The sequence below is a fragment of the Chlorocebus sabaeus genome, chromosome 15 (genome assembly GCF_047675955.1).
Source record: "Chlorocebus sabaeus isolate Y175 chromosome 15, mChlSab1.0.hap1, whole genome shotgun sequence".
In the NCBI taxonomy this organism is placed as follows: domain Eukaryota; kingdom Metazoa; phylum Chordata; class Mammalia; order Primates; family Cercopithecidae; genus Chlorocebus; species Chlorocebus sabaeus.
The window spans coordinates 90591203-90734340 of record NC_132918.1 but is presented as its reverse complement, the minus strand read 5'-3'; the positions used below and the strand labels follow the sequence as shown (position 1 = coordinate 90734340).

Here is a 143138-nt window from a genome sequence, read left to right as displayed (position 1 = left end):
TCCACATAATGTATTTTTTTTAAGTCAACATTCGTCATTGTATTTTGCCTTGATGCTAGTTTCCAAAGATGTCTGCAACAGCAACTCCCATCCAGTGTTATCTTCTAACTATGTGACTCTGACATTTCTCCCCTCAAAATGTGGGATCTACACTCCCACCTCCTAAGGTGGGCAGGCTTGTGACTATGGCAGAAGGAATGCTATGCAACTCTCAAGGCTGGATCATGAGAAGTGATGCAGCTTCTATCTGGCTCTTTCTGGGGGTGCTTGTTCTTAGAACCCAGCAGCAATGCTATGGGGAAGACCCATTAGGTCAGGTGAGAAACTACATGAAGAAGTCCAATGTAGGTGTTCTGGATGACGGCCCGAGCGAGGTCCCAGCAAACAGTCACAACCAGGGTGAGACATATGAGCAGAAGGTGGCCCCTAGATGATTCCAGCCCCCAGCCACACCTAGACTTCATATCTTTCCAACGGAGGTTCCAGATATTGTGGAGAAAAGACAAACCATCTCTGCTTTGGCCTGTCTGAATTCTTGATCCACAGAAACCATGGAAGATAATAAAATGAGTTTTTAAGTCACTGAGTTTTTTTTAGATGATTTGTAATGCAGCAATGGAGAACTCATGCAATAATTAAAACCCATTAACTAAGAAATAATAATTAAGACTCATTAAGAATACATAATCTATACCCTTCTTCTGATTGATCGCTTCTTAATTTACTCCCATTCCAAAACTCTATCCCTATAGTTCAGTTCCAACCCACCAGAGGAAAGGGCAGCCATGACTGCATTGGTCCCAGTCATTGGACAGAGACAGGACAAATTAGAATCACTTACTCTTGGCTATAGAAGCAATTAGATTATCCTTGCTTAGTATACTGTGTGAACTTTTAAAAGAGCAAAATTAAAAACATCTCTCACATACTTCTCTAGCTGATTAACATAACACAATTCCAGCAGACCCACTACTGGAAAACGTGTTCCTTCGTTTTCCAACTTCTTGAGTCAGAGAGCATTTAGTTGCAATGAACAGAACTCATTCAAGCTAACATAAGCAAAAAAGAACATTGATTAGAAATAGAGGATCTGGTGGAGCCCCAAGACAGGAAATGAGGCCAGGCTTCATAGGAATGAATGCCAGAAACTGCAAAGCTGACAAGAGCCAGACTGGTTTGTCTCTCCAAATCTCTTTCTCTCTAGAGCTATATTGTCTTTTATTTCTGGCTCTCTAAGGCCCATGCCTTCTTAGTCTCTCTGTCTCTCTTTCTCTCTCCCCAGAGAACAGTTTAGCATGTGGTACGTGGTTAAGGGCAGTCTCCAAGCCAGGGTGCCAGATGCCAACCCCACGACTTAGTTATTGGTGACTCTGGGCAAGTTCCTTAAGCTTCTATTCTTCAGTTTCCTCTTTTGTAAAGTGGGAATAAAGATAACAATGGTACTTTTACCTCATAAGATTGTTGCGAGATTGAATCAATATATGTAAAGTTCTTTGAACAGTGCCTGGCACATTGCAAGCATTTGCTTTCATTATTATCTTTCTTTGCTTACTTCACCATGTCTGAACGTGGGTGCCTTGATACTAGCTTTTTATCTGTCTCAGTCTCAGTCTGTTTGTGCAGCTGTGACAAAATATCTTAGACTGGGTAATGTGTAAATAATAGAAATTTGTTTCTCACAGTTCTGGACGCTGGGAAGTTCAAGATCAAGATGTCAGCAGATTTAGTGTCAGGCGAGGGCTCACTCTCTGCTTCCAAGATGAAGCCTTGTCGCGTGGTGGAAGGCAGCAAAAGCCAGGAACTGTGTTCTTTCGTGGCAGAAGAGATGGAGGGGCAAAAAGGGATTAGGGTGCTCTCTTCAACCTCTTTGATAAGAGCATTAATCCCATTCATGAGCGTAGAATACTCATGACTTAATCACTTCCCAAAAGACCCCACCTCTTAATACGATCATGTTGGGTATTAGATCTCAACAGCTGAGTTTTGGAGGTACACATGCATCCAAACCACAGCAATAACCAACCCATAGTTCAAGTGCTTATTAGAAATCTAAGTTTCCAGCCTTGCGCGGTGGCTCACGCCTGTAATCCCAGCACTTTGGGAAGCCAAGGCTGGTGGATCACAAGGTCAGGAGTTCAAGACCAGCCTGGCCAACATGGTGAAACCCTGTTTTTACTCAAAATACAAAAATTAGCCGGGTGTGGTAGTGCACGCCTGTAATCCCAGCTACTCAGGAGGCTGAGGCAGGAGAATGGCTTGAACCTGGGAGACGGAGGTTGCGGTAAGCCGAGCCAAGATCGTGCCACTGCACTCCAGCCTGGACAACAGAGCGAGACTCCGTCTCAAAAAAAAAAAAAAAAATCTAAATTTCCAAGACCCAATTTTACATTCCTAGGTCAGAATGTGTCTGACTGGACCAGCTGGAGTTACATGCCTACTCATGATTAATCAGCTGTTGCAGACGGTGAGGAAGTGAGGGCTGAGGGGACTCAGCAGTGAGACAGGGAGTTCATTCTCTGAGAAGGGGCTGTGGGCTGGGCTGGGAAGAGGGCTCGCCCGCCCCTACTCCCACCTCTATCTTCACATAGGGCAGCTCTGCTACGTGGAACCTCAGCTTTAGCTCCCTGCTAAGCAGAAACTCTTCCTATACTGACTGACCCAAACGGCATGAAGAAAGCGTCTTCCTTTAGCCAACGAGCCCTCCTCTCTCCACATAACTGTCTCCATATGACTAGTCTCCTGTCTCCACATAACTAGTCTCTTCTCTCCACATGACTAGTCTCCTCTCTCCACATAACTAGTCTCCTCTCTCCACATAACTAGTCTCCTCTCTCCACATAACTGTCTCCATATGACTAGTCTCCTGTCTCCACATAACTAGTCTCTTCTCTCCACATAACTAGTCTCCTCTCTCCACATAACTAGTCTCCTCTCTCCACATAACTAGTCTCCTCTCTCCACATAACTGTCTCCATATGACTAGTCTCCTGTCTCCACATAACTAGTCTCCTCTCTCCACATAACTAGTCTCCTCTCTCCACATAACTAGTCTCCTCTCTCCACATAACTGTCTCCACATAACTAGTCTCCTCTCTCCACATAACTAGTCTCCTCTCTCCACATGACTCTCTCCACATAACTAGTCTCCTCTCTCCACATGACTAGTCTCCTCTCTCCACATAACTAATCTCTCTCCACATGACTAGTCTCCTCTCTCCACATAACTAGTCTCCTCTCTCCACATAACTAGTCTCTCTCCACATGACTAGTCTCCTCTCTCCACATAACTAGTCTCCTCTCTCGGCAGAGTCTCCTCTCTCCGCTTGGCACTGAGGGCCCTAGTCCTCCGAGAAGCCAAAACACAAGTATCTCTTTATATTAGAAGATGACTTTTACAAATCCTCCCTTAGATCTTCCCCTCGGAAGTCAGCAAATTGCCACTCTCACAGGAAAGACAAAAGGAAGAATCACTTCAGATCCCTCCCATTTGGTATATTGTACTTTTATTATTATTATTATTTGATGGAGTCTCACTCTGTTGTGCAGGCTGGAGAGCAGTGGCACGATCTCAGCTCACTGCAACCTCCGCCTCCCAGGTTCAAGCAGTTCTCCTGCCTCAGCCTCCCGAGTAGCTGGGATCACAGGTGCACGCCTCCATGCCTGGCTAGGTATTGTGCACTTCAGCTACTGATTTTACACATGGTGGCTGTTAACTTGTTGAGTCTCCCACGGGTAAAAGGAACTTGGAGAAACAATGCTTAAAGTCATTGATCTCACTATACAGAAAAAGCAAATTAAGCAGAATGTTGAACAGAATGTGAATTGGCTAATCAAAAGGATAATGAGGTTTAAGGGAATACGGCTCCTTTCATTTCTATATATTTTCCAATCTCTATTCAATGTGGTCATTTGGGGTAAAATGCTCTGAAACAGCATATTTCAAACCCTGTTCTTCAGAAATGCTTGAATGTCACGGACAAATCGATACCTCTTTAAATCACAGAGCAGAGTTAATGAGTGGTCCTCCCTGGGGGAGGAGATGGCTGCATCTGGCTGCTCGATGGTACCAAGCCAGCCTCCAAACTGGCATGAGCTGACCTTTTCCTTGGGCTTGTTATTCTCTTATTGGTGATTCTTTCTGTAAAGTCTCAGAAACCTTAGTTTATAATTGCCAATATGCTTGCTGTTTCAGGGTGTCACCATTAGACTGAGCATCTGAGTAAGGCTATTAAGCATTGTGTATTCCTGAGAGGATCCTTTCAGAGAACACAAGAGGTTGTTTTAGGGGTAAATGACCCGTGGCTGAGTATCAGCTCTATTAAATGACAGACAAGAAAGGAGGTATAATGTTCCCATCAAGTACAACGAGAAGATTGCTCCCAACTTACCGTCCTTGTTTCCTGCATCCAGCGTCCTCCTTTCCTTTCCTCTGATCCCTCCTTTAAGGAACTGATTGCTTCCCCCACTTTTCTTCGTGGAAATTGCTGTCTATGCAAGGTGATCAGACTTCTTTGCAGTTTGAGGCAAAGAAGCCACCTCTTTTATCCATTCACTTCTCCTAGAAGTAGACTGGACTATCTTAATCCAATCTGATAGAAGCTTAAGAGAAAACAAGTGTGGCCTACTCTTAAATTATTGCTAAATACTTTACAAACTGTAAATGTCAGGAAAAAAAATACACACAGATGCTCTAAGGCATGTGGAGACAATTAATACAATTTACTTCAATAATAAGTATAGAGTTACTTATGCTCAATTCAGAAGCCCACAAGAAGTATTATATTTTTTGCTGAACTTCGCTGACCAACTCCTCCAAAGGGGCCGCTCAACTTCTCTCTAGCCCATCTCTCTATTTTAATTTTTTTGCGTAGCACTTACCACTCTGATATTTTTACAGTTCATGTTTATATTTGTTTTTTTACTTATTTACTGTTTATGTTTTCTACTAGAATGTAGTCCTTTTCTGTCTCTCTCTCACCACGTATTCTCAATGCCTAGAACAGAGTATATAGTAGGCACTCAATAAATACTTGTTGCATTAATGCACCGCCGGTGCTGGGCCTCCACGCAGTGCTGGGCCTCGTAGCTTCACCACCAGCTCCTACAGAGAGTCTTTTCTATCTTCCTTACCCTCTTAGCGTGGAGCCCTGTTGGCTCTCCACAATCCGTGTCTGGGGCTGTTTTAGCTATAGCTGCATCTTAAGCTGTAGCTGTTGCCGCTGCTGTCAATGATGAAGGCAGCTGGCTGGGAAAAGGGGAGGTAACCTCTGGGAGACGTTCCATTTTCAAAAGCCATTTTTGTCTCTTCGGCAAACCCTGAAAGAGTCAAGTTTTGCTGCAGACTTGTTGTCTCATTAAAAACCAGTCGGGCATGTAGGGGGCGAGTCCACGCGTCAGTCCCACGTGCACTGAACTCCGGGGAGCGGCCAGGAGCCAGGCCTGGTGTGTGGTGAGCAATCAGAGCTACGATTCTAGCAGCGGAACATACAAAACCAAACCAGATCACCTCAAAACCTCCGTATTCCTGACATCCAGTCTTGAAACCCTGGTCATTCTAGTCATCTGTGACTTCTTCAATCCCCTTTCAATTTGCATCTCATTCAAAGCACACCAAGTCCCCTTGCGTCAGCTGTTGCCCTGCACTGTGCAAGCACGTACGGTTCCTCCTGCGGCTCCGTTCCCGGTTCACTTTTATCACAGTTGGTAGAATGTCAGTTTCTTGGAGGCTGAGACCGTGTCTTATCATTTGTTTTCCCCTTCCCCAGTACAGTGACTTTCAGATAGTAGAAATTAAAAATATTTTTCTCTGCCTAACTTTTTGTCTTCCTAAACAACAATGCTCATCTGGAGAAAGACTAGGGATAATGCATAAATTAAAATGTAATGGAGCTACTTGGGAGATAGTAAAGCAGTGCAATTGTGTCTGTCTTTCCTGTTTGTTCAGCATCTCCCGTAACAAAAGACTGGGGGCCCCACCTCATGATTTCTTCCATAGTTTACAGAAGATCCCTGTTTTTCTTGTGGTGGCCAGGCCATGAGGGTCACTGTCCTATGGAAGATGGAAGACATAACACAAAACAAAGAGGTGGGAGCCTCCCCTTCTTGCTCCACTGGGCACTGGGAGAAGGAAAAGAGATAGAAATAGGGGAAGGAAACAGACCTGAGATTTTTGGCCCCCCAGCCCCATCGCCAAGCTTGAAATCCAAGACTGTGGATTAGGATTAGGGGTTGTTAGATAGCCTTGGGGGAAAGCCAAAAGCAAAGACTTTTTTTTTTTTTTTTTTAACATGCTTTCCATTCCATGGTGGCATTTGTGAGATCAGCTCGCAGGGCCCTACCACTCAGAGGGGGTAGCCATATTAAGAGTGAAAAGCGGTCACATAGGGTGGTGAGGCCGGGAGAGGCCTGTGTCAATGCTCCCGCAAGGCTCATGCACTGGAAGAGCCCTAGGTTCCTGCACAGCCCTTGGGAAATAGAGATGATTGAGGCAAAAGTCACTGGGCCTCACACGGAGGATCCACGATGAGGAATAGGGTGGTGTTAGGGTAGAGGGGTATGTAGCTGAGACTCAGAAGGTGTGAGTCAGCAAGGGGGTGCGCTAGGCGCTGACTGTACCACAGGTCCACTGTGGAAATCATAAACCAATCAAATACCTGGCCAGCAGCAGGAACCCACAAAGATCCAGAGGCCGGCACAGGACAAGCAAGAACTCCCAGGCTACTCCCCATCCACCCTGCCGCCATCTTGGGGCAGAACAGGCGGATGGGAGAGAAATCAGCACTCATGAGCATTTGCCCAGTGAGCCTCTCAAAGCTGAAGTCAAATGAGTTACTGTTGATTGTCAAGTGCCCGTCACCTTTACTTGCACTGTACAACAGGGAGAGGATGCGTGAGGAAGATTAGGCCAGTCACAGAACAACCCCCACATACTCTTTTCACCTCTGAGCAGTTGTACATACATTTGCCACTGCATTACATATATTTATCAAATATTTGATCTTTCTTTAAGACTTCCTTAAAATATGGTCTAGTGTTATGACTACTAGTGACACCAAATAATTGGGGTGTCTTCAGAAAACTCTTAAAAATTGATATCTAGGCTGGGTGCAGTGGCTCATACCTGTAATTCCAGCACTTTGGGAGGCCGAGGTGGGCAGATCACTTGAGGTCAGGAGTTCAAGACCAGCCTGGCCAACATAGTGAAACTCCGTCTCTACTAAAAATACAAAAAGTAGCCAGGCATGGTGGCCAGCTGTAATCCCAGCTACTTGGGAGGCTGAGGCAAGAGAATCGCTTGAACCTGGGAGGTGAAGGTTGCAGCGAGCCGAGATTACACCACTGTACTCTAGCCTGGGCGACAGAACGAGACTCTGTCTCAAAAAACAAACAAACACACAAACCGAAAAGATATCTAGCAAATGGATGTGGTTCCAAGATAACACCAAGTTTGAAAGAGTACTTCAGCTTATAACATCATAAGAAGAGAGGACATGTTGCTGCTTGACAGGCAAAGCCACGGTGGGGGTCCCCATGTGTAATGCACTAAGTCCCCGCAAGGCTGTCTTCCACCCTCTTACTCTCCCCTGTGAATTGCAGCAAGATGAGTTCTAGAAAGAAAAGGAGGGCAAGGTGGCCTGGAAAGACAGGGAGCTCAGACAGAAGGGCAAGCTGATAAATACACCTATTCATCACTGCACAATCCTTGGTCCTTCTCATCCTATTGATTTTCATGCTTTGCCGTGTATGCTGCTGTGTGTGAAGGAATGCATGTACTTGTGAACAACCTTGCAATGGAGTGATCACAGCTTCAGCAAAAGGTTTCAGGCAAAACCTCTCCTAACCCTAACTCGGCCTCTAGTCCCATTTTTCCACCACTGTGTGTGTTAGAAGGGGATGGGCCCTGTCTCCAGATCTTCAGTCATCATTATCTGGAAGGCCAGGTCTTTGCGCATACCCATCTCGGAATCCTTGAGCTATTTCCCCTTATGTTTGATGAGTAAGTGAATGCATGAAAGGATGCATGCCAGCCTGGGCAACATGAGGAAACTCCATCTCTACCAAAAACACACAAAAAATAGCCTGGCGCGGTGGCACACTCCTGTGGTTGCAGCTACTTAGGGGACTGAGGTGGGAGGATAGCTTGAGCCCGGGAGGCAGAGGTTGCAGTGAGCTGAGATCACACCATTGTGCTGCAGCCTAGGGGACAAAGTGAGACCCTGTCTGAAAGAAAGGAAGAAAGGAAGAAGGAAGGACAGAAAAGAAAGAAAAAGAAAAAAGAAAGGATGGATGAGTGAGTCTAGGCAGCCGTGGTAGCCCATAGTTCTTAGAAGAAAAGAAATTCCTGTGGGCTTGATTTGATGGGGGAAAGGGTAAGAGGCATAGCAATCTGCCACAGAAGAGATTTGTTGGTTCCTGTCTTCTTCTAGCCTAAGAAACAGATCTGAGAGTCTCTAGGGTAGCCTGTGATCCTGTATGACCGTGAGAGCTCCAGGGTAGCCCAGAATTACTCCTGATCAAGAGAAGCCCCCAAGAATTTGAGGTGGTTTCAGGGCAAATTAAGTTACTTCAAAGCACTCGGCTTCCACTTACCTGATAAAAACCTCAGAGGACTGTGTGACTGAGAGGAGGGTCAGGAGAGGAGGGGAGACCCTGCAGACCCAGAACAGTCGATTCCATGAAGGAGGCTGCCAGGGTATGAACGTTTCTTGGGAGAAAGGTGTCGGAGAATGAACAGGGGAGAGAGGTGAGAGGTGGAGAGGGCTGGGAGCTAGAGAAGCAGGAGGGGCTGGTGGCAGGTTGGCATCAAAAAGGGGCATAGCTAAAGTGGGGAGGGAGAAGGCAGATGGCAAAGGAATACCAAAGCCTTTGCAAAAACACAGACGTGAAGAACCAAAAGATGGCCGGGTGCAGTGGCTCATGCTTGTAATCCCAGAACTGTGGGAGGCCAAGGTGGAAGGATCACTTGAGCCCAGGAGTATAAGACCAGCCTGGGCAACATAGTGAGATCCTCATCTCTACCAAAAACATTAAAAAATTAGCCAGCTGTGGTGGCACATGCTTGTAGAAGCTGCTACTTGGGAGTCTGAGGTGGGAGAATTGCTTGACCAGGGAGGTCAAGGCTGCAATGAGCTATAATTGCCCCACTGCACTCTAGCCTGGGTGACATAGAAAAATCTTGTCTCAAAACAAAATCAAAAACAAAAACAAAAACAAACTCAGAAGGCCTTAAATCTCCAACACTACTCCCTACCTCACTCCACTTGTCTTTTAACAAGAAAATGGAGGCTTTGAGAGTTTCAACCAGCAGTTCAGCATCACACAAGCCATGGAGATAGGTCGGGGTCCAGGCCAGGACCATTGGCTCCTGGTGTAGAGCTCCTTGAGTCTTGTGCAGCACCTCTGGGTCCCCCAAAAAGAGACGGTTTGACTGAGAAAGTTGAGGAAGTGCCCCGAGTGAAGAAGATGGACCAGGAGGATGAAGATGTCAGGAAACCTTGCCCACTAGGAATAGATGTCATTCAGTGAATAGCGTTCAGTCCTATTAAAGCTCCTGTTTGTGAGGAGCTGGCAAACCATGAAGTTCTTCTTGACTAGAAGACAATTACTGATGAAAAAAATTAATAGAGGCCTATGCCTATGCTTTTCCCCATGTGTGAGCTCAGAGCAGCCATGAAAATCAAGAGTAGCTCTTCTGAAGCACCAGCAGAACTCCCTGAGCCTTCCCCTCACTCCCCACTGACAAAAAGAGACCCTGGTCTCAACAGGATTCCAAGGGCAGGGTGAATGTGTGGTTAACAAAGGATAGATTCCTTATGGATTTAGACTGTACTGAGTGGAAAAACGTGTTTGCCTTTGGAACATGTGCTTTCTTTAATCAGTCAAACGAAGAAAGCAACCTGAGCCTGATCTGAAAACTCACAGAAGAGGCTCCTATTGTCTGAGACCACAGGTGTAGAAGCCCCTTCCCTGGGGCCCCAGGAGACAAGGTGGAACAAACATGAACGCTCATTTCTATGCCTCCTGGGTGTTACTGGAGCCTTCATGACTCAAGACAAATCTGAGAGAGCTCTTTATGAGTTTTCAGACTCAAAAGTTAGAGACTGCACTTACCAACCTGAAAGCAGGTGAGTCCGGTTAGGAGGGAGTGGAAGTGCTTTTAGGGGGTGCCCATTACCGTGTTGTTACTCGTGGCGGGGAAATCGAAAGTCACCCAGAGTGCGTCTGGGGAGAGTGAAGGGGGAAAGCCAGCTAGAACAACACACGGCAACATGGATGGCTCATAAAGGCAGAGTGCTGGGTGGAAGGAGGGAGGGAAAGAATGCACTGTGTGAGACAACACCATTTAGGTACAACAAATACACACGAAAATACCACCATATGGTTTGCGAGAAGTATACAAAAGATACACACTAAATCCGTGATTGCCTATGGGGGGAAGGAGAATGGACGGGGTGTGTGGAGGAATAAACACATAAATGATGAACACAAAAGCAGGCCCTGCACAGACCAAAGAGGACAGCATGCCTTTGTACTTGAGGTCCAAACGTGTAGGAGTGGAGGGGGAATCCAAATAGGCCCTCCTTATAAAGATCTAAGTCTGTCCTTGTGAGATTCAGGAAAATTCTAAGTAGACGCGTGCTCTGGATTCTGTTGCTACTCTCTGAAATCACCCTCAACCTTCAGGAAAGAAATCTGCATGTTCCTGGTGTGTGAGTTTGTGGAGCCTGAAGAGTCAGTGGGTCTGGAGGAGAGGGCTCACGTCTACCCAGTGGCCGCTTAGATGTCATCCTATCTGGAGGCCTTTGGCTCAGAATTCCAGGTGTTGTGGGGGGTACGGGAAGGTGGCCTACACTGAGATAGCCACAGTAGAAAGAAGTGCTACTATCTACAAGAGAGGACGCCTGGCCAAGACACGGATGGAACCTTCTGATCTCTCAGAAACAATTGTTATCTTCAAGAAGCAGGCAGTGGCCCCCGGCAAGCTCTTGGGGTGTATATTATCAATGTGCAGGTAGGTCAACTGAGGCTTGGAAAGGTTAGGCAGTTTGCCCAACGTCACACAACTACCTAAGTGGCTGGGGCAGGATGTAAACTAGGTGTGAATGGCTCTAAAACTTGAGCTTGCCGGCACAGTGGCTCACGCCTGTAATCCCAGCTCTCAGGGAGGCAGAGGCGGGAGGATAGCTTGAGCCCAGGAGTTCGATACCTGCCTGGGTAATATAGTGAGACCCCGTTCTCCACAAAAAGGAAGGAAAAAAAAAAAAAGACAAAACTTGAGCTCTCGTTTGTTTGTTGTTTTTGCTTTTGTTTTTTTGAGACAGAGTCTCGCCCTGTCGCCCAGGCTGGAGTGCAGTGGCACAATCTTGGCTCACTGCAACATTTGCCCCCAGGTTCAAGCGATTCTCCTGCCTCAGGCTCCTGAGTAGCTGGGACTACAGGCACATGCCACCACACCCTGCTGATTTTTTTTGCATTTAGTAGAGATGGGGTTTCACCATGTTGGTCAGGCTGGTCTCAAACTCCTGACCTCAGGTGATCCATCCGCCTCGGTCTCCCAAAGTGCTGGATTACAGTCATGAGCCACTGCGCCCAGCCAAACCTGAGCTCTTAACTGCCATTTTTTAATGAGTCCAGAATGTCTTGGTGGCATATGCGCACGTGCACACTGTCACACGCACACTTACAGGGGTATGCTGCAAAACGTACATGTTGTGAAATGAATTCATACTCTTGGAACTTCCATCCTGCTCTTGAGGCACTGTGGAAAAGGAATTCTCACGGGCAGACAAGGGCAGCTGGGATGGCCTCAGAGTTTGCAAAACCAACTAAAAGTGACAAGAAGGAGACAGATGGGGGGAGAAGCAGGGTAGAGAAAAAGGGAGGAGTTTCTCAGTGTGTGATGTGGCTTCAGAAATAGCAACTGAAGACAAACTTGGAGAAAAGCTTTGAAGCAGGCATGTCCTTGAGTACAATTCCATCTAAGGCTAGAGGAGACGGAAAAAATGAAGGTCATCTGAAGAGTTCGGATGAACTCACTCTTACCTCTCATGCACTTCTCATGGTAAATGATGATGGTAGATGAGGTGGTAAGATTTCAGAGTCTGAAGGGACACCCAGAGGTTGTCTTAGCCGATGCCTTGGAGGGCAGTGGAGAGGACAGTGACTTGTTCTAGGCCACACAAAGACAAGAATGGAGGCCTCTGGCTCCTAGGCCAGTGCTGGCCGATCTGTGTCACATTGCTGTCCTCCTAAGTCAACTTGGATGGACAACACCCGCTGCCCACCCCGCAGGCCCTGTTCCTTCTTCTGCTCCTTCCTTCCAGCATTTTCATTCTTTCCAGGAGACGTTCTTTCTTCTGCTCCTTCTCCTTCCAGCATTTTTATTCTTTCCAGGAGATGTTTCTTCTCAGGAGTAGGATAAGAGGCCAAATGCTGCCTCTCGGGACTAGAGGGCAAGTGCTCAGGGGAGAAATTCTGGACAGATGGGCAATTTGGCCATGGTTGAACTCTCACGGCTTGCCCTCTTTTCCAGCCTCTTCCTTTTGTGTCTCTGTCCAACTTCTAAGCCCTCCCGTTCTTTCATTTTTAACCCGAGGCGGGGAGCTGTGGCCCTAATTTTGAAAATTCGGTTGAGTGTCTTCTTCAGGGAGAGACCTGGACCCTGATGCTACCACAGCGGGGCCTCCCTCAGCAAGAGAATCGGAATCTGTCTCAACAGATTTTCTTTCTTCCCTCTGAAGCAAGAGCCACTCCCAGAACACAGAAGACACAGAGACTCCTGTCTCCTTGGGGGATTTAACTACTGACATTAGCTGGTATTCTCTTCAGTAGCAGCATCTCTGCCTCACTGCTTCTGAAGAAGAGGGACGTGGAATTTAAATTCTTATCCAGGCTGGGTAGGAGACATTCCCCCACAGGCACACAGACAGGGTACGATAAGTGGCCACCTACACAGTTTCGGAGGCTCTGAGCCCCCGAACACAGCCACCATTCATTAGCAGATCCCTGAAGTCCACCACCCAAGTTTTATTTCTTTAGCTTTGCAGGTTATTGGACCATTAAAATTCAAATATTCCTGGAAGGGATGATAGTGATGACCAGTCACTGGCAACTTGGTATAATGTATTTTCAGATCACACTCCAGAAGCATTTTTCAGAGGGGCGGGGGCTGGGGGGAGAAAATCATCAGATGACTGACAAGGGAAGGACGCGGAGCAACAGCAAGGTCCATAGATTAGAGGGGAGAGCCCAGGAAGAGGCTGCGGGCTCGGAGGGTGAGCTCGGCCGGCCTTGCCAGCTGGCCTAGAGCAGGGGTCTCAGTGTGGCTCCCGGATCAGCAGCACCAGCCTGGCCTGGGATCCTATTAGACACGCAGATTCTGGAGCCCGCTCCAGATCTACCGAATCGGAAACCGGGTGGGGCCCCGCAGTCTCTCGATTTTAACAAGCCCTGCAGTGACTGATGCATAGTCAACTGTAAGAACCACTGGCGTAGAGCCTGTGACATGTACAAGATGCCACCAACCTCCCAGCTCCCCACCCCACCCCATCTCACCACTCATCAAGCTCCCTTCTCTGACCTGCCTTAGGATGGCTCCTTGGCTTTGCTCGAGGGAGGCGTGAGAAACCACCATGGGTGTGGTTAGGAGAGTGGCAAAGTAAAGATCTTTGGCCTTGAAAGTTCTATAGCGTAGGAGGTGGGCCGGTGACAGAGAATGTGGCTGCCTTTGGCTATAAGGGCAAAGGGTTTGGGGCGGAGCTGGGGGAATAGCTGATGAGGTGAAATTGCAACTGAAAACAAGTGGTCATCTGAAGGAAGCCCTCCAGAGCAGCCCCTTGGGCCTCCCAGACACTCAGGCAGGGATTGTACTACGTGAGCAGGTAGAAAAACAGAGACAGAAGCCTGCTGAAGAAGGCTGAAGGACTGACTGGGGCCCTAGAGGGTGTGGGTTCTGAGCTGGGAAGCACCACGGGGTGGGTGAGCTCACCGCCTCCTTCCATCAGCATTTCCTCCCTCTGGGTGCTCAAGATGCATTTCTTAAGCCAATTCATTTCCTGGTTAATCCACACCCCCATCCCCAACTCCCACCCCCCATGCTTGGCCCACGTAAACCTTGTGACAGAGGCAAGAAGGAGATCCAGGGACTCTGATGGTGAAGCCTGAATGAGTCCTTTGCAAGCTGGACATTTCCTTACCTTGCTCTATTTTTCTTTACAGCACTTATCAGCATCGGAAATACCTATGTTTTTTCTGCTGCCTTCCACCAGAATGTGAGCTCCATGAGGGCGCTGTGTTAGTTCATTCTCATACTGCTGTAAAAGAAATACCTGAGGCTGGGTAATTTATAAAGAAGAGAGTTTGGCCGGACACGGCGGCTCACGCCTGTAATCCCAGCACTTTGGGAGGCTGAGGTGGGTGGATCACTTGAGGTCAGGAGTTCGAGACCAGCCTGACCAACATGGAGAAACCCCGTCTCTACTAAAAATACAAAAATTAGCCTGGCATGGTGGCGCACGCCTGTAGTCCCAGCTACTTAGGAGGCTGAGGGCGGAGAATCGCTTGAACCCGGGAGGCGGAGGTTGCAGTGAGCCAGGATCACGCTACTGCACTCCAGCCTGGGTGACAGAGCAAAGCTCCATCACCAAAAGAAAAGAAAAGAAAAAAGAGGAAGAGAAGAGAAGACAAAAGAAAAGAAAAGAGGTTGAACTGGCTGATGGTCCTGTAGACTGTACCGGGAGCAGGGTGCTGGCATCAGCGTCGGTGAAGGCCTCAGGAAGCTTCCACTCGCAGTGGAAGGTGAATGTGGAGCCGGGTGTCACACGGTGAGAGTCGAAGCAAGAGAGAGGGGGCAGGTACCACATGTTTTTAAACAGCCAGATCTCGTGAGAACACATTCACTGCCCTAGGACAGCACCCAGCCATTCACGAGGGTCCACCCACGAGACCCAAACACCTCCCACCAGGCCCCACTCCTTCACTGGGATTACATTTCAACATGAGATTTGGAGGGGACAATCATCCAAACTATATCAGGCATTATCAACTACTCTATCTGTATTATTTACCAACCGGCCCCCAAGGGCCTAGGACAGTGCTGGCACATAGTAAGCACTCAATAAGTATAAATTTTTAAAAACGAATGAATCTTAAAGTCATTCCAACCTTAAACTTTGCTCCTTGTCTATCAACATTTGTGTTAACATAAAAATGACTTTTCTCCAAATGGTAGAGTAAAGATCTATGTCTCACGTCTTCCACAAAGCTGGGGTTTCAAATGCCTGCATACATCACAGCTCCAGGCTCCACCACAGAGCAAAGCTTCCCTAGGATCAGGCAGCAAGGATGAAAGAGGATGGGGCTGTGAGGGTCAGGGCCCCTTTGTGGAGGGAGAATCGGTTTACAGAGGCTCATGTCTCGGTTCTACCAGCTTGGTGTTTCTGGGAGGTGGAAGAACAGGAAAGTTATAATCAAGTGTTAAGACGATGTCAACAAACTTGTCTACCCAGGGCCTGGTCCAGTAAGGTTATCAAAATCTCTATTTCAATCTGAACTCCAGTGAAATTTTTTTTTTTTTTTTTTTTTTTTTTTTTGAGACGGAGTCTTGCTCTGTAGCCCGGGCTGGAGTGCAGTGGCCGGATCTCAGCTCACTGCAAGCTCCGCCTCCCGGGTTTACGCCATTCTCCTGCCTCAGCCTCCTGAGTAGCTGGGACTACAGGCGCCCGCCACCTCGCCCGGCTAGTTTTTTGTATTTTTAGTAGAGACGGGGTTTCACCGTGTTAGCCAGGATGGTCTCGATCTCCTGACCTCGTGATCCGCCCGTCTCGGCCTCCCAAAGTGCTGGGATTACAGGCTTGAGCCACCGCGCCCGGCCACTCCAGTGAAATTTTGATGAACAAGATATTCAGGGAACATTCTTTGCAAGACAAGGCTCTCCTTGACCTCAGGAACAGAGCCTTAGTCCCTTTGTTCTCCTAGTACTGGGTACAGGATGTACCCAGAAGGCCCTAAATGAATGCCTGATGAATGAAAAATATTTATTTCAAATGATTTTTTTCTGATTTGAAATTATATTTCAGACCTTGTCACTAAAAGTCATTCTAAGATGTATTCAGTAACATTTTTACATTAGCAAGTAAGGAGTACTGACTTCCTTGCATCTTTCCATGAGCACACAAAGTCGTGCAAATGGCCATTTGCAAGTACCCTGAGTCTCCCTAACCATGTGTCGCTGTGGGAGGCTGTGGGTAGGATGCAAAAGGGGTATGAGATTGAATTTATTTTAATCCCCAGAAATCATGGACCATTAAAAGTATCTCTTGATACCTTTTTCCACAGCCTAATTTGACACATGGAGAACCCAAGGCTCAGAGAAGGGAAGGGCTTCCGCAGGGCATTCAGAATGTGAAAGGCGTCATCAGAACTAGAACCCTGGTCTCTTGACTCCCAAGTTCAACACTTTGTCCATTTTGCAGATTCATCTCTATCTCCTCAGAGTAAAAAGCAGAGAGAAATTCAGATTAATTCATGTTTAAATTCTATACTAAGATAAAGAGATATCAATTTGTCTATAAGGATATGTTTATTGAGATTCTACTTTATGTGGTACTTAGTACTATCTTTGCTAGTACAGGATAATAAGATTCAGCATACACAAAGTAGTTCCTATCCATTGCATAATGCTATCAATAATAACAGTAAGTTTCCATTTTTTAGTCCCTGCTTATTTAAGCATTATACACTTTATAGGTATTACCACAAGTAATTCTCACGACAGCCTGATAAAATATATTTCTGTATTAAGCCTCTTTGGGTTGCTCACGACAGAAACTCAACTCAAACAAGCTTAAGAAAAAAAGGAATTACGGGTGCACATAAATGAAAATATCAGGAGTTGTCTAACTTCCGACTAGGCTGGTTCCATGTATTAAGGCAATGTCAGAAATCTCTCTGTCTCCCTTCATTTCCACTGTGTTAGCTTCACTCTCCAGCATGTTCTCTCCGTGTATTGGGAAAGATGACCCCCAGTAGCTCTGGCTTTCTTGAGCTTTACATCTCATGATTTTTTTTTTTTTTTTTTTTTTTTTTTGACAGAGTCTCGCTCTGTCACCCAGGCTACAGTGCAGTGGGGCAATCTCGACTCACTGCAACCTCTGCCTCCCAGGTTCAAGCAAGTCTCCTGCCTCAGCCTCTCGAGTAATTGGGATTATGGGTGCCCACCAACATGCCTGGCTAATTTTTGTATTTTTAGTAGAGACAGTGTTTCTCCATGTTGGTCAGGCTGGTCTCGAACTCCTGACCTCAGGTGATTCGCCTGCCTCAGCCTCCCAAAGTGCTGGGATTACAGGTGTGAGCCACCGTGCCCGGCCTTTTTTTTTTGAGATGGAGTCTTGCTCTGCCTGGGCTGGAGTGGAGTGGCTCGATCTCCCCTCCCTGCAACCTCCACCTCCCGGGTTCAAGAGATTCCCCTGCCTCAGCCTCCCCAGTAGCTAGGACTACAGGAGCACAGCACCACACCCGGCTAATTTTTTGTGTTTGTTGTTGTTTTTGAGACAGAGTTTCACTCTTGTTGCCCAGGCTGGAGTGCAATGGTGTGATCTTGGCTCACTGCAACCTACACCTCCTGGGTTCAAGCGATTCTCCTGCCTCAGCCTCCTGAGTAGTTGGGATTACAGGCATGTGCCACCACGCCCAGCTAATTTTGTATTTTTAGTAGAGATGGGGCTTCTCCGTGTTGGTCAGGATGGTCTAGATCTCCTGACCTCATGATCCGCCTGCCTTGGCCTCCCAAAGTGCTGGGATTACAGGTATAAGCCACCGCGCCCCAGGCTACATCTTATGATTTTAGAAGGAGAGAGCCCTATTTTGACCCAGCAGCCACATTTCCCCTCCTCAAGAATCTTGATTGGGCATCTTCGGGTCATGTGAGCGTGTCTTCATCAATCACTGTGTCTAGGAGAATGGGATATTTTGATCAGCCACTCTATAGGGTGGGTGGAGAGTTTCTTTTATCAGTGGAATGAAAGAGGGGCAATTCATAATCCCATTCTACATAGCATGAAATTGAAATTCAGAGAAATCAAGGACTGTACCATAATTCCTAAAGGCCAGAGGGCCTGTGAAGGGCAAAGCTGGGACATAAACTATGTGTCTGCAAAGCCTATTTTTAAGTTTTTCCTGTTGTTATTGTCATTGAGCAGGGGAGGGACTAACATATACCTTAAAATTCGCTATTTGAAAGTGGATAATGCAGTGAAAGTCCTGTTTGGTCACCAGGCCAAGTATTTCCAACCTCGGTGTGATCAGTGTTCACATGGGAAGTATGTGGTAAGCAATGTGTTGCTATTAATAGCTGAATTACCAAAGTTATTAGAATGATTTACTTCAAAAAAATGGAAATCAGAATTAACAAAAGATTACCCTGTTAATAATGCCATCCCCATTTCCAGGCTGGGCACAGTGGCTCATGCCTGTCATCCCAGCACTTTGGGAGGCTGAGGCGGGTGGATCACCTGAGGTCAGGAGTTCGAGATCAGCCTGGCCAACATGGCGAAACCCTGTCTCTACTAAAAATACAAAAATTAGCCACGCATGTCGGTGGGTGACTATAATCCCAGCTACTCGGGAGGCTGAGGCAGGGGAATCGCTTGAACCTGGGAGGCGGAGGTTGTAGTGAGCCGAGATCGTGCCATTGCACTCCAGCCTGGGTGACAGAGCGAGACTCCGTCTCAAAATAATAATAATAATCATGATAAAATAATGCCATCCCCATTTCCTAGAACTCTGGTGTCCAGCACAGCTCCTGCCTAAAAGCGCTGGCACCCATTTCGAGTGGTTCCAAGGAGAAAATGGTGGAACACGCGACACAGCCTGCCATAAAGCTGTCCCCATCACAAGACAGAACGGGTAAGCACCCCAAGAAAGACACAGAGTGTTCCAGGTAAACTATTTGGAAATGGCAAATCAGTTCAGCAACATCTCAGATTATAAGAAAAAATTAAACCAATGCACCATTTCTAGATTCCAGAGATGAAGACTAGAAGGAAATGCAACAGAAATAACTCATTCCCTGAAGAATCCAAACCGTTAAGTATTTTGCTAATGTAAAAGGATATGAAAAATGTATTCAGAGAAAATTACAAACCTCTAATAGAAAAAGAAAAACGGGCCGGGCGCAGTGGCTCAAGCCTGTAATCCCAGCACTTTGGGAGGCCGAGACGGGCGGATCACGAGGTCAGGAGATCGAGACCATCCTGGCTAACACAGTGAAACCCCGTCTCTACTAAAAAAATACAAAAAAAATAGCCGGGCGAGGTGGCGGCGCCTGTAGTCCCAGCTGCTCGGGAGGCTGAGGCAGGAGAATGGCAGGAACCCGGGAGGCGGAGCTTGCAGTGAGCCGAGATTGCGCCACTGCACTCCACCCTGGGTGACAGAGCGAGACTCCGTCTCAAAAAAAAAAAAAAAAAAAAAAAAGAAAAGAAAAAGAAAAACGAATAAATGGAGCTTCTGCCTGGGAAGATTCTGCATGGTAAATGGCACATTCGGTCTGCAGTTCAAAAGCTCAGCAACTTGACCATGCAATCTGCTATAGAAGGAGGGAGGTGATAATCGTGCTTTCCCCTGAGCTGATCACGGCACACTCCAAGAAAGACCCAGACAAACTCTAACAATGTGGGACCAGGGGTGGAGTCGGGGGAGCAGGCTGGCAACAGACCTGTACAAGGAACTGAGCAGGTTGAATCTGGGCGTTAGAGAACTGGAGGTATTTTTTGCAGGTAAGAGAAGATTTCGGGGCAGGGTTGAAGGGCTGTGGTATGAAGTATTAGATTTGCCCTGTGGAGCAACAGTGAGTAAAAATGACAGGAAAAGAGATTTCTGTCTCAAACAAAGTAGCAACTTTTTGGAAGTCAGAAGTGTCTTGATCTAAATTAAAAGACGCTATGAGGTAGGGCGCAGTGGCTCAAGCCTGTAATCCCAGCACTTTGGGAGGCCGAGACGGGCGGATCATGAGGTCAGGAGATCGAGACCATCCTGGCTAACACGGTGAAACCCCGTCTCTACCAAAAATACAAAAAAAACTAGCCGGGCGAGGTGGTGGCGCCTGTAGTCCCAGCTACTCGGGAGGCTGAGGCAGGAGAATGGCGTGAACCCAGGAGGTGGAGCTTGCAGTGAACTGAGATCCGGCCACTGCCCTCCAGCCTGGGCGACAGAGCGAGACTCCATCTCAAAAAATAAAAATAAAAATAAATAAATAAATAAAAGATGCTATGAAGCAGGCAGAGTAGGTAATATTATCACCCCCAACAAAAAGATGGGGGAAAGGTCCAGCAGGCAGAAATGACTTGTGTGTCATCACCCAGCAGGGGCATACGAGGCTGTGGACACCCCCATGCTGTGTCCAGCACCCCAGGCTGTTTCTGGAGCCAGCACTGAGTTTCCACAGATGTGGCAAAACAGGTGTGAACAGCCGGCAGTGGCCCTTCTCGTCTCCCAGCAAGGAGGTCACAAGAAAACTACCAAAGTCAAAGGATGACAAGCAACTCTGAATATTCTAGGGAAAGAAGGATCAGGCAAGGAACAGTGATTTCCTACAGGAAACTAATGACTTCTGACTGGAAGCTCCGCCAGGAAATTCTGACAGGAGACCAAGGCTTTCTGACAGGAGAGCAGTGGTTTATGACAGGAAAACGGGGATGTCTGACAGAAACTGTTGGCCTCCAATGGGATATGCGTGGAGTTCTGACAAGAAAACAAGGATTTCTGAAAGAAACTGATTTTTCTCAGGGCAGTGATTTCTAAAAGGAAAGTAGTGATTTCTCAGCCTTGCTCACACCTGTAATCCCAGCACTTCGGGAGGCCGAGGTGGGCAGATCACCTGAGGTCAGGAGTTCGAGACCATCCTGGCCAATATGGTGAAACCCCGTCTCTACTAAAAATACAAAAATTAGCCGGGGAGGTGGCGGGCGCCTGTAGTCCCAGCTACTCGGGAGGCTGAGGTAGGAGAATGGCGTGAACCCGGGAGGCGGAGCTTGCAGTGAGCCGAGATCATGCCACTGCACTCCAGCCTGGGCGACAGAGCGAGACTCCATCTAAAAAAAAAAAAAAGAAAGAAAGAAAGTAGTGATTTCTGACACAACAATGATTTCTGACAAGAAAACAGGTTGCTGATAGGAGAGCGTGAATTTCTGACAGAACGTTAGTGTCCATTAGGAAGCAGAGGGGTTACTCCTGACAGGCCGTCTTCGACAGGAATGAGGGTTTCTGTGAGGCAGGACTAAAAACAGCAGCACGGAACAAACTGAAAAACAATGGGGGAGGAACCAGACCCCTTCAGGAAATAGCTTCTTGGGTGTGGAGGGAGGTCCTTAGGAATAAAAAGCTGGTTGGGGGAGGCTAAAACTGGGGAAGACCTGGGGTCCAGGTCTCCTTTGGCAGAGCTGAATGGGCTGGAGGGAGAGTATCTAGAAGATTTACAAAATAGGTGTGAGCATAGGTGACTAGGAAATACATTCTCATCAAGAGGCTTGCAGGAAGGAGGAGGGAGGGGAGGAGAGGGAAATCTAGTCCTTCAATTCCCGAGACCCAGAGATAACAAAGCCTTGGTTTTTACTCAGCAAGTTCAAAGGAAAGCTTTTGCCCTCTGAATTTATTGCCAATTCTTAGCAAAGGGGACAGGATAATAGAGAGGTGATGTCATGAGGCCGTAGTTCTGAAGTTATCCGGGAACCAGATCGGAGCATGCTTGCAGAGAAAGTGGCATTGTGGCAGAGAGGAAAACGAACTAAGGGAAGTGGAAGTATCAGGAAGGAGCCTCGGACAGAAATGGTTGGCTGGCGACATCCCGATCAGGAGGAGAAGTGATTTTCCTGTGTCCCTGAGTCCTTGCTCACCACCCACGCTCCCGAGAGCTCTCAGGCCAGGCTGGGTCCCTGGCAGGATTCCTTCCCTGTGGATGGTGAGGTTTGCCGTGAGCAATCGCCCAGCACAGGACATGTCTCAGACGGAAGGAACACGTTTGCTCTCAGACTGAGCTCTCATTGACCCCAGCTCCCAGGCACCACGTCCACCACGTGACTGGATTCCTGCGGCCACCGAGAGCTGGGAGAATTTTAATTGTGCAGATCCCCAGAACAGCTGCAGCAGCCCGAGCCAGACTCCTACTTCCGACCGGATGCGCAGCTCGGCAGGCTCGGCAGGCCAGCGGCCACACAGCCGGTGGCACGGGTCTCCTGCGGGGAGCCCCACCCCACTGGCCAGCCCCATCCTCTGCTCTCTTTGGGGGTTCCGACCACTATCTCCCTCCACACCCAGGAAGGGGAGCCTGGTCTTGTCTTTCCAGCTGCCCCGACCTGTCCCCCTTCTTGGGCTTCTTTTCCATCTGAACTGGATTCAGAGGACACAGAGTTCCCCAGCTTTCCCCGATTTTGATGCCCTGTCTGGTCCTCAAGCTGTTTTTGTTTTGTTTTGTTTTGTTTCAGATGGAGTTTCAGTCTTGTTGTCCAGGCTGGAGTGCAATGGTGCGATCTCGGCTCACTGCAACCTTAACCTCCCGGGTTCAAGCGATTCTCCTGCCTCAGCCTCCCGAGTAGCTGGGATTGCAGGTGTGCACCACTACACCTGGCTAATTTTGTCATTTTTGTTTTTTAGTAGAGACGGGGTTTCTCCATATTGGTCAGGCTGGTCTCGAACTCTCAACCTCAGGTGAGCCACCCGCCTCGGCCTCCCAAAGTGCTGGGATTACAGGCGTGAGCCACCGCGCCCGGCCCCTCAAGCTGCTTCATTGCTGCCAGTGCCAACTGGGAAAAAGACACGGTGGTAAAAAGAATTAGGGATGAGAAGCAGATTTGAGAATTCTTTTCAAATTCAAGATCAGTAGTTTGTCTGAGGAGATGCTGGTCCCGTCTCACTGTGAGAATCCCTATAATAGACCTTCCCAGGCAAAGCCCTGTCCCAGGTTCCTGTCTGAGAGGTAGGTAAAGCCTCTTGGGTCCTCACTACCTTCCTGGGTCACTGCTCATCCACAACTCCCCAGGGAGAACAGTGATGGGAACTAGCTGACCGCTCGGAGCCTCCACGCCGGTCCCTTTCTGTGAAGACTCATAAGGCCTTACTCGTTGCGTAACATCTCAAAGCCGTAGTTACCTCATCTGTAAAATGGGGATAAAAAGCCCACTTCACATAGTTGTTGGGATGATTAAAGGAAATGATATAGGCAGGGCGCGGTGACTCACATCTGTAATCCCAGCACTTTGGGAGCCAAGGAGGGTAAATCACCTGAGGTCGGGAGTTTGAGACTAGTCTGACCAGCATAGAGAAACCCTGTCTCTACTAAAAATACAAAATTAACCGGGCATGGTCATGGTGCATGCCCATAATCCCAGCTACTTGGGGAGCTGAGGCAGGAGAATTGCTTGAACCCAGGAGGCAAAGGTTGCAGTGAGCCAAGATCATGCCATTGCACTCCAGCCTGGGCGACAAGAGCAAAACTCCATCTCAAAAAAAAAAAAAAAAAAAAAGAAGGAGATAATACATAAAGTACCTGGCACCCAGCAGGTGTGATAAATTGGTCCCCTTATTTCCGCTCACAGGGGAAAGCAGAACCCTTGAGAGCAAGGCTGTGGCGGGTGAGGCTGTTCAGTGTGTGCCTCTCTGTTCAGCAGCTGGGTGGGGGCTGAAATGCCACATGGCCTCCACTCGCCCTGTCAAGTGCCCAGGGTGGGGCATTCTGCACAAAGGCTGTGTCTCTCCTGCACACGGGCACCCTAAGGCAGAGCAGCACTGGCTGCCCGGTGACTGCGCCAGCACCCAGCCCGCTCTGCCGGGGAAAGAAAGCATGGCACATTGAAGGCAAGTATTTGTAGTTTGCTCCTTCCTCACAGTTAGACCAGGTTCCCTCCTCTCCTGCCTGTCCTCAGAGGCCTTGGTGAGGTGGAGAACAGCTGCGGTTGTGATGGGTTCCCCTTTTCTCACTGGGGGCTCCCTTGAAGGGGGTTGGCCTGCCTGCATTTGGGCTCTGGTAACCACTCTTCTTCCCAGCAGTTTCCCATTGGGGCAATTTGTGGAGTCCTAAACTCAGAACCTCTGCCTTTACATCCAGGGCTCCCCAAGAGGCTCTCTTTAGTATTATGGACAAAAGAGCAAAGCAGGGCCTTTTTTCCCCAGTAAGAAAAGACTAATGGAGCTCAAGGCCCAGCTGTCCTGGGAGTGGTGTGCCTCAGCCGTGGCCCTCTGGGAAGGGGCTTCTGTGCAGGGCTGCCCTGAGGGTTACCCTCTTCAGTCTTCATTTCTATCTCACATAGTCATTTCTATCTCGCATAGTCATTTCTATCTCACATAGTCATTTCTATCTCACATAGTCATTTCTATCTCACATAGTCATTTCTATGTCACATAGTAGGCAGGACAACAGACAGGGTTACAGCAAGGGCTGATCTGTGTATTTCCCTTGCACGCTGCTCTCTCGCTGGCACCGAAGGACACCCTGGTCCAGACTGGTCAGAAACACTCGCAGAACCACACAGCCAGGGCTAGACACAAAGACTGGGCAGTGTGCTTGCAAAACCAGATTTTCCTCTCCCAAAGACTAGAAAAAACTAGGCTTGCAGAAGCAGGAAGAGGCAGTTGGGCCCGGATGGGAGGAAGACACCTGGGTTTACTGGGTGTGGCGCCTTCCACCAACAGTGCTGGCCACATGTGAACAGCACCTGGTAGCCTTGGAGGCTGTGAGTAGGGATGGGGTCAGGAGGGGTACGGTCAGGAGGGGTGAGGGCAAGAGGGATGCAGTTAGTAGGGATGTGGTCAGGAGGGGTGAGGTCAGGAGGGATGTGGTCAGGAGGGGTGTGGTCAGGACGGTGTGGTCAGGAGGGGTGTGGTCAGGATGGGTAAGTTCAGGAAGGGTGTGGTCAGGAGGGGTGAGGTCAGGACGGTGTGGTCAGGAGGGATTCGGTCAGTAGAGATGAGGTCAAGAGGGATGTGGTCAGGAGGTGATGCCGTCAGGAGGGATTGAGTTAGTTGAGATGTGGTCAGGAGGGGTGCAGTCAGGAGGGATGTGGTCAGGAGGGGTGAGGTCAGGAGGGGTGAGGTCAGGAGGGATGTGGTCAGGAGGGGTGAGGTCAGGAGGGGTGAGGTCAGGAGGGATGCGGTCAGGAGGGGTGCAGTCAGGAGGGATGTGGTCAGGAGGGATGTGGTCAGGAGGGGTGAGGTCAGGAGGGGTGAGGTCAGGAGGGATGTGGTCAGGAGGGGTGTGGTCAGGAGGGGTGTGGTCAGGAGGGGTGAGGTCAGGAGGGGTGAGGTCAGGAGGGATGTGGTCAGGAGGGGTGTGGTCAGGAGGGGTGTGGTCAGGAGGGGTGAGGTCAGGAGGGATGTGGTCAGGAGGGGTGAGGTCAGGAGGGGTGAGGTCAGGAGGGGTGTGGTCAGGAGGGGTGTGGTCAGGAGGGGTGAGGTCAGGAGGGGTGTGGTCAGGAGGGGTGAGGTCAGGAGGGATGCAGTGAGGATGGGTGTGGTGAGGAGAGGTGCGGTCTGGAGGGATGTGGTCAGTAGGGGTGCGGTTAGTAGAGATGCGGTCAGGAGTGGATGTGGTTAGCACAGATGTGGTGAGGAGGGATGCGGTTAGTAGGGATGCGGTCAGGAGGGATGCAGCTAGGAGGGTTGCCGTCAGGAGTGGTGCTGTCAGGAGGGGATGTGGTTAGGAGGGGTGAGGTCAGGAGGGGTGCGATCAGGAGGAATGTGGTTAGTAGGGATGCAGTGGGGAGGGATGCGGTTAGTAGGGAGGTGGTCAGGAGTGGATGCAGTTAGTAGAGTTGTGATCAGGAGGGGAGCAGTCAGGAGGGATGCCGTTAGTAGGGATGTGGTCAGAAGGGATGCGGTCTGGAGGGGTGCGGTCATGAAGGATATGGTCAGGAGGGATGAGGGCCAGAGGGATGCAGTTCATAGGGATGTGATCAGGAGGGATGTGGTCAGGAGGGGTGTGGTCAGGAGGGGTGAGGTTAGGAGGGGTGAGGTTAGGAGGGGTGAGGTCAGGAGGGATGTGGTCAGGAGGGGTGTGGTCAGGAGGGGTGTGGTCAGGAGGGGTGAGGTCAGGAGGGGTGTGGTCAGGAGGGGTGAGGTCAGGAGGGGTGAGGTCAGGAGGGATGTGGTCAGGAGGGGTGAGGTCAGGAGGGGTGAGGTCAGGAGGGGTGTGGTCAGGAGGGGTGAGGTCAGGAGGGGTGAGGTCAGGAGGGATGTGGTCAGGAGGGATGTGGTCAGGAGGGGTGAGGTCAGGAGGGGTGTGGTCAGGAGGGGTGAGGTCAGGAGGGGTGAGGTCAGGAGGGATGTGGTCAGGAGGGATGTGGTCAGGAGGGGTGAGGTCAGGAGGGGTGTGGTCAGGAGGGGTGAGGTCAGGAGGGGTGAGGTCAGGAGGGATGTGGTCAGGAGGGGTGAGGTCAGGAGGGGTGTGGTCAGGAGGGGTGAGGTCAGGAGGGGTGAGGTCAGGAGGGGTGTGGTCAGGAGGGGTGAGGTTAGGAGGGATGCGGTCAGGAGGGGTGAGGTCAGGAGGGATGTGGTCAGGAGGGGTGTGGTCAGGAGGGGTGAGGTTAGGAGGGATGCGGTCAGGAGGGGTGAGGTCAGGAGGGATGCGGTCAGGAGGGGTGAGGTTAGGAGGGATGCGGTCAGGAGGGGTGAGGTTAGGAGGGATGCGGTCAGGAGGGGTGAGGTTAGGAGGGATGCGGTCAGGAGGGGTGAGGTCAGGAGGGGTGTGGTCAGGAGGGGTGTGGTCAGGAGGGGTGAGGTTAGGAGGGATGCGGTCAGGAGGGGTGAGGTCAGGAGGGATGTGGTCAGGAGGGGTGAGGTCAGGAGGGGTGAGGTCAGGAGGGATGTGGTCAGGAGGGGTGCGGTCAGGAGGGGTGTGGTTAGGAGGGGTGGGGTTAGGAGGGATGCGGTCAGGAGGGGTGTGGTCAGGAGGGGTGGGGTTAGGAGGGATGTGGTCAGGAGGGGTGTGGTCAGGAGGGGTGTGGTCAGGAGAGGTCAGGAGGGGTGAGGTCAGGAGGGGTGAGGTCAGGAGGGGTGAGGTCAGGAGGGAAAGCCTCACCCGGATCCGAACCAGGTGTACACGTGTCTATATAATTGGAGCCGTGATGGACACGACACTCCTGAGAGGCCTGAGTGTGGGGGGAGTGCTGTCCTCAGACCAAGGGGTTTCCAATGGCGGAATCCTTTATAAAACACTAGAACTGTGGGAGCTCAAAAAGCAGATCTCATGAAGGTAGAAAAGAGAATCATGGTTACCAGAGGCAGGGAAGGGTAGAGGGAGGGGGAGAATGAAGGGGACAAAAAGAATATAAATGTATTATCACTGAATGGTACCCTTAAAAATAGTAAACTTGGTAAATTTTAGATGTCTGTTTTACCTCAAAAGGAAAATGCTGGAACAATTTCAGACAAAAAAAAACCCCTGCGTTCATGAGCACAAAGTAATTTAGTTTCTCAGGTGACTGAAATTTTTTTGTACTATTTTTAGGAAGAAAAGGTTAATAAGAAATCAAAAACAAATCAAGGATTTATTTTTTAAAACAACAAAATACCAGCAGCTTCCAGGGACTCCCCTGGAATCCACACATAGCCAGTGCAGTCCAACACCATTACACGCTTGCGACAGAACAATTGATGTTCAGAAGGATGGCCCTCGAATCACCAGGTCATCAAAGGAAGTTTCTATTCACTCAGTTGCCAGAATCCCTATTTCCTTTGTATTATAGTGAAGTGAAGCCTGGTCGTATTTCTAAATTAACTACAAGCTCCTTGAAATGGATTTTTCAAGAATTCTAGCATCTTTCGGACACAGGTGACATTGTATATAAATTTAATGTATTGAGCATCCAGAAATGGTTTGGTCTTTGAGAAGAACCTCATGTGGCCGCAACCTGTAGATATTTGATGGGGATGGGTCATGATAGCAATTCTCAGCTGGGGCGGGGGCGTTCCCCTTCGCCCCAGGAACATGTGGCAATGTATGGAGACCTTTTCGGTTGACGTAATTGGGTTGGGGAGTGGGATGCTACTGGCATCTAGTCAATAGTGGCCAAGGGATTCTGCTCAGTATCCTATAATGCACAAAACAGCCCTTCACAGCAAAATTATCTGAACCAAAATGTCTAGAGTGCTAAGGTTGAGAAACCATGGTTCATGGTACAAAGCTGTACCCCAGTGGGGACCAGTAGGGTGATCACTCCGAGGCTACTCAGAGGCCTCAGGGCCACGCTCGGAGACCTACCCTGTCATCCACCACTTGGGCATATTTTTTTAATCTCAAAAAAACGTGCACTTCACCTTACTCATCTTCTTAGGATGGTTCTAGGATCTAAAGCCAAGACATCCATCTGCAATAAAATACAACTTTCAGATGTCTGGCTACTCTATGCTGGCAACAGGGATGCTCAGCGGAGCCGGGAGTGGAGCGTAAGGAGTTAGTTACATGAGTCACATGCCGTCTAATGAACCCAGGTCTGCCAGGACTTGGGCTCCACTGGGAGGGCACTCTTCTAAGTCTCCGCGGGTGACCAAGCTTCTTGTGACCCACCTTCTTGCTCTGGATGTGTTCATGTCCACCTGACTTCCACGTGCAGCCAGAGTCCACCTAAAATGGTTGCATTCCTTGGCTCTTATCCATTTATTATATTTATAGTTTATAGTTTAATACAGGAATTCCCTGATCTGAGAGCAGAGGGCGTGATTTTGAGAAGCCACCTAATCCATGAGTGTCTAGAGCATCTGTGAGTAAACATAGTTCGCTCTAATCTAGCACCACTGTTTGTCAAAAGTATACATATGATATGGTAATTAGTAAAGTAAATCAATGTAAAGAGTGGTCATAATTCTTAATAGTTTGTTGTCAATATGTATTTCTTGGTCACAAATACTAAAAGTATAAATATGATCATGTGGAAATGGGTCTGGAAAATATTTTGAGGCTAAAAGCAGGATTTAGGCCAGGTGCAGTGGCTTACACCTGTAATCCCAGCACTTTGGGAGGTCAAGGTGTGAGTCTCACTTGAGCTCAAGAGATCAAGACCAGCCTGGGCAACATGGTAAAACCCCATCTCTACAAAAAATACAAAAATTATCCAGGCGTGGTGGCAGCCGCTTGTAATCCCAGCTACCTGGGAGATGAGGTGAAAGGATGGCTTGAACCCAGTAGACAGACTTTGCAGTGAGCTAAGATCGCACCACTGCACTCCAGTCTGGGCAACAGAGTGAGACCCTGTCTAAAAAAAAAAAAAAAAAAAGAAGAAGAAAAAAGGAAAAAAAGGAGGATTTACACTGGAAAAAGTTTGGAACCACTGGTTTGACTCTCAGAAGGTTAACATTCATATTTCCTAGTTCTTCAGCAGGGAAGGCCAGCACCCCAGGGTTGCCACCCCCAGCCCCCTTGGCATGTGCTTGCTTGATCCACCCCTAGGGACAATCTTAACTCCTTGTATTTGCGTGCGTTACCATTTCCGAAACATTGAGGAAGGCAGAACAGAGGCTACCACTTCCATTTATGGATGAGGACGGGTCGTGGGCAGCTGGTTTGTCTCAGGATCTCTGGCCAGCATAGCTGGAGTCAGGGCCCCAACCTCTGACGTGGGGCTCAGAGCTCTTTCCACTCCCCCTGAATTAGTAATGGAGCCCTTGGGGGGTCTCGGAGCCACCAAATACCAAACTCTACTCTAGTAACTAGTGATGAAGAGAGCCGGGAAGTATTTAAGAGCTTTCAGGAACTCGTCATTTTACGCACTTCTGAATCCTAGTTAGTTCATGAGAATTTCACGAGGGTAAAGAAAACAGAAAGCAATGACAAGCCCCGTTTGGTGGCCATGGAAACCTGTGTTTACCTTTGGGTTCATATTTGGTACAATTTCCTGAAATTCCCAATGAGGATTTCAGGTGATCTGGGGGTTCTCTGAACCTCAATCTCTAAATCTGAAAAGTGAAAAAAACACTGAACCAAATTATATATTTCTGGGTAGTTTTACCTTTGACATTCTAGTCTAAATCTGTAGGTTCTACCAGCATCATCAAAGGAAGAACTCTCTAGGATAATGTTTTATCTTTTTTCAAGAGACATTTATTCATTCACTCATGCATCATTCAACCAACATGGATTGCATATAAGGCACTGTACTAGGCTCTGTGCAGTTCACAGGCTTAAAAACAGAAAAAGCCCATTGAATACAACCATGTAGCTAACCTGTATAAGGAAATCAAGAAAAACAAGAAAGTCATTATGACTAGCTTACCTTTGATGCTTTAAACCACTGATAAAAAGTTAAGGACTTTTATATTGGAATGTAAAATATGTAGACTAAGAACATTTCCTGCAAGTGAGTCAAAAATTCTCTGAATTATAACAGGCTCTTGAATGGCTATAAAGTTTAGAGAAAACTAGTAATACAATACCTTCAGTTTTTTGTGATGAGAATCTAAAATCTTATCATAGAAGCTTCAAAACAGTTTTCAGTACAACTATTCCAAGGGCAAGGAACAAAATATTTTTTGATTTAATCTAGAGTCTAGAATTGACTGCTGTTCATTAAGGAACTTTCTTCTTAAAAAGATTTTTTTTATACAGTACAATTTCATTAGTTACACAATATCTTTTTATTTGATCAAAAAGTAACTGTATTTTATTTCTAAGAGAGATGGAATTGATTTGGCAAATGGAAACTAAGAAAATATTTCTAGATGGATATTTTGGCTTTTACTATTACATGGAAGATGACAAAATTAGGCAGGAAATTATAAAAGTCTGTGGCTCAAAGGAGGAAATTACTTGTGTGGTATCTGTGGGAGGATTCACTGGGGTGCTACCAGTACAGATAAAGTGAGGGGCTTGGCCAGATTTTTTCTTTTCTTTTCTTTTCTTTTTTTTTTTTTTTTTTGAGATGGAGTCTCACTCTATCGCCCAGGTTGGAGTGCAGTGGTGTGATCTTGGCTCACTGCAACCTCCACTTCCTGGGTTCAAGCAATTTTCCTGCCTCAGCCTCCCGAGCAGCTGGGATTACAGATGTGAGCTACCACACTGGGCTAATTTTTTATATTTTTAGTAGAGATGGGGTTTCACCATATTGACCAGGCTGGTCTCGAACTCCTGACCTTGTGATCCACCCACCTCGGCCTCCCAAAGTGCTGGGATTACAGGCGTGAGCCACCGCGACCGGCACAGCCAGCTTTTTAATTTAGTTTCTGAGCATTGCTGCTCACACCACTACCCTTGCACCACTGCCACCATGCCCTGAGCAGAGGGCAATAAGGTGGGGAAGATGTTGTCTCTGCTTTTGAGATGTTTATAGTCCGTTTGGGCTGTTTTGAGATGTTTATAGTCCATTTGGGCTGTTTTGAGATGTTTATAGTCCATTTGACTGAAGACACAGTCAAATAACTAGACGGTTCCAGCCCAGCTAGACGGTACCCAACTAGACGGTACAGGCCCCTAAAGGAGCCAGTACTTGGGAGCACCGGGCAGGGCTCTCACACCCAGGCTGGGGGACTGGGGATGCTGCCTGGTGGCAGAAAGACCCGGGTCTCTCTAAAGTGCCTGCCAGGTCTGATGTCTTACATGGGGCTCTGAAGAGAAAAAATAAGTACAGAATCACAAGAGTGTGGTAAAAAAATAAAATCCTTCAGGGGGAGAAAAAAAACAGTCCATGAGAATACTGTCAAATCATCTAATACCTTTATGCAATTGTGCTTGGAAAGAGGAAGCGAGGCAGACACAGCGGCCCTGGAATCTGTGAAACACCTCCCCCAGGTTTACTCAGGTTGTTAAGGAATCTCCAGGGACATCCCTCTTCCCATTAGCACAGATTAGGCCTGAGAAGATGCCACAGCTCACTGATACCTGCTCTATTAGATTTTACAAAGCCAAGTAATTGCCGTTTGAGGCTCAAGTCATGGTGAGGGATTCATCTGCGTTTCTGTTCATTTGTATAGCAATTAATTTGTACCTAAATGAACAATAAAAACGGTTATGTGATCCAATAAAGTAGACATGATGGCAGAAAAAAATAACCTCATCTGTTTGACCCTCCTAGCAAGGCCAAATCGTCCTTTTCCCCTCCCACTGTTGTTTGTCTCTCTGGAGAAGGTTATTTTCAGGCAGGCAGAGTGGGAACTGGGTGTGCATGCTGGCCCCTGTCAGGGGTCCAGCCTCAAAGGCCACGGACAGGAAAATGGGATTTGCGTGATGTAAAGTATTGTTGACTTGCAAGGGTTCAAGCAGGTCACCACTGCAGCATGCTCCCAAGGAGGGCCAGGAAACAGGCTCCCTGAAATTGTTTAAGGCGAAGATAGACACAAACCACTCGAGAAGATGTTAGCACACTCGGGCAGCATATGGCTGGCAGACACATTCTGTCTGGCATGAAAGGGTTTTTGAGTCTTTGGGTTTGTTTCCAATGTTTAAAAATTAGGATATTTCCCTGAATATTCGGATTCTCAATGCTCTTGAAAAGTTGGAAGCTTGTTGACCCTGTATCTACATTCCCAACCCACAACATTTGGCTGGAGTTGGGTGGTCACTGTCCCTTTGGAAGTCAGGCAGCGTTTGCCAGTTTGCTTCAATCCCCACCATGCTCCATTGTCCTATGCTGTGTCTGCCTCTCTGATTCTTACCCTGCCTGGCTCCTGTAGGATTTCAGCTTGTGACCCCTGTTTTAGGATTTAGCTGGTCACTTACAGGAGTAACTTGCTTTGGTTGCTGTTTAGAACAACTTCACTTTTTAACTTCTTGGAGCATTTTCCTTTTTCAGAATTTGAATCTTGGGCATGGAGGCTGCTCTCGGAACAAAGACCTTACACTTGCTGCTGTGTTATTTGGTTCTGTTGCCATAGAACCATAGACCTCTCCACAGGGAACTTACTTTGGAGAATAGCTTATCCACTTGCCTCTTTTAGGAACTAAGGCTCAGAGAGGCCAAGTGACTTGTTCAAGGTCACACAGCGACTTGAGACAGAGGCAAGACTGGAACCAGTTCCCGTACTTTTCCTACTATCTTTCAGCCTCTTCTGGGGTGCTCATTCCTGACACTGCATGACCCACAGAAAGAATATAATTTCCCAGGTCGTCGTGCAGTCTTCTCACCTTGGAAAAGTTTGAACCGTTGGAGGCCTGTGGGGCACGGCTGTCTGCTCTCCAAGATGGCCCCTGGTCATGGAATGCAGTGTTCAAAGCTTAGTTTCTGATACCATCTGTTGATTCTGAGAGCCTTGAACTGGGAGTGAGGCCAACGAGGTTCCAGTCTCTCTCTGCCTCTTACCAGCTGTGTGAGACTGGGCAAGTTTCCTCACCTCTCTGACTCAGAACTTCCCACGGGAAGACAGGAATGCCTGCCTCACTGGATGTTGTCATGATCACAGGACAGAACACAAATTAAGGTTCTCAGAAAAATGTAAAAAGTTAGATAAATGCGAGTTACTGTTACGGGCTATTAAGCTGAGATATTAGAGACTCTCAGAATTCTCTCTTTTCACAGGTGAGAAAGTGGAGGCTCAGGAAACAGGGTCCTCCAGCCAGTGACCAGTTCAGATTAGCAAGCAGGTCTCCTGTCCTCCCTGCCACAGCCACAGTTGGAATCACGGATCTCGGTTAAAGCCATCTGGCCCCAAGCACGTGGGCAGCTGGTCATGGGGTGAAATGGGAAATGCCTTAGCCTCCCCTTACAAGCGTCTGTGGAAGCAGAGTCCCAGCCACAGGAAGAGAATCACGAAATCCTGCTCATTCTAAGGGCAGAGGCAGAGAGGGAAGGAAGGAAGGCTCTGTCCCTCCTCATCAACCCAAGACTGGGATTCTGGGTAGCACTGACTCAGAAGAGGCTCGGAGACCCCAGGAGCCGACCCCCACACTTGCTGGTGGCTGATTCCCAGCCTGTGAGCTTGGGTTTGGGAGGTATTACACTGTGCCAATGAACACTGTTTTTGCAAACTTGTGGGACCTGCCAGCTCTCTCAGTTTAACTAGATCTCTGCAGTGACATCCAGGCATGTTCTGCATTAAATTAGAGCTGGTAATTTCAGAGGGAAACAGCTCTGAAATGGCATGAAAGACAAAAATCTGTTCCTTGAAAAATGACACCATATGTGCCTGCACTGCTGCAGTTAGGGTAAAAGGCTTTTCCTCCCTTGGTTACTCATCAAGCCGCCAATGTTAATGTCAGATTTGCAACAGAACCATATACTAATGGAACCCAAATTAGCTCTAAAATTAGCTCTTAACAAGAAACTCGAGGCTAGCTCAAGGCAAGCAGATTTCTCTGACTGTGAGAGACAGAAAGCACTTTAGCAAAGCAGCCACATATTGACATTCTCAAGCTTCAAAAAAGATCACTCTTGCTCAGAATGAATTGCCCGGGAAGAACTGTGCACAGCCTGCTGTCTGCCTATGCGTCAAGAACACAGCAGCTCAACCTGCAGTTTCAAGGAAACCTTCCACAAAACAAAGAAGCTATCAAGAGCTTAGAGTGTGAGGAGAGAGAAGAACTCAGGGGGTCGGATCTGGGTGGGGAACCGGGTCCTGGGAGCGGCACTGTTCAGATTTAGAGTATGTTCCAGCATCACTGTTTATTTAACACCTTTAGAGAACCCAAGGACTATGGAGAAAGCAGTTATGGCAAATATCTACATGGATAAACAATATTTAGCAGCTGACATTGATTATTGTGAGTTCTCTTCCACCATCCTTGAAAATTATGAACTGATTTTGTTGTTGTTGTTGTTGTTTTTTGAGATGGAGTCTCGCTCTGTCGCCCGGGCTGGAGTGCAGTGGTGTGATCTCTGCCACGTCCACCTCCTGAGTTCCAGCGATTCTCCTGCCTCAGCCTCCTGAGTAACTGGGATTACCGTGCCTGCCACCACGCCTGGCTAACTTTTGTATTTTTAGTGGACACGGGTTTTCACTATGTTGCCCAGGCTGGTCTCGAATTCCTGACCTCAGGGGATCCACCCGCCTTGGCCTCCCAAACTCCTGGAATTACAGGTACGAGCGATCGTGCCTGGCCCCTAACTGAAACATGTGTTCAAGAGTGTCCCATCAGTAGCAACGTTTCTAAGATGTTCACAGAGCAGCAGGCTTCATTAACAGGTCTCAGTCTACCCAAGTCTTTGCTGCCCCGACTGCTTGGTAAGCCCCTCACGGGCCCCGGCGGGAATTTGGAAGTCAACGAGTCAACACTGTGAAGGCCACTTTGTGTTTGGAGTTTAGTCCAGGGTTTGTGGACCAAGGCTGAGAGGAGGAGGAGGCTGTAGGATGGGTGATGAGAGCCACTGAAACCTGCCCAAGAGGGAAAAAAGGATTAAGAAAATAAAGATGCAGCTGGGGAGTAGGAGGAGGAAGATGGTTTAGGGGCAGGTGGCTTGAATTAGGCACCTCCCATCAGGAAAAACGCATCCAGCTCTTGTGGATGAAGCATTTACATTCCCATCCACTCAAGGAAGCAGTGCACTCCTGTTTGGCTAAGGAGTACCTCTGACCCTGACGTTTTGGGGCACGTGAATTCCATTTAGTTTCACACTCTCGCCACTGGGCATTTTTGGTTGGGCATTGGGGTTGGTTGCACTGAATAAGTCTTTCTCTCAGTCTATTGGGATGATAAAATGGGTACGTAGATAACCAAAATATAAGCTAGTGGGGAGGAGTGCTCCGAGGAAGGACCCAAGAAAGTGCTCTGGGGCTACAGATGACGGAGAGATTAGTTTTATGTTGCATCAGGGGGAGTCCTCACAGAAGAGGTGGCATCTAACAGGGCCTGGAAGGATGAGTAGCCATAAGTTATGGAACCTTTAGACCAGTGGAGGTCATTAACCCAACGTACGAACAAGGCCCTCTGGGACTCAGTCCGTTCTGGCCGCGACTCAAAGCCAGGCTGGGCTTTCCTCTCTAGCCGGCTCCCTTCTCTTGAAGTGTGCTGGAGAAGAGGCAATGAAGCAACAAGACACAGGACGAGGACAAATCTGGCAACCCAGGGTTGCTCTGGATGAAGGTGAGAACGGGGAGCAGAGACAGCGTGTCCTTAGACAAAGTCCTGGGTGGAAACGAAGACTGAGTCTGCCAATGCAAACAGCAGCAGCAGCAGCCACTGATGGCTCATGACTGTCCCTTCCCAGAGCGACTGACGGTCTGCCCGTGATTCCTCCGTCGCCTCTTCCTTCTGTCCCTAGGCTTCAATCTGGGCAATTGACCCCTTCATTTAGGGGCAAAGAGACGTCAAACTTAATCAGTTTTCTGACAGCTCTGATACTGAATTACAACAGATTACTTAAAAAGATAAGAAGGTGGAGATATTTATTTGCATAGTTGACACCCACAAAAGAATAGTTTTTTTGGACTTTACAATCACGCACATGAAGAGTTTCTAGGATTACTATGGGATGTGATTCAGTTTCAGGGTTGCAGTTGAACCATTGCTGACAAATGGTACCCCTTCATTAAGACCCATTTGTCTCCCACTCAGTTCCTCCCGCTGGGTAACTGTGGAACAACAGAAACTCTAAGCCTGGATGAAGAGACGTTGGTTAATGGGTGCAAACATGCAGCTAGCTAGAAGGAATAGGTTCTATAGTTCAGTAGCATAGTAGGGTGACTAACAATGCTTATTACATACCCCAAAATAGCTACAAGAATTGGAATGTTCCTGACACAAGGAAATGATAAATGGTTGAGGCGATGGCCATCCCACTTACCCTGATTTGATCATTACACATCTCATGCATGTACCAAAACATCACAGGTACCTCACAAATATGTACAATTATTATGTATCAATTAAAAAGTAATCTAAATATAAAATTCACCATTTTAATTAACTATTTTAAGAAACCTCTATTTGTGAAGAAAAATGATGTGTTGTGGAAAAAGCTCTAGCTTGCATTGTAATCCAAGCTCAGCGTGAAAAATTGCTATGTATCTGACTGATTCATTTAATTTCTCTGCATTTACCCTCTTGGGCAATTAAATGAAATGGTGTGTATAAATGTGCTCTGTGAAAGATAAAGTACTATACAAGTGCTAGTTATTAGTAATGATACATGTACCGCCTCACAGGGCTGTTATGAGTCTTCTTTGAGAGTGCTCTTCAAAAGAAAGTTATTGTCAGAAATTCTAGAATCTTCTAGCCTCAGAAAGAACTGCAGATGCAATAAAGGTTTATCGAATTATCAACAACTGAAGGAAAAAGTAAAGCCCAGCACATATTGTATTAGGTTAACTAGAATTAAAACTGGCAGAAACATATTTCTTATTAAATAAAGAAAGAATATTTTCAGTGAGATAAATGTCAAGTTCTCTAATGATGTTTATAAATCAATTTTTAAGACGAATAACTTGCTATCATAATCTCTCATTTTTCCTGGCACTGTTTGGCAGGACAAATCTCATAAATGCACAACCTTTCGTGTCAGTACAAATAGATCCATCTTCTCTGATTATCTCTACAGTTTAGGACCTGCAGTGCAAAGATACCAACATTAGTGGGCATGGGCTTTATTTGTATCTTTTTCTAAATTGGCCAAGAGCTTCATGGGGTGGTTTGCAATAAACCTTACTCAATAAAACTAGCCCCCTTCGAATATATCTCTTGAACTCAAGAAAAGGACTCCCAATTAAAAAACACACACACACACACAAACTTGTACATAAATGGAAAGTGTATTTGGCAGCTGAGGCTGTCAAAACAAAGTGCCACAAATTGGATGGCTTAAACAACAGAAATTTATTTTCTCACAGTTCTGAAGGCTAGAAGTCTGAGACCAGGATGTTGGCAGGTTTGGTTTCTTCTGAGGCCTCTCTACTTGGCTTGCAGAGGGCCGCCTTCTCGAGGGTCCTCATGTGGCCTGTCCTTGGTGTGTGTGCACCCCTGCTGTTTCTTTGTGTGCCCGAATTTCCTCTTCTTATAAGGACAGCAGTCAGATTGGGTTAGGGCCCACCCTAACAGCCTCGTTTTAACTTAATCAGCTCCTTTACACCCCTAGCTCCAAATATGGTCACATTCTTGGGCACCAGGGATTAGGGCTTTAGCTTATGAATTTGTGTGGACACAATTCATCCTATATGAGGAAGAGAGTATTTATGTGACTTCTGATGAAACAAAATGCCCACAGATATCATCCACTAGGCCAAAGACAAACACACTCAGACTCTTCTCCTGCACATACTGCACGCACCTGTGACATGGGCTGTGTGTGGCCCGTGCATGGGCACAAACAGTGCAGTGCAGCACCCTTCCGTTCAAGCAGCCGTAGGGGAAGTGGGTATGGGAGAGGAGGTGGGGCTTCTCTGTCAAGGTCAAGGTCAGCTGTGCTGGCATCTGAACAGCAACTGCTGAAGCAGTGGGAAGCAATGGGGATAGGGCACAGAGGACCATGCTGCTTTTCCACAAACCCTGTGGGTTCTCCTCCCCCTGACAATTTTTTTTTTTTCTAAAGGAATTTATCCTAGCCAGTTATGAAATCAGGAAGCCGACCTAGAGTTTCTGGAGATCTGATCCCTTTCCCCCAGCCCCAAATCTAATAGACAACATCAGATGGGGAGGACAGAGATAGAACACATTGTCTCCTTAGCAATAGCCTCTGCCCTTTCCGATTTCCAAAGAAATCCACAAAGCAAAACAAATGTGCTCAAACACCACCTCACCCCACCCTGCACATGGGAGGCCTGGGCCCTGTAGTCTGGAAGCTTCCTGATTTTCCTGTGGGAACGGTGCGTGTGCTTCGAGGCATGCTCTAGAATGCCTGGAATTTTCCACCTGTGGCCCTCCCTGCCAGCTACAAGCCTAGGCCAGAGTGACAAACAAAGCCAAGGGAAGCACAGCTTTTAGTCTAATGCACAAGGATCATGCAGAGACTCAGAACTAAACCAATCAGACAATGACCAGAACTATGGTGTGCCTCCTATGTGCCAGGCATTCACATATATGATACAATTCAACCTTGGTCCCCACCACCGTGAGGCTGAGACCTTTACCTTCGTTTTACAGGTCGGGAGACCCAAGTTCAGCCAGGCTCAAAAACTTGCTTCTTCCACCTCAACACCAGCGTCTGTGAGTGGCAGAGCTGGGGTTTGAATCAAAGCTAGGACATCTCTCCTCCATACTATGCTGACTGCCCCGTGCCCAAACCACTAATAACATACAGCCACGGGCCCCCAGGGCCACAGTCACTGAAGTCAGCACCAGATGGTTCTGTCGTCTGCCTCTGCCAAGTGTAGCCTCAGGACTTAGCACATAGAAGGCTCTCAACAAAGGAGAATTGAACTCAAGTATCACTAGGTCATGACACAAGACACACCAGGTCATAACACCCTGATTCTGAACAAAGGTAGTGACCGGAGGCCCGGGGGAGCCCTTGCAGGATGAGTAGAGTGCTGGCCTGTTAGCCACAGAGGGGTGCCCAGCTTTGGTCCTGCAGGGTGAGGGGGCAAAGCAAGTGAAAGAAAAAAACACATTTCCAGGCCCTGAAGGAATGGCCCTCTGTGACCTAGGGTGCCACTCTTTTTCCCCCTTTCCAGTGAGAGGTGCTTAACCCAGGGTTTTTTTTTTTTTTTTTAGACAGAATCTCACTCTGTTGCCCAGGCTGGAGTATAGCGGCACAATATCTGCTCACTGTAACCTCCACCTCCTGGGTTCAAGTAATTCTCCTGCCTCAGCCTCCCAAGTAGCTGGGATTACAGGCGCCCACCACCACACCTGGCTAATTTTTGTATTTGTAGTAGAGATGAGGTTTTGCCATGTTGGCCAGGCTGGTCTTGAACCCCTGACCTCAGGTGATCTGCCTCCCTCAGCCTCCCAAAGTGCTAGGATTACAGGTGTGAGCCACCATGCTCAGCCCATCCAGGGTTTTTACAGTAATTTCTATTCTGAAACTGCAACTTCGCCAAGAAGACAGACAGTGGAGAGAAGTTATGTCTAACACTGTCTCTGTGTTCTTTTGGACAAATCATTCCCCATCATTTGCTTCCTTGGCTGCCAAACTGGGCCAATAACGCTGACCACCTTTTCTCTTGGGGGAAAGCAGAAAGTGTTTACATCCATCAGAGCTCAGAATTCCTGGAGAAAAGTACGAGATAAACACGGTACCTGTACCACTCAAACAGAATCCCGGCTTGTTTTTACTTTCACTGCCAAGATAAAAGTATGTGGCATTTCAAATTTGTCCTCTAAAGCTTTAAAAGCCTTTTTCATTTCCTGAGTGCTTTGGGATGGAAGGTACTAATCTGTTTTAGAAAACAGTGTATTTTCTCTTTTGGAATTTGGGATCTCTGGGTAGGTAAGAGAAAATTAAAGAATCGATCTAGTCACTAATTTCTACTTACAGACGCTCCTCCTTGGCATGTGTCCATCCACAGTTTATAGAAACACTATTAATCTAGGGGGAAATTCTGCCTCAGCCTTTCATTCTCATGGAGAGCAAGTATTTGTAATTCCTCCTTTTTTTAAAAAAAAAAAAAATCTAAACTCATTTCTTCCTTGAAACCCTTTCTAAACAGCTATTGATCTTCCCCACCTTGGGGAGGCCATTAATAAGGCAGGGTCCTGGGGACTCCTTTAATGCCTTGCCTTTGCTTGGGATTATATTTGCTCCCTGAGGCCCTCTGGGGGTTCTACCTCCCAGTTAAGCATGAGCAGGTCCCAGTGGACTTTCCGGCGGGTCATACCACAGCTACACCTCAACCCAGGCCAGAGGGTGGGGAAGCGAGCTCGCCTGAAGCCCCCACTGCCTCCCAGAATCTCCACCCACAGCCAGGTTCCATGTGTGTCCGGCTCCTGCTTTCGGTGGTTTGTAGCAGGCAGGCACCGGCTGAAGAGCTAACTGGTAACTAAGGGGACAGCTGCTTATGATAAGACGCAGGACTGCCCTTGAACCAGACACCTCTTAGGCACCGCCAGGTACTCTTTGGCCTCTCCAAAGGCTGCTTGTTTCAGTCCCACCTTCACTCCTGTGACAACTCCATGCAGGCACCAACAAACTTTACCTGAGCCCAACCCAACAGTGTCTGTCCTCAAGGCCACACCATTCACCACCGTTCGTGAGGCTTCCTTGTTGGGCTGTGATATGGTTCGACTCTGCGTCCCCACCCAAATCTCATATCGAATTCTAACATGCCAGGGGAGGGACCTGGAGGGAGGTGCTTGGATCATGGGGGCAGATTTCCCCCTTGCTGTTCTCATGATAGTGAGTGCTCACGAGACCTGATGGTTTAAAAGTGTGGCACTGGCCAGAGGTGGTGGCTCACGCCTGTAATCCCAGCACTTTGGGAGGCCGAGTCGCATGGATCACCTGAGGTCAGGAGTTTGAAACCAGCCTGGCCCACATGGAGAAACCTTGTCTCTACAAAAAATACAAAGTTAGCTGGATGTGGTAGTGCATGCCTGTAATCCCAGCTACTTGGGAGGCTGAGGCAGGAGAATCGCTTGAACCCAGGAGGCAGAGGTTGCAGTGAGCCGAGATCATGCCACTGCACTCCAGTCTGGGCAACAGAGTGAGACTCTGTCTCAAAAAAACAAAAAAAAAAACACAAAAAAAAAACGTGGGAGGGGGGTTAGTCTTGATGGAGGAGCTATTAAGACTCGAAGAAAGGCATTCTAATGATGGAATTATGGACCCTAGGGTTGAAGGGGGTAATGTCAATCCAGATTTGCAGAGAGAGGAAAAGAGAGAGGGAGAGCACAAGCATGTTGGGGCGGGAAGGGATGCTGCTGTCTTTTGCTACCTTGTCTTCTCATGCCTCCTCTTCTTTCTGCCCTTGCCTCGACCCAAGCTTTTCTCTGCCTGGCTGTGCTGTGACATGCTTTTTTTCTACTTGTACATTCTGCTTCCCAAGGTGTTTCATCCCAGAGAAACACCTGCTCCCTCTGAAGGAGGTTGCCTGAATTATAAATGAGCCTCCAACAGAGAAAATGTGCTCTTTTCCTTCTTTTTCAGAAGAAAAAGGCCCAGACAAGTGCCTACTGAATGTTCTTCTTTTTCAGAAGGAAACGAGAAAAAGAGGTAAACAAGTGGCCAGAATGTTTCTCTGAGTATCCCCAGACAATGCAAACCTCACTTCCCTTTTCCTTGGACCCCTGGTTTGAATCTTGAAGCCAACCTCAGGGGAGTTGGCACTCATTCTGACCACCAATACTCTCGTGTGTTCTGGCCTTCCCCAACCCTGTTCCTTGCCCTCCCTCTTCCTCTGTGTGGGTGTGCCCTCCTTCCCCCCTGTCTCTACATGTACAAATACTATGTATTCAAGACTCAGAACAAAATGCTAGCTCCTCCAGGAAGCCTTCCTGGGTTCTCGAATTGGACATGATCTCTCGGTCCTCAGTCCTTTTCCTTCCTAACTTACCTGCCTCTGAGTGTAAGCATCCTGCGAGTGGGACTCTGGCCAGTTTCCCTTAGTCAGTCGGGTAAAAGGCCCCGCTCATGGAAGTTGTTCAGGAAACAAAGGGGAAAGGCAGGAAGAGTGGAAAGAAGGGGAGGAGGGAGGTCTATGGGCCCAGACAAGTGTCTGCTGAATTCAGAACATGGCAGGGTCGGCAGACGATTTTCTTTCCTTCTCCTTTGTGTGCGCGTCTGGGGCTGCTAATGACAGGTCACAGTGGAGAGTGTGAATCTGCCGCTCTCCGAGGGGCACCGTCTCGGGTGATTCTCTCTCACTGCTTCCCTCTCCCTCACTGAAAAGCCTGCATCCAAACCCATTGCTGGCTCCAGTGTGTGGACCTTGCCGGGAAGAACTGTCTAAGGACAAGACAAACAGTAGGGCTGAGTGCTGAGTGCCCAGTGAGTGGGGAGGGGGCTGTGCTGTGGGACGAGGAGCCCCTGAAACTGCTTTTCTCCTCGTCCTCCCCCCTCAGAGAACACCCTCCTCACCCTAACCATCTATCTGGTTGTCTCCTGTGAGTTTGGTGTCCTCTTCTTCCATTAAAGGGAGAAGATCTCCTTTCTTAAACCTCTCTGAGGTTCAAGTCTCTGGTGGCCGCACCTATCATCTTACACATTTAGACAATGCTCTTCCGCACATCGGCGGTCATCAAATATATGTGTGGAGTTATTAAAGATAGACGATTTCATTGAGTTATTAAAGATAGACTTTTTTTTTTTTTTTGAGATAGAGTCTCACCTGTCACCCAGGCACGAGTAGAATGGCAAGATCTTGGCTCACTGAACCTCTGCCTCCCAGGTTTAAGTGATTCTCCTGCCTCAGCCTCCTGAGTAGCTGGGACTACAGGTGCACGTCACCATGCCCAGTTACGTTTTGTATTTTTAGTAGAGACAGGGTTTCACCATGTTGGCCAGACTGGTCTTGAACTCCTGACCTCAAGTGACTCATCCACCTTGGCCTCCCAAAGTGCTGGGATTATAGGCATGAGCCACCACGCCCAGCCAATAAACCATTTCTTAATCCAAAGAGCTTGAAGTGCGAGGAGACCCTCCCCTGAAGGTAGGCCTCTCTCCTGGAGACCTGCCTGAGGCATACTGGGGATTCAAGCGGCCGAGTCTCCTGCTTCGTGCTGCCCAGGCATCCTGCAGAGCTGCCGGATGAAACAGAAGACGCCCAGTTAAGTTTGAATTTCGGGTAAACGATGAAAGTAGTATACACATGTCCCACGCAATATTTGGGACATACTCATACCAAAAATTATTCATTGTTTATCTGAAATTCATTTTAAGTGATATCCTGTTTTTTGTTTGTTTGTTTGTTTTTGAGACAGGGTCTCCCTCTGTCGCCCAGGCTGGAGGTCAGTGGTGCATGGCTCACTATAGCCTCAACCTCCCAGGCTCAAGTGATCCTCCCACCTTAGCCTCCTGAGTAGCTGGGACTACAGGTTTGCACTACCATACCTGGCTAATTTTGTTTATTTTTTGTAGAGACAAAATCTCACTATTTTGCCCAGGCTGGTCTCAAACTCTTGGACTCGAGCAATCCTCCCATCTCAGCCTCCCAAAGTGCTGCAATTACAGGCGTGAGCCACTGCACCTGGCCCATCCCATATTTTTATTTGCTTAACCTGGCAACCTTTCCTTAGAGGCTCCTGGAACGCACCACTGCAGTCATTCCGGCGCACCCAGTTAGAGCTCCCGCTCTGGGCCACTGGGCCAAGGAGAAATGGTGTCAGCTGTGAGAAACTTTGTAAGTTTGTGGATTGTTGACTTATTCCCCCCGAACACTTTTGCAACTAAAAAAGAAGGAATACTTTTTTAGAATTGCTTTTAATATGGGTTAAAATGTGTTTTGTCATGTTGCATGTGTTACCTATCAAAGAATCCATTAAATTTAAACAGGAATTTACAATTTACAGAATGTGGCCACGTACTTTTTTTTTTTTTTTTTTTTTTCCGAGATGGAGTCTTGCTCTGTCGCCCAGGCTGGAGTGCGGTGGCGTGATCTCAGCTCATTGCAACCTCCGCCTCCTGGGTTCCAGCAATTCTCCTGCCTCAGCCTCCTGAGTAGCTGGGACTACAGGCGCCCGCCAACACGCCCAGTTCAGTTTTGTATTTTTAGTAGAGACGGGGTTTCACCATGTTAGCCAGGATGGTCTCGATCTCTTGACCTCATGATCTGCCCGCCTTGGGCTCCCAAAGTGCTGGGATTACAGGCGTGAGCCACCGCGCCCGGCCATACATTCTTCACTCTCAAGATTATTCCCCAAAACAGCTGACAGGAAGGTGGACAATAACCACCCGTTTCCTAGTTGAGGCACCCAAGGCCCAGGGAGTTGAATGATTTGCTGACGGTCCCAGGAGTAGTGACAGTGGAGTCAAAGCGGGTCCTGGGGCGTAGGCTCCTGGTGCGGTGCTCCTCACCCCTGTACAGCTTGCCTCCTGCTCAGGCTGTCGGGCTCCCAGTTAATGAGGCAGCAAAGAACTCTGGGAGGAGCTGAAAGTGAGGGGAAGTGCCTGGAGAGGCTGGCATAGGGTGAGCAAACCAGAATGGCATGTTTTAATTGATCTTTGATTGTGCCAACGACTGCAGGCTCCCAGGGCAAGCAACTGCTGCTTCTGAGTCAGCACCCTCACGTGAGACTCAGCCTGCCCAGAGTGCGGGCATTGCTGGCTCTTTCCCCCACCCCCACCTGAGCTCTTTGTGTGGAAAGTGGGTCTGTACAAAGCAAAAGGTTTCTCCTTTAATTGGCCAAACAGCTGGGAGCCTGGAGTCCTGGGAATACTGTCCAGGGTCACCTACAGCTCTCCCCATCCTTCCACCCGGCTTGTCCTGGAAGCCTCAGGAGACCCAGCTCTGCGGATGCAGCTAGACACCGCTCTGAAGACGCTGCAGGGAGCTGTGGAAGCAAAATATACTTTGTGAAGAAATTTGAAAACTTCAGTGCTACTTAGCAAGTTTCTTGGCATTAGCACTTATCCAGGGACTCCCAGGGGGCACCTACCCAGCTCTAACGCTGGAGAAAGAAATATTCCAATAGGAAGAAAGAAACTCTCTCCAATCTCACTGCAGGCCTTGATATTTGGAAAGATCTCATCACCAGACGGGGTGAAGGACACCGGACTTTGACTTTTGGACTCACATAGCCAGTGGCTTGCTTGCTTGGCATCTTCAAAAAGATATCTAACAGGCATCTCAACCCTAACAGAACTCTTGATTCCTTCCCTCTCATCCCCGACATAAGCCCCCACTAATGTTACCCATTTCAGTAAAGTAAATGGTTTCGGCTTAAGCCAAAAACCTAGACTCCTCCTCGATTCCTCTCTTTCTCACATCTCCACGGCCAACGTATCGGCAGGATCTTCTGGCTCGACCATCACAAGGTATCTCAAATCTGTCCACTTCACTCCTTCTCCATTGCTGCCATGTGCTTCCAAGCCACCAGCATCCATTCGAATAATTCAGTTCAGTCTGTCCGTGGCCACCCTGGCTCTGTGACAACCATTTTCCCATACAGCATCCCAAGACCCTAGGCGATCTGGCTGCTGTCTGCATCTCCCACAGTGGGCTTCTTTTCCTTCAGGTAAGAACTGAAATGTTACATGACACTGTTCAGTGTCATCAGTATACTTAGCAGAATCAGTCATTTTAATACTTATTCATTTGTGTTTGTCGTCACGCCTCCCTCATTTGATGAGGGCAGACCCTGTTTTATGAGGGCGGATCATGTCTTATTCTCTGCTAATTTCCCAGTTTGCATGTATGTTCATTTCCTAGGGCCACAGTAACAAAGTACAGCGAACTAGGTGGCTTAAGACAACAGAAACTTCAGCCAGGCATGATGGCACACATCTGTAGTCCCAGCTACTCTGGAGGCTGAGGCAGGCGGATCTCCTGAGCTCAGGAATTTTAACTAAAAAAAATTTATTTGTTGCAGTTTTAGAGGTTAGACGTCGGAAATCAGGGTGTTGGTGGAGCCACGCCCTCTCTGAAGCCTCTAGGTGGGGAGGCTTCCTTGTCTTGTCTAGCTTCTGGTAACTGCAGGCTTTCCTTGGCTTGTGGCAGCCTCACTCCCACCTCTGCCTCCATCTTCACATGGCAGTCCTCCCTCTGCATCGATGACTCTGTCTCTTCCTCACTCCCACCTCTGCCTCCATCTTCACATGGCAGTCCTCCCTCTGCATCGATGACTCTGTCTCTTCCTCACTCCCACCTCTGCCTCCGTCTTCACATGGCAGTCCTCCCTCTGCATCGATGACTCTGTCTCTTCCTCACTCCCACCTCTGCCTCCATCTTCACATGGCTGTCCTCCCTCTGCATCGATGACTCTGTCTCTTCCTCACTCCCACCTCTGCCTCCGTCTTCACATGGCAGTCCTCCCTCTGCATCGATGACTCTGTCTCTTCTCCTCTTCTTATGAGGACGCTCAGTCATATCGGAGTCAGGCCCACCCTGCTCCAGCATCACCTCATCTTGGCAAAGATTACATTGGCAAAGACTGTATTTCCAAATAAGTCAAATTCACAGGTACCAAGAGTTAGGGCTTTGACATATCTTTTGGGGGGATACAACTCAACCCATAATAATGTAGCATAGTAGATCTCAAAAACCATTTTAGAAATGAAGGGACAGTTTCAGTCAGTAAGAATACAGTGAGCTAACTTCCAGAGTAGCAAATACAAGAACTTCGGGCTGAACACACAGGTAGAAGGAAGCCTGAGACCGTATAAAGCCTAAGCAACACACTGGAAAGAGAACATCCAAATTAACCAGTTATTTGGCATTGCACGATTTTTTAGGATCTTAGAACTGAATTTAAAATTTTTCCTACTGATCTCGATACGCGAGCCATCAAGGCAGCCTGTAGTTTATAAATGCCCCTGACAATACCCTGTCTCTGGCTCTTCACAGAAGAGTGGGCATGTGTAATGGCTGAAGATACAAAAACTCTGAGAAATGATGTGACTTTCCTAGGAAATGGCGGGGCCAGGATGGGGACCCAAGCTCGGCTGACTCCAGAACTTGGGTATTCAGAAAGGAAAGTGATTCTGTACATAGATTCCATTAAACACTCACACACACATATGCACACACACATATGCACACACACGCACACATGCACACACACGCACACACATACCCATACACACGCATGCACACGCACACACACGCACCCACACGTGCACACACATGCGTGCACATACCCATACACACGGACGCACACGCACACACGCACACATGCACACACACACGCACACATACCCATACACACGGACGCACACGCACACACGCACACACACGTGCACACACACACGCACACTACAAAAAAAGACCCTGTGATGAGGACCGTATCACAGAACCCAAGAAGGATGAAATCTCCGGGGGTGAAATTAAGTCTCAAATGACTCCAAGACAAAGCAGAACGTCCTAAGAGTGTCGCCAGAAGTTCTAATGAAACTCAGAAATGGGACTGTAAGTCTCTCTAGCTGTGACCCTTAGGGAGAGCTTCATGGCAAGGAAGGTGCAGAGTGGGGGAGGGAGATCTCCTTGATCTGGGTCTGGAGGGGAAATGCAAGTTTCATAGGTGAAAATGCATTCTGAGAAGAGGAAGTAACTTGAGCAAAGGAGATAGAAAGGATAAGATATATTTAGAAATATGGGGAACAGAGGAAAACATGGGCAAAAAGTGAGTTGGGACCATCAGCTGATTCTTCGCGAGGACCCTCCAATGGGAGTGACACTGCCTTGGGGTTCCAGCCCCAGCTCAGATCCCCCCCGGGCCTCCTGGCCTGTTTTCTCATCTGTAACTGAGAGGGTTTCCCACAGATGCTAAGTGGGGCCTCATGTTCTTCAGAAAAGCTGCTTCGATAGGGTTTTCCATTCAACTGCCTGGCAAGACTTCATCTTAAGAATGTCTGGCCAGGTGCGGTGGCTCACGCCTGTAATCCCAGCACTTTGGGAGGCCAAGGTTGGTGGATCACCTGAGATCAGGAGTTTGAGACCAGGCTGGCCAACATGGTGAAACCCCGTCTCTACTAAAGACACAAAAAATTAGCCAGGCATGGTGATATGCACCTGTAATCCCATTTACTCGGGAGGCTGAGGCAGGAGAATCACTTGAACCCGGGAGGTGGAGGTTGCAGTGAGCCAAGATTGTGCCATTGCACTCCAGCCTGGGCAACAAGAGCAGGACTTAAAAAAAAAAAAAAAAGAAAGAAAAAAGAAAGAAAGAAAAGAAAAGAAAAAAAGAATGGTTTTCATGCCTTAGAAATGTCTAAACGCCATTGGTCTCAATAAACGAATTCCCTCTAACTGTATAATACTATTTCTTTCTGCTGCAGGCCTGAGCGTTTGTCTGGTTTATTATTTAAATGAAGCATGACTCACTTAGGATTTACCAGCTTACTCTGAATTCTCTATGGCCGTATTAAGTCATTTGACCTGTTTCCAGTGGAAAATCCATTTTTATTTACATCCTTAGGTGAAAGAGCCCGATGGGGCCAAAGGGTGCTAGGGAGCAAGTCTGCAGCTCTGGCTCCATGTTCTGATAACAAATATCATTCATAAAGAAGTATAAACAAATGAGTATTTGAAGACATGCTAACTAGCAACACCATCTTGGGCAAGCCTCCTTCTCTCTCTGACCCATCTCTCAAATGGGAACAACGCCTAACTGCTCTGCCTCACAGCATGTTTGTGAGACCCAAATGAGAGAATGCATCTGTACGAACTGTGGTGCGTGGTGCTAGGGGAATCAAGGCTCGGGAGAGCAGCTCTCCTGGTCAACTGTGGCGGGGCAGTTTGACTCTGAGACCTCAGTGACTGATTTTCTCCAATAGCATTTCTCGGTTTGCGTGTATGAAAGAATAAGCAAGAAAGAATCAATGCATGTGTTGCCTTTCTTAGATGTTTCACCTCACCCCAAGTCCCAGTTAGCCTTCTCAAGGTCACTGAAACTAAGATTTGTCACAAAAACTGGCAGAAACCGACTAGAAGGAGCCCTGGCCAAGATAAACCCCAGGAAAGACAGAGGCAGAAGGTCTTGCGTAGCTTCCACAGATGTTGATCAGGTCCTTACATTTGTTGTGAGCTCAAGGCAGGGCTTTGAAGGTTATTTTTGAGTTCCTCATTAAAGTCACATCGTTTGGTCAGGGAATTAATGGGCACACTGTAGGCTGCAGCTGAAGGAAGCACTGATTCTTCCATGGAACTTATTCACTGTCGGTTCAGCTATTTACCAAAACTTAACCGAATGACATGTCCCTCTTTATCCCAAACCACCATCCCCACCAGTTTTTCTAACCTTGCATTGCTAGAGCTATTTCTCAGGTGATTTGAATATGCTAGTCTTCTCGATGAAAGAATTGAAACATAGGCCAGGCGCAGTGGCTCACGCCTGTAATCCTAGCACTTCGGGAGGCCGAGGCAGGTGGATCACCTGAGGACAGGAGTTCGAGAGCAGCCTGACCAACATGGTGAACCCCGTCTCTACTAAAAATGCAAAAATTGGCCAGGTGTGGTGGGGCATGCCTGTAATCCCAGCTACTCAGGAGGCTGAGGCAGGAGAATCTCTTGAATCTGGGAGGTGGGGGTTGCAGTGAGCTGAGATTGTGCCATTGCAGTCCAGCCTGGGCAACAGAGCAAGACTCTGTCTCAAAAAAAAAAAAAAAAAAAAAAAAAAAGGAAACATCAAGAGATTGCAGCACTAGCTGGTTCGTCAAACTGGAATGACAGAAAGAATGTCCTTGTCCAAACACATTCCAAGGTTCTCCATCTTGTGGAGGCTACATCCCTTCGCCTGCTGAAAGTAGGTCCAGTCTCGCCTCATTCAGGAAGCAGCAAGGACTGGTGGAAAAATCCCTGAGCTTGAGCTTGTCCCTTCTGCTCTCTATGCCTCAGTTTCCCCTCTGGTCCAATAACGAGGTTGAACTAGTCCTGCTGTAAAGTTCCTTTCATTTTCTGAGGCGCCCGCAGGGCTGAGGTGTAACACGGGGGTAAGAGGGAAGCTGAGAGGATAGAGCAGTTCTGCTTTCAGCAGGTTGACACATTCTGAGTAGGGTTTCCTTCAGCAAAGGATTACTGTGCTAATTTAAAAATGTTTAAAAAACACAGGCCTGGCTGGGCACGGTGGCTCACGCCTGTAATCCCAGCACTTTGGGAGGCCGAGCAGGGTGGATCACCTGAGGTCAGGAGTTTGAGACCAGGCTGATCAACATGGTGAAACCCCGTCTCTACTAAAACTACAAAAATTAGTTGGGCGTGGTGGCTGGTACCTGTAATCCCAGCTACTCGGGAGGCTGAGGCAGGCGAATCGCCTGAACCCAGGAGGCAGAAGTTGCAGTGAGCTGAGATCGTGCCATTGCACTCCAGCCTGGGAGACAGGAGCAAAACTCCATCTCAAAGAAAAAAAACAAAACAAAACACAGGCTTTTACCTGATGACTCTGAGGCTGCCCTAACAACTTCCCTTCCCTCTACCCCTGTGAGAAATCATGTGTATTCTTACTGCAGTGGTTTTACTCGAAACTCCTAACCCAGCACGTAATGCTCAAACTCCAGTTCCAGCCTCATCTCCTCCAAGAAGCCAGCGTGCCCATGAGGCTTTTCTCTGCTTCTTCTAACAACCCACTGGTTATACCAGGAGCCACGCCTGCCTTGGCGTGCCTTGTACTGGGTGCCTCAAATGTCCCCCTACTTCCCCAACAAGATCATGAGACCACTGGGGCAGGGACCAAGCTTGGGTCCGGCACTAACTGGGGACACAAGGGATACCCAGTAAGTGTCTGGATGTTGCTGAAAGTCACATCACTGACAGGGCCCTGAAGCTGGAGGTTGCTTTGAAGAGGGTCATACCCGACTCTGGGCCCCTCCCCATTCTCAGAGTGGGGACTGTGCAAAAGGCAGAGCGGAGGTGAATTCCCAGAGCTGGTAGAAAGTGGAGCAGGGTCTAGGACAACGCAGAATGATCCAGATGGGCTCAGCTCCCTTAACAGCTCCCCAGTACCCTCTGTCCCTACTCCCAACATACTTGGGGTGAGGCTCCATTGCCTCGGGGATTTACATGGGTTCCCTCTCCTTCTCTCTCTTCCAATCCAGCCACTCCCTCCTGTGAAGAGACCAGATCCTGCCTCTCATCTGTCTCTGCCCCTGACACTGGATGAGATTGAGTGGGTCCCCTGTGCTCTCTGGCCCTCAGCTTCCCAGGTCCTTTCTCATGGACTTTTCCAGAATCCTGTGACCCCATTGCATGAATGCCTTGCTAGGGTGGTCTGTTAGGCTCGATCCTGCCTGTACCCTGAGGGCTTCACCCTTGACTCTCCTGGGCTCCCCTCCCTGTGGGGCCATGCCCCACCCCTGGGTCCTGCCAGCCCCGGACCCTGAATCCCAGTTTTCTTATCTGTAAAAGGCCAGCATCCCAGCCCTGATACTCTCAGATCCACTCAATTCAAGAGGATCTTGAATCTGCTCTGTGATGCTCTCAGCACATTAGACCACCCATTCCTAGCCTGAGTGGATACCCCAGGCTTAGCACCCCCGGCAGGAGAGTTGAGACAAAGACAATCTTGGCTCCTCTGATATCGTCCACATTACAGACCAGGGGAGGCTGCTGTGGAACAGCAGATGCCTTGGGGTCTGATGGTATCAGTGACACTTTCTGGGAAATAGACATAACCAGCCTGACCCGCCGGAGAACATCGACTAGAGCTGGATGCTAAGGGGGACAGCGGCCAGCACGCCTCCACTGTTGGGGGACGTCTGCAGTGTGACCTTGGAAAGAACCCACTCCCTCTTTCCCTCCTTGTCTCTCATTCACAAGCATTTATTGAGCATTTCCATGGGCCAAGCCCTCTGCTAGGCCTTGGGGCTTCAAAAGTATAGTCCTTGCCCTAGAGAGCCTTGTAATCTAAGTGGAGAAGCAGAAATATGAACCCATAACTAGAGTATTTCCCCCTCAAGCCCCAGTTTTCTCAATTCAAGTGTTACTCTCTGATGCTGTCAGCACATTAGAGCACCTGTTCCCACCAGTTTTGCTGAAGTGGCAGGCCACAGTCAGCAGGTGACCCGCAAAGAGGAGTCAGTGATAAATGATGACTTGAATGGCATTGAGGGCGGTCTGCAGTGTGGCTTGCTATGGCCAGCAGATTGCTGTGGTTTGGTTTTTGCTCTCCAAATTTCCATTCCCTCAGCTACTGCCACCAGCAAAGCACTCGAAAGCTGTAAAAGATTATTTTTGGCATGTCCAGGGGCTCCAAGAGAGACCAAGTGAAAGACAGATCATACGCCAGTGTCTGAGCCAGCACGAAACTCACGCTCCTCTGATTGTTGGTCCAGGCTCTCTACAGCTCCACCAGCTCCTCATCCTTCCCTTCCTTGGCTAGAAACTGAGGAATATGAAATACATGTCTGGGTGAATAGGAGGCAGTCAGGTTAAAACTGTTCCACAGGATTTCTAAGGACCTGAAATTAGGTGGCCCGGGGTAGTACTTAACTAATATGTTTTTCTGGCTGTTGGCAAATCTCAGATATTAGTTGGGAAATTCCTTCGTTTATTTATTTATTTATTTATTTATTTATTTTTTGAGATGGAGTCTTGCTCTGTCGCCCAGGCTGGAGTGCAGTGGCACGATCTCGGCTCACTGCAAGCTCTGCCTTCCGGGTTCAAGTGATTCTCCTGCCTCAGCTTCCCGAGTAGCTGGTACTACAGGCACGTGCTACCACACCCAGCTAATTTTTGTATTTTTAGTAGAGATGAGGTTTCACCATGTTGGCCAGGATGGTATCGATCTCTTGACCTTGTGATCTGCCCGCCTCAGCCTCCCGAGTAGCTGGGATTACAGGTGTGAGCCACCTTACCCAGTGAGAATTCCTTTCTTTCACATCCACATCTTTCTCTCTCTCACACATGCCCCATACTAGCCATCCTCCTTCCTCTCTGTTTCTCAAATTGAAACACAATCAAAGACAAAGAAAATACTCAGGTTATTGGACACATTTGCAGATCTTCACAATCCCACAGAGGGCCTTTGGCCCCCGATGAGAACCAGTGGCATAGTAACCGCTCTTGGGAACCAGTGTTATTCTCCCGATTCTGTTATGCATCAGCCTTGGTCACCTTTCTTTTCGCTTTCACGCTTGTCTCTGCTTGGCATCCTATACATTTGGTTTTCTTTTTTTTTTTTTTTAATTTATTATTATTAAACTTTAAGTTGTAGGGTACATGTGCACAACGTGCAGGTTTGCTACATATGTATACTTGTGCCATGTTGGTGTGCTGCACCCATTACATTTGGTTTTCAACCTCCTTGCCTTACATTTGCAACATCTTCAGAGAAAGTGGTCCTAGCCCATCCCGGCTCCCACAAGCTGGTATTTCTAGTTTCCTGGCCATGGAGGGCACACCTTTCAGGTACACAGAGATACAAAGACTGCCAAATAGCTCTCATTGCATTGTTTAGCTGGAGTATCTCAGGCCAGAGACATGACCAGGCAAACTTCAAAGGAAGTTGTGAAGCTACCAGAGGTCTTAGAATAAAAAATGGATCTAGAGCTCTTCTACCACTGAATGGGCCGTGTGACTGCTGCCCGTTCTATCAAAGTGGAAGCCAAACCAGTCCCTTCCCTTGGAGCTTCCACAGATGAGAGGGTGCAAGGACGCAGGAAGCATGGATTTGTTTTTATCTTGCACACCAGCTGACTATCAGCACTGGTCTCTGGAGTAGAGAAGCCCTCTATGAGGGACTCCCAGGGTATCAGTGATGTCTCTGATACCAAAGCATCCAGGCATGGCATGGTAGCTCATGCCTATAATCCCAGAACTTTAGGAGGCTCAGGAGGGCAGATTGCTTGAGCCCAGGAGTTTGAGACAAACCTGGGCAACATGGCAAAATCCTTTAGATTTGTCTTGTGCAAGGATCTGCTCAGCCACACACCTGGGTCATATTTTGCTAATGAGGTTAGATTTGCCTAGGATGGCTAGTATGGGGCATGTGTGAGAGACAGAAAGACTTGGATGTGAAAGAAAGGAATTCTCACTGGGCGCGGTGGCTCACGCCTGTAATCCCAGCACTTTGGGAGGCTGAGGTGGGCGGATCACAAGGTCAAGAGATCGATACCATCCTGGCCAACATGGTGAAACCTCATCTTTACAAAAAATACAAAAATTAGCCAAGTGTGGTGGCATGTGCCTGTAGTCCCAGGCACTTGAAAGGCTGAGGCCAGAGAATCGCTTGAGCCCAGGAGGCAGACGTTGCAGCGAGTGGCGATCCCGCCACTGCACTCCTGTCTGGGCGACAGAGTGAGACCCTGTCTCAAAAACAAACAAACAAAACATTTAATTCGACCCACAAAATATCTCAAGATTGCATTTGTTTGGCTTTAGCTTTGGAAGCAACTTTCACTCTTCAATTGCACTGTCGTTTTGCAGGACAGCTTTCGACTCGGCATAGAACAATATCCGGCAGTTTCTTCCTGACATTGCTGGATGAACATCGAGGCACATGATGAATTGTTGTGCTGAGAAACTCTGAGATGTTGCACGGGTCACGGCTGCTGTGAGAGTGACTCACGGAAACCCAGACCTGCCTGGGAGGCAGGAAGGGCAGCATTGAGGGACTGATGGGCCCTGGGCCATGACAAACAGAAGCAGATGGGATGAGGCCCACAGGGACATTGTGTCATTCACGGGGTGACCTGAACATTACCAGAGGCAGATGCGACTGCCCGGAGGAGCACTGTTCTCTCATCTGGTGGGTTTGCAAACCTTTTTCTTTTACTATTTTCTTAAACTTCTTCTGAATTCTGTCTGTGGCTTTAGTTGGGATCCAGCCAAGCTTTCCTTTAAAAGTAAGACACATTACATAGTTACTGAATTATCAAGCTTTGGTCAACGTCGACAACAACATCATTAGCAAAATATGATCCAGGTGTGCGGCTGGGCAGATCCTTGCTCATGGCAAATCTAAACGAATAAGCACACTTCCTTCTCATTTTTGCGAATATGGCTGAGAAGCAGAAACGAATACTGATGTGGATGAAAACGTAAAAGGCTTGCAGGCACGTACTGTGCGCACCAAATTTAGGCACGACATGAAGAAGGAATAAAAGGTCAGGTGCCTGATCCTTCGTCACATGTGTACCCATCTGATGGCATGCTGATGCCCGTCAGCTGAGGTCAGTGGTGACAGAAGAGTGGATTTGAAGGGTCATTTCAAATTCTTCTGTGTCAAAGTGGCCTCGACCGGGAGCCCCTGAGCAGAGACCACGTCTTTTAATTTTGAATCGTCACCGTCCAGCCCGGGGCCGAGTAGCTAGGCGGTAGTTTGATTGCAGTAACTCTTATCTTACTGTCGTTATAATCTCCGATGTTGAATGTCCCTGCATCACCTTCTAACTATCCCACCACATCAGGCTGTCATGATGCGGGCTGACACTCACAGATATCTGCAGCTTGTCTAATGTTGTGGGAAGTGCACCCTATCACTGTTCTGGAAGCTTTTTTCTCCAGAATTCCATAAGCTGGAACAACTATTTATGAACCTCATTTATAAGAGATGACAGTTGCCAGTAGTACAATGAAATACACGCTGTGAGAAAATGAAGCGTATAAGGCAGAATGAACTTTTATGTCCCTCTAACCCACACCCCAGTCCCCTGCCCTTTCCTGGGGCCGATAATAAGCCAAAGCTAGGCCAGCTCAAAGGAGAGGGAGGGTAGCGATTCTGTAAGAATCTCCATGTACAGGAACTGCACCAAGGGGAGGCCAGCTGGACAGAGAGCAAGGTTAGCATGCCTTATAAAATCCACCGGCCTGCTTCTCCCACCAGCCCCCAGCACAGATAAAGCAGAACCCAATGTGACCAAAAGCCTGACCTGTCTTAGAGCCTGAGGACCCAAGGCATGGCCTGGGAGTGGGAGCAGTAGGTTGAAGAAGTCCAAAGGGGCAGGAATTGGGGTGTGGGTGCGGAGTGAAAGGAGAGAGGACCAAATGTGCAGGGAGGCCCTCAGGCCAAGCTGGAAGGACCTAGGGCTGAGGAGGGCCCAGGGATTCCTCGATTGGACCCCTGACCTTCACATACTCTGACTGGGAAGACACAACGCAATCTTTTTTTTGAGACAGAGTCTTGCTTTGTCGCCCAGGCTGGAGTGCAGTGGTGTGATCTCAGCTCACCGCAACCTCCGCCTCCTGGTTCAAGCGATTCTCTTGCTTCAGCCTCCCGAGTAGCTGGATTACAGGTGTGTGCCACCACACCTGGCTAATTTTTGTATTTTGGGTGGCGACAGGGTTTCACCATGTTGGCCAGGCTGGTCTCAAACCCCTGACCTCAAGCGATCCGCCCATCTTGGCCCCCCAAAGTGCCGGGATTACAGGCGTGAGCCCCTGCGCCTGGCCCAACACAAGTCAATCGTAAGGGCTGTTCTGTACATCCTTCTGGATGCAACGGTGCATGGATAGGCTAAGAGTACAGTTGTATTACAAACTGAAAACCACTGTTCCTTCCACTCGTCAGGTGGACATTCTGGGTTTGTTTTATGTGCATTTTTCCTTTCTCTCATAAAACAAAAGGAACCATGTTGTCATCAGTTTTCTAAAGTTTGTCCCCAGCTGCCTCTACTTTTCCTGTGTCTGATGGGGGCCAGCCAGTCACAAGGACCTCACCACACTAGCAGGGTGCGGCCTTCTAAATGGGCATTTGTGAAGCTCTGGGTGCTGGCTGGGCAGGGCAGGGTCAGAGAAATGCAAAGTATTCCAGGCACCAGCCCCGGAATTTACTCCCAGCCTCTCCTCTGCCCACATCATAGCCCCACCAGGCTGCGGTCTTCTCCTTTTGGAGCAGAAGGTGCCCCAAGGCCTCTCTTAGAGATTTTACCCTGTTGGCTCACGGGGAGAGAGGAAGAGAGGCTCAGATCCGAGGGAATGCCTAATGAATTATCATGCGGAAGGAAGAAGCAGAATGTGAGCAGCTGCCTCTGCTGGTTAGGTCCAGAGAAAAGATGTTTCTGGACCTGTGATTTAGGTGGGCAGGCAAGCAAGCAAGAGGAGAGCCCGCAGCCAGGGGACAGAAAACTCTGGGAGTTTCTGCTTCTGAAGCCTGGAGCAGTTTGCCCAGCCAGGCTGGAGGCTATGCTGGAGGGCCTCGGTTTGGGGGTGCCACCTCCTGAGTACAGCAAATGGACCTAACACCCTCAGTAAAGTCAAGATAAGAGGAAGGCTGGATGCCAAATGGGGACAAAGGATTAAAATAGGCTTTGGGGGCTGTTCTAGCCCAAGGAGAGGAAACACGAGAGAAAAAAAACATGCCTGAGTGACAGCCCCACAAATTCCCAGGAGAAGTGGGATGGGAGTGGAGAGGGCTCATTCTAAGCTGTTCCTTTTGCAAACCTGGGTGAGCTGCTAGAGCTTCTAGAGAACGAACATCCCAGGACATCTGGAATGAGGTGGGCGTGGGGAGACCCTATGATATCAACTCCACTGACAAATTGCAGTTTACAAAGCATGGTCAAAACCAGCATCCCACAGTACGTGACAACAGTCCTGGGGCAGTGTCATCATCACGCTGCACCTGTTTTACAGATGAGGAGACCCAGAGATGTGCAAGGCCTTGGCCTGCACAGGTGGGCTTCAAAGAGAGGTGTGAGGACCACCAGTCAGCACAAGGTGATTTCGTGCTGCAAGGCTAAATGATAATGCTAATAGGCATGTATTTACTGTAATGAGCTTTTAACAATACAACTAGAACCATTAAACCTATGATTTCAAGGATATTGTTAATTAGGAAGAGGCTTTTTTTTTTTCTTTTCCCAAGACAGTCTTGCTCTGTCACCCAGGCTGGAGTACAGTGGCACGATCTCGGCTCACTGCAATCTCTGCCTCCTGGTTTCAAGCAATTCTGCTGCCTCAGCCTCCCAAGTAGCTGGGATTATAAGTGTGTGCCGCCACGCCCAGTTAATTTTTTGTATTTTTATTAGAGACGGGGTTTCACCATGTTGATCAGGCTGGTCTCGAACTCCTGGTCTTAAGTGATCCACCCACCTTGGTCTCCCAAAGTGTTGGGATTATAGGCGTGAGCCACCGTGCCCAGCCGAGGCTGTGTTTTAAAAGTGAGTTTATTTAAAGTTGGTTTCAACGAAGTAGTAAAGAAATCATATTACACATGGCAGTTGGTTTTCCTTCTTTAAAAGTGCAAAGGCGGAAAACCATGTACCGAATGGTGGTGGTTGTGATGACGACGATGATGATGAAGCAAACTATCATCGTCATTGAGTTTTATAACACTCGGTGCCAAGCATCTTGCATATATTAAATTATTTTCTTGTGATGGCTCACAAGGTGGGGATAATGATGACTTCATTTGACACAGGAGGCTTTAGGGACGCACAGGGTAAGGGTGGAGGGCTACGGCCAGGTGCTCAGTCCTCAGTGCACTCACTCCTGCAGGCAGCTACGGAGGCCCCTGGCCAGAGGCCCAGGTGCAGGGGCATTGAGACCATGCCTGCTGGAATGGGGAGGGAGTCCGTGTGTGCCCTCTCTGCTTCCAATGCAGAACTACAGGGGATACCATATTTCATAATGGCATTACTTTCCAAAGCAAATGGGGACAGTGTGGCGGCCACAGCGAGGTGATGTCACGAGCAGCTCCAGAAGCATTCTGTTTTGCACTCTGGGCAGAGGCTGCATTGCACAGCTAATGTGAGGGCCCCGGGCAGAATCCCAGCTAAGTCCGTTTCAGGCTGGCCTTCCTGCCGGCCTGCTAACCTCTTCCAGATGATTCTGGCTGGATTTGAGAGGCTTTACCAGACAGGTTGTCTCCGTGTTAGATGAGTGGAGGAGGATGTCTGCAAAATGCCTGAAGAGAGGGAAGAAGAGAACTCTGAGATCAGGTGGCTGCTGCAAAGGCTCACAGGACACACACGGACTGGGGAGAGGAACGAAGAGACGAATGGGGCTAGTGGATCCTAAGAATCTCTCAGCCAAGAGCACAAAACACAATTGTGCTGGCGGGGCATGATGGCACCCACCTAATCCCAGCTACTCAGTAGGCTGAGGTGGGGAGGACCACTATGCTGCCAGCCTGGGCAGCACAGGGAAATTCCATCTATTAAAAAAAAGCTAAAAAGGCCACAATTGTGCTTCTTACTTTTCATACAATCGGTCAAAAATCTTCCAGCACATCCTCTCTTTCAGCATAGCATTTAAGAGCAAGAGCTCTGGAATCCTAGATTCACCTCTCATTAGCAAGATGGCCTTGCTGAGGTCATTTAACCTCTCTGGGCCTCAGTTTCTCCATCTGAAAAGTAGGAATAATAAAAGTGTCTCTCGTAGGGTACTGCAAAGATTACACGTGATCATCTTAGCACAGTACGGGGCGTGTGTTAAGTGCCTGATGATGGTAGTTATTACTGTTAGTATCCCCCAGGATGCAGCCAGGTCACTGACTCTTCGAGGAGACTCCATCTGGCTTGGATTTGTAAGTCCAGGCTGACCTACCAAAGCAAAATTTTAGAAAATTCTTACTTTGATTAGTTAATGCCCCTTTTAATTTTTTAAAAAACGTGTACATGGGCAAATATACTGATTTCATGGGATATTTAAGTCAAAGTTAAGATATCAAAGTGGCCAGAAAAGGGTTCCAAAGTTGAATTCATGGTTATTCTCTCTCAAAGCCTGCTTTTCCTCCCGTGTTCCCTGCCTTAGTAAATAACTCCTCTAGGTGCTGGGAGGGTCTAGAGAAAATGACGCCCTCTTTTCTGTTTCCAGGTCCCGATCAGACTGGCTATGCCACCCTTCGCTGACACTGCCTCCCACATTGCAGGCTTCTCAGGGGGATGGGGTGGATACAGCCGGCCCCACCAAGCTCACTGTGTGGCCCAGATAGCAGAGAGATCACATCTGTCCGTGGCAGGCAGGGGTGATTCGAAAACCCAGAAGGTCCTGAGCCGCCCCAGCCTAGATCCTCCTCCCTAACACACCATCATGTAGGGAGCGCGGGGCTGTTACTCCAACAGAAGACCCTCCATCAGGAAATATGAGGAGCAGGGAATGAGTGCTCCTCTAACACCATCCACCACAAACCTCAGAGTCACCTTGGACACACGGTCTCCCTCACCCCTACCTCACTCCATATTCTGCTTATCACCAAGTCCTGTCAATTTCACTTCCAAACTATGTCTTGACTCTGCTCTCTTGGCCCTATTATACAGCCACTAGTCCAAGACAGTATTTATTATCTCTCACCTGGACTCCTCACAGGCCCCCTAATCCACTTTTGCTGTCTCCAATCTGTTCACACTGCAGGCCCCAACTCCTCCTGACATTATTTTTAACAAAGTTCTTTGTTGCTCTTTGGTAAAAACTAAAATCCATCATGTGTGTGCAAGCCTGGACCTCAGGCGTCCTGACACCCACTTTCCTAGGTTGGCCAGGGCTTGGCTGGGGCATGGAGAGTGTCAGTCGCATGATTTTTGTCCACTTACAGGGACCCCTCCCTTTCCTTTTTTTTTTTTTTATTTTTGAGATGGAGTCTCGCTCTGTCACCCAGGCTGGAGTGCAACGCCCAATGCCCTGCTGGTCTAGCCCCTGACTACCTCCCCAGCCTGGGGCAGCACCACCATCTCTCTCACCCACAGTGTGAGCTCCAGCCACCCCACTTTCTTTGATTTCGCAGAAAAGACAGGTCTACTCAGAACCCTTTCCCGTACTTTCCCTCTGCATAGAATGCCCACCCTTCCTTTCTTCTAGCCTTCCTTCCTCCCTTTCCCTTCCTCCCACCGACTCTCACTCATCCTCCCCATCTTAACTCAAATGTCACCTTCCCAAGGAAACTTCCCAGACCAGATCAGATCTCTCTACTAAAGATTCAAGGTTTTTGTGATCATTTCTTTCATAGTATTGAGAGTTGATAATAAGATAATTGATTCTTTGATCAATCTCTGTGTTCCCATGATACTCTAAGCTCCATGAAGATAGTGTTTTTTTCACCCCTCAGCCCTGGTATAGTAACTGGCACAGTAACTGGCACATAGTAGGTGCCTGGTAAATATTTGTTGATTGATGGAATTAGAAAAATTATTGCAGAAAAAATGTGATCCCAGTGAATGGTTCTGGAGATCAAATATCCCTTTTCCAGGAAAGTGGGACGGGCTAGGGAGACACGGGATAGGATGTTTGTGTGTGAGTGGTGGAGGCTGCAGCAGAAAAGGGTTTGTCTGGGAGCAGAGGCCAGGAGCTGGCAGCTCCACCGGCTGCATGGGAAACATGATTATAGTGTCAGGAGGGATTAATGGAGTGGAGCAAAGGAGGTGGTTCCTGGTAGAGCCCTTCCCAGATCAGATGCATATGGAATTTGAAACCTGGAGGGAGGAACAGGAAAACGCAGTTGTTGACAACAGCCACAGCAAAAATCACCAACGTTTCTCTGGGGTGTAGGCGCCTCCAGGTTGCTGCACCCACACGTGAGAGGCCTTTGCCATTTCATGGGACACACAGCACCTTTTTAGTTTTGGGAAATTCCTATAGCATGCGTCTTTCTGGGAGGTGGTCAGATTTGTTTTTCAAACCTGGTTCTCCAGCCTTCGTGGTGGGTCTCAATGCTACCCAATATCCTTAAATAAATTCCTTTTCCGTTAAGTCAGCCAAAATGAGTTTTTCTTGTTTGCAGCCAAGAACCATAACTGGTTTAGTCTGGGGCCAGCAGGGAAGTGACGTTTGGCTTCTCCACATAGCCAAGCACATGGGCGCCACGCATGCAGACACTCCAAGAGTGGACAGGCCGCTTTGGCAGCCTGAAAGTTAGGGGCTCCTTAGGAATGGGGCAGGGGGAAGGTGACCTTTGGAGCCAGGAGGAGTCTTTAGATGGACTTGGGTGGAGGCCACACCAGAGAAATCATTCTATTGTTGAGACATGTCCGTGGGCGGGACACCTGGTACACCCCAGACTGGGACCTGGGAAGCACCTTTCACTCGGAAGCCCAAGAACCCACAGCTGGCTCACCGCCTCGTGGGAATGTAAACCCCAGCCCTCCCGGGTCTTCTGGTACTTGTCGTGCTTTTCCTGAACAGACTGCACTCTAGTATCTGTTCAAGGTATTTTTCCACTTCCATGACCCTGAGTCCACTACAAAGACGAAAACACGGGAGGAAATCATCAGAGCCAGAGTGCACTCGCCACACTTCCCACACCTCAAACAATCGGACGTCAGAGCAGAGAAAGCCCCTGGGACCATCGGGTCTTGTGGTCTCAGATGTCAGTGGACCTCAGAGTCACCCAGGAAACTACTTCACACCGTGGGCTCCCACGGATTTCCCCAAGCCCAGAGCTGATCCTCTCGGCCTGCTGTGTAGCCCCAGGATCTGGGTTTTGTACAAACTTTTCAAGCGATTCTCATGTGAGTTGTTTAAATATAGTGATTTTCATCCTTCATCTCATCTTACAGAAGAAGAAACAGACTCAAAAAGAAATTTCCTCCTGACCAAAGCCCCCCAGAGAATTGATTGCTGAGCTGAACACTGACCTCAGGCTTCCTGACACCCACTTTCCTAGGTTGGCCAGGGCTCGGCTGGGGCACGGAAAGTGTCAGATGCATGATTTTTGTCCGCTTACAGGGTTCCCTCCCTTTCCTTTTTTTTTTTTTTTTTTTTTCGAGATGGAGTCTCGCTCTGTCACCCAGGCTGGAGTGCAATGGCACGATCTCGGCTCACTGCAACCTCTGCCTCCCGGGTTCCAATGATTGTCCTGCCTCAGGCTCCTGAGTAGCTGGGAATACAGGTATGTGCCACCATGTCCGTCTAATTTTTTGACTTTTAATAGAGACAGGGTTTCACCATGTTGGCCAAGCTGGTCTCAAACTCCTGACCTCATGATCCGCCCACCTCGGCCTCCCAAAGTGCTGGGATTACAGGTGTGATCCACCTCCTCCCTTTTCTAAGAGGGGCTGCTTGTCATGGGAAAATGCTGAAAATAGGGATAGATACCCGCTGCTTATCTTGGCCAGAAAGGCTGCTGTGGCCTTAGTGGAGCTGGAAACCCCACAGACAAAGCCAGAAATGGAAACAGCAGGGCCCTCAGCCCAGGTTCCAGTTCTGGGTCTCCCAGTGATGTGCTGTGACCTTGGACAAGCCACCCCTGAGTCTCAGTTTTGTCCAGTTTATGAGATGGGGACAACCCTGCTCTCTGATGTCTGTCCTGCCTACCTTGCCGGCCTCTGATGTGAATGTACTTTGAACACTCCCAAGTACTGCCCAAGCAGAAGGGATTACTGACACCGGAGGTGTGATTAGAATACTAATTTCCACCCAGGGTCCCTTGAGGACATGCTGGGCCCATCTTGGAAACAGTAGAGGAAGCTAAGAAGCTGCCAGCAAAGCTCGGGGGAGACTGTCAGAGCCTTATGGGCTGGCTGGCAGGGAGAGCACTTCTGCTCACACAGCCTGTTTTCTTCATGCTCCTGTGTCCAGGAAGGTGCCAAGGACGAGGACACTCACAGTGGCGTGTGTGTGTGTGTGTGTGTCTGTGTGTGTGCTGGATGAGGGCGGGGTATGAGGAGTCACTGGATCAGGGCCCTCCTACATCTGGCCTGGTACTGCCAGGACCCTCTACCCATCTCTTACAGTGTCCTGACTCAGGAGCCCTGGGAAGCACTCAGAGGACCCCAGGGAACCCCAGGAAGTCACCTCCCACCCTTTCGTGCCTGTTTTGGCTGTTGCAGCAGGTTTGAGAGGGTGGATTAGCTCAGTCACCCTCTTTCCTTCCTACCACATGAGATCCATTTTCCCAGCTGGTGGGAGTCCCTATTCTCCTTACGTTATCAGGATGCCAGGATGCTCACATGATGCTGCCAAACACTTGCTTTGTCACCTGGTCCAAGTCCCTTTATCTCTCTCAGCCTTTTTCTCATCTGTAAAAGAGGGGAGGCCGGGCGCAGTGGCTCACGCCTGTAATCCCAGCACTTTGGGAGGCGGAGGCGGGCAGATCACAAGGTCAGGAATCGAGACCACCCTGGCTAACACAGTGAAATCCCACCTCTACTAAAAATACAGAAAATTAGCCAGGCGTGGTGGCGGCGCCTGTAGTCCCAGCTACTCTGTAGTCCCAGCTACTCTGGAGGCTGAGGCAGGAGAATTGCTTGAACCCAGGAGACGGAGGTTGCAGTGAGCCGAGATTGTGCCGCTGCACTCCAGCCTGGTGACACAGTGAGACTGTCTCCAAAAAGAAGGGGTGGGGGGAAGCAATTCCTGTGCCTCCTTCCACTATAGGGTTGCTGCGTCAGATGAGAGCAGGTGCAGGTGGGCATTGTTACGCTGGAAGGATTTCCATTCTTCTGTAGAAGTCAGGACAGAGGAGGCCTGGACAGGGGACCTGCGAGAGGGGATGGTAACAGAAATGTCCTCCACTCCAGGAGGCAGGAAAACTCTGCAGAGTGATTTCACTCTCATCTCTATCTGGGCTGTCCCGGGGCAGCAGGTCCTTTGCCTCATGATGCACCCAGTTCCGCCGTGCTGGGCTCAGCCTTGTGGCTCAGCGGCATCACAGTGATGAAACCAGGAGAAAAGTTTTCGGAGACCTAAGCAGACACATTCCTGGGCCCAGGCGTGAAGTCGTCTAGGCCAGTGGGTCTCAAACTTAAACATATTTTAGCAGAACTCTTCTTTGTCAGATACTTTTTCTTTCTTTCTCTTTTTTTTTTTTTTTTTTTTTTTTGAGACAGGGTTTCTCTCTGTGGTCCAGGCTGCAGTGTAGTGGTGAGATCACAGTTTACTGCAGCCTCAAACTCCTGGGCCCACGCAGCCTCCTCACTAGCTGGACTACAGGTGCCACCATGCCCAGGCTAGATGGCTAGATACCACTGAAGATCACTGGGACTTTAGGAAGTACCGCTCATACATTGCACAGAAGGGGAAATGAAGCTCACAGAGTGGATGGAATGTGACCAAAGGCATGCAAGAAACCAGTGGTTAAAACAAATAAGCAAACCCACTTCAAACACAGGCCTAACCCTCAGCACAGGTGCGGCTTCAGAAAAAAATGGAAAGGCTCCTTCACGGAGGGGTTTTTACACAGCCAGAGGATGGAGGCTCACATAGGGTCTCGCGGGTAGGTAAATAGGGACAATTTACTGACACAGTTGCAATAAACAAATCTTCCTGGGCAAGCAGGAAACTCACGGTCTCCTTTGAAAATGGAGGTGTTTGGCAGAGTGTGTCTGAGGCACTGAGCCCCTTTCTGAAATAAAGCGGAAGCAGGTCAAGCAGAGCAGGACAAACGGACATTCCTTCCAGCTGCCTCAGCCCTGGCCCACCTCCAGGCTGCCCAGAGCATGGTGGCCAGGCTTTGCCAGTGGCCGGCGGAGCGGGAGACTAACCCATCCACACAAAGGGCGCCAGGTGCCTCAGCAGCGGCCACAGGACCTGAATGAGTCACGAGCCAGAGAGAGGGACTGTTTGGCTCTGGAAGTGACTTTCCGCCGACAGCTGAGGGCTGGGAGTCAGACCCCCAGACGCCTCCACCGCGCTCACTCGGGGCAGGTGCATAAACGCAGGCACTGTCCGCACAGGCCAGGGAACGACCGATGGGGGCGGCCGGCCGGACGCTGGGGCCACCACTCACCCTCGGCGACCGGGGCCCAGGTCCCTAAGCGCGGAGCTGCGGGAGGGTCGGCCAGCTGCGGGGGCCGCGGGGGCCGGGAAGGGCCAGGGCTGGAGAGAGCCGGGAGGAGGCCCGGGCGGCCGGGGCTTCCAGGGAGCGGCTGAGTGGCGGAGCCGCGCGGAGCGTCTGGGCCTGGGGCGGGTGCCCGGGGAGGGCGGGGTGTGGCCGAGGGGGCCGCACGACCCGCCCGCGATGAGCGCAAGGCCCCCGCGCCCCAGCTCTCCTGGGGGGGATTTTCCTCACTTGGAAAACACACAGCTTATGGGGTGGGTGGTTAATCGTCGCGCAGGGAAACTGGTAGGCAGGTTCCGATCAAGCCCTTTACCCCAGTCACAGGTGGCAGGTGCCGGGCACCACGACCTCGCTGCGCAGGGCGCACGCTCTCTCCCCGCCCTCCCACACCTCAGCGGCCCCAGGCCCTGAGGATTCTCGGAATGTTCCACGTGGAGCAGCGCTTGGAGAGCCCCTCCCCTAAGGGCGGGTTGCGGGAGGAAGGGCCAGGGTTTAGACCCCCACCCCCATTCCACCCAAGCACCCCCACTTTGTCTTTACTGTATTGAGACTTTGCCTGAGGGGTCATTTAGCCCAGGGATGTTACTAAACACAGCTGCCAGGTCCTCTTTCAAGTCTTATTTTGACTTCATGGTGCACGCCTGACCTTGGGCCACTTAGCAACCTCCCTGTCTCAGGTTCCCTACCCCTAATAGTAACAGTACTTCCCTCATAGGGTCCCCCTAAGGATGAGGGAATAAACGCTTGTGAAGTGTTTAGAACACAGTGAGTGTGGATGACTCAACGGGTTGTTTGCTGGATGAGCTGGGTGTGGTGGCCTAGGCCTGTGGTCCCAGCTACCTTGGGAAGCTGAGGTGGGAGGATCGCTGGAGCCCAGGAGTTCAAGGCCAGTCTAGGCAACATAGCCAGACTCTGTCTGTGAGAAAAAAAAAAGTTAGCTATTGCTGTTATTGTTATTACTGTTGTTTTCCGATGAGGAGAGTGAGGCCCAGAAAGGATAAGGCATTTGCTGCCTGGACGACGTGACCAGTTGGTAGTGGAAGACGCAGTGGTAACAAGGTTTCCTGGCTGCCCAGAGGGAATCCATTATTTCTTGGACATTTAGAGATTGCTGCTTCATGGATATCTTTGAAGCTAAACAGATTAACAAAAGCCCATTTGGTGGTAGGCCATGCTATGTGAGGGGCCTCTGGTACAACCTCCATGATCTTCAAGAGCAGGAAGAGTGAGGGGAGGAGGAAGAGGAAGAGAGAAAGGAAGGTGGGGGTAGAAGGAGGAGGTGGAAGAAGAGGAGTTTTGAGTCTTCTTAGCTCAGCCACTAAACAGGAGGTGGTCTCACTGGGGATGCTTCCGAGAAGACACCTTCATTAAGAAGAACTAAGCCAGGCATGGTGGCTCACACCTGTAATCCCAGCACTTTGGGAGGCCAAGGCAGGTGGATCACCTGAGGTGAGGAGTTCGAGACCAACCTGGTCAACATGGAGAAACACCGTCTCTACTAAAAATACAACAACAACAACAACATCAAAAATTAGCCGAGTATGGTGGCACGTGCCTGTAATGCCAGCTACTCAGGAGGCTGAGGCAGGAGAATCTCTTGAACCCCGGAGGCAGAGTTTAGAGTGAGCTGAGATTGGGCCACTGCACTCTGCCCTGGGTGACAGAGCAAGGCTCCATCTCAAAAATAAAAGAAGGAGGAGAAGGAGGAGGAATAGCCCTCTAAAATATTTCACATTTAAGAATTTTGTTCAGAGAATAAGGATGAGAGTTTGGTTGCCTATTGTCTCAGCCTGTTTTGTGTTCAATTTTGGCTCAGTCCCAACCTCATGAATCTCTCCTTTTAATCGAAGAGGAGCTACCTCTTCATAGCCCAGGTGAGGTCAGGGAGGCTGTGGCCAGCATGGCTGGAGCCCTCTTCATTGCCTGAGGAACAGTTAGTGCTTGCAGCCAGCAGTTAGAGACAGTCTGGTTCTGAATCCTGTCACTTTCTAACTAGGAAAGATATTTAAAGCTAAGCTTCATTTTAATCATCTATAAACTTGGGATTATAAATCTTGCCTTATAGTATCACTGGAAGAATCAAATGGGATAATGCATATAACGTGCTTAACCCAAGGCCTGGCGTGTAGGAAGCACTTAATAAACGCTTATTACTTAGGATCAGATGAGGTTTCCTGCCCCCATGCGTATGTGATGGCTTCCTCACCTCCTGTCCAGCTAGGCTAGAGGTTTAGTTAGGATTTGGTTTGCATACGAGGGAAGAATTCCAAAACTGGAATAATGCAGAAAAGATAGAAGTTTATTTCTTCTCACATAAAATCTGAATGAGGGGTCAAAGGTGGAATGTGGTTCCTCAGTGTCTGGGATCCAAACACTATCTTGTTGCAATGTCATAAATCTCTTGACTTTATGGCCCAAGATGGCAGCATCCCAAGTTCCAGGCTGCAAGATCAAGTGCCCAACGAGCCAAAGGAGATGCATGTAAGCTCCCCTTAAGGAAGGTTCCTGGAAGCTGTTGTGCCACCATTTCTGCTTACATCCCATTGGCCAGAACCTAGTCACATGACTACCCCCTAGCTGCAAGGGAATCTGGGGAAATGTAGTCTTTATTATGGCAGCCATGTGCTCAGCTGAACATGGGTGGATCTATCCCTATAGAAGGGGAAAATGAGTATCAGGAACATGCAGCAATCTCTGCCCCCAGGTCCCAGCTTGTCTAGGCTAGCTAGGCACCTGGAAGCCAAGTACCTGAGCACTAGAAAGCAGGGAATGGGGGCATGTTGCTTCTCCTCAGCCACCCCCAGTGGCTCAGTCTGCAACTGAGAACATGGAACTGGAACTGAAACTTAGGCCTCTTGCCATGAGTCTGAGAAAACTCTGCTCTGTTTAACCACCTCCCTGATGCGTCCCAGCCTCAACACCAAAGGCCGGAGGGATACTAGAGAGGCAGCTGACTGCCCCCTCCTGGCCAAGGAGAGGACAGTGAGCAAAGCTGCAGCTCCGAGGGGCAGAGGGCACAGCAAGCTGGCAGGTTTGGCACAGCCTGGTGGAGTTGCCCACTGCAGGACACACAACTACAAATTGTGTGGAGGCCAGGCCACCAGCCAGTGCCACAATCCAAGTGCCTGACTGGAAGGATACATCTGCACTAGGGCCTCCGCCCTTCTTCATCCTGTTAATGAGAACACTCGAGCAGGCCATCTGGCCTTTGCCAGGCTCCCAGCACACCTGGCTCCCCTCCCTCCTGGGCTTTCTTTTATCCCAAAAAGGTCTCTGAGAAGGGGAGGAAAACTTGCCTGCATCTCCCCACACTGGCACTTCTGAAACAAGCCCTCAGGCCCTTTCTGCTCCCAGAGTTTCAGTACTAGTAGCCACCAGGGGCCAGGCAAAACCACAGCCACAGGTGCTCCAGCTCTCCCTCTCCCAGGCCTAGCCCCAGATCTGTCACTAACTCGGGATGCAGCATCCCCTGTTCTCTGACCGTCCTTTTTCTTGCTGTGCCTTGGAGTCACTTCTCAGATATAAGGTTCCTGGGCTCCACTCAGGACTTACTGGTTCTGTTTTTGAACCAGTTTCCCAGGAGATTCATGTGCGGTACATTTAGGATCCAAGGGGCTGGATGACTTTTGCAGTCCAACTTAGAGTGATCTGGTTCTGACAGAGTCAGAGCTGTCTGAGCAGTGCCCCGTGGGATGGGGACACCTTTTGCCAGCCCTTTCTTCCCAGGGGCTGGAGTTCTTCAAACCTCCCCAAATTATTCACTTTCCTTTCAGAGTCTGTCCTCCTGAGATGCTAAGCCATTCTCATCCTGCTCTGTTGACTGTGAAATGTCCTGTCGGGTGCCCCACCTCCTGTTTCTATCTGTCAGAACCCTCTTCACTTGTCAAGTCTCAGCTGAAACACAACCTCCTTTAGGGAGCATCTGCAACCTACCTAGTGAGAATTTCCTGCTCCCTTCCTAGGCTGCCATGAACTTTGCTCGTACATCCACTATAGCCCAGGCTGTCCTGAGTGACAGTGAGTTCTCCAGGTTGGTGCATCCTATCTGCTCCACCCCCTCATACCCTCAGCCCCACAGGACTGGGAACTCCTTGAGGCTGGGAATCAAATCTTACCATAGACATCCTGAGCCTGATGATAGATCACTCTTAACCCTGAATGCTTAAAGAGAAAACATAAGAAGCCAGGGCCTGGGCAGGACAAACTGAGTGCTAACAGAAAGAGTCCAGGCCAGGCGCGGTGGCTCACACCTGTAATGCTGGCATTTTGGGAGGCTGAGGTGGGTGGTTCACAAGGTCAGGAGTTCAAGACCAGCCTGACCAAGATGGTGAAACTTCATCTCTACTAAAAACACAAAAAATTAGCCAGGCATGGTGGTGGGTACCTGTAATCCCAGCTACTTGGGAGGCTGAGACAGAGAATTGCTTGAACCCAGGAGGTGGAGGTTGCGGTGAGCCGAGATTGCACCATTGCACTCCAGCCTGGGCAACAAGAGCGAGACTCTGTCTCAAATAAATAAATAAATAAATAGTCCAAACACAGATAGCCAGGGCAGGAAGAACTGGTCCATTCCCCTCCCCTAAGCTGAATGAATGAATGGGTTGATCCCCCAGATGATTTTGAGGGTTTGTATTACAGAAAAAAGAAAAACAGAAAACCCCTTCTTTGTCTGGGACAGAGTCTTGTCTAGGCTTTTAGGCTTAAGGCCTTCTGGCTAATCATTTCTTAATCCACTCAGGAAATCTTCAGGGATTTCCTGTGAGGTGGTGTTGCAGGGTTGTGGAGTCTGTTCCGCATTTAGCAGTCAGGAAGGGGGCCTGCAAAAGGCCTTAGCCTCCTCTGCCCTAGGCCTCTAGGATGAGCTGGAAAGTGGGCTCTGGCTGCTGTGGTTCAACCTTGAATGTGTCCCCATTTCTGTCTGTGCCTCTAGAACACCCTTGGGCTACAGTGTCTGCATTTCTCAGAAAGGCTGGGGTGGGGACGGGAAAGGATTTTTTAGGCTGTGACTGCACCAGCCGGGGCACCTACTGTGTCCCCCCCCAGTGCCAGGCGTTGTGCTGGAGAACTTACCCACTCACCTGTCTACACAACAGCTCTGCAAGGTACAGATGGCTACCCCCATCAGAGACTTAAAGAAATCGAGGCTTGCAATGCTTGCCAGCTGCAGCCCTGGTGTTAGCGATAGTGACCCTCCCCACCCCGCCCCCAAAAAAGAAACTAAGGCTCAGAGAAAGTAGCTAACTTGGCAGCACTATGCAACCAGGAAGTTGCAGAGCAGGATCAAAGTTAGGTGCGTCTGGCTCCAAAACTTCTGTTCTTTCTACCTGACCTCACCCAGAACACAGTTGCCAGCAAGGCCTGTTTCTGTCCCATCCCTCTGGCTGCAGGGTCTCTGAGGTCCCTTTCTTCTCTAACAGGGCATCGCCTGTGGGGTCTCTTTCCCGGGGACCACCTAGGTACAATCCACACAGGCAAGGAGAGGACCAGCAGGCACTAAAGCCAGACACACAGCTCTGTCACTAACCCTCAGTGACCAGAGCCCCACTGTCACTAAGCACACAGCAGCAGGAGGCGTTTGCCAGCTGCAAGGCCCGGGGAGGTCGGGAAGGGGAGGGAATTGGAGGGCCTCAGGGGGTGAGGGGAGGAGAAGCACAGACCCTCCAGATATGCCGCATCTTTCTCTGCTAAAACCAAGAGCCTATCTATCTCTTTTCAACGCTCTGCTGTTTTCTTTTGTTGTACACTTAACCGCACAGAAAATAAGTCCTAAGGCTGAAAACTCCAATTTGTCGTGAGGCCGGCAGTGGTGTGCGTTTTTCCACATCTGGGTGCAGCCTGAGCCTCTTGTCTGGTTCTGCCCTCAGCCTCCACACCACGTGCCCAGTCCCACCTATCCAGAGCCCCCCGCCTGGTTACTCTCCAAGCAGTCCCAGCACTGTTTGCTTGGCAGCCTCAGGTTGTTGGCGTCTGGGTTTCCAGGGGCCCTCATAGTTTATTATTCCTTTGACAAAGTTATGGGACTCCGTAAGTAAGCAGAGATCCCTGCCCACGCACGCCTCTCGCATCAGCTGTCCGTGAGGGGCTCCAAGGCTGTGCGGGGAAGAAGACAGACTGTGTGTAGACTGAAAACGACTATTTGTATTTACATGTGACAGAATCGAGCCTCTCACTTCCTGGCCCAAGTCATGGCCACGGTTCCCCTGGGTCACGCTGGGCTAGACTGTGAGCTCTGGGAGGGCCGTCGGCTGCCTGCTGTTGGACGCCCGTGCCTAGACAGGGCCTGGCACAAAGAGATGCAAGTAATAAAGGGGCAGAGGGAGAGGTAGCAGCTGCTGTCCAACTCAGGGCCACACCTCAGAATGTGACACTAATCCGGCACTGGGACCAACGGCAGCTCCTCCGCCCTGCCCATCACAGCCCCGGGAGTCCCACTGTACCTCCATTGGAACGAGAGCCTGCCTGTCAGTCCCGCCGGCCTGCAGGGAAGAGTCTGATGCCCCTCGTGATGCCCCCGAGCTCTCCCCACTCCCTAGTGGCCTGCTGTTCTTGGTCCCCCTTCCTGAGGGTGCCCCGAGCCTCCACAAAGCACAGGTTTCTCACCCCGCGCCATGCTCCCTCTCTGTTTCTTACGGCAGGTCCCACGCCGCTTTGTCCACCTCTGGTCGGACACTGTGACCCAACACCTTTGTCCAGAACACAATGTAGGTAGGAGAAAAAGAGGTTGCAGCAGAGTAAATGACCCAGTCACAGAACACGTGGCCAGATGGCCCCGCAGAGTACTCACTGGCTGAGAGTGGCCGGAGGGTGGTGGCCGGTACAGCAGTGTACCCAGTGCAGCCCACCACACCCACTCTTGTTGTCTGGCAGCAGAGCTGAGCGGCACTCCCGGGCCCCAGGAACCCGGGCACTTCCTCCTGACACTGGGGCGGCTACAGCTGAAGCTGAGAAGAGCAGCCCCGCCTGCCGCCATTTCTGAAGGAGCCCAGTGTGGTTACTCAGTGCGCTGTAATTAAACTCATCTGTAATTTGATAAGTGGGAGTAGCCTCACATTTTATAGAGTAATTAAGTCTCACCAAAGGAGCAGCACATGGCGCTTCTGGGACCCAGCGTCTCCCGAGGTTGGCCCCATTCACTCTCCCTGTCTACACATCTCCACAGATGCTGAGGCCAGGGTGGGCCGCAGCCACAGCCCCGGAAATGCTTCGCACCCCTGCTCTCTCCACTCTCAGGCCCTCCATCGACGTCCAGGCCCCTGGGAGACGGCACAGACACTGCAGATGCACGTGCAACAAGACAAGGAAGCCCGGGCCTCCCTTTCCGGGTTGTTATGCAAAACTGTGGACTAGGAGGAAGCTGGCGGTACTCCTCCCCACCTGCCCGCCGCTCCTTCACCACATACAGGGCCAGGTTCTGACTGTGCTCAGTCCAGCCCAGCTCTGGGCCCCAATGTGAGACTGAGGCAGCCTGAGGGTAAAGGAAGGGGCTGCGGGTATAGAAGTCAGATGGGGCCAGGCGCAGTGGCTCAGGCCTGTAATCCCAGCACTCTGAGAGGTCGAGGTGGGTGGATCACCTGAGATCAGGAGTTCGAGACCAGCCTGGCCAACATTGAGAAATCCCATCTCTACTAAAAATACAAAAAAAAAAAAAATTAGCCAGTCATGGTGGTGCACACCTGTGATCCCAGCTACTCGGGCGGCTGAGGCAGGAGAATCATTTGAACTTGGGAGGCAGAGGTTGCAGTGAGCTGAGATCGCACCACTGCACTCCAGCCTGAGTGACAGATCAAGACTCTATCTCAAAAAAAAAAAAAAAAAAAAAAAGAGAAGCCAGATGGCCGGGGTCTGGATCTTGTGGGGTCTGGATCTTGCAGGGTCTGAATCTTGGCTCCCTCATTTCCTAGCTCTGTGATTTTGGGCAAATTGCTTCACCTCCCTGAGGCTCAGTTTCCTTATTTGTAAAATGCAGACAACGGTACTGCCTTACATATAAGCTGTTTATGAGGATCAGGTGAGGGATCTGCCATGCACTCACTTGGGTAGTTGGGAGGGGCACGTGCACGTGAGGAGCGTCAGCATCTCACCAAAGGTGGTAAACCTGTTTCAAAGCGCTTGGCTGCTTGAGGGGGACTCTAATGACCATTCAGCCCGGTGTGTGTCATCAAGAATGAGGGATTGGATAACCACAGCTGAAACCTTCTGTTCTGATAGCGAGGAGATGGAAATCTTGTCAAATGGGAGACCTGAGCTCTTAAACCTGACTTGGCCTTTCCAAATATCTGGAAGTCTGTATCAGAAGGGTTAAATTATTCTGTGCAGGTCTGGGTCATAACCAGGTGCCAAAAACGTTAAGTGAGGTGGTAGATTTCAGCTCAGTCTTTAGATAAATGTTTCTGAACCAAGGAAATGGCCTCAGGAAGTAATGCACTCCCTGTCACTGGAGGGCTTCAAGCCCTGGCTAGCAGGTGCCTCATGCGGGAGCCTGGGAGTCAGGCACGATGATGGCTGAGTGGCCTTTCTCCCCTGGGGTTGTGGGGGTCCTGGCAGCCTGTCCCAGCCCTGGTCCCTTGCCCAACAGCTGCCCACCCTGTGCCTCTGAACGTGCCACTCACAGGTCACCCTTCCTTAGTGCCCGCAAACACCACAGAGACCTCATGCTGTGGGATTGTTTCATCTCCCCCAGAGCACCAGAGCCCTCAGCCCTCTTGCTCTGTCTCTTTGAGCAGAAATCATCACTCACTTCTCAAGCGCTTCGCTCATATAACCTTCGAGCCCTCTGAGGGCAGCTCCAGAATCCGGCTCTGCCTGCTTGGTTTCTGCATTCCTAGAGCCTGCCCTCGGCCTTGACAGAGCAGACTTCCCGCTGGAAGGATACTGGGGCTCCTCCAGCACATTCTCTTGCAGGGGGCAGTGCTCAGAGCCCAAAAAGGAAGGGAAGGAGGGGCTGGCTCGAGTGGCAGGACCCTGTGGCTGCCGCTGTGCGTAGGCTGAGAGTCCCCTCGCTGTTACGTAACTGAGGTCTTTTTCCCTCCCTATTTTAGATCCTGGTGCCATCTGCCCTGATTTTCCACATCACCAGCTCTGGGCTGGAGGTTAGATCTGGCTTGACACCCAGCTCTACCCGTTACTTGGTGACAGACTTGGGGAAGCCTGTTTCCGTAAAATAAGATAACCCCACTCTGCCTACCTGCCAGGGTTGCTGTGAGAATCAGTGAGAGGCAGCAGCAGTGGCTGGGTAGCAGGACCTGCACTGGGTACCCGTGCCTGGTTGCTGTCTGGCCAACCCTGCCTGGGGCTGCCTGAGCTGGGGGAGCCTCTGCTCACTCATGGCGGCTCCTGTATCAAAACGGTTCACACAGGTTTGCAGAGCCAGGGCCTGTTCGAAATACAGGCAGTGAACAGACCTCACACGTGGGGAGTCTTTGTCAGACCTCCTGTCATGGGTGGTAAGGGGGCAGCCCTAGCAGCTTGTGACAGGCGGGGCCAGCCACCTGTGTGGGGACAGCCTATGTGGCTGTCACCTGCTCACACAGCCTCTTGGCCCCAGGTGGAATGCTAGGCACAGCAGGTGCTCTGTAACAACAAGACATTGTCAGGAGCATCTCACAAAAAGCCCTTGCCCAGCCTCCAACCATCAAGGGAAGGGTTTGTGCTGGCTGGAGTCACCAGACCATGGTCCACACAGGCAAAGGCCTCCTCCCTACCCCTTACTCTGACGAGAAGGAGCGGCTCTCTGCCAGCAGACAAACAGTGAGGGTCTAGGTGCCTGGTGACCCCAACTGGCTTCGCTTCCAGGGCTGCTGCGAGCCACAGTGTAATGTGATAGTGAAGAGTGCCACTCAGGAGACTTTTGTTCTGCCCTGGATTTACTGTGATACTGAGTGAATCACTTCCCCTCTTTGGGCCTCAGTTATGTCATCTATAAAATGGGAATATGCACCTCTGTTTTGTCCTCCTATCTTTTTTTTCCTTTTCTTTTCTTTTTTTTTTTTTTTTTTTTTTTGAGACAGTCTCACTCTGTCACCCAGGCTGGAGTACAGTGGCATGATCTTGGCTCACTGCAACCTCCACCTCCGGGTTCAGTCGATTCTCCTGCCTCAGCCTCCTGAGTAGCCAGGATTACAGGCGCCCACCACCACACCTGGCTAATTTTTGTACTTTTAGTAGACACAGGATTTCACCATGTTGGCCAGGCTGGTCTTGAACTCCTGCCCTCAGGCAATCCACTCGCCTCGGCCTCCCAAAGTGCTGGGATTACAGGGTGACAGGCGTGAGCCACCGCGCCCGGCCACCCACTCTGGTAAAGATGAAAACTAGGTCCTGCGCCCCAGCAGGTTCTAAGCTGCCAGAAAGCGAATGGTAAATATGAGGTCTGAGTTAGCACTGCAGTTATTTGGAGGGATAGTAGTCTGGGCTTTTCAATCTCTGGAAATGATTAAAAACCAGAACAGCCTATATAGGCTGGCTCAGCAGTTCTGGCTTACTCAGAAGATTCCAATAGACGCATATGCATATGCAGCTTCTCTGACGTTCGGGTCTGTTGATCTGGACCCAGAGTATGTGGCCCCCCTTCCTCTAGTTCCCAGGCAGGGATGCACACGTGCAACTCCAAGGCTCCATCTGTTTTCCTTCAATCAACTTCAGCACGAAAACAAATTCGCCCAACATGTGAAAATGCAATTCTGAAAGGGTCCTGCTAGAACAAGGTCCACGGTACAAAAGCATCCTATTGTTACGTAAAGGCAATGGCCACCAAGCATCCCCCTCCGGGCTCTGGATCCCCGCCTGCCTCCCCTCCCTCCTCCTAGGGGAGCTGGGACAGGGGACCCCTGTCTGAAGACAGCGGGGACAAAGGCCTAAGAGGCAAGCTGAATTTGCCCATTGTGTGAGTGCCTGAACCCCACAGCCCACTCCAGCTGCCCGGGTTCTTCTGCCTTCTCCTGGCACCAGACTCCAGGTTCGGGCCAGGCAGCTGCTGGAAGAGCGAGAACACTGTTTCTAAAGGGGTGCTGCTTGCTTCTTTGTTCCCAGTTTCCGAGGTGAGAATCCCGAACGCCGTGAGAAACCTCAGGCTCGGGGGGCCGCTCGGGAGTCTGGGGCGTTGGAGGCCGGCGCCGGCTGCGGAGGACGCGGGCGCCCTCTACCGGCAGGCCCAGCCCGCCCAGGGGAGAGGCGGAAATGTCAGTCACGGTCTGACTTGTAAGGCTGGCGCTTGGGACCCTGCCCTAGCCCTAAAGCCACCTAGAGGACAGCGGTGTTTGGTTTTGGTCCAAACATACAGGCCCTGGGCAGTTGCAGGGATGGCAGCTTTCACACTCAAACCCCAGAAGTGATCATGCAGACTCTGCCTAAAGTGGCATCACTTCTTAATTGAAAATAAGGCCAAGGCGGGAATGAAGGCAAGGCTGAAGCCCTGCAGACCAGGGTGTGTGTGTGTGTGTGTGTGTGTGTGTGTGTGTGTGTGTGTGTGTACGCGCGCATATGTGTAAGCACCATGTGAGGCAAGCAGGGACCCTGCAGACCAGGGTGTGTGTGTGTGTGTGTGTGTACGCGCGCATATGTGTAAGCACCATGTGAGGCAAGCAGGGACCCTGCAGACCAGGGTGTGTGTGTGTGTGTGTGTGTGTGTGTGTACGTGCGCATATGTGTAAGCACCATGTGAGGCAAGCAGGGACCCTGCAGACCAGGGTGTGTGTGTGTGTGTGTGTGTGTGTATGTGTAAGCACCATGTGAGGCAAGCAGGGACCCCAAATCCACTGCTAGGGGAGAAGATGCCACAGTGCCCCGCCATGGCACCACTGCTCCTGCCAAGCCTGCCCCATCGACACTGGCCCCAGCCAAGGCAAAACCAAGCAGACCCAAACCAGTAACAACCTATCCTGTCAGCCAGAGAGCACCTCCACACAAGTCTATCCTGAGTCCTAAAAGAGGATGTTAAAAGCTCAAGTAAAAATCTCCAGGGCCAGATGTGGTGGCTCACACCTGTAATCCCAGCACTTCGGGAGGCCAAGGCAGGCGGATTACTTGAAGTCAGGAGTTCGACACCAGCCTACCCAACATGGTGAAACCCCGTTTCTACTAAAAATATAAAAATTAGCCAGGTGTGGTGGTGGGTGCCTATAACCACAGCTACTCGGGAGGCTGAGGCAGGAGAACTGCTTGAACTAGGGAGGCGGAGGCTGCAGTGAGCCGAGATGGTGCCATTGCACTCCAGCCTGGGAGACTAAGCAAGAGTCTGAAAAAAAAAAATAATAATAATAACAAATAAAAAATCTCCAGAAACATTCCCACCCCCTCCATACAGCCAGCTCTGAGTCACTGGCTGCTGGCTGGCCAGTCACACAGCACCATGGACATGCAGAGGTACCAGTGGGCACTTGGTATGTGTGGCTCAGATGAGGACACAGAGTTAGTCAGAAGATTCTTGGGCAAATGTATCCAAAACAGTCCTGGAATGCAAAATGTGAAGTGTTTCCACAGCAGTGGCAGGAACACATGACTGGCACTATTTATAAGCGATAAAAGGGTTATTTCATGCATCCTCTTTAAGCTGCAAATGCTTCATGTACAAAAGAAAAAAATCTGTCCTTTTTATTCATGAGACTGGCTTAAGGATCAAATGAGATAATTTTTTAAAGTGATAATTTGGCTTGAAGATATAAAGGAGTTTTGATTCCATTCTATAATAAATCTGTTTTTAATATAAAGATCTTTTCTCAAAAGCTCTGTATGAAATGATCTCCAGAGAGACAGATTCACCATGTTTGCCCTGAGATTGAGAGGCCCTGCCTGCCACTCCACACCCTGCTTGTGAAGGCCTAAGTCACTCACTGTGCAAACAAGTCAGGTTGGGTTATTCCCTTTGGTTAATGTTAAAACCAGTCATGGGTCTTCCCGGAGTGGTGGATAATCCACACGTGGATAATCAAGAGTTGACTATATGGGTTCCTCCCTCCCCTCCCCTTCCACCAGGGATCCCTGACAGAGGCCACAGAGAGACTCTTCAGCGGATGTAGATCATGTCGGAGATGGCTCCAGGCAAGTGGGTAATGATCTGCATTCGCAGCCACCAGTAGTAGTCCATGGGGTGGTAGCGGGTGTAGGGGGTGGTGGCGGTCAGGGCGTGTGTGACAGCATCGATGACAGGGGACGTGTCTGTGGAGCCACTGCTGCAGTAGGTCTCCATCTTGGCGATCTTTTCATCAAAGTACTTCTTGCCGTAGTCCTTGCGCACGACCTCAGGTAGCTCGTCCCACATCTTCTTGGCGATGGCCCGAATGCTCTCGGGGCTGTAGAGGCTGGTGGCAGCGATGAAGTTGCCGGGCTCCACCACACTGACCTTCACGCCCAGGGAGCGCATCTCATAGCGCAGGCAGTCCGAGAAAGCCTCTACCCCGAACTTGGTGATGCAGTACGGGGAGCGGGCCGGGTTGGCCATGCGGCCCAGCATGCTGCTGATATTGACCACGCGGCCTACAGAGGGAGACAGAGATACCTGCTAAGGCGGCACTGCCCTACGACACACAGGGCAGAAGTCAGGCGTGTCTCCAGAGGCTTGGCTGGAACCACTTCTGACCCACCCAGGAGCCTTCTCATTCAGGAGGCAAGGCCAGCTCAGACCCACGCATCAGCATCGGCACCCCTGATCTTCCCTGGGAACCTGGCTGTGCCAGGCAGGACCAGGGAGGACAAGTGAGTGAGAAGCAGGAGGGCCCAGTGTGATGGGCAACACATAACTGACTCAAAAACCAGATCAAGCCCGATGCGGTGATAATTTGGGTTGAAAACACAAGGGGAGAAGTGGGAAGCGAGACAGCTGTCTGTGTGGATCTGAGCTTTCACTATAGACAAGGTCTGGTGCTGGTTAGGGAGAAATACAGCCTAAAAGCTTCCCCTTCCTCTTATGGAGCTTAAAATCCAGCTCCAGTAGTACGATGTGCAGATAAGTAACACACTAAGGCCAAGTGTCTATCCACTGATCGCAACACTGGCGATAGGGGTTGGAGCGCAGAGGAGGAAGTACCTGGGGCTGCAGCTGGGAGGGAGCCCTCAGATGGCCCTGAAAGAGGACAGGGCCTGTGCTGTTAGAATCAACTCCCAACTCCATTCCACCCAGGTAGGGTGGAGCCTGGGTGGAGCCCAGGACAGCCTGGAAAACAGAGCAGCAGGCAGGGGCAGGGGCAGGGTTTCTGAACCTGACTTCAGGGCTAGGACATGAGGAGACAGTCCTGGGCATTGGGAGAGTGTGGTGACCCCCCTACTCCTCTTCCTCCAAAGGCCCTCAGCCACAGGCCCAACCTGGGGACATCAGGGGCCTCCTGCAGCTCCTCTTGGCCCTGGGAACAGAGGGGTTGGAAGTGGATTGCATTTGGCCCAGTCGGGGAAGCCCAGGCGGATCTGGGACCAGTTTTCCCTATAGGTGTGTACCTGGGAAGGAACTCAGCCCATCCAGGTGTGTACCGGGAGGGAATGCGGCCCATCCAGGTGTGTACCCGGGAGGGAACGCGGCCCATCCAGGTGTGTACCGGGAAGGAACTCGGCCCATCCAGGTGTGTACCGGGAAGGAACTCGGCCCATCCAGGTGTGTACCCGGGAAGGAACTCGGCCCATCCAGGTGTGTACCGGGAAGGAACGCGGCCCATCCAGGTGTGTACCCGGGAAGGAACGCGGCCCATCCAGGTGTGTACCGGGAAGGAACGCGGCCCATCCAGGTGTGTACCGGGAAGGAACGCGGCCCATCCAGGTGTGTACCCGGGAAGGAACGCGGCCCATCCAGGTGTGTACCCGGGAAGGAACGCGGCCCATCCAGGTGTGTACCCGGGAAGGAACGCGGCCCATCCAGGTGTGTACCCGGGAAGGAACGCGGCCCATCCAGGTGTGTACCCGGGAAGGAACGCGGCCCATCCAGGTGTGTACCGGGAAGGAACGCGGCCCATCCAGGTGTGTACCGGGAAGGAACGCGGCCCATCCAGGTGTGTACCCGGGAAGGAACGCGGCCCATCCAGGTGTGTACCCGGGAAGGAACGCGGTCCATCCAGGTGTGTACCCGGGAAGGAACGCGGTCCATCCAGGTGTGTACCCGGGAAGGAACGCGGTCCATCCAGGTGTGTACCGGGAAGGAACGCGGCCCATCCTGGGTGGAGGCACCTTTCAGAAAACTCTTTGAAGTCACTGAAGGGTTGGGGCTTTCATCTAAAATCCTACAGCTGCCCTCCATGTTCATGCCGGCTGTTGCTAGGACTTCACCGTAGATGTATGGATCTTACCCTTTTTGCCACAGTTGTTTGCTATGTCAGGGAAAACATCCAAGTCAATGACTTCTGAAGAGGTTTGCTCACATTTGGCCACCCACATGGTTTGGGTGTTTTCTTGGTTTTCCAAATTTCTAATCTTGATTATTACTATTGTTTCCTAATAGCACAATAATCTCATTTTTTAAACTACAGTATAAATAACCATAGAATGAATATGCCAAATTTTACTTAACCACACCCGATTGACACAAAGATGTATACACACAGCTTTGTGCAAAGGGTGATTCTCTCTATAGATTAGGTTCCCAGAGTGGGTGGCTGCTAAAATCTTGAAGCTTTTGCTGCATAGACCACTGACCTCTTACCTGCTCTACTTCCTGAGAGCCACACACCTCTCTCCCCCTACCTGGCCACAGCCCCTCTGCTCACCTTCACCCAGGCCCAGCACAGGCCCTGGGGCCACCCTTGCTGTGTTGTGGACGTTGGAGCTGCTGGGACAGGTATGTCCATTCCGAGCAAACATGAACATGTGGGGCCGATTCAGGGGCAGGAGGGAGCTCCCTTTCCCACTCACCTTTGGCCCTTCGGATGAGGGGGAGAAAGGATTTCGTTGTCCGCACTGTGCCCCAAAGGTTCACTTCTGCCACCTCCTTGTAGGTCTCCATGCTGGTGAACTCCACCTCCCCGAACGTGGAGATGCCGGCGTTGTTAACGAGGCCCCACATCCCTGGACAGGGGAGGGATAGGTGTGCGGTGACCACAGGGGCTCGGCCCCAGGCATTGCCCATCGGCCTGCAGGCCAGCCTCCTTTCCACTCCTTTCCTGTGACTTCCCAGCCTCTTGCCCAGTGCTCTCCAGAAACTTTCTAGAGTCACTCAGGAATGACAGGAGGTAAAGAGGCCTAAAGTACTAACTGCCACCCTCCCTTACGTCTAGAATGTCCAGTGCTCATGTCACATCTGCCTGGCTCGATTCTCTGGGCCCACCATGACCCAGCCTGCCGTGTCCCCCAGCCTTGAATCTCACCTCACTTCAAATTGCCACTGCCACTCCACTCCACCCCATCCTATCCCCACAGCCTGAGTTTCACACCCCGTTCCTGTTTACTCATCTCTGCCTCTGAGCTTTCGCTCACATCTTCTCTTCTCTTGCCAGAAGCCAGGGAAATCACCGGGGAGGCGGGCACGAGCAGGCAGCTGTGTTTTGCAGGGACCTCTCTGAGTTGTTTTTTGGGGTGCAAAGGCTGGATGGGTCAGAGCCTCAGGACAGAGCTGGGCCCTGCCTCTTTGTTGTGGAAACCCTCAGGGTTCAGTCTCCCGTGGCCAAAGCCCCGTGCTCCTTCCCAAGGCGCAGCCTCAGAGCAGAGCTCCTGTCCTGGGACCATCCCTGCTTGTGGGAACTCGGTGCTGCTTCATTTTCCAAGTTAATCATGGAAATGAGTTTGTGTAAATGACAGAGTAATTGGTCTCTGGCTGCTTTCCTCCTGTGTTACCCAAATTAAAGCTTCATTCACTGCCCTCTGGTGCCTTCTCCTTCAATTACGGAGAATTAAGGGCATTTATTAGGGAAAGGAAATTGCTGGTTAACACGGTGTCCATGAAGAGCTCACACTCCCACTCTCCACCAAAGCCTGTGGGTGTCTCCCTGCTCTAGGTCTCACCTGTAACCTCACTCAGATGCTAATGACAGGATCAGCGTCGTCCACAACGACCCCAGAGCTCCCACTGTCTCCCTGCAGACGTGCCCTGAGTCTTCACCCTCTTCTCTTCCCAGGAGGAGCAGAGGCCACTCCCCACCTCTCATGGTTGACACTTCCACATCGTCTTCAAGACCACAGACACCGATCCTTCCCTCTCTTTCACGCAACTTCAGCTTTTCCATTGCCCATGACTCCAGCCCTTCAGTTCGATACACACAAATGTGTGTTAGATTAATGTCTACAAATGCCACATTTCCATATCCCAAAGATCCTTCTGTAACTGTGCTACCTGATCTCCCTCCCTCCACGCCAGGCTTCCAAGAACACACTCTATCCTGTAATACAAAGATTAGCCGGGCATGGTGGCGGGCGCCTGTAATCCCAGCTACTCTGGAGGCTGAGGCAGGAGAATCGCTTGAACCAGGGAGACAGAGGTTGCAATGAGCCAGGATCATGCCATGGCACTCCAGCCTGGGTGACAGAGCAAGACTCCATCACACACACACACACACACACACACACACACACACACACACACTATCCTCTCCATCTCCCTTCCATACCACACTGGGTCCCAGCCCTCAGCTGTCCTCACTCTGTACTCTCCACAGTCTCCAGGGTGGTACGCCAAGACCTCACCCCCAGTCTTCACTCTCCTCAGGCTCGCTACGATATGAGTCCTGCCAGGACTCCTCGAGGCTCACTTCCCCCTCGGCATTAGTGATCCCAGGCATCTCCTGCCTCCGCCCTGACACCTTTCTTTCACCTGCCCCCAGATACAAGTGGCTCCCAATGTCCTGGCCTAATCCTGTTCCTCTCAAAGTTGACTCAACTCTTAGGTGTCCTCATCTTCTTCATGTTTGTGAATTTTCCAGCTGTTTCATGTTTGATTCATAAGGGACAATATCCCATGACTTAAAATGCAGACAGCCCTTTTTCTACCTAAAAATAAAACAATGACATTTGACACTACTATCCAAAAAAGTTTAATGAAACATGACCCGTGAAGGCACACAGTCCCTGAATTATAGCTTTGATGAGTGTTGAGAGGTGGTGGACCTAGGTGCCACCTGGAGTCCTCAGCCAGTGTTCTGAATAAACTCATGGAGGCATTCCCGCTGGTTGGGCGACAGCAATTTTCCTGCAACAACCCCAAGATGGCCTCCACACCAGTGGCCTCCCAGTTCTCCTCAGGAGTCACAGCTCTCTCCTCGTCCCATCTCCTGTCTCACTTCCACCTGAATGTCCCACAGGTCCCTGACTCACCCTAACCACCACCCTCACATCAAGTTTCCAAGCTGCCCAAGCCTGCTCCTCCTCTTTGTTAATGATTTTACTTTCGTCTGAGTCTTCCAGCTCCTCCACCCCTCCCCCATCGAATGAGTCATCAGGTACTGCTAATATTACAGATCAAGATCAACATGACAGCTGGCAGGCCCCTAATTAAGCCCTTTACATTCATTAACTTCCCTGATCCTCACAACCAGCCTGTAAAATAGATCCTAAATTGTCTCATATCCGGTCGAGGCAAGTGAAGCTCAGAGCGGTTAAGCACTTTGGTCAGTGTCACCCAGCTAACAGGTGGGTAGGGTGGGATTTGGACCCAGATCTGTCTGAGGACAAAGCCCCAACGCCCCAGGCTGTTGCTGGTTTCCTCTGCTGGGTCGGTTATTCCTTCCTGTTTCCACTGGCATTCGCTTGGGTCCTCTATCCTGGGCTGCTGAAGAAGCCTCCTCCTGGGTCTCCTTGTCTCACTAACTCCTCCACCTCCATCTTCACCCCACCCCTCAGGCCGACCCCACCATCAGTCACTTTCTGCTCTATGGTCTCCAACCCCCCCTCAGGCCGACCCCCCCATCAGTCACTTCCTGCTCTATGGTCTCCATTCCCCCTCAGGCCGACCCCCTCATCAGTCACTTCCTGCTCTATGGTCTCTATCCCCCCTCAGGCTGACCCCCGCCATCAGTGACTTCCTGCTCTATGGTCTCCATTCCCCCTCAGGCTGACTCCCTCACCAGTCACTTCCTGCTCTATGGTCTCCATCCCCCCTCAGGCTGACTCCCCCCATCAGTCACTTCCTGCTCTATGATCTCTATCCCCCCTCAGGCCGTCCCCACCATCAGTCACTTCCTGCTCTATGGTCTCCATCCCCCCTCAGGCTGACTCCCCCCATCAGTCACTTCCTGCTCTATGATCTCTATCCCCCCTCAGGCCAGCCCCACCATCAGTCACTTCCTGCTCTATGGTCTCCATTCCCCTCTCAGGCTGACCTCCACCCATCAGTCACTTCCTGCTCTATGATCTCCATACCCCCTCAGGCAGACCCCCCCCCCCATCAGTCACTTCCTGCTCTATGGTCTCCATCCCCCCTCAGGCCGACCCCCCCATCAGTCACTTCCTGCTCTATGGTCTCCATCCCCGCTCAGGCCAACCCCCCCATCAGTCACTTCCTGCTCTATGGTCTCCATCCCCCCTCAGACTGACCCCCCCATCCCCCCCTCAGCCTGACACCCCCCCCATCAGTCACTCCCTCCTCTATGGTCTCCATCCCCCCTCAGGCCGACCCCCCCATCAGTCACTTCCTGCTCTATGGTCTCCATCCCCCCCTCAGGCCAACCCCCCCATCAGTCACTTCCTGCTCTATGGTCTCCATCCCCCCTCAGACTGACCCCCCCCATCCCCCCCTCAGCCTGACACCCCCCATCAGTCACTTCCTCCTCTATGGTCTCCATCCCCCCTCAGGCCGACCCCCCCATCAGTCACTTCCTGCTCTATGGTCTCCATCCCCCCTCAGGCCGACCCCCCCCATCAGTCACTTCCTGCTCTATGGTCTCCATCCCCCCTCAGGCCGACCCCCCCATCAGTCACTTCCTGCTCTGTGGTCTCTATCCCGCAGCATGGTAGGCCAGGCCTTTCCCAGGCTACTCCCTTACTCCCCTGCGTGTGTTTTGCTGCCCCGTCAGCCTGACAGCAACTTGTGTTGAAATTCTTCCCATGCTCTTATAGTGGTCTGATCCAGGCATGAGCGCTGGACAGCTCTCAGATCACTCTCCCACTTCACAGATAAGCAAGCTGAGGCCCACACAGGGGGCAGGTGCAAGCCCAAGGTCACATTTCTAATAAGTGAAGCCCAGGTCAGGTATGGTGGCTCACGCCTGTAATCCCAGCATTTTGGGAGGCCAAGGCAGGTGGATCACCTGAGGTCAGGAGTTTGAGACCAGCCTGGCCAACCTCGTGAAACCCCTTCTCTACTAAAAAAAAAAAAAAAAAGTAGCTGGGCGTGGTGACAGGCGCCTGTAATCCCAGCTCCTTGGGAGGCTGAGGCAGGAGAATCGCTTGAACCTAGGATGCAGAAGTTGCAGTGAGCCGAGATCGTGCCACTGCACTCCAGCCTGGGCGGGGGAGCAAGTCTCTGTCTCAAAAAAATAAACTAATTAATTAACTAAATAAATGTTGACTGACTGATAAGTGATGTGCCAAGATCAGGCCGTGCCCACAGCCTGCTCTTAGGCCCACTGGCTCGGTGTCCCCTGGGGTGGGGACAGGGAGGGCTGGTCCCAGGCTCCAGATGTCCCATCCCTCAGCGTCCTGCGCGGGTGGGGACCGGGGGCAGATGGCTCTGCGGCTCTCACCAGACAATCTTCTTCATCTCGCCCCCCACCGTGCCTGGCTCCCTGGGCTTTAGCAGCAACTGTTCCACAGAGCCAGGCTGCAGGGCATCAAACTCGCCATTCAAATGTGCCCCCTCGGCGGGGCAAGGGGGAGAGGGCCCTTCTGACAGGTCCTGCGTGGGGTGTGGGTCGGTGGCGGCCGCAGCGGGTGGGAACGCTCCGGGAGGGCGCCACCTGGAGTTCACAGCCGGCATTGCCTGAGGGGGGATTGCAGAGGTAAGGCCAGGAAACAGCCGAGTTCAGAGGGGAAGCAGGGAGAGGGAGGAGAGGGAGAGGGAGGAGAGGGAGACGGGGAAGAAAGAGAGAGCGGGAGATGGGGGACACACCGCCGCATATCTGACAGATGTGCTGTTTTTTCAGACCTAAACGTCTTCAAATCATTTTCCAAAAAAAATGCAGTATTGGTTAAGGAAGTTCATGGTGAGTGGTTTACTCACCCTCCGGAATGCACCGCGCGGAAAAAGCAGCAGGGGAAGGTTTGTGCATCAGGCTGGGGCTGGGGTTTGAGCTCAGATCCCCGGGCAGGGGGTGAACGCCTCCCCTCTGTGTGGGCCGGGCCCGCCCTGCCTTGCAGGTTAGGCTACCTGGCCAGTCCAGTACACAGAGCGGAAGTGGTTCTGCCCCAGAGGCAGGGGGCAGGGGGCAGGGGACAAGGACCGCCAGCCTGAGCAGCCCCGCCTGGTGCGTTCTCTGCTCGGGTCTCCGGTGATGATGCCTTTCCCTGGGCATTTTAAATCACCACAAAACCCACACTATAATCAAATGGCTTTATGACGCTGATGCAGCTGTTTTCCTGCCCAGTAGTTTATGGAGGCAATATAGCAGCTGCCCAGGGAAGGTGGGAGGGAGAATTTACCGCCAGGGAGGGGTGAAGCAGGCTGCAGGTTCTGAGCTGGTAATCATCCCAGCGGGACCCATCCTGCCTTTTCTTAATGGGACAGGAGCGCTGGCTCTGCCTGTTAATTCTTAAACAGATGTTCTGTGACAACACAGAACAGAGGGGCCTGTGAATGGCCTGTTGGGAGGATGGGAGGGACAGTGGGCTGATGAGGCAGCACATCACTGACAGGCAGAGCAGCAGCGTCACCGATAGCCACACACGCAGCCTCTGAGGCAGCTGCTCTGAGAGACAGCACATCCGTCTGGCTGATACAGGCTCAGCAGAGCTCCCAGCATGGGATCTGGTCACTCCTGCCCTTTCCTCCTCCTTCCTCAGCTCCTGAGAGCTGCCCCACCCCATTCTGAGGGAAAGCAGAGGCCTGAATGAGGCACCCCTTTTCTGCCTGGGCTGCCAGGGAGCTCAAAGGTAAATGTCATAGATTCGCTTCTCCAGATGCTGCTAGGCGGCCGGCTCCAGGGAGATCCATCCCCCATTGCTGTATTCTACCTGAATGGCACTCCCGAGGTTGGAGGCAGAGCTCCTCCCACCGAGGCCCTCCACTGGCTGAACTGGAAGGATATTTTAGTCCTTATGCCACTAGAACATTCTGTAGCTTTTTACCCTGTTGGCTACTGGTACTGCCCCCTCCCCCAAACTCTCTGTTGTTTAGCTTCTGGAGCACTGTATCCAACCTCTCTGACAGCTGTCTCTCCGCGTCCTCTAATCCCCAAACACTCACATTCCCGGGGGTCCCTCTGTGCATCTCCCCGACTCCCAGTGTCACCTCCTGCCGTGGGCACCGGCTCTTCCAGCCTGGACATTCCCCTGAGGGTGGGCGCTTCGGTATCTCCCCATCTCCCAACCTGCTCCTGCAGTGCGGGGCACCAGCTGTCCAGGACAGAGACTTCACGTCTCACCTCGTCCCCACATCCAAGTCACCAAGTCCGGCCAGCTTCGCCTTCTCAATACTCCTCACACCTGACCCTTCCTGTTTCCCATCACCTACCACCCTAGCTCTGGACCCTGGAACCCACGCTTAACTCCCCCTTTCAATCCAGCTGCACATTGCCACTGCCGTCCTCAGAGGGAGCCTCACAAGTCTCACGATGACCAGGTCATTCCCTCAGGACAACTCCTTCAGTGGCTCCCCAGTGCCGTCGGGAGACCGGCCAAGCCCCCTCGCCTGGGATCCAAGACCTCCCTCCCCACCCTCCTTTGCCGCCACCCCCCTCCAGGTGACCTGACCCATGGCTCATATTGAGGTGCTGGGCTAATACCACTGCCTGACAAACAGCCCCTGCTACCCTCCCCGTGCGGCTCCCAGCTGTGGTTCCTGCTCTCCCCTCCTCTTGGAATGACCATCTCTGCTCTCTGCCACAATCTGCCTTAACTGGCCTGTTTCTGCTGCACCCCCACGGCTGGACGAACCCCTCTTTCCTGTGCTGCTCTGCCTCTCTCAATGCATGGCTCCCTGATTTTGAACTTGGTCCCTCAGCTGAACTGTGAGGTCCTGGGGACACACTGTGCCTTGACCAGCTTTGTGTTCCCGGCACCCAACCCAGCTCCTGGGCCAGAGAGGGCATCACTGGGCATTGGCTGAGCTGACCTGAATCAGTGCGTAGCCACCCAGCACTCCATGAACTCTGAAATCACCTCCTGCCTGTATTTTTCCATTGCCCTATTGCACGGGTGTGTTTAGTGTCATCCCCTTCCTCCTACCGTGCAGGAGGAAGATTCTAAACAATAAGGAAAGGAGTGTGGTGGCAGGATGCCAGCCAATGGAAGGTGGTGTTTAGCAAGCGCCCCTTGGAATGGCCGCATACACAACCCCTGCCGCCCGAAGGGGTGCCCGACCTTTCTCAGGGTCCTTCAGGCTCGAGCGGACGATCTCCACCACTTTCTCCACCTCTTCACTGCTGCAGACGTTGAGCTGGACGGTTCTCAGTCGGTCACTGTTTAGGCTGTCCAGCTCCTTGACCCCATCATGGCCTTTGTCCTGGGGAGGAGAGAAGAGCTGTTTCTACCTCCTTCCTTCCCACCCTGAGGCAGACCCTGAGGACCCCTGCCAAGGCAGGAGCTGGCCTCAAGTCCCGGCCAAAGCCTCAGGCATGTTGGCAACTGCCCACGGGATTCTCTGGAGGCCTGACCAGGCCTGACCCACCAGCGTGCGGTTCTTTTTAATCTGAGCACTGATGACCTATCAAGCACCGAGCTATAGACACAGACACACCATGAACAGGATGGAGAACCGGTCCCCAGGGCCTCACAGCAGGATTCTTTCTCCAAGCAGGGGCTGCAAACTTATGTGGGGCAGGTGGGGGCCCTGGCGAGTACAGGACATTTCAGGAATTACCCATGTGGGGATGCAAGCCCAGGGTTGCCAGATGCTTACATTTTTAGGCTAGTAATTGGGAAATCTCTTAATTCTTTTAAGTGTTGGCAACTTACACACATTAAAAACAAAAACAAAAACAAAACAAAACACTGTGTGGGCCAAAGCATGTCCACAGGCCACATAGGACCAGCAGGCTGCCAGTTTGCCACCTCTGTTCTAAGCCAAGGGCCCATCAACTCGAAACTGGTAAGAGGCCAGAGCCAGCCTCTAATCCCAGCTCAGTCACTGAGCAGGCTCTGTGCACTCAGGGGTGTCCCCTAACAGGTGTCCATTTTTTCTGGCTGTAAAACAGGAATATCATCACCTGTCCTGACCTGCTCAGACTAATGGAGTAAGGAAATGGATTTGTAAGAAGCCTGTTAGAGTCTAAAGCACCACACAAATTCAGGTACTGCTAAACACGAGAAAAGCGTCACTCGCTCGGCAAACATTTCTTGGGCCTCTATCGTGCTCCGGCACCGTGCTAGGAACTGGAGGTCAAGATTGATAACTCAGCCCCTGTTCCCAGAGTCATGTTCTAGGGAAGGAGACAGGTGAAGAGTACATAAGCAACACGGTGACTGTGTGCTGTATGGAAACTTGCGGGATGTGGGAGGGACACAGGAGGGATGGGCAGGGGAGAACTTCCAAAGGCGGTGACAGCTGAGGACATTCGCAAGAGGGGGCCGATGGGGATGGGGCACTGCGGGAAGAGATGAGAGGACACCACCATAAGCCATCGGTTGCAGGCAGTGCAGACACATAAGGAAGTGGTGGACACAGGGCTGGAGGGGTGAGGGGGGCAGGGGTCTGCCTGTGGGCATTGCCGAGCTGCCGGGGGCTTTCATCTAAGCAGACGGCATTTCCTGAGTGTCCACTGTCCTGAGCACGGTGCTAAGTACGAGGCAGGCTGTATTGTCCTATTTCATCCTATTCGATGAAACACGGTTTCTTTCACAATAGGCATGAGCTACACTCGATGTGAAAATTAAACAGAGTTGGTCATCAGTGACTTAATTGGCAGTGATTTTCCTGAGTGGTGCATGGCATAGTGATGCCTCTTATAAGAGGACTGGACTAGCTGCCAAGAATAAAGGGGTAGAGAAATGCCCACTCTCCAGCCAAGGGCTTGCCCATGGCACACACAGCTGCTACCGAAGCAAACATCCCAGGCGCAGGCAAGGGTGGAAAGCCCAGGACGGTCAGCGCATGTCAGGGGTGCAAAGTTCTCTACTGGGTAGGCTGAGCCTTCTGAATGCTTTCAACCAGAAGAACCCCAACCCCAGGACAGGAGAAATCACATCATGCAATTTCAGAGGGCAGAGGAGGAAATGGTGAAGGGACTGCCCAGTGGGGCCGGAGGTGCTGGACATAGTCACCCCGGAGAGAAGACTTGAGTGGAACATGACAGAGGGAGCCAACTTGTTCCATGCAGCCACGGAGAACAGAGCCAGGACCAAGAAGTCAAGTTCAGCTCAAAATGAGGTATGATCTTCAGTCTGGAGATGGCATGGGCTGCCTGGAGGTGTTTAGGCAATGAGTGTGGGTGGGGGGTTGTTTGGAGGTCGGAGGGATGTTTGGGGGTTGGGGGCATGCTTGCGGATGGGGTGTGGGAAATGTGGTACAGAGACAATCCAGGCATTGGACAGGAGGTCGGGCTGATCTCCCCTAACACCCCTTCCTTTCCTCGACTGTCATCTGCACAGCCTGGTTTTCCATCAAAAGGAAGCCTCCCCAGTGGCCCTTCGAAAAAGCAATGTGACACCCATGGCGTCTCTGCAGGGGCCTGGCACCAGGGAGGCCTTTGGACAGAGCAGCCAGGCTGGAGGCCCGGTGGGTCTAAAGTTTGGCTCTGAAATCCCCTAGATGTGCTGAGTTTCCCAAACAAGACACAGGCATGAGACGCACAGGACAGATGGGCCTGGAGCTCATGCTGTCATTCCCACAGAGGACTCCACCGAGAAAGAACTAATGCCATCTTCAAGTGTAGGGTGCCACGATGTGGTGCCTGCAGACCCCTCTCTTCCACAGGTGGCACACAGGTGCCAGGAAAACATGCGTCTTGCTTTAATACAGTCTTCCATCTGGTGGCTCTTCAAATGTCCCTTGGAGTGGAGCTCACGTGGTCTGAACCTCGGAAAGGGGGATTCTAGCTGAAATGCACAAGAGGCGTCTAAATGTCCTTCCTCTTGGGACTTGGTTAACCCTGTTGCTATCATTCAGTTCTTCTCAGACCCCTATACAAGACCTCTCCAGTGACCCAGACAGCATCATAAGGTCCCTGCAGTCCTCAGGGGAACCCCCCCTCTACTCCAAGTCAGGTTGCCCATGTAAACTCTTAATTTGGCGGTTTGACAGTGAAGAGTCTTCTTTCAGAGGAAACTAGGGGATTACTCTCACTGCCCATGGCTTCAGGCTTAGCGTTCAGGCTCCGCAGGAGAGCAACGCCACCCTCCTGTCTTCACCTGACAGGCCCCCAGGAACCCTCATTTGCCTTTGGGCAGCCTCTACACCCTGCTCCTGACAACCACGCCAACAGGGAGAGAAACTACCAGTGTGTCCCCAGTTATTCAGGGAAACCTTCCCAACCACCCTCAGCCTGCTGGCTGCAGACTGTTGGCCCGTCACCTTCAGGGTCTACCTGTCCTCAGACCAAGACTGCCCCTTGGGCCATGCCACCTCCCTGGCCCCGGGGTTTCTGTGCTCCCTCTGCAGGTCTCTGTGCTCCCTCTGCAGGTCTCTGTGCTCCCTCTGCAGGTCTCTGGAGTCTCTGTCCACCTCTGTCCAGCTGCTCAGGGACAAGCTTTTGGTTCCGCTGTGTTGGTGCCTGTGCAACCGGCTTATTGATAAACCCACTTCTTTAATCTTACTGTCCCTTTCAGCCTCACCTGTAAGCTATTTTTTCCAGCCCTGGATGAAATTTCAGGCAAGTCTTATAGCTTTTCCACTCATTCTCAGACAGTGGACAGACAGCCTCTTTGTTTTGGCATGAAGAATCCTGTTCAGTCTCTTAAGCCAATAATTCCAGCCCAGCCCGGTTTGAAAACCTAAACTCCCAAACTTGTATGCAAGGTAAAGCTTTCCCCTGCCCAGCCCTGAGGGCTGCGGGAAGTAGGTGCTGGTGGAGGTTGTCTTTCTCACCGTTTTCTAGCTCCTCCTCCCCTCCTAGTCTTAATTTCTGATCCTTCCAAGGTTGGATCCAGGGGCAGCAAATTAGGGGCAAGACTGTAGTCATCTGAGGCTGGCTGTTGTCTGTTGTTGCTGCCCCTGAGATGGCAGGTGCACAAAAGCCAGCTATTCCTTCTTGGGGTGCTTCTGCAGAGTCCACAAATATTCTGCCCTGGAGACCTCCGACCGCCGCTCCAGAGGCAGGGCAGCGTGCCTCCCCGAGCCGGGCATCTGCTCCCTCAGCCCCTGGCCTCAGTGATGTACCCGCTTCTGGCTGGGGCCACGTGGATCCTCCTAGCCAGCTCACTGGATGGTTGCCCTTAAGGTGACTCTAAGCAGCTCTCTCTATTGTCCACGCAGGGCCAGGCAACTGTTACCTGCCCGGGTAGAAGGACAGCCCTCTCCCCACCAGCTTTCCATGCTCTGCTCCCAGACCAGCCACTCCTACCTCAATCTCGGGCCTTTAGACTTCTTCTGGTAGACATTAGCATCACATTCTGTAGCCTCCAGACTCCAGGGCACATGTGGTAAGCCAAGAAGCTCTCCGGGGAGTTCCAGAACTTGGAAAAGTCCAGAAGCTCTCCAAGGCATTCATATGAAGCCCACCTCATTTTACTCGCCATCAGAGGGAAAATATCAGCACACTAACAACTCTCTCTAGCCACTCAACCTCTTCTACCTCCATTTCTTATAATACTGAGGCAGCCAATGAGCTGATTCTGGCAAAAAGGTTTTACTCTCTAGCATACATATTAAGGTGGTTTAGCACCTCAGGGAAGAACATGAGAACGCTCAGCCCATGTTATAAGTCAGCGTCTTATCACACGCGTTAGAAACACTTCAGAGTGGGGCGAGCCTGGGCACTGTAATGTTCACAGGATGGGCAGGAGGAGGAGCTAACAAGCAGACGGGAAGAGCCCTGAGAGCATGGAGTCAAGAAACAAAGTGTTACGGGTAAGGGTGGTTTATCTGGTCAAAAGCTGCTGCTGGGTTGAGCATGACGTGGTCTGGGAAGTGGCCAATGGATTTGGGAAAATGGGGGCTGTTGGTATCCTTGACAAAAGCTGGGTCAGAGGCACTCAGGGACCTTCCTGGTCTGGTCCTGCCTTCTTTTCCCAGCTCACCAGGGCACTGGGCTTTGGCCACCTCAAACTACTGGCAGTGCCTCATATGCCACCTGCCCCCATTTCACAGGAAGCTCCTGTTCATCCTTCCAGATGGTGGTGAGACGCCACCTCTCATTAAGCCTTCCCTGTGCTGATACAAGATCTGCTCCCACGCCCCTCCCTTCACGCTACTCCCTGCTCATTCTGCTTCAGCCACAAGGTTTCGTGCTGTTTCTCAGGCACACCCTGCACACTCCCTCCTGGGGCTTTGTACTGGGCTGTCCCTCTTCCCCTGGATTTCTGTGACACTCACTCCCGCACCTCCTTTGGATGAGGGAGCTCCAATTTACCTTCTTGGTGTGATCTTTCCTCCCTCTTGAAAATCTGACACCCCATCTACCACATTCATGCTGTATCTTCTTTTCCTGCTTTATTTTTCTCTACTGCTTTTACCACCCCTCAGAGAAGCAATTTACTTATCTTATTCCTTGTCTATCATCCCCCCTTGGAATCTAAGCTCCACAAGGGCAGGAACTTTTCACTGAGTTGTTATATGCTGTATCTCCAACAGGGAACACTGGCAGCTTATCTTAGGTGCTCAGTAAACATCTGCTGAATAAATAAACAAGTACATAAACAGCGTGATGGGGCAAAGCCTGATCCAGGTGTGTTGTACCCCCTCTGGGGGTGCTTTTCTGCAACAAGGAGCAGAGATGTGGGGAGGTAATGCACACAGGATATGGTGGTGTAGGTCTCTGTGTATGAGTGAGTGAGTGAATGAGTGAGTGTGTGTGTGTGTGTGTGTGTGCACGCGCGCGCTGAAATGACCCAGGAGAGAGCGTGGAACCAGTGACATAGGAGGTAGCAGACATCTGCTGGAGCTAAGTCCTTGAGTTGGCCCAAGGCAATGAGATATGAGACAGAAGAGGAACACTAATTCTGAACAAGAGCAGACCGAGTGTTTAGGTACAGATGTGGCCAGAATCCGCCATGGGGCTAACACTACAGAATCAGGCTAGAAACAAATTCCCCCTTTCAACCCCCATGGTGCCTTATCCAAAGTCTCTGGTGGTGCTAACTGCTTTCTGACTTGCCTGACTGATCTGAGATAGCAGATGGAATGGGTCAAGAGGTAGATACCAACAGACATAACCTGCCAATGAGCTTGTCTGGTACTTTCTTCAAAATACCAGTCAACCAATTCTAGAATCACTGTTGCAGGAGTGGAAGGACCTAAGACCGCCAGTCCAACCCTATTGGTGTAAGTAAGAGGAAACCGAGGGCCAGGGAGAAGACATGTTTGCCCCCTTCCGGGGTTAGTGGTCAATCTGGGACTAGAACCCAAGGCCCTTTTGAAGAGTCTTCCGCAGCACTGAGCAGCCTCTGCCCTGTGCTGTGGAATGTGTGTAGCTCCCTGTGTCACTGGACAAGCCAGCACAATGGCACAGAAGCCTAACATCGGACAAGGGACTTTAAAACATTTTTATGGCATCATGGTTCTTGCTGGGACCTGCTGAGGCAGGTCCACATTCTGCAGAAGAACCCAGCACCAGGGATGCCACACCCATTCCCCAGAACCCTCCCCAGAGAGGTTCTCTCCAGCACTGTCAGGAGTGCGACAGCCTTTCAGGGGAGTGGTTTGGGGATTTGAACAAAACCTAAAACCTGCACACCTTTGCAACTTGCACTTTCACATCTACACAGTGTTCCCAAGAATTGCCAATGGAAGGAGACAAAGACGTACATGCAACATGACTCACCAAGGCTTTGTTAATACAGGTTGAGCATCTCTAATCCAATAATCCCAAATCTGAAATGTTCCAAAATCTGAAACTTTTTGAGTGCTGACATGATGCTCTAGGGAAATACTCATTGGAGCACTTTAGATTTTGGATTTTCAGATCACAGATGCTGAGCGAGTATAATGCAAATATTCCGAAATCTAGAAAAATCCAAAATCCAAAACACATCTGGTCCCAAGCATTTCAGATAAGAGATACTCAACCTGTAATAGCAAAAGTCACAAATAATGCATACACCTGCGTTTAAGCTGCCTTGGAACAAGAGACTGGGAAGACTTCACTTTGTTACATAATATACTTCTGTATTATTTGAAGTTATTATGAATATGTTTTACCACTTTCACAATTCAAAAGAAGTAAAGATGAAAAGGACAAAAAAACCTTCTCTGATCCAGAAGGAAGGATGTTCAGAGCGTGTCAATATAAATGATTTCTTGTACTTGTTTATATTATTGAAATTTTCCATTGAACAGGTATCAAACATTACAAAGAGATCAAACATAGTATGGAAAATTCCTCCCCTGGGTTCCTATGGCCTTGAAAATAAAGAAAAATGCCTCAGCCACTGAACAGAGAAAGCAAGTTGTCCCGAATGCCCACACTTCCCTTCGTCCTTCTTCCATAGCAGTAGAACGCCTGACGTTTTAGGCCAGGTACATATTGTCTCAGAATACTCCCTACATCCTCCAGCCTTCCCTGCAGCCAGGTAAGGCCACATGACTAAGTTCTGGCCCAGAGAATGAGAGCACAGCTGATATCTGGGAAGCTTCTGGGTCATGTCCTTAAAGAACAGGGGTACGTGCTCGGAAGAGACATACAATAAAAACAATGCTGAGGTACATTTCCCACCTATCAGACTGGCAAAAATCAACAGCTTGACGCATACTCTGTTGGTGAAATTGTGTGGAAATAGACACTCATACACTCCTGGAGGGAATGTAAAATTACATGACCCCTATGATGGAAAATTTGGGAATATCTTTAAAATGACAATATATTTTATTTACCCTCTGATAAGAGCAATCTCACTCCCAGGAATTTACTCTAAAGATAGTCCCCCAATGGCTGGATGCAATGATTCACGCCTGTAATCCCAGCACTTTGGGGGGCCAAGGTGGGCGAATTGCCTGAAGTCAGGAGTTTGAGACCAGCCTGACCAACATGGTGAAGCCTCCTCTCTACTAAAAATACAAGAATTAGCCAGGGGTGGTGGTGGACACCTGTAATCCCAGCTACTTGGGAGGCTGAGACAGGAGAATTGCTTGAACCCGGGAGGTGGAGGTTGCAGTGAGCCGACACTGGGCCATTGCCCTCTAGCCTGGGCAACGAGAGTGAAACTCCATCTCAAAAAAAAGTAAAAAAAGGGATAACCCCCCAATAATAATGAAACTACAAGGTTATTCATTGTGGCATTATTTGTAATTGCAAAATATTGAAAGCACCTAAATGCTTATCTACAGGAGATTTTGGTGAAGTAAATTATGACCCACCCACTCAGTAGGGTGCTTCAAAGCCGTTATCAAAGTGAGAAAGATCTCTGCGGGGTCATACGGACTCTGTGAGGTCATACAAACTCTGTGGGGCCATATGGACTCTGTGAGGCCACACGGACTCCGCGGGGCCATACGGACTCCGTGGGGTCATACGGACTCTGCGGGGTCATACGGACTGTTTGAGGCCATACGGACTCTGTGAGGCCATACAAACTGATTTCCAAGATACATTGTTAATGTTTTAAAAAACCAAAGAGTGCATGCAATGTGCAAACACTTGTGTAACATGGGGGAAAATGAAAGAATGGAGTGGAACAGATAGGAGGTGAGGGAATCACGCTACTTTGATTTTACCTATTTGTATAATTTTTGACTTTACAGCCTTGTTAATGGTTTACATATTCAGAAATTAAATTACATCAACAAGAAACAACAACAAGGAAAACAGATCACAAATAAATGGCATTATATTTCAAATAAATAATATAGTGATAAAGAAAAAACAAAAATTAATACAAGTAACTTTTAAAAATAGTGCTTTGGGCCAGGAGTGGTGGCTCACGCCTGTAATCCCAGCACTTCAGGAGGCCAAGGTGAGTGGATCTCCTGAAGACAGGAGTTTGAGACCAGCTTGGCCAACATGGTGAAACCCTGTCTCTATTAAAGATACAAAAATTAGCTGGGCGTGGTGGTGGGCACCTGTAATCCCAGCTACTCGGGAGGCTGAGACAAGAGAATTGCTTGAGCCCAGGAGGCAGAGGTTGCAGTGAGCCGAGATAGTACCACTGCACTCCAGCTCCTGTTGGGGCGACAGAGCAAGACTCCGTCTTAGAAAAAGTAATAATAATGCTTTGTATACCTTCAGTCATACCTTTAAAGTCAAAAAACACTTTAACGAAATCCTAAATAAGCTCTACTGTGGCAACCACGGAGGTGCCCCACTGAGACCTCCCTTCAGGGAAGTCTGCTGCAGGAACGGTTGACAGCTACGCCATCGCAACCCCTGCAACTTCACAGCCATGGCGTCAACGCCGCGACCACACGAGCCTGGCCTGTCCTCAGCCAATGGCCGCACACGGAGGGATCGCAGGACCATTCCTGGCCAACACTGGTCTCCTCTAACAAACAACCTTTTCTTGGGGCTTCCCCAAGGTCCCAGCCAAGACTCTCAGAGGACAGACACTGCAGTCTGAAGCTCTGCCTCCCTCATCTTCCTTCGTTGCGATTTCTTTCTTTTTTTTTTTTTGAGACGGAGTCTCGCTCTGTCGCCCAGGCTGGAGTGCAGTGGCCAGATCTCAGCTCACTGCAAGCTCCGCCTCCCGGGTTCACGCCATTCTCCTGCCTCAGCCTCCCGAGTAGCTGGGACTACAGGTGCCTGCAACCGCGCCCGGCCTCCTTGCGATTTCTTATCACACACTGTATTGCAGTCAAAAGCTTTCCCTGCCTTTTTCTGCCCCTTCCCCCTTCAAACATTCTAGGCATTTCCCTAATCAATCTCTTGCACATCTACCCCTATTTTGGCATTGACTTCTTGGAGGATCCAAGCCGACACATCTACTTAGTAAGTTTTGCTGTCTGCAATGGTATGAATGTAATGATTCTGAAACTACGTTGTGTGTATTGTAGGACTAATCAATTGAGTAAAGATATTGAAATAGGAATTAGGGTCTAACTGCAGGAGAAGGAGGAAACAAATATGGAATGAGATAAGCAAGGAAGAATGCCTTGTGCTGAATTGGAGTAGATCAACATAACCTCATGATTTTATGAATAAATAAATAAAATCACAAGGTTCCACTGACTTTATATGTGTGCTATAGATAGAGTGTGTGCATGTGTGTGCTTTTGTGTGATATGATATGATATATACATCTTGTAGCTCTGTCCACTGCCAGGCAGGATGAACAATGCCCCGAGCCCTACTGGCGATGAGCCCACCTGATGCCCAGATCTTGGTTTCTAAATTTCATTAAAAGGAGCTAGGTAGAAAACACACATCTACAGAGAGACCTGTGTGTGAAAGTTCATAGCATCATTATTCACAATAACCCAAAATCCAAACATTTTTATCCAGACATCCATCAACTAGTGAATGGATGTTTTAAAAATATAGTATAGCTGGGCACAGTGGCTCACGCCTGAAACCCCAGCACTTTGGGAGGCCGAGGCAAGTGGATCACCTGATGTCAGGAGTTTCAGACTAGCCTGGCCAAGATGGTGAAACCCCATCTCTAATAAAAATACAAAAATTAGGTGAGCCTGGTGGCTCATGCCTGTAGTCCCAGCTACTTGGGAGGCTGAGGCAGGGGAATCACTTGAACCTGGGAGGCAGAGGTTGCAGTGAGCCAAGATTGCACCACTGCACTCCAGCCTGGGTGACAAAGTGAAACTCTGTCTCCAAAAAAAAAAAATAATAATTAAATTTAAAAAAATATATATATATATACAGTATAGGCACACAATAGAATACCATTCAGTAATACAAAGGAATGAACTACTTATGCATTCTGCAACATGGATGACTCTCAAAAACATTACACTAAGTGTTCAAGAAGCCTGGCACAAAAGGCCACGTATTGTATGATTCCATGTAGATGAAAAGTCCAGAAAACGCAACCTACAGAAATAGAAATCAGTGGCCGCTCGGGGCTAGAAGTGTACGTGGAGACTAACTCCCAGTGGTCGAGAGAGAGAATTCCGAGTGACGGAGTATTCTGAAAGTGGACAGTGGTGGTGGGCGCACAACTCTCTAACTGGAGACCTGCCCACTGTTTGCTTTTGCAGTCTCAGGTCCCAGTGCTTCCCTTCATGCCCCTTAAATTCTCCTTAATGTGTCCCAAAGGAGCCTCATGCTTTCAAGCCTCTGCTCAGGATAGTCCTCCTGTCCAGCAGGTAACTCCTCCCAGTCTCCACCTATGGCAGTGTTATTTACTTGCCATGGCCCAGAACAAATGTCACTTCCTCTGGCCTGCCATCATCTATCCCTTCCTTCTATACAGTCTCACCGAACATTCTCGCACACCCCTGAGAATCTTCTTCATTCTAATTCTTCGGCTGTGTCTACGCATGGCTGTCTCCTCACCACTTGACAGGGAGCAACTTCAGGGCAGGGACAAGATCTCATTCTTCTACGCACCTAGCAAAGTGTCAGGTACATCAGAACATTTGACAAATGATGGATGGATGAGAGGATGGATGGATGGATGCATGGATGATGGATGGACAAAGCTATGAAGAACAAGTGGGACTGAAGCCAGTGGAAAATGGACAGGCTGGTTTAAGCAAAGGTGAGCCGGTTGTTAGGAAGGGAATTTTTAAAAGACTATAAAACAATGACCTTGTGTAAAAGACCATGGTGAAGAAGATAATTGTCTCTTACCTTCATCAAGCAGCCAGCAAACACAAGGAAGCCTTTTGAATGTAGATGCTTGGCCAACGAGAACCCAAATCCAGAGTCACAGCCTGTGACCAGGACAGCTTTGCTGCCAACCTGTTTTACAAGGTCAGATTCCATGTTAGGAACCAGGGGTACAGGGCGAAGTGACCAGGCCTCTCCACCCTCTGTGCAGTGAGAGCTAGTGCTTCCTGAGTGGCCCCAGCCTGGCCCTCCCTACCTTGTTCTTGCTGTCTGGAGAAGCACCAAGGTATAGTGGAAAGGCCAGGTTCTAACCCAGACTCTGCCACCAACCAGCAACGTTGCTTGGGAAAATTACTTCTGCCTTTAGAATCTCATCTACAACCCCCCATGCTACATGTGAGAAACAGTGGTCTTTGTTTAAATGCTCGATGTAGTTAGCGATACAGCTGGAACTGAAACCAGGGCTAAGAGATTCCAGAGTCTAAACTCTTCTTTCTTTTTTTTTTTTTTTTTTGACATGAAGTTTGGCTGTTGTTGCCCAGGCTGGAGTACAGTGGCGCGATCTCGGCTCACCGCAAAACCTTCACCTTCTGGGTTCAGGTGATTCTCCTGCCTCAGCCTCCCGGGTAGCTGGGATTATAGGTATGCACCACCACGCCCAGCTAATTTTGTGTTTTTAGTAGAGATGGGGTTTCTCCATGTTGGCCAGGCTGGTCTTGAACTCCCTACCTCAGATGATCCACGCACCTCAACTTCCCAAAGTGCTGGGATTACAGGCGTGAGCCACTGCGCCAGACCTCCAGAGTCTAAACTCTTAACCCCTAACTTGCTGGGTGGGGCTGGGAGTTCTGGCTCCACACTAGGCCTCCACCGATACCTTCCTGGCTGGGAGGGGCTGGAGTGCCTCATTACTGCTTCCTTCCCACACGGATGGGGGTATGTGAGCTCATTACTGATGAGGGGCTTTGGAGGAGGTTTAAGTGAGAAAGTGGCTCCGAGTGTCCTGGAAACACTAAAGCCCCACGCTGAGGGTAGCTCAGGGCCCAGGGGCCCAGAGGAAAGGGTTCTGACCATCCAACTGGCTCCCAGGTAGCGGGGCTTCCACTCACCGGCTCCACTGCAGCGGCATAAGTCCGACGGCCAGTCGGGATGAAGGAAGTAGAACCAAGCAATAGTGGGCATCTGCAAGAGAAAAGGAAGCCATGAGTACAAGGATAGGCCTTGTTCCTGGGCAGAAGCAGCTAGACAGACCCTCAGCCACACTGGCTGTCTCTCCAGCCCCGGCTCCTGGAGACAGCTTGCTGTACAACTGAGTAAGAGGCCCTCTTCCGCCAGGGCTGCTGGCTGACAGGAAGTGAGCCAGCATTTGCTATGGCTATGTTTGCCACTGTCCAGGAAGAGCCTTCCTGAGAATAAAGTCAATTTTGAAGCTATTTTTGTTGGGCAGGCTCTGCCAAACCCTGGCCATCCAGTGTCCCACTCCAACAAAGGTCCATTTTCTGCTTTCTAAGGTGATACAGATAGGTAATGTTTCAAGCTAATTCAAGTGTGAACTATCCTTGCAGTAGTATAGCTTTGCTAAAGCCTTCTGCAGTTTCAATGTCTTAATCCCCAGTACGCTAAGCTTCCTGATAGTTATTTCAATCATACTTTTTATTTCAAAATAATTGTAGATTCGCATGCAATTAAGGAATAATGCAGAGAGATGCCAGATCTTACCTAATTTCCTCTAAGGGTAGCATCTTGCAAAACTGTATTACCATATCACAACCAGGATATTGACACGGATACAATAAAAATACAGAAATTTCCATCACCACGAGAATCCTTCATGGTGCCTTTTATAGCCACACCTACTTTCTTCCCACCCCACACCATCTTTCACCACCATAAATCTGTTCCCCATCTCTATAATTTTAGCATTTCAAGAATGTTATGTAAATGGAATCATACAGTATGTATCCTTCAGGGGCTGACTTTTTTCATTCAACATAATCCTCTGGAGATTCACCCAGATTGTTATGTATCAATAATTTGCTCCTTTTTCATTGCTAGGTAGTGCTCCATGACACAGGGGTGTCACAATTTGCTTAACTATTTACCTACTGAAGGATGGCTGAGTTGTTTCCCATTTGGGCATATTATGAATAAAGCTGATCGAACGTTCTTACACAGGTTTTTGCACAAACGTTAAGTTTTCATTTCTCTCGGATAGATGCCCGGGGTACAACTGCTGGGTCATATGGTAGTTGCAGGTTTCATTTTTAAAGAAACTGACAAACTGTTTATGAAAGTGGCTGTAGCATTCTACACTCCCAGTAGCAATGTCTGAGTGACCCAGTTTCCCCTTATCCTTGCCGGCATTTGGTGGGGTCACTATTTCTAGTTTAGCCACGCTGAAAACTGTATCATGATATTTTGCTATGGTTTCAATCAGCATTTCCCTAAAGGCTAATGAGGCTGAACATCTTTTCATGTTTATGTGTCACCTGTCTTAGTCTGTCTGGGCTGCTATAACAAAATAGCATAGACTGGGTTATAAACAACAGAATTGTGTTCCTTACAGTTCTGGAAGCTGGGGAGTTGAACAGCTAAGTGCCAGCAGACTGTATTTGGTGAAGGCCCACTTTCTTCATAGATAGATTTCTCACTGTAACCTCACACATGGCAAAGGTCTCTTTTATAAAGACACTAATCCCATTCATGAGGGCTCCACCTTCATGACCTAATCACCTCCCACAGCCCCTACCTCCTAGTACCAATACCTTGGGGGTTAGGCCTTCAACACAGGAATCTGAGGAGAACACAAATATTCAGATCATAGCACCATATGTTTGGTAAAATGCCTCTTCATGTCTTTTGCCCATATTCTATTGAATTGTTTGTTCTTCTACCCCGTTGAACGTTGAGAGTTCTTCAGCTGTCCTACCTGCTAGTCCTTTGTTATATATGTGGTAGGCAAAATTTTTCCCCTAGTCTATAACGTGCCTTTTTATCCTCTGTAACAGGGTGGACTGCAGGGGAAAGTGTTTCACCTGGACTCGGAACCAGGAGACCAGGGGTTGTAACCCAGACTCTGCCACCAACCAACTACTTCTGCCTTCAGGATGTGTGTCCTCATCTACAATCACCCACGCACCACGTGGGACAACACAGGAGTTTTAAATGCCCAACGTAGTTAGTGATAGAGCTAACTAGTAAAACCAGGGCTGAGAGAGTCCAGAGTCTAAACTCTTAAACCCTAAATAAAATCTAATTTTTCCTTTTATGGGGCATGCTTTTGGTGTCAAGTCTCGGAGCTCCTTGCCCCCAGAACACAAAGATTTTCTTCTATGTTCTTTTCTAAAAGTTTTATAGTTTTGGCTGGGTGCGGTGGCTCACGCCTGTAATCCCAGCGCTTTGGGAGGCTGACGTGGGCAGATTGCTTGAGCTCAGGAGTTCGAGAACAGCCTGGGCAATATGGCGAAGCCCCATCTCTACAAAAAATACGAAAATTAGTCAGGCGTGGTGGCTCACGCCTGTAAGTCCCAGCTACTTGGAAGGCTGAGGCTGGAGGATCAACTGAGCCCAGGAGGCGGAGGTTGCAATGAGCTGAGATCGCGCCACTGCACTCCAGGCCTGGGGGACAGAGGGAGACCCTGTCTCAAAAAAAAAAAAAGTGTTATAGTTTTATGTTTTACATCTTAGGTCTATGATTCATTAATTTTTATATAAGATGTCAGACCTAGGTCTAAGTTTTGTGTCCATTTGCTCCAGCGCCATTTTTTGAAAACGTTATCTTTCCTCCATTGAATTGCTTTTGCACTTTTGTCAAAAACTGATTGGGCATATTTGGGTGGGCCTATTTCTGGATTTTCTATTCTGATTCATTGATATATGTGCTGCTCCTTTATTTTTCTTCTTCAAAATTCTTTTAGCTATTCTATTTCCTTTGCCTTTCCATATAAATTTTAGAGTAATCTTGTCTTTATCTATAAAAAATATGACTGGGATTTTTATAGAAAGTGTGCTAAACCTGTGTGTCAATTTGGGGAAAGTTGGCATCTTTACTTTGTTGAGTCTTCCAATTCCTGAGTACAGTATGGGGTTCCCATTTACATAGATATTTGATTTCTTTCATCAGTGTTGTGTAGTTCTCAGCAGTTAAATCTGATACAAGTAGCCGGGAATGGTGGGTCATGCCTGTAATCCCAGAACTTTGGGAGGCCGAGGTGGGTGGATCACCTGAGGTCAGGAGTTCGAGACCAGCCTGGCCAACATGGTAAAACCCTGACTCTACTAAAAATACAAAAAACCAGCCGGGTGTGGTGGTGGGGGTGCCTGTAATCCCAGTCCTCGGGAGGTTGAGGCAGGAGAATTGCTTGAACCCAGAAGGCGGAGGTCAAAGTGAGCCAAGATCACACCATTGCACTACAGCCTGGGCAACAAGAGCAAAACTCTGTCTCAAAAAAAGCCAACCAAACAAAAACAAAACAAAACAAAAAACAAATCCTATACATGCTTTGTTACGTGTAACATGTTTGTTACACCTATTTCTCTCTTTTTTTGAGCAACTACAAATGGTATTGTTTTGTTTTATTTTATTTTATTTTATTTTTTGAGACAGGGTCTCACTCTGTTGCCTAGGCTGGAGTGCAGCAGCGTGATCTCGGCTCACTGCAACCTCTGCCTGCCACACTCAAGCAATCTTCCCACCCCAGCCTCCCCAGTAGCGGGGACTGCAAGCGTCACCACCACGCTCAGCTAAGTTTTGTATTTTTTGCAGAGACAGGGTCTCACCATGTTGCCCAGGTTGATCTTGAACTCCTGGACTCAAGTGATCCTCCCACCTCATCCTCCCAAAGTGCTAGGATTACAGGCATGAATTTCCACATCTGGCCGAAATGGTATTTTTTAAAAATTTGATATCCATATGTTCATTGCTAGTATACAGAAATGCAATTGATTTTTGTGTGTTATCTTGTATCTTGTAACCCTGCTAAACTTACTTATTAGTTCTGAGAGAGTTTTTTGTGGATGCCTCGGGATCTTCTATGTACACAATCATGTAATCTGCAAATAGTGAGTCTTATTCCTTCTTTTCCAATCTATATGACTTTTATTTCCATTTCTTACCTTATTACACTGGCTAGAAATTACAGCATTATGTTGGATAAGTGGTGAGACTGATATCCTTGGTTTGTTCCCCATCTTAGGGGCAAAGCATTCATTCTCACCCTTAAGTATGTTAGCTGAAGGCTTATGGCGTATACCCTGTATCAAGTTTAGGAAATTCCCCCTCTACGTCTATTTTTCCTGAGATTTTTAAAATCATAAATGTGTGCTAAATTTTGCATTTTCTGCACTGATAGAGAGCATCATGTAAGTTTTCTTCTTTTAGTTCATTAATTTGGTGGATGAGATTCATTTTCAAATAACGAACCATCCTTATATCCCTGGAATAAACCCACATATTCTGTCTTACTAGACTGGTCATTTGGCTAGAGAGAGCAAATTTTTGGGGGAGCTTTTTGCATCTGAGCTTATCAACATTTCTGGGTTGCCGGCTTCTTCAACTGCAAATCTGGGACATAAGAAACAAAAAGAAAACCTAGAGAACTCATCACCGTGTTGTTTCTTGGGTCCTGAGGTCCTTAGCTGGTCTGCCTTCTTCTCTCTGCCTTTTAAGAGGCGTTTTATATATTATATATTTACTAAATTATTTATAATTTATGTAATATCCAGGGTTTTTAGTTGTACTTAACAGAAAGAATAGAGAAAAGTACATCTACTCCATCTTCCCAGAAGCAGAGGTCCTGTTAGTTTTTAAACGAATATTAACCCAGTAATGACAAGTGGAGGAGGGAGTGGTGAATGAGCAGGTGGTAATGGGGGAAAAAAGATGGGAGATAGGCTTACCTTTTCTGTATACCATTTTATGGCATTCACATTTTGTTTTTTGTTTTGTTTTGCTTTGTTTTTGAGACAGAGTTTCACTCTTGTTGCCTAGGCTGGAGTGTAGTGGCACGATCTTAGCTCACTGCAACCTCCGCCTCCCAGGTTCAAGCAATTCTCCTGCCTCAGCCTCTTGAGTAGCTGGGACTACAGGCTTGAGCCACCACGCCCGGCCAATTTTTGTATTTTCAGTAGAGACAGGGTTTCATCATATTGGCCAGGCTGGTCTCGAACTCCTGACCTCAAGTGATTCATCTGCCTCGGTCTCCCAAAGTGCTGGATTACAGGCGTGAGCTACTACACCCGGCCTGCCATTCAAATTTTGTACCATGTGAATATATTACCTATTCAACATATTAAACTTTTTAAAAAATTATTAAAATATGTTCTTAAGGAATGTTAAATTCACTAGACTGAAATGAGGGTTCTCTAGGAAAACCCGCCAAGATAACCGCCTGTCCTTTTGCTCTGCCACAGAGGAGTCTCTTTGGAGTTTAAGTCTGTGTACGGATGGCCTTGAGTGAGCAGGATAGTGTGGTCGGTACACCTGAAGCTCATGAATGACTCCATCCAAAGAGCATCACTGCTTTCCCACGACCCCCAGTGTGGCTCTGCAGAAAGAATGAGAAGCTGTCATTGAAACCGCCATTGCAAAAAACTGAGACAGTGAAAGAGAGCGGACCTAACCAGCTCCATCTTACTTCTAACCTCCAAGCTATCCTTGTTCATTCCTGGCTGTGGGCTGAGCTAGCTTTGGGAGGAACTTAGTTTATAGTTTTGTTTTTTTTTTTTTTTGAGATGGAGTTTCACTCTTGTCACCCAGGATAGAGTGCAGTAGTACGATCTTGGCTCGCTGCAACCTCCATCTCCTGGGTTCAAGCGATTCTCCTGCTTCAGCTTCCCAAGTAGTTAGGATTACAGGCAACTGCCACCACGCCCAGCTAATTTTTGTATTTTCAGTAGAGACGGGGTTTTGCCATGTTGGCCAGGCTGGTCTCGAATTCCTGACCTCAGATGATCCGCCCACCTCAGCCTCCCGAAGTGCTGGGATTACAGGCATGAGCCACTGCGCCCAGCCTATAGTTTACAGTGTAAAACAAAGATGGCAGCCCTTTCCCAAAACAAACCTCCTTCTTGCCTGGGGATTAGACTGTTTTTGTAGGACTAACAAATTAGGCACAAGATTAGAAATTATAAACTATAATTTACAGTCATGCAGCTGGAAGCTACAAGATTCTGACCCTCCCTAAACTGCTCCTAAGGTCAGTGCTTGAGATATTTTGCAGACCCTCCCGTTGATGGGTCAGCTGGCACCACCCGGATGGATAAACTGGCTCATCTGATCTTGTGGCCCCGACCCAGGAACTGACTCAGCGCAAGAGGACAGCTCCAATTTCCCATGATTTCGTCTCCAGCCCAACCAATCAACACTCTCTCACTGGCCTTCTCCCACCCACCAAATTATCCTTAAAAACCCTCGATTCCTGAATGCTTGGAGAGACTGAGTTGAGTAATAATAAAACTCTGGTCTCTTGCACAGCCGCTTCTGCGTGAATTACTCTTTGTCTATTGCAATTCCTCTGTCTTGATAAACCAGTTCTGTCTAGGCAGCGAGCAAGGTGAACCCATTGGGCAGTTACATCCCTAGTGGAACTAGATGATTTATTCCTGTCTCCTTAAAGGCCACTCCCTTAGAACTTTTTTTTTCTTTCTTTTTTTTTTTTTTTAAACAGCATCTCATTCTTTCACCCAGACTGGAGGGCTGTGGTGCAACCTCAGTTCACTGTAACCTCTGCCTCCCGGGTTCAATCGATTCTCGTGCCTCTGGCTCCCAAGTAGCTGGGATTATAGGCATGCGCCACCATGCCCTGCTAATTTTTGTGTTTTTAGTAGAGACGGGGTTTCACCATGCTGGCCAGGCTGGTCTCAAACTCCTGGCCTCAAGTGATCCACCTGCCTTGGCCTCCCAAAGTGCTGGGATTACAGGTGTGAGACACCATGCCCAACCCACCTGACATTTTTTAAAGTAACAAAAAGGTCGTGGCCGGGAGCAGCAGCTCACGGCCTATTAAAAAGCAAATTCCCAGGCCGGGCGCGGTGGCTCAAGCCTGTAATTCCAGCACTTTGGGAGGCCGAGACGGGCAGATCACGAGGTCAGGAGATCGAAACCATCCTTGCTAACCCAGTGAAACCCCATCTCTACCAAAAAATACAAAAAAACTAGCCAGGCGAGGTGGCGGGCGCCTGTAGTCCCAGCTACTCAGGAGGCTGAGGCAGGAGAATGGCGTGAACCCGGGAGGCGGAGCTTGCAGTGAGCCGAGATCCCGCCACTGCACTCCAGCCTGGGCGACAGAGCGAGACTCCGTCTCAAAAAAAAAAAAAAAAAAAAAAAAGCAAACTCCCAGGCCCCTCCCATTGACATTCTGATTGTAGGAAGGGGCAGCCCCAGAAATCTGTGTGTGTCATTCACCTCAGGGGATTCCAGTACAAAAGGTCCTGGGTGAAGAACTGGTTCATCTAGGTTCAGAGCAGTTGTTCTCTGGGCCCCTGTTTATCAGAATCACTTGGAAATGTTATCATGGTTGTGTGGTTATATTAATAAAACGAGCTCTTATCATTTAGAGATAAATACTAAAATATTTGCAAATGAAATACCGCGTCCAGGAATTGCTTCGAAAAAAATCTAGTATGGGGAGGCGGAGGAAAACGGAGACGCAGCTGAAACAAGATTGGTCATGTGCTGATAATTATGAAAACGCAGGTGATAGGTACTCCAGGGATTAATATACCGCTTTCTACTTTTGCATTTGTTCGAGATTCTCCATAGAATGATTTTTTTTTTAATCACAGGGAAGTTCTTTAAAGTATTCCTTTGCCCAGCGTCACTCCTGACCCAGGGATGAGGCACAGATACTTTTTCCCTCACTGTTCTCTAGGTGAGTCTAACCCACAACCAAAGTTCAATACCTCTGCCCTACAGAAAAAGAAAAAAAAATAGGCCTATCCCCAGAGGGTTCCCGTTTGAGCCTCTTGACTGCCAAAGCCCCAATATCCCTATGTGAACAGCTGGAGGCCACAGCCCAGCTGAGCTGTGACAGACACTGCTCTTTGCCTGCCAGCATCCGTTCTTCTCATCTGCCTCACTAACCAAAATCTGGATTCTGTCCCGGACCGCACGTGCCCAACCCTTTCCAGACCACCACCCACCTAGTGGTCACATGACCTGCCTCTGGCCAATAGCGTGCAAGCAGAGGTCGACCGTGATTGCTGAGTTTTGCTTTCCCAATGCAGGTGCGTTGCTTCTTCCTGCCTGGACTGAGGCTGGAGGTGGAGGACTATCACAGTATCCTGGGATCCTCAGCTGCCTTCAGAATAACACAGCAGAAAAAAACAAGGAGCCTGGGCTCCCCAAAGCCACAATGGCCCTGGACTTCTAGGGGTTCCTGCTACTCCTAGTGTGAAGCAATCCCAGCAGATACACTGGTCTCCCAGGGCTAAGAATGCCCATGAGGCGTTAGGCCCAAAACCAGCACATAAAATACTGTGTATTTCCCTGGAGGGTCTCCTCCGCCCAGGAGGATCCTGCAATGACAGCAAGCTGCTGGCCAACCAAGCCACTAACACCAACAGTTACACCGGTCTCGGTCTCCCGGGAGGCACAAGTTAAGCTCAAGATGGTCTACGTCTACACACTTTCTTTCTTTCTCTTTTTTTTTGGGATGGAGTTTTGCCCTTGTTACCCAGGCTGGAGTACGATGGCGCGATTTCGGCTCACCGCAACCTCTTCCTCCCGGGTTCAAGTGATTCTCCTGCCTCAGCCTCCCGAGTAGCTGGGATTACAGGCATGTATAACCACACCCGGCTAATTCTGTATTTTTATTAGAGACAGGGTTTCTCTATGTTTGACAGGTTGGTCTCGAATTCCCGACCTCAGGTGATTCACCTGCCTCAGCCTCCCAAAGTGCTGGGATTACAGGCGTGAGCCACCGTACCCTGCCGGTCAACACACTTTCTGAAGGGAGAACCCAAAGGGGTGGCTGTGAGATTCAAAAGACGAGAACTTCCTGATTTTTGCCCTAACCCAGGAACAAAATTAGAGAGGGAGGAAGAGGTGCAGTCTGGCACCTCCCCAAGGCCCCGTGGAAGAGCCTGCTGTCCTCAGAGCCCTGGCCATCCCGGCTGCATTTCAGAGCACTCCCTATGCTGGCTGGGGCTTTCATTCTGGCTTCTCTATCTTCCAGTTTGTGTGCCTATACCTTTTATTGTCCCCATCAGGAATCAGCAACAATAACCAGTAACCCAGCTTTCTGCTGAGAGGAGCCATGAGTCCATTTGAATCTAACAAGACGGGGCTTAGGAGGAACACAGGTCAGTGGCACAGGTGCAGCTCGGGAGAAATATGGTCTCACAGCAGCATCTGTGAAAAAAATTTAGCCTGTTTGACCATGAATCACACATGTGATGTGGCATCCAAAAGAAGCTATGTGAGCCTGGGCTGGACAGGAAAGAAACTAGGATGGGGAGGCAAGAGCCCTTCTCTACTCTGCCCAGGGGGAGCATCATGCGCTGTACCTGGCCTGGCAGAGCTGAGCACTGGTGACCAAAGTCCAGGAGGTGGGGTCCCAGATGTGAGGGTAAGGCACCTGCCCCAGGGATGCCAGAGTCTTCTGACAAAGCTGGAAATCTGAGAAATCTGAAATCGCAGGGCCATGGGGAGCCAGTAAGCACAGCAGGTTGTCAGGTGTTGGGGTTGGGGGCCTTATCCAGCCACTCCTGGGAAGGTTTTCATCTGGACGGAGCCATGTGTACTGGGTGACGCTTGCTCTGGGCATGTCAACAGTGGTGGTGTTTTGTTCAGGCACCACATCTTAAGAAGCAGCACAGGCAAAGTGCAGATCATTCAGGAGGCAGTCCTGGATGATAGTGGGCAAACCATGAGAGATAAACAAGGAAAAACCACGTGGGGGGAAAAAGAGTAGGTGAGTGGGTGGGTACTGAGGGGGCACAGTGCCCTGGGGAGAAGGGAATAACTCGCTCAGTGTGAATGCAGGGGCAGACCCGAGAACAAGGAGTGGCATTAACAGGAGAAAAGATTTCTGTTCAATAAGGACTGCATAAAAGAGATGTCCAAACACAGGAGGCCTGCTGTGAGAGGTACTAACCTCTCCATCACTGGACATATTCAAACAGAGGCTATAAGGTCACTTGTTAAGGATGCTATCAGCAAGATTCACTCACAGGTGGAGATGAGTATGAGGCTCTTTCCAACTGAGATTCAAGCAAAATGATCAGGCCAAAGGTTTTCCCCACCACTGAGACGTCCTGTGGGATCCTAGCCATGGCAATTACCCACCATGCCAGCCTCCTTTTGCACCTGGGTCCCCCTCCATGCTGCCCACGCCTTCACCCTGTGACATTGACTCTACTCTGACTCAGCTCTGCAGCTGTCCACCCACCACCCAGGCCAACCTAACCTAACCCCTCAACCTAACCAAGTTACTTCTCAGTCCATCCACAAGATTCCGAATTCCCTTTGACAACCTTTCTTTCCCCTCAAGTGAGCCAGGAGCTTGACTAATGCCTCGCTTTCCTTAAATTTGAGAACAAAACCTTTGTAAAAGTATTTTAACTTCCTGTGGGCTTATTTTCTCCTCTGTAAAAAAAACTCCAGAAATCTCTAAAAGCCATCATGGAGACAGATCTTGCCATTTTTATTAATCACTCACTGAAAAAACAATTGCAGCAAGTCACCTTCTTTCAAAAGCCCTTCAACAAAGCCAAGCTCCGTCCCTGCTCTGATGGCAGGGGCCTCCTGCCACCTGTGCCAGTGGGGTATTCTAAACTCTTCTCACGTGGGGTCCTCAGGTAGGTGGAGCCCCAACTCCAAGCCACGCCTCTGTATCTCTCAGAAATAAATTCAAGCAAATGCTGCTAAAAGCCGGGCCGGACACGGTGAATCCCAGCACTTTGGGAGGCCAAGGCAGGAGGATCACTTGAAGTCAGGAGTTCGAGACCAGCCTAGCCAATATGGCAAAAACCCCATCTCTACTAAAAATGCAAAAAATTAGCTGGGCATGATGGCATATGCCTGTAGTCCCAGCTACTCAGGAGGCTGAGGCGGGAGAATTGTTTGAACCCGGGAGGGAGAGGTTGCTCTGAGCCAAGAGGTTGCCACATTTCCTGGGCAACAGAGGCTCAGTCTAAATGCATGTTCTTCTAAACATATTATTGGCCTAGAAAATATCAGTGTTCTAGCTCCTGGGACTTTGAATTTAACCTAACCTTCAATTTCACTCCCCTCAAATATAACAGAAAGAAAAAGGCATTTCTTGTTTTTTCCTTGCTCAGACTGCAAAAGAGTCAACTGTAGCAGCAGAGCCCACTGAATCCCCTGGGAAAAGGCAATTCCAGAAGCTCTCAAAGAAGAACAGCTGCTTGTCTAATTTGTACTTACATAAAGCTGCCTCGAAATCACACAAATGATTCAGTGAAGTCTTGGGACATTTCAGTTAACTGATTTCATGCATAAATTTTTAAAAGAACAGTTATCCAGGTGGCTAAAGTGATGAGCCACATAAAATAATGTACCTCCTGGCACGAAGGACTGAGAAAAGCACCACTTCACTGCCGCGGGCTTCTTGCCACACGAACCCAAACTGAGAGACATTGTACAACATAACCAGCCAGAGTGTCAAGGTCGTGAGCGAAAAAGACTGAGGACCTGTCCCCGGTAGGAAGAAACTAAAAACACATAACACTTCTGTGCCATGTGAGACTCGGGATTCGATCCTGGACCAGAAAAAGGTCCGTCAGCCGTTGCTTGGCGACACTGGAATGAGGTCTGCAGACTAGTTAATAGTATTCTCTCAATGGTAATTTCCTGATTTTGATCATTGCAGTATGGTTTTGTAAGATGTTAACATTTAGGGAAGTTAGCTGAAGGGGATCCAGAAACCCTTTCCAACAATTTTTGCAACTTTCGTGTAAGTCTAAAGTTATTTCAAAATAAAAAGGGGTTTAAGAAGTGGTTATGGCTGGGCACGGTGGCTCATGCCTGGAATCCTAGCACTTTGGGAGGCCGAGGCGGGTGGATCACCTGAGGTCAGGAGTTCAAGACCAGCCTGGCCAACCTGGTGAAACCCCATCTCTACTAAAAATATAAAAATTAGCTGGGCGTGGTGGCGGGCACCTGTAATCCCAGCTACTCAGGAGAATGAGTTGGGAGAATCACTCGAACCCAGGAGGCGGAGGTTGCAGTGAGCCAAGATAGCGCATTACACTCCAGCCTGGCGACACAGTGAGACTCCGTCAAAAAAAAAAAAAAAAAAGCGGTTATGAAAGATATTCCTCTTTGCCCTGTGTGCCCTGGGAATATGTCTTCCCAGGACACCTCTGAGTTTCCTCTGCCGGGAGACGTAGGTATTGAGAGACAGACATCTTTGAGAATCAGGCCTCATTACTGCCTATGCCGTCCGTGTGTGAAAAGCTCTGCTTGCCCAGAAAGTCACCCTCAAAGCCACCACCACTTCTAGTTGCTTACCTTGCTCCATTTTCTCTATTACAGGCACTTAGGGTTTTTCCTGGGAGCCGTGACAGGGGTCTGGAGAGGCGGGTGGCCAGCATGGTAGCAACAGGTGGTAGAATGGCCCAGTTCCTCCCAGGGGTTCTGAAACACAAACGCACCCTCAGCATTACTTTGTTGCCTTCGGGGCTTTAATCAGGAGTAGTCATGTTTCTTTCAGGTTGTGAAAGTCAAACTGGGCTGCATCTGTTCCACCCAGCTCCAGTCCTGGTACCAGGCAGTCCGCTCTGGGTCCTCTCTCAAGCTGCAGCCCCATGATAGAAAGAGTCAGGAGCCAGGGTTCCTGGAAGCCTGGGTTCTGGCTCTAGCTGTGCCACCAAAAGCACTGGGCAACCCTGGGCAAGTCATCACCCATTCATAACGTGAGCAGGGTGGCCCCATCAGTGATCCTCAAACTCCCAACCGCTGGGAGACTCGGGGACCCAACCCCTCAGGGATTCTGACTCGGTAAATCCTATTCCTCTAACCTGCTGAAACACCCACCTGTGGTGCCCACCTGCCCCTGCAGGCAGCTTGGCCCCATGCCACATAGCCTCTGACTCAGCTGTCCACCTCTTTCCCCCATCCCAACAAACAAGGGCGCTCTGGCTCTGAGGTTGAATTAATCAGTAATTCATTATAGCATGGAGTTTGGAGCTGCCAAATAAAAGACTCTTGTAATTCACACACACACACACACACACACACACACACACACACACACCCTCCCCGTCCCTCCCCATTTGAGGTTAAAGCAACCTTATTGCAACAAGAATCTCTTAGTAACACCTTTTAAGGCTACTGGGCGCCAGGACTCCTCAGCATTATTGACTGCGGATCAGCACGGGCGTGCGTTGCCCTCCGATTCTGTTAACAGTGATTCCTCCAGGCCTAAGGGAAGGAAGGCGGCCTGGTGAATGGGTTCTAGCCTCTCCTCTGCCTACCTGGCTGTAGTCTGTCATACAGTTCCCGGGAACAAGGTACTGCCTGGGAGGCTCCTCCCCTGCCTGTTGGCTGCTACCCCAAACCTGACTGAGAACAGCCCCCTGGGGCCAGGGGTCAGCAGTGTTGACTAAGCAACCACTACCATGCGCCCTGTTGGAGGGAGGTTTAATTTGTTTAATCCTCAGGAAAGGAAAGCAGGCAGGAATCTCTGTGGTGTTATCTTTCCAAAACTACAGTAAACTCTCGCTTGTACGCCTGCCCTTATTTGCCACACCCCATTCTCAGCACAGCAGCCCAGAAACCTATTTAACTCTAGTCAAGCTATGCGACTTACGTGTTTAAAGAACTTTCCATGCCCACTGGGGCTGGCCTCTCCCTCCCTGGAGGCCCCTAGCTCACCGGGCCACCTTCCTCTTTGCTCACTGTGCCATAGCCAGCACTGACTCCAAGAGCTCCTTGCCTACGCTAGAGTGTTCCTGCCTCAGAGTCCTGGGTCCTCCTCTGCCCTCATCCTGGATGCTGAGTCCTCTGACTCCCTCACTAAAGTGGCTCCCATTCAACACACAGGTTGCTCTTGTAAAATCACTCTCATAGCAGCTACCTTAATCCAAAATTACCTTGTTTATTTACTTTATCTTCCTCTACCAGATCGTAAGTTCAGTGACACCAGGAACCCTGTCCACCTGGTTCACCACCAAATCCTCAGTGCCTAGAACGAGCTTGACGCAGAGGAGGTACTCTGAGTCCCTGGGGAGTGGACGGGAGCTGAGTGAGTTCCCGCAGGACAGTCTGGGGGTGGAAAGTTGGCCTGTGGCCACAAAAGAAGTTTCCATGGAAAGTTCCTTGCAGAGAACAGCAGAATGGAGCCCAGACTGGCTTTTTATAGTTTTATGGAAGGCACAGGCCCGTGTTGGCTCAGACTTTTTAATGAGGAAACCCCTCCTGCCATCACAGTACTGACAGGCTGGCTGAGCACACACATCTCTACCTCCTCCCTCCAAGACCCAGGACCAGAGTCTGAGGTCACCATCACTGGGAGACTTCCCATCCAGTCATCTATAATTAAAGTCCTTTCCACCCCTTAGCTCAATGCCTGTGGCAGAAAATGCTTTAATATGATCTCCAAATAGACAGCTGCTTTCCGTTTTGTTTTCCTTGAAGTCAGCAATATCTAAAAGTACTAAAGTCAAAATAGTTAAAAGTGCATAAAAGCTGGGTCCCTTGGACAATGCACTGTTTTCGGTGTGGTCTGCTGCGTGCATGTTTCTGAAACATGCAGCTATTTCCACTGCAGGGCTCCCAGGACGCTGCAGGGTTGCTGTCTACCATCTTCATGTTTTGTGTCAGGCCTTATTCTCTGTAAATAATAAGTTCTCCAACTTCACACACCATTCTCTTGCCTTTTAGTTTGGGAACAGAAATGGCTGTGGGAGGCGGGTGCTCAGTCTTCTCAGCCTTGAAACTCAGGTAATTAGTTGCCCCGAGGTGACTGAGCACAGGGGGCTTGACTCCCAGGGACCAAACTCATAAGATACTGTCACAAAATCAAAATGCTCACATAGCAACCTGGAATCTTGGAGACATTTTTCTATTGCTAGAAGCACTTGGGCCTTCTCTCAAGGGCCCTCTCCACTGTCAAGGTAAGCACTCCTACTCCAGAAAAGAAGAAAACAGTGTGTGCATCCTTGCCTCACTGCTGGGCTTGCTGTGTTCCATTCTGACATGACTGTCCTGCAGAGGTCATGGCTGGGGCTTTCCTGTGAGGCAGCAGCAGGGGCTCCCCCCAAAGGGGCGGGCACTCCCAGTGCTAACATTCTCAACAGAGGCAGGGCGTCCGCAGCAAACAGGGTCACAGGAGGCAGGAAAGAGAACTCAGGTGTTTCTGGACATGAGGCCTACATGGGCCCTTGGCACTCCCAAGTGGGAGGGGAAGGTCCTGCCCCTGAGGAGGGCAAGCTGGGTTGAGGCAGGGTTTAGGCTCCAATGCAGAGAACCCACACTGAAGAGCTTCAGACCAGCCAGTTTCTGTGTCAGGTTCCCAAATCCTACAACTGGCAGCCTACCTAAACATGTTCTGCTTGGCTGATTTGTTTGGCCAGCCTGATGTTTTAAAAACCAGTGTAACTAGGCAGCTAAGCTATGCTTGAACTCAATACAAACAGTTTGTACTTACTACGTTAAAACTATCCATGTCATCTTTGTTAATTGCCTGGACACTATGGGCATTTGAGTTTTGAGATTCCTGACCATATATATACACACACACACATATATATATGCACTATAATCAAAGAACTATATTTTTATACATATATATTTATATAATATATAAATATATATGTTTGGCCATTCCTCTTCCGAACGGTTCGTAGAGTCTTGCTTGAAAGTTCCAGCCCAGCTCAGCTATACGTGGGAGCTTCCTTGAGGTCATGCCAAAGGGAAACCTGACAAGTTTTCAAGCCCTCATTCAAAAAGACACCTAAGACTCCTCAGAGAAACACCATTCTGAAACAAAAGTCAGAAATAATTACACAGGAACTCAAGTGATACAGTAGACAATGTTCTCACCACCACTGTATCATACACGCAGACGTGACACTCACATAGCTTGTTTCACAGGGGCCTTCAATAAAAGCCAAGGGTCGAACATTAGGCACACCCACTGCAGACACCTTGACTGTCCTGAGAGACATTCCAGGCACCAGATTAGGCTTGTTCTCCTCCGATAACACACCACAAACACTCTGCAGTGATACCTTTCCAGGGTCTGTCCTGCTCACCGGATGCCCCTCCTCTCAGACCTGCCCCTCCCCCATAGGATTCGGCCTCTGCAGCTGCAGAGACTGCGCTTTGCTCATGGAGGACTGAGCCAGGAAGAGACATCAGACCTAAGGTGAACACATTGTTCTGTCCCCTGGCACCGTGAGAGAATGCGAACCATGCTCTGTGGCGCAGGGCCATGCCATGGGGTTGCTGGAGGATGGCAGCTATACTCCACTGGGCCCTGAAGCCACAAAGAGAGGGAGAAAGCCAATCCACAGGCAGTGGGGGGGTAAGAGGCTCATGCAGAAGGCAGCAGGGGCAGAGGTGGAGGGAGGGAGAAAAGCAACAGCGGCAGCCACCGCCGCCCTCCTGCCCCCCAGCTCTGGAAGCCGGGCTGTGCCTTTACAGTCTCTGTGTAATGTAAGTCAGCTGAAAGTTTCTGCTACTTGCTGCCAAATCAATAGCCAAAAACACACTGAAGGCAGAACATTATTATCTGTAACTTTTTATTTTTGTGGGTGTATCGTAGTTGCATATATTTATGGGGTACATGAGCTATTTTGATACAGGCATACAATTGCCTCAGGGAAAACGGGGTATCCACCCCCTCAAGCATTTATCCTTTGCGTTACAAACAATCCAATTATACTCTTTTAGTTATTTTTATATGTATAATTAAATTAGTATTGACTGTAGTCACTCTGTTATGCTCACAAATACTAGTTCTTATTCATGCTTTTTAACTTTTTTGTACCCATTGACCATCTCATCTTCTCACAGACCCTCACTACCCGTCCCAGCCTCTGGTAACCATCATTCTACTATATCGCCATGAGTTTAACTGTTTTAATTTTTAGCTCCTACAAATATGTGAGAACATGCAAAGCTTGTCTTTCTGTGCCTGGCTTATTTCACTTAACATAATGACCTCCAGTTCCATCCATATTGTTGCAAATGACAGGATCTCATTCTTTTTTGCTGGCTGAATAGTACTCCATTGTGTATAGGCACCACATTTTCTTTATCCATTTATCTGTTGATGGACAGTTAGGCTGCTTCCAAATCTTAGCGATTGTCAAAAGTGCTGGAACCAACATGGGAGTGCAGATATCTCTTCGATATACTGATTTCCTTCCTTTTGGGTATATACCTAGCAGTGGTACTGCTGGATCCTAGAGTAGCTCTATTTTTCGTTTCTGGAGGAACCTCCAAACTATTCTCTGTAGTAGTTTTACTAATTTACATTCCCACCAACAGCGTATGAGGTATATTAATTTTCAGTTTGGACCTCTATTCTGAGAATGCCTCATTTATAATGACCTTATAATGACAACAGGAACATGTGCTTCCCCCATTCCATTCCTCTTCTGTACTTCCCCAAGACATAGTGTTACCCGAGCTGTCAAAACTGCCATAATTACAACTGCCAGGTCAAGCGGGCACTCTATCGCTAGGAGAACAGGGCTTGCCTACCAAGTTAAAGGCTGGTCACTAAACGATGGAGTCTCGGACTCTGTTCTTGGTCTGTTCTCAGCACCATGACGAGCACTCATAGCTTTAAATAAGATTCGCATGCCGCCAACTCCCAAAGGTTGACCTCCAACCCAACCTTCTCCCCTGAACTCAGACAACTGCGCATCCAACATCTCCACCTGAATGTTTACTAGGCATCTCAAACGTAACCTGTCCAAAACTGAGCCTGTGCTATTGTCCACACACCTGTTCCTCTAAATCTTCCTCATTCTTGACTCCTCTTTCCTGCACACTCCACAGCCCGGTGCTCGGCAAATCCTATCAATGCCACCTTCACAATATATCTAGGATCCTCCACTACCAGCCTAGTCTAAGCCTTCATCCCTTCTTGCCTGGATTATTGCAATAGGCTCCCAACTAGACGCTCCGCCTCCACTGTAGTTCCTCCAGATTCTGCTCAACACAGCCTGCAGGATTGTGCAGAAACATAAATCCGATCATGTCACACCTCACCAAACTCCTGCCAGAGTAGAAGTCAAAATCTAGAGTTCGCCTACAAGGCCCTCCATGTTCTGGGTCTCCATTGCCTCTCTGGCCTCATTCCTACCTTGTTCACTGTACTTTGGTCACAGTGGCTTTCTTACTGTCTTTGGAATATGGCAAGCCAGCTCCTGCTTTAGGGCCTTTGTCCTTACTGTTCCCTTTACCCAGAACCCTCTTGCCCCAATATCCACAGTCCTTTACTAAAATGTTTACTAAGACATTCTCTGGCCACCCCGTCTATCTCACCCCAACCCTGACTATCTATCCGCCTTCTCTGCTTCCATTTTTTCCTCCTCCTTGGCACTTTATTACATTATAGCATTCTACATGTTATACATATTTATCTTGTTTGCTGTCATTCAGTCTCATTAGAATATAAGCTCTTTGAGAACAGGAATTTTTGTCTGTTTTGCTCACCATTGTATCTCCAACATGTACAACAGTGCCCTGCACACAACAGACAATATTTATTTATTTATTTATTTATTTATTTATTTATTTATTTATTGAGATGGAATCTTGTTCTGTCACCCAGGCTGGAGTGCAGGGGCACAATCTTGGCTAACTGCAACCTCCACCTCTCAGGTTCAAGCGATCCTCCTGCCTCATCCTCCTGAGTAGCTGGGGTTACAAGCATGCACCACCATACCTGGCTAATTTTTGTATTTTTAGTAGAGATGGAGTTTCACCATGTTGGCCAGGCTGGTCTCAAACTCCTAACCTCAAATGATCTGCCCACCTCGGCCTCCTAAAGTGCTGACATTACAGGTGTGAGCCACTATGTCTGGCCGATACATAATTAAATGAATTAAGAGAGTTTTGGCTGGGTGTGGTGGCTCACACCTGTAATCCCAGCGCTTTGGGAGGCTGGGGCGGGTGGATCACTAGGTCAAGAGATCAAGACCATCCTGGCCAACATTGTAAAACCCTGTCTCTATTAAAAATACAAAAATTAGCTGGGTGTGGTGGCGCGTACCTGTAGTCCCAGCTACTCGGGAGGCTGAGGCAAGAGAATTGCTTGAACCTGGGAGGCGGAGGTTGCATTGAGCCGAGATCATGCCACTGCACTACAGCCTGACAACAGAGCGAGACTCTATCTCAAAAAAAAAAAAAAGTTTTAAGAAGAGGAGTGCCATTATCAGACTTACATTTTTAAAAAGATAACTCTCATTGGGTTAATAAGTTGAGAATCGACTAGAGCAGAAGCAGGGAGACCAGTTAGGATCTGTGGCAGTAATCCAGGGCCACCATGTACAGTCATGCAGGTTGTATATTGCACAACTCCGTGAGATGTGAAAACGTGTTCCTTAGAAATGTACAAAAAGGCTGCCAGCCCCGGTGAAAACCATGGAAGTGATTAGAATTGGTAAGTCTGGTTTTATATTGAAGGTAGAGTCCACTACCATTTACCAACAGGTTGAGGGCAGGATATAAAAGAAGGAAGAATCAAAGACATTTCCAAGATATTTAGTGTAGGTGTAAAAAATGACAGTAGTGCAAGTGATTAAGGAGCCTTTCTATTCACAAGTGCTTACTGCATTTCAAACCCGAGTACACAAGCTGAGCTCCCGAGTCCTCACCTGGCTCCTCCAAACCGTATCTCCAACTATACTTTTCTCCTCTACTCATTAAACCACTTGCTACACCATCCCTCAACAAGCCCTGTACTTTCCAATTTCCGGGCCTTGCTCATCTGACCAAGTCCCAGCTGGTTCAAATAACTCTCCCAAGCTGCCTTTCCTAATCCCCTAATTCAAAAATCTTTCGCCCAATATCCTCCCTTCTGTGCCTCTGTAACAGCACCTGCCTAGCCAGGGTCGTATTCGAGGGATTTCTGTTTATAAACATTCACAAGCCCCCATCCTACCACCAATCCCCACGGGGACTGTGAGCGCCCTACAGGCAGGACCCGCATGATGAATCACTCTCTTCTTGCTCATCCGAATATCTACTGTGTGGTCCCTGACAGGAAGCAGAGGCTCTGTAAATGTGTATTGGGTGAATACGAAAGCTTCACAAATTTCAAGGGTCAGCTTCCTTGCCGGCCAGGGATATACATACGCCCTGTGCAGAGCCCGGCTCCAACGCCTCTTGTAGAAAGAAGGACATTCACCAGGACATCTGCAGCAAAGGATCCTGTCACAAAGGATCCTGGCAGCGCGAGGCCTGCAGGCGGCCCTCCATAAAGAAATATGTGCTTCTGCAACTCCTCAAAGTAGGAACTGCAGGGTGGACTCTGCATCAGCTGACTACAGGCAGATTTCCAGGCTGGCTGGCTGGGGAAAAAAACCGCGGAGTTCGTCGCTGCGCGCAGCACCAAACCCTTCCCCAGAAGGCCGCAGCCTGGAGGCGGCCGCGCGCAGGACGCACGCCCAAGGCGCCTGGGCCGCTCGGGACGGATTGGAGCGCTCACACCCACAGGGTATCTATCCGGCGCGCTCCAGCACGGAAGCAGAGCGCGAGAACGCCCGAGACCGCGGCGCAGCCAATCCCAGAGCCGCGCTCCCCGACGGCCGGCCGGAGGGCGGGGAGCGAGGGGGCTCGGCCAGGGCCGCGCTTCCCATTGGTTGAGGCGGCACCGCCCAGACAAAGCCCCTTAGTCCTCCTGCGAGTGGGCAGCCTGGGCTCCTGCCCTGGCCAGTCCCGTGCCCACCACCACTCTGGCATCCGCAGCCTGCCCCCGCGGCTCCTCCTCCTTCCCGGCCCCGTGGCCTGCCTGCTGTCCAGCAGTCTTCCCCAGGGCGCTGTGGCGCGGAGGGAGCACTCCCCGAACCCCGGGAACAGAGCCTCGCGGAGGACGCGGGAGGAGGAGGAGGGACGCGGACAGGACCTGGAGATTCGGTCCGGAAAGGGACAGGGCCTAGAGCCCGGGCTAGAAGGCAGGGGACCTGGCTTCGGTCTGGGCTCGGCCTTGGACTACGACGTGACCTTGAGGACGGCTCCTTCCCTTCGTGAGGCCTGGGTCCCCTTCAGTAAGATGCGCCGGCAGGAAACGCTGAGTCGTTTCACCTGGGAGCTGCAGGGCCGCGTGTTTGACCCAGGGCCTCCTCCTGCCTGGCACATTATTCCGAATAATAAATGCCAGATCATACTGCTGGAGCCGTCGACCGAGAAGCCGAGAGGGAGGCGAGTGAGGACACTCTGAGGTCTGGGCGAGATCGGTCCGTCCTACTCTTACCCCGCTGCGGCCGCAGGGCTCGCCCCTTCCCCACCCGTATCCCGGCTTCCGGGCTAAAGGAACACGTGAGGCCGAACCAAACCGAGTAGAGGGCGCCAGGGCATCCCGCCCGAGCTGCGGAGCCGCGGACCCCTCCTCTTACCCAAAACCAAATGGGCAGGGGGCTCCGCTGCAGAGGGCTCGCCGAGGCGCTCGCCTTCACCCGGCGCCGCGCAGGTGCCCGCGCTCCTGCCGGGAGAGCCGAGGGGGCGCTGCCGCAGGCTCTTTCTGGAAGCCCCTCCACCAGCACTGCTGTGGCCTGCGGCCTCCGCCACCCGGACGCGCCTACACACTAAGCGCGCGCTGGGGCTACGCTGGGCGGGGCCCACGGCGGCGTGGCTGGGGGGGGGCCGCCGAGCAGCCTCCTCCGCCCTGGGCGCCGGGCGTGGCCCTCCTCCCGCCCAAGGTGCCAGGCGCCCGGTGCGGCCGTCTCGCCCCTAAGCCAGGCGCCAGATCCCCCGCCGCCTTCTCGCTCCCCGACAGCCGGGCCGGGGCAGGGGTCAGGGAGGTGGAGCCAGGTGCGGAAAGGGCTTCAGCCTCGGGGGCTGAGGCCGGGAGGTGAAGGCGCCGCTCCCCGAAGTGAGGAAAACGCCGGTGAGGAAGAGGCTCTTTCCAGGTCCTGTGCGTGTTGCTGTCTTTAGAGCGCATTAGGGTTGGTTGGTTTTTAAATTTCTTTTGATCAGATGAAATTTATTTAAAGGCCGGGGGCGGTGGCTCACGCCTGTAATCCCAGCACTTTGGGAGGCCGAGGCAGGTGGATCACTTGAGGTCAGGAGTTCGAGACCAGCCTGGCCAACATGGTGAAACCCCGTCTCTACTAAAAATACAAAAATTAACTGGGCATGGAGGCGCACACCTGTAATCCCAGCTACTCGGGAGGCTTAGGCAGGAGAATCGCTTGAACCCAGGAGGCGGAGGGTCCAGTGAGCCGAGATTGCGTCATTGCACTCTAGCCTCGGCGACAGAGCGAGACTCCGTCTCACCAACAACAACAACAAAAAAAATCTGCTCCTCAGGATCTTTAAAAATAATTAAAATAATTTAAGAATAGCAGTTTCTCAGAGTTTTAATAATGGAACAGCGGAGGGCGATCGGCCACGGATAAGGGTTTCCTCCCAACCCCGCCCCACCGCGCTATCGCCCTGCGCCAGCACTCACTTTCCAGGATAAGAAACAGGCTAAGGAGAGAAGATACCAGGACACATTAGTGGTGGAGCTATGTGAAAGGAAAAGAAATCTTGGGGCCCCAAAATCACTAAGCTAAAGGGAAAAGTCAAGCTGGGAACTGCTTAGGGCCAACCTGCTTCCCATTCTATTCAAAGTCACCCTCTGCTCACTGAGATAAATGCATATCTGATTGCCCCCTTTGGAAAGGTTAATCAGAAACTCAAAAGATTGCTACGTTTGTCTCTTATCTACCTATGACCTGGGGGCCCCCTCCCCACTTCGAGTTGTCCCACCTTTCCAGACTGAACCAATGTTCATCTTACGTATGTTGACTGATGTCTCATGTCTTCCTAAAATGTATAAAACCAAGCTGTGCCCTGACCACCTTGGGCACATGTCAGGACTGGAGGCTGTCTCACTTGCGTGAGTTCTTAACTTTGGGACAATAAACTTCCTAAATTGACCTGGCTCAGATTTTGGGGATTCACAACTATGTTTAGGTAAAGTACAGAGAAGGAATGAATAGAATAAAGAGAATGAATGAAACTCACAAATATAGGAAGATGAAAACAGGAGGAGGGAAGTACTGGCCTGACGAAGATCTAAAGAAAACTGTAGACCAGGTGCATTGGCTCACGCCTATAATCCCAGCACTGTGGGAGGCTGAGGCGGGTGGATCACTTGAGGCCAGGAGTTTGAGACCAGCCTGGCCAATGTGGTGAAACCCTACAAGTCGTGGTGGCACATGCCTGTAATCCCAGCTACATGGGAGGCTGAGGCAGAAGAATTGCTTGAGCCTGGGAGGCAGAGGTTGTAGTGAGCTGAGATGGTGCCACTGCACTCCAGCCTGGGCAACAGTGGGAGACTGTCTCAAAAAACAAAACTGTTGACTCTGTACATCCATTCTGTGAGCTTCTAGAGGGCTAAGGCTCTCTTCTTTATCCCCAGCTCCTAGCACATACAGCCTTGACGACTGGGGGAATCATGAAAGGAGGATGCACTTGGTTTTCTGTGCCCATTTCACAGATAGACTCAAGCTTGGATTTGCTCCAGTGACGGTGTTTCAGAACATTAGGCATACAGTACCACAGGGTTAAAAATAAATCACTATACTGAAATTACAGCTTGAGGATTATGCTTTGCTAGAAAAGCAGTTAAATGAAGAATTCGTCTTTCCCCCAAGAAAAAAAAAACATAGATCCTGACTCTGAGAATTAAACTGAATTGTAGTCCTATTTGCATAAGACAGAAAAGGACATTTGACCTTTCTAAGGTTGTATTACACACCTTCAGTGTCTGGCCTTGCATCTTCCCAGCCCAAGTTTGCTGTGAACAGGTGTAACCTGAGAGCACCTTGCCTCAGCTGCACCTGGTATTCCCCTGCGTCTCTGGGACTGCAACCTGGGACCCTTGCAGGAATCCACTGCCCACTCTGACACATGAGTAAACCTGGAAGTACAAAGGAACACCTCAAGGGACAAACTTTGGCCAAAGGGCAGGCAGGAACTGCTGGAAAAATACTCTACTCTCCAGTCTTGCAGTGGGCAATTCTAGGATATGTTCTATGCAGCTCCTAAAATGATAGCATTCTGTTTGCCCACAGTAGTGACCAACTTGATCAACTCACGAATACACCCTTGGATGCCGTTCTCTTTCCCTCCTTCCCTATTTAACTCTTCCCATCCCTCCCCTCCAATTCCTTGGGATTTGATTATGTAGCTTTAAATGACTCCAAACACTTTCACTTTGTTGTGAGAGTGACATTGTTTTACTGTAATTAGAACATGGAGTGAACTCTCCCTGCTCAAGGGAATGATATGTCACTCCTTATCAGACCCCACATGTGAGCTACTGACACCAACCACTGGACTCCAAAACACATAGAAAGCCAAGATTTTGACAGACACTTGGAGAGCTTAGGATGTGGCCGGACCACTCTCTGGAGGCCCTGAAGCTATTTTTGAAGCCTCGTCTCACAACACTGGCACCGCTCTCTAGCATCAAGCGACCTCATGTATCTTCATGAATCTCCATTGTATTAGTCAAGCTGTCCCTCCCGAGAACCTCTCCCAGAAAGTTGTGCCTCAAACTCTGATTGGACTTTGCATCCACAAAAGCCTGCTTTCCATCTTAAGTGGGCAGTTGAACTTGTTTTTTTTCTTTCTTTTTTTTTTTTTTGAGATGGAGTCTCACTCTTGTTGCCCAGGCTGGAGTGCAATGGTGTGATCTCAGCTCACTGCAACCTCCACCTCCCGGGTTCAAGCGATTCTCCTGCCCCAGCCTCCCGAGTAGCTGGGACAGGTGCCCACCACCACGCCCAGCTAATTTTTGTATTTTTAGTAGAGATGGGGTTTCACCACATTGGCCAGGCTGATCTCGAACTCCTGACCTCAGATGATCCACCCGCCTCGGCCTCCCGAAGTTCTGGGATTACAGGCATGAGCCACCATGCTCAGCCTCAATTGAGCTTTAATAACTGGATTCTAAATGAAACTGGAGCTCACTCATTATGTGATTAATATACCTTGTCTGTTGAGTATATCCCTTGTGAGATTTGTTCTCATTATTCTCCCCCGTTTTAAGAATTCTGAAAAAGAAAGACCTCTTTGTATGGCAATAAACTGTGTGATTCATGAAATCATACTTTGATCTTCTCTTATTTTAACCATACAAAACGGATTCATTCCCCAAATAAACTACCTGTACACCAGTCCTTGCTCAGGCTCTGCTATTTGGGGGAACCCAGATTAAGCCAATGGTTAACCCAAAAGAGACATCTCAGCTTATCTTTCCCAACCTTGCTAAGGAAGAATTTATTTGTTTGGTTTGCACTTTTTCTCCTTTATTTCCCAAAGGCCCTGCCCCTTAGGGCATCAGTAGTAAACTCTGACACAGATAGTAGCAAGAGACTCTCAGGAGAAAGGGCCAGCTGAGGAGTTGGGACTGGGTTAAGGGGTCAGACAAAGCCATTCTCAGCCCTACCTTCAACCTTTCCCCTCCTTCTGCCATTCTGGTTGTTGACTTTGGAACTGGAGAAACATTCATCTGTGAGGTTGAACACACACAGTCTGTGGAAATCAGGTCACTCCCAACACGGCAGGCACCAAGATTCTGTCTCCTTCCCGCTACTATAAAACCAACTCCTCTCTGTTCAGGTACAAGGCGTCAGACCAGAGTCTTCAGCACTTAGCACACTCCCCACAACCTAGGGGGGTACTGTTGCAAACTAGCAAGCTAGTTTTGGGAGGGAAACGGTCCTTAGTCCCTGCTTTCAAGGGGGTGTGAAAAGTAAAGTAGAGGTTCCTCTTCAAGGACTTTTCTCCCCGTCTAATTAGGAATAAATAGTAACTTCTCTTAGAAGCAAAATTTATTCAAAGACCTGTGCTGACATTCTTAAATATCTTCTTGCTGTAGTGAAGAAATCATATGTTCTTAGCTCCCACAATTTAGCCTAAATATTTGCCCTGGCGTGCTTATACTGGTCCAAGCAAGCATTAGGTCATAGCCTCTTCCTCTTCCTTATTTGAAGGTGTTTTTGCCTTTCCCAGCATTTCATTAATTCCTCCTTCCTTTGTTCTCCTCTGCCTTTGCCTCTTTTGAAAAGTTCTAAGTTACTAGCCAATTGGGACAAATACAGAATGTGAGGTCCCATTCCAGCCAGGACACAGCAGTAGGGCAGATGCGTCAGGTTATAAATGACCCTGTTTCCTTTGTTCGGTGTACGCTCGTGGCAAAACTGCTGGCGAGTGTACCCTTTCTGCAGAAAGTATAAAAATGGCCTTGCTTGCAGTGGCTCACGCTGTACTCCCAGCACTTTGGGAGGCCATGGCAGGCAGATCACAAGGTCAGGAGATCAAGACCTTCCTGGCTAACACGGTGAAATCCCGTCTCTACTAAAAATACAAAAAAATTAGCGAGGTGTGGTGGCGGGTGCCTGTAGTCCCAGCTACTTGGGAGGCTGAGGCAGGAGAATGGTGTATATCCGGGAGGCAGAGCTTGCAAAGCAGAGATTGCGCCACTGCGCTGCAGCCTGGGAGACAGAGCAAGACTCCGTCTCAAAAAAAAAAAAAAAAAAAAAAAAAAAAAAAAAAGGCCTTGCTGAGGACATTAAATTTGTGTTCAAGTGCTATTTCTTTATGGTACCAAGAAACAAGCATTTCAAACTGAGGTATGAAAGGAAAATATCTTGGGGCCCCCACATCACTAAGCTAAAGGAGAAAGTCAAGCTGGGACCGGCTTAGGGCAACCCAGCCTCCCATTCTATTCAGTTTTCCCCCTGCTCACTGAGATAAATGCATATCTGATTGCCTCCTTTGGAGAGGCTGATCAGAAACTCAAAAGAATGCAACCATTTGTCTCTCATCTACTTGCAACCTGGAACCCACCTCCCTGTCCCACTTTTACTTCAAGTTGTCCCACCTTTCTGGGCCAAATCAACGTTCATTTTACATATGTTGATTGATGTCACATGTCTCCCTAAAATGCATGAAACCAAGCTGTGCTCTGACCACCTTGGCACATGTCATCAGGACCTGCTGAGGCTGTGTCACGGGTGTGCATCTTCAACCTTGGCAAACTAAACCTTCTAAATTCACTGAGACCTGTCTCAGATTTGAGGGGTTCACATTTTGGTAACCATGGAGGGGTTCTGAGTGGAGATGCCCCTGACCTTTGACAGATCTATTGGTGCACGGTAGCAACATGTGCTGACCTTACGGCTCAAACCAATAGGACAATTTGCTGAGGTCTGGGAGCACCCACTCCAGAGAATCCTTGATCTCCCCAAATTTGGTCAAGATCTAGAGTTTATTTTTCTGTACAACTTCCCCCCATCTTTTTTTTTTTTTTTTTTTTTTGGAGTTTTATTTGCTTCCAACAAGGAAGGCAAGATTTCCTCTTTCCAGGATGATAGAAGGCCAACAACTCCTTTAGGGAGCTTGAGCTCACTCCCAGCAGGGAAGATGAATTCGACTTTTTTCCTGCTTCTAGGATGGCAAAAAGCAGTCTTCAGCCTGAGACCCATCCCTACGCAAGTAGCTGAACTGGGGTTTTGTCTTGGTTCAAGTGTACCAACCAGCTGGTCTGAATTTCTCCTCACCATGAGAGTGCTCAGTGATCATATTGTTGGGGTTTTGTTGTTGTTGTTTGTTCTGACCAACTCTAACAGACTTGGTCCAATCTGAGTGAGAATTCCAAATTATGGGTAACAAAACCTCTCTAATCTGGCTGAAATTTATCGCAGCTAAAGAAAACAAAAAACAAAACAACAACAACAAAAAAACATGCACCTGGTTTCTGTGTTTGCTTCCTGACTTAAAAAAAAAAAATCTTTCTTTCATTTACTTTTCTTCCCCCCATACCTCCTTCCGCCTTTGCCATCTGCAGTACCAAAAAAATCTAGAGAAGGTTTCTAATGACTTGAACCCCTTTAAAGAATTCAGAACAAAGGGGCCACTCACCCCTTTGGGAGTGTTCTGTTTTCTTTGTGAAGTTTCAAGAGTCATGGGCAGATTCTTCTCAGGTCTTAAGCTCTATTTTCCTGTATTGCATGACCTGACCTCTTTGGCTCTGGGGGAACCAGAGATGACTTTGCACTGTGAGAGGATTTGACCTTGGAGCATATCATGGCAGACAAGAACTACAAAGTTACGGGTGGCTGAGCACAGTTTACAGGAAGTGGTCTTGGCTGGTTTCTTTTCTTTTCTCTCCTAGGAAATTGTTGTTTAAGGATCCTAATTGTAGTTCGGAGATACATTCTAAAGGGTCTTCTCTATTGCTTTTTCTCCCAAAATTAATATCAGTTCGGTTTGTCTGTGCGCATTTGTGTGAGGAACTGAACTGTTGTTTTCCTAGGCAAATGAGAAACTAAGTTTTCTCAGCTCCAAAGAGAAAGGACATTTGCTCTTCCCAGCGAAAGGCACCCCTGGGTGACCAGGGTCCTCGTGGGAGTGTCTGGGGAGTTGACCCCCTGCAACATGCAGTGGCCCTGCAGGGAAATCCCCAACAAAAATTAATTTTAAAAATAGGTCATCCAGGAAATGCATATAAGGGCTGATCACCTGGCATTTTGAGCCCTCTCAGAGGTCATAGACCTCTGGAGAGAGAAACTGAGATGCATAAGACCCTGGAAACAACTCAGTGATGACACACGCTGTGGAGTCCTGCCCACAAGCAGCTCACATCGATCCACCACACAAAAACCCTAGGCCACAGCTCACTTCTTTTTAAGAAAAAAAAAGAAGTGGGAAACGCATAATCTGAGAATGAGGAGAAAACAAGGAGAATGAAGCCCTTTAGAGCACCTTATTGGTTTTATGGCACCTCTATTTGCCAGAGTAAAATGGAAGTAATATAGTCTTTGTGCAAATGTACACTAAGGAAAAAGAGCCCTAAGGTCAACCTGTGAATTCTAGAGTTCCTAGTCCCTTTTTCTCTATTTTCCTTTCTGCCTGCTTTAAATCTGCTGTTATTTTTCTACTGAGATAAAACCACTGTTTGGATCTAACAGTTTTTTGGGTTTTTCTTGCAAGCTGGCAAATTTGTATTTATCTCATGGCTAAAGTACTGGAGTAAAAGTTATAGAATCTGTGTGTATTTGTGTGTATGTACATGTACGTGTGTATATATTTGAAGGCCCTTATAATAGATGTCTCTAATTTTATGTTCAATTGTTAATTAAATTCATTTTAATTTCCCTCTAGCTCATCAGACTTTCACTTTGTACTTTATGATGTAAATTTTGCTGTCTGACTTTTACCAGAGTTGTTCCTTTAATATGCAAATTTAAGGCTATTTAGCTGACAACTACCTAGGGTAAGGTAGAGAAAAAAAAGCAGGGGGAAAAAAGGAGGTCTTTATGAACCTATAAGATATATTTCAGGTGGGCAGAGTGACTCATGACTGTAATCCCAGCACTTTGGGAGGCTGAAGCAGGCAGATCGCCTGAGGTCAGGAGTTGGAGACCAGTCTGACCAACATGGTGAAACCCTGTCTCTACTAAAAATACGGAAACTAGCCAGGTGTGGTGGCACATGCCTGTAATCCCAGCTACTGAGGAGGCTGAGGCAAGAGAATCACTTGAACCTGCGAGATGCAGGTTGCAGTGAGCTAAGATTGCTCCACTGCACTCCAGCCTGGGTGACAGAGTGAGATTCTGTCTCAAAAAAAAGTACTTCTATTGGCATGCCTAATAGGTGTATACATTTATATGTTGTGTACACAATATTTCACTACTAAAAACATATAAAAGAGCTCTAATTAATTGGCTGAAAAATAAAATAAAAGCACTTAAATCAAATATATACTTTAAAAAAGACTAGTCAAATGCTTTTTCTTTTTCTTTTTCTTTTTCTTTTTTTTTGAGATGGAGTCTCGATTTGTCACTCAGGCTGGAGTGCAGTGGCGCAATCTCGGCTCACTGCAAGCTCCGCCTCCTGGGTTCACACGATTCTCCTGCCTCAGCCTTCCTAGTAGCTGGGACTACAGGTGCCCACCACCACGCGTGGATACTTTTTTTGTATGGTTAGTAGAGACAGGGTTTCACCATGTTAGCCAGGATGGTCTCAATCTCCTGACCTCGTGATCTGCCTGCCTTGGCCTCCCAAAGTGCTGGGATTACAGGCGTGAGCCACCGTGCCCGGCCATCAAATGTTTTTTCAAGTTCATGTGACTTAAGTAAAGTCTTAAATAAATAAGCTGGCTTTAAAATTACTGGTAAAATAATATTAGAAATGTCTTAAGAATTTGCCAGCATACATTTTTGTTTGCATTTATTAATCAAGCAATTTCATACCTGTCCCTGCCAAATACTATAAGATGTCAAAATTTGGCATAGGTGTTACAAAACTATAAACTTAGCCCAAAACGGAATGATCTTTGCTTGTGTAATCTTTAATAAGTAAGACATTGATACTGGTTTAATAAAAATAGCTACATCTTAAGTTTAGTAAGATTACTATAACTTGGCCAGGCATGGTGGCTCATGCCTGTAATCCCAGCACTTTGGGAGGCTGAGACAGGCAGGTCACGAGGTCAGGAGATCGAGACCATCCTGGCTAACATGGTGAAACTCCATCTCTACTAAAAATACAAAAAAATTAGCTGGGTGTGTTGGCGGACACCTGTAGTCCCAGCTACTCAGGAGGCTGAGGCAGGAGAATGGCATGAACCCGGAAGGCAGAGCTCGCAGTGAGCTGAGATGGTGCCACTGCACTCCAGCCTGGGTGACAGAGCAAGACTCCATCTCAAAAAAAAAAAAAAAATTACCAACCATAACTTCTAATCTTGTGGCTTTAGGCAGTCTAGTCCACAGGGAGTAAGGTTTTTTTATAGTCTTTGTTTCAAAGCTAAACTATAGACTAAGTTCTTCCCAAAGTTAGTTTAGTCTATGCCCAGGAATGAACAAAGAGAATTTGGAGGTTTAAAGCAAGATGGAGTCAGTTAGGTCAAATCTTTTTCACTGTCTCTGATATAATTTTGCAATGATGGTTCCATAACTTTAAATGATGACTATCACAGTTTTCATAAATAATCTAAAATGATTAAAATAAAATAATTAGGTGAATGTAATAGGATAAATACTTGTAGACAAACTCATCATGATTTAGAATCTAAAGTTACATTAAATTAAGTAACAGATACTTCATTATATGAGTATTTTTCAATAAAAATATATTTGTAGGAAAACATTCTTTTAAAAAAAGTGTGTCATTTTTAAAAACATGTACAGTTTTTGTCTAATTCAAAGCTTATTTAAAGGTCATGTATAAAACAAGATAAAAGGAACCAGGAAATAGAAGAGATATAGAGAAAGTTATGGCTGGGAGCAGTGGCTCACACTTGTAATCTCAGCACTTTGGAAGGCTGAGGCAGGCAGATCACTTGAGGTCATGAGTCTGAGACCAGCCAGGTCAACGTGGTAAAATCCCATCTCTACTAAAAATACAAAAATTAGCCAGGCATGCTGGTGGGCACCTGTAATCACAGCTACTTGGAAAGCTGAGGCAGGAGAATTGCTTGAACCCAGGGGGCGGAGATTGCAGTGAGCTGACATCTTGCCACTGCACTCTAGCCTGGGCAACAGCAAGACTTCGTCTCAAAAAAAAAAGACAGTTATAAAAATAAAGAGGTTTTTTTTTTTGGTAAGAAAGCTTAAAGAGAAATAATTTCATATAAGAAAGAATCTTATATGCTAAATTTAGTCCTAGAGTAAAATGACTGGTTGTTTAAGAAAGAGAGATGGATGTTCAGGACAAACCAGAAAGTCCAAGCATGTCATGAACAGTCTGTGTAAGTCACAATAAGAGGATTTATTTTTAAAAAATCTTCTATGTGATCAAGTTGTCATATTATTATTAAGTTTTGGTTTGCTTAGGGAAAAAACTGAGATTAAAATTTTTTTAAGTTAAGGTTATTACACCCATATATATCTCTGTATGAGCTTTTAAAGTACTTGTGACATTTAGTTACTGGGCTTTAACTCCTGAGTGTAAAAAAGATACCAAGTCCTGCTAAAGTTTAAACACTGACAGCAATTAAAGTCCCATCTTTAGTTTCAGTAGAAGATGCCAATCAAAATAAACTGCATTGCTGAAACACGGGGCCAAAACTTCAAGTTATTCAACTTCTCTAGGCCCAGGAAGTATCTCAGGAAAGGTGGGCATGTGAGACTGTAAGGGCCAATGATGAGAGATAAAGTAAGTTCAGTTTCGCTATAAATTAATCATTAATGTCAAAGGCACACTGATGCAACACCAGCATATGAGCTCATATCAAATTTAAAAGGTTTTTATGAAGCATTAACCAACTCCTAAGTAAAAGTTATAAATGTTATGAAAGGCTTATGGAAGTTATAGCTTATGGTCAAGATTAAAATTTTATGGATGGTTTATAAAATTTTAGAAAACAAATTTAATTGACTTCCTGCTGTGTTTTGTGTGTGTGTGTATTTTTTTTTTTAGACAGAGTTTCGCTCTTGTTGCCCAGGCTAGGGTGCAATGGCATGATCTCCGCTCACTGCAACCTCCGCCTCCCAGGTTCAAGTGATTCTCCTGCCTCAGCCTCCTGAGTAGCTGGGATTACAGGCATGCGCCACCATGCCTGGCTAATCTCATATTTTTAGTAGAGATGGGGTTTCTCCATATTGGTCAGGCTGGTCTCAAACTCCCAACCTCAGGTGACCAACCTGCCTCAGCCTCCCAAAGTGCTGGGATTACAGCCATGAGCCACTACCCCCAGCCATCTTCCTGCTGTTTTTACTAGGGCTTATTGTTTGGAAAATTAACTCTTCCCTCAAAGAGAAGGTTTTTGCGTTTTTAAAAAATCCTTGAGTTATCACTTTGGTTAAATGATTGACTTATTTTACAATAACTTGTGATGTCAAGGGTTTTAAACCTTTGATATTTGTAACCTTTACAAAATCAAATTATAAATTATGTCTTTTTCTGATCAAGTTAATCCTTTAAGATATTAGGTTTCCTAAAGTCCAAAATGACATAATTTGGCTTACTTGGTATAAAAATTATACAGGAAACTTTGTCAAATATGAAATGGAGTTTGGCTTTCTTTGAGCTGTATTTTTATAAATCTGTTATTGGTACGTGTTCCAGAATCAGGGGAAACTCCTATAATTTTGATATGACTTAGTGTACATTATCAGTAATAATTATAATTGTTATGTTAAATTATTGTTGCCACAGAGATAGTAAGTTTCTTTGTCAGTTGTGTCTTTGACTGTGGCTGCCCTAAATCCTTTTGTCATCCACAAACAATTGTCTTGTTTTGGTCCTCCTTAGAAAGTGGTTTTATAATCAACTATAGAACTCTAACAGGTGTTCCTAGATGCAAATTTCTGATAACTTTGGAGATTGGAACATTACAATAGAGAAAAAAACTTTCAGGACTCTCATGGAGAACTGAAATGTTCATGAATATCAGAACAAAAGTTAACTACATGAGCTGAGCTAATAAAAGACTAAAGTAATCTTTTTAACTTTTTGCTTAAAATGTTGCTGATCCTTTGTTTTGTTTCTCAGAAACAAGAAGACATCTTTTAAGCTATTTACAGCTTTTAACAATTGAGTAAAGTATACTCCTATGAACAAAATTTAGAGCATATTTGTTTCTGTCTACATGCTTTCTCCAAAATGTGGAAACTATGTGTGAGTATTCTTAACTTATGCCAATACAGTTATTTGCATAAGTGCAATAAGAATCTGTTTTCATTTGGAACAGGACACAATTGGAGAAACTGGTTATTTTGCTAAGGTTTTGACTGGAATGGTATACTTTCCTTTAAGGATTCAAACTTGACTTATGCAGCCAATAAAAGCCCATTGGATAAACTGGTCTGATACCTTTGTCTACACAGCCACTGTACAGTGTTCCTGACGTCTGGTAAGTAAACAGTGTCACTTTCTGACAGGCCCAGGAACCCCAAGTTTATCTTGAAACCTCAAGAGGAAAGGATCACTCAACTTACAGGCACTTGATGGCACAAATCCATAGCTGGGCTCGGCTTTAAAAAAATGTCTTATCTGAGATTCCTTCTATGGAACAAAGTTCCATCAAAGCCAATTTAAAAGCCTATGTTAAAAAATAATTATTCTTGCTGTACCGTATACAAATAATTAGGCCAAGTGTAATAAAGCCAACCAACCCTACCATGATTTTTCTTTTGTATAAAAATGGGAAACTGGAGAGAGAAACATGATTCAAAACTATAGTACAGCAGTTGTTAGATTCTAGTCTTCCTAATGTTTCTTGATTTCTATTATTTTTTACAGTTTGAACTGAATTCTAATTTTTCTGGGCTCCAAGTCTTCAAAGTAATTTTTGTCACTTTGTTTTAATTTTTTTCTTCCTTTTTCCCCCATTTTTCCTAATTTGGAGTCACTGAAAACTGAGCTGTACTTTCATAAAGCCTCTAAAATTGAAGCTAGACAACTTCAGAAGAAAATAACAGCAACTTTATTTACATACATTAGCCACTTTCATACCTGCCTGCTGATGTATAAAACTTCAGAGTAATGTGGCTTATAACAATTTTCCAGGATTGTTTTTTCATTTGTTGTTGTTTTTCTACCTTCCTCCCCCTATTTTCTCTTCATACGACAAGAGACTTCACCACCTTCTACATATGAGCTTTCCTAATAACTTGGGACCTACCTACCTAGGAATAAACCATCCTAGCCATGAGACACCAGATGAAACCTGGGACGAGAGACTCATTTTCTCCTAAAATGCTTTCTCCAAAAGATTTTAAAAAAGAAAAGGAGGGAAATGTGAAAGGAACATAAATCTTGGGGACCCCAAAATCACTAAGCTAAGGGAAAAGTCAAGCTGGGAACTGCTTAGGGCCAACCTGCCTCCCGTTCTATTCAAAGTCATCCCTCTGCTCACTGAGAAAAATGCATATCAAATTGCCTCCTTTGGAAAGGCTAATCGGAAACTCAAAAGAGTGCAATTGTTTGTCTCTCATCTACCTGTGACCTGGAGGCCCCCTCCCTGTCCTGCTTTTGCCTCCAGTTGTCCCACCTTTCTAGGCCAAACCAGTGTTCATTTTACATATGTTGATTGATGTCTCATGTCTCCCTAAAATGTATAAAATCAAGCTGTGCTCTGACCACCTTGGGCACATGTCGTCAGGACCTCCTGAGGCTGTGTTACAGGTGCACGTCCTCAACCTTTGCAAAATAAACTTTCTAAATTAACTGAGAGACCTGTCTGATATCTTGGGGGTTCATGGAGGGAAATGAGGCATGTATGTAAGCTAAATGAATCATTAGAAATCCTGTAAGTCTTCTAAAAGAGGGACAAATAAGTGTCATTGGAGTTCTAATAAGAGTTCAGGATAGGCTTTATTTGTAGAAGAGGCAGTACCCTTAAAGATTCTCAGTCAGAATGATATACCCTAAAAGAGGCCCTTGACCTGAGAGACCATGGTGTTCTCTCCTGTCTGTTCGCCTCCTAGCTCACACTCTCCTCCAATACCAACTGAATTTAGTCATTCCTAGCCCTTCCCTTGCTGGATCTGGCCCTGCCCAGGGTCTGAATGCCCCTGGTCTTCTCTGCCCTCAGTATTAAGTGCTCAGTGTTAAGTGTTAATTCCTGCCCTTAGGCCGCCACCTCCAAGTCCTCACAGAGCCAGTGTGCAACCTGCTTTGCTGAGTTCTGCTGGGGGATAGAGAATAAAAACACTATCTACTGCCCCAAACCCCACACTCTTCTGTTTGTTTTGATGCAATTGAATTTTATTAAAGTTTTGTGGGTTTCTTTTTGTTTTGTTTTGTTTTTTCTGCTAGAAATCACACTCTTAATCTGCAGGATTTTAGAGGTATTGAGTAGCTTTTTCTACAATTGACAGCAAAGGAAAGAAGCCCAGTATATTATTCTGTGCTGCTTCTAAAACAAAGCTGTGGTGCTCAGAATCTAGTGTGTTGAAAAGAGCCTTTGACAACTGATCTTAACGTGACTGTAATACTGAATTTTGTGGATTAATGAGAACTGGAGGAGCTGCCTTTTCCTTGCAGTGAATGAGCAAGTAAAACAAGTGCTTGACTTCAAGGGGAAAAGATGGGGAGCATGAGGCATCCCCACCCATTTTCTATCTCTTAACTCTTACGTATTCATTAAGATGAGTGTTTGTTTAAGCACAAGCATTTTGTGCCTAGGAATGGGTTGTCTGTAAATTTAAGCAATGTTCTTTTGAGGTAATTGGGATCTTGGAAGAGGGAACAATATAAGGAAATTTGATTTAAAAAAAAACACCTGTGCCCATCCTACCCTAAGCTACAGCAACCCATACAATTTATTCATGCATTCGGTTTGCACTGATTGAGTCCTTATGATGTCCCAGTGATTGTGCTATATTCTTAGAGTGGAATCATAAATCATAAAGCAGGCTCCCTGTTTGCAATAATACTACAATTTAGCAATAAACGGTTGATTTCTATGTACCAGCCACTGTGCCAAGTGCCCTCTATGCATCATTTCACTTACTTTTGCAACAATTCTAAAAGTAGCCTAAGATTATTCCCATTTGCAACTGAAAACATTGACAGTTAGCAGGTTCAAATAACTTACCCACAACAATACAACCAGGAAGTGGCAAAGACAGATCCCATCCAAGTCTGTCCTACTCCAAATGCTTTGCTTTAAGCATACCACCAATTGTCCTGAGGTTCTTTCTTTGAAGAAAGGGATTCTTAAAATCCCAGTTTCTGTGGCTATTTGGAGTATAGATTTTTTTTTCTTTTTCTAGAGTTACAGGAACTCAGCATGGAGTACAGAATTTTTTATAATCAGCTGGGCATCATTCATGTGGATAATCCAACATAAATGAATTGTTTGGTTACACAGAAATTTCATTCAATGAGTACAATACAGATGGCAATTTCTGATGTCTTCAATGAGGAAAAGTTATAGGTTCTAGTTGATTATATTGATATGTTTTAGCTATCTCCCTACCCAAATCTCATCTTGAATTGTAGCTCCCATAATTCACATGTGTTGTGGGAGGGACCTGGTGGGAGAAAATTGAATCATGGGGGTAATTTCCCCCATACTTTTCTCATGGTATTGAATAAGTCTCACAAGATCTGATGGTTTTACAAGGGGAAGCTCCTTTTGCTTGGCTTTCATCCTCTCTCTTGTCTGCCACCATGTAAGATGTGCCTTTTGCATTCCACCATGATTGTGAGGCCTCCCCGGTCATGTGGAACTGTGAGTCCATTAAGCCTCGTTTCCTTTATAAATTACTCATTCTTGGGTATGTCTTTATCAGCAGCAAGAAAATGGACTAATATAGTAAATTGGTACCAATAGAGTGGGGCACTGTTGTCAGGGTACCTGAAAATGTGGAAGCGACTTTGGAACTGGGTAACAGGCAGAAGTTGGAACAGTTTAGAGGGCTCAGAAGAGACAGGAAAATGTGAGAAAGTTTGGAACTTCCTAGAGACTTGTTAAATGGCTTTGACTAAAATTCTGATAATGATATGGACAATGAAATCCAGGTTGAGGTGTTCTCAGAGATGAGGAATGTGGGAACTGGAATAAAGCTGGCTCTTACTATATTTTAGCAAAGAGACTGGCAGCATTTTGCCCCTGCCCTAGAGATTTGTGGAACTTTGAACTTGACAAAGATAGTTTAGGATATCTGGCAGAAGAAATTTCTAAGCAGCAAAGCATTCAAGATGTGACTTGGGTGCTGTTAAAAGCATTCAGTTTTAAAAGGGAAATGGAACATAAAAGTTTGGATAATTTGCAGCCTGATGCAATAGAAAAGAAAAATGCATTTTCTGAGAAATTCAAGCTGGCTGCAGAAATTTGCATAAATAACGAGCCAAATCACCAAGATGATAGGGCAAATGCCTCCCAGGCATGTCAAATACCTTTGTGGCAGCCCCCTCCCATCATAGGCCTGTAGGCCTAGATGGAAAAAATGGTTTTGTGGGCTGGGCCCAGGGGCCCCCTGCTGTGTGACTTGGCACCCTATGTCCCAGCTGCTCTAGCCATGGCTAAAAGGGGCCAAGGTATAGCTCAGGGTGTTGCTTCAGAGGGTTCAAACCCTAAGCCTTGGCAGCTTCCATGTGGTGTTAGCCTGCGGGTGCACAAAAGTGAAGAATTGAGGATTGGGAACCTCCACCTAGATTGCAGAGGATGTATGGAAATATCTGGATGTCCAGGCAGAAGTTTACTGCAGGGGTGGGGCCCTCACAGAGAACCTCTGCTAGGGCAGTGAAGAAGGGAAATGTGGGGTTGAAGCCCCCACACAGAGTCCCCACTAGGGTACTGCCTAGTGCAGCAGTGAGAGTAGGGCCACTGTCCTCCAGCCCCCAGAGTGGTAGGTCCACTGAGAGCTTGCACCATGTGCCTGGAAAAAAATTGCAGACACTCAATGCCAGCCCACGAAAGCAGCCAGGAGGGAGGGTGTACCCTGCAATGCCACAGGGACGGAGCTGCCCAAGACCATGGGAACCCACCTCTTGCATCAGCATGACCTGGATGTGAGACATGGGGTCAAAGGAGCTTTAAGATTTGGCTGCCCTGCGAGATTCTGGACTTTCATGGAACCTTTAGCCCCTTCATTTTGACCCATTTCTGCCATTTGGAATGGGTATATTTATCCAATGCCTATACCTGCATTGTATCTAGGAATTAACTAACTTGCTTTTTGTTTTATAGGCTCATAGGCAGAAGAAACTTGCCTTGTCTCAGGTAAGACTTTGGGCTATGGACTTTTGAGTTAATGCCAAAATGAGTTAAGACTTTGAGGAACTGTTGGAAAGGCATGATTGGTTTTGAAATGTGAGGACGTGAGATTTGGAAGGGGCCAGTAGTGGAATAATATGGTTTGACTGTGTCCCCACCCAAATCTCATCTTGAATTGTAGCTCCCATAATTCCCATGTGATGTGGGAGGGACCCAGTGGGAGATAATTGAATTGTGGAGGTGGTTCCCCCCATAGTTTTCACATGCTAGTGAATAAGTCTCACGAGATCTAATGGTTTTATAAGGGGAAACCCCTTTCACTTGGCTTTCATTCTCTCTCTTGCCTCCCCATGTACGATGTGCCTTTTGCCTTCCACCATAATTGTGAGGCCTCTCCAGCTATGTGCAACTGTGAGTCCATTAAACCTCTTTTTCTTTATAAATTACTCATTCTTGGGTAGGTATGTCTTCATCAGCAATAAGAAAATAGACTAATACACATATAAACTTTGAATGATGGCCAAGCATAGCAGCTCATGCCTGTAATCTCAACACTTTGAGAGGACAAGATGGGAGGATCACTTGAGCCCAGGAGTTCAAGACCAGCCTGGGCAAAACAGTGAGACCTTGTTTCTGCAAAAAATTTTAAAATTAGCCAGGCAACATTGTGGCAGGCCAGGTCTCCATAATGGCTGAACAGGAAGGCCTCCATAACAACTGTTTCCACACTGACTGAGTGCTGAAGTTAAGTATTAAAAGCTGATAGAGTCAGTGCCCTATACAAAGGCTTGAATGTAACAATAGCCCACCAAGAGTTTTGCCCAGGCCTTTCCTGGGCCTTGAAGCATGACAAAATAATGAAGGAATTCTTAACAGGACTCATTTAAGATTAAACAAGTTTTATTGTGGATCTTAAGGACCTCCCCAGACCTTCTTAGGCAAGCTTTACTGGGGACTAAAGGAACTCCCCAAAACTCTGTGATTTAGCAGGACACAAGATAAGGGTAATCGCCCCAGCACCTAGACCCATTTAGATGAAGTGAATTTACTAAGGCTCCAGAGGAAGGCCTTCAGGACTCAGATCTTAGTTAGATTAGAAGAAGTTAATCACTTACGTCTTTAGATGAATGCACACATACACGTAGACATATAGCTTAGAAGGTATATAAGCTCTGGAAAACTTTGTAATTTTGAATTGTTCTGGCGATATTTTCCAGACCTTCTCCCTGGACCCAGTTACAACAATAAACTCCCTTCTTTCCCAGTTCATCTGCATCTCATTACTGGGCTGCAAGAATAAGCAGCCCAATCCAAAGTTTGGTCTGGGAACAAGGTGAGGTGTGCCTGCCTATAGTCCCAGCTACTTAGGAGACTGAGGCAGGAGGATCCCTTGAGCCCAGGCATTTCAGGCTGCAGTGAGGTATGATTGTACCACTACACGCCAGCCTGGACAACATAGCAAGACCCCATTTCTAAATAAACAAATAAACCGTTTTGAAAGACAAAAGTATGTAATGAGATTCTCAACCCCTAAAACTGATTTGATTTTCTAAACTTCAAATTCTGTTTTTTTCAAAGAATATCTAATGTATTACAATAAGCTGCTTTAACAAAAAAGATACAAAACCACATGCTTATTTTGCCTAATTCTCTTTCCAGTTCTTTTCCCAATGAATACACATTATTTTTTATTTCTCCCTATTGCTACCAGGGACAGAGCCTACTATTTCAAAAAGAAAATCTAATTGCAAAGCTGCTGCCTCTCTGTTTTGGGTTAACAGCACCTCTTTCCAAAGGCCTATTCACTCCTCTCCAACGTCCTCCCTTTCTACCAGTCCTTACCCATGGCTCGAATTTTCTTCTGCTGACAGCTCTCAGTGACAGCCCTAACGTTCAAGTTCAGCTGTCTCTCACCTTAGCCGGTGGGTGCTACAGCACTATCAGCACGCAGGATCCTCTCCAGGTAAGTGACCAGCCAGATCCTCTTAATTCTCAGTTGATGGGGTGTATAGACACCCCTGGAAACCTTTTCCAGGCTTTCTGTATATTCTTTCAATGCTTGCCTTTAGCTGAGAATGGAAATTCTCACATATGTGTGATAAGTAAAGGTGGGGGGAGGGAGGGCTGGGATGTTTTTGTGTTTGTCTTTGCACAGGCAAAGTTCAACAGCTTTGTAACTGCTTGTTTTAAGCTTAAAATGTCTGTGAGTTTGGCCCTCTGACAAGCAGAGGGTCAAGGACAGATGCTGCTGCTTAGGAATATATTAAAAATAAATGATGCCAAAGGGCAGCTCCCGCTGACTCCATCTTTAACTCTCCCTGCCAGGTATGTGTGGGCATAAATTAGCACAGGAACTGGCCTGAACAGGATGAGAAATCTTCAGAGACTGCCCTGAGCATAACCCAGAATCAGGACCTGAGAAAGATTTCAAAATAGCCAAGTGGCTTTAGATAGGGCCATTTGCAAGAAGAGGCTGGAGACTCAGGGAGGAGTTACAGTTTGAATCTGAAG

At 48.8% G+C, this 143138-nt stretch overlaps 1 protein-coding gene, 1 long non-coding RNA gene and 1 pseudogene across 3 annotated transcripts; 1 reads left to right on the top strand and 2 right to left on the bottom strand.

Annotated features, from left to right (window-relative positions):
• Positions 1 to 5901: 5901 nt before the first annotated feature.
• LOC140713558 (uncharacterized) lies at positions 5902 to 23640 on the bottom strand. Its single transcript, XR_012095670.1, has 6 exons — positions 23537 to 23640; positions 22993 to 23144; positions 20476 to 20479; positions 11933 to 11984; positions 11685 to 11825; positions 5902 to 6117 (listed from the first exon to the last, which is right to left on the bottom strand). It is a non-coding gene; the product is annotated as an uncharacterized lncRNA (long non-coding RNA).
• Positions 23641 to 78576: 54936 nt separating this feature from the next.
• BDH1 (3-hydroxybutyrate dehydrogenase 1) lies at positions 78577 to 142631 on the bottom strand. 2 transcript variants are annotated; one of them, XM_073023766.1, is made up of 7 exons: positions 142542 to 142631; positions 114290 to 114415; positions 101925 to 101997; positions 100837 to 100947; positions 89369 to 89510; positions 81839 to 81991; positions 78577 to 79483 (listed from the first exon to the last, which is right to left on the bottom strand). In XM_073023766.1, exons 2-7 carry the CDS (start codon positions 114370 to 114372, stop codon positions 79014 to 79016), a joined length of 1032 nt encoding a protein of 343 aa, XP_072879867.1. In that variant the 5' UTR covers positions 114373 to 114415; positions 142542 to 142631; the 3' UTR covers positions 78577 to 79013. The 2 variants fall into 2 exon arrangements, with proteins under 2 accessions (XP_072879867.1, XP_072879866.1); XM_073023765.1 differs by lacking the exon at positions 142542 to 142631 and adding an exon at positions 123355 to 123464.
• On the top strand, positions 122434 to 127493 carry LOC103241971 (uncharacterized; annotated as a pseudogene).
• Positions 142632 to 143138: the final 507 nt, after the last annotated feature.

What these genes read in the sequence shown, in the direction of transcription:
- BDH1 (XM_073023766.1), bottom strand. Translation starts at nt 114,372, where the DNA reads ATGCTGGCCACCCGCCTCTCCAGACCCCTGTCACGGCTCCCAGGAAAA. An exon ending in CCTGAAGGACCCTGAGAAAG is followed by an intron (nt 81,992 to 89,368) that starts GTCGGGCACCCC and finishes TCCCCTGTCCAG; the next exon opens with GGATGTGGGGCCTCGTTAAC. An exon ending in CCTCATCCGAAGGGCCAAAG is followed by an intron (nt 79,484 to 81,838) that starts GTGAGTGGGAAA and finishes CTCCCTCTGTAG; the next exon opens with GCCGCGTGGTCAATATCAGC.